The sequence below is a fragment of the Microtus pennsylvanicus genome, chromosome 5 (assembly GCF_037038515.1).
Source record: "Microtus pennsylvanicus isolate mMicPen1 chromosome 5, mMicPen1.hap1, whole genome shotgun sequence".
Lineage (NCBI taxonomy): Eukaryota > Metazoa > Chordata > Mammalia > Rodentia > Cricetidae > Microtus > Microtus pennsylvanicus.
The window spans coordinates 119,448,461-119,592,639 of record NC_134583.1 but is presented as its reverse complement, the minus strand read 5'-3'; the positions used below and the strand labels follow the sequence as shown (position 1 = coordinate 119,592,639).

Here is a 144,179-nt window from a genome sequence, read left to right as displayed (position 1 = left end):
TGGACCACCTGGGCCAAGTTTGATCAAACTATATTAGCAGTAATGAATCTGCAGCATTTTATGCTCTGTGGAAACAAAAGCAGAATCTTTTTTCCAAGCAACATATCCTTAGACCCAAATTTTGAAGTTGGTTTAGCTTATCAGCCTGAACAATGAACTGTCTTAGCTCACTTACAGTCAAAAAAAATTTAAAGAAAACACAATAATATACATAATCCAAACTCTCTATGTATTTTCCATATTTATGTGGCTTATTTTTCTTTACTTCTTTAATCTATGGCTCTTTAAAGACTTTGATTTATTTTTTTAAACAATTTGTTTCTTTTTATAACTGTCTATACTCTTTTGCTTCTCTCTTCCAAGCCTACATACATTTTTAAAAATTTTTTTTATTGAAAAAAAATTTCCGCCTCCTCCCAGCCTCCCATTTCCCTCCCCCTCCTCCCACTCCTCTCCCCCTCCCCCCACTCCTCTCCCCCTCCCTCTCCAGTCCCAGCCCCCCAGCCCCACCAACCCTGCCCTGCTGTATGCTAGGACCAGTGCTCAAGAACAGTTTTAAGCTCCTACACTAAGGCTACCCACCCAGAGCGGTGAGTGCCTGCCTACCGGGCAGGCCTCAAGGTCCCCTGTAAGGGAGCCCGAGCACCTTCAGCTTGTGCTCCAGGGTCTCCTGTGCTCTACTGGACCCCGCCCAGTCTGCCATGTTCTTCCTTTTGTCCCCGGATCATTGGGCTACCAGGCGGCCCTACATACATTTTTTAAACACACTGTGATCCATTCAGAGGTTTGTTTCTGTCTGAATCTGTCTTTATTGTGTATCTGCAATCATTTGCTGATCAGGAGTGCTTTAAAAATGGTAAATAGCTTGGTCACAGTGGGCCTGGATGCTGGATTCCCCTCTCTTGGCCTTTCAATATGGCAGAGGAACATTTACTGCCAGTTCTGGGACTGCTAGGTGGAAACTGTGCTCACCACCTCAACTGTGGGTAGCACCATGCAGCACATAAACCCTTTTTGTCTGAGTAAAAGCTAAATCTGCCATGTAGCACATTGTGCGGCCTGGAAATGTCACAGTGTATGGCAGTGGGAATCTGCCATGCTCTCCTGCCTGTGCACACCTAGCAGACCTGAGCCTGCCACCTGTGTAGGCAAGGAACACTGAGCCATGGGCATGGTCTCAGCTACTTTCCTCCCAACCCCAAGTAGGCACACAAGCACTTGGACCCAAAGTGGGTGGTGGGCATCAGCCCCAAATATTTAGGTGCCATTTTGTAGGTGGAGACTGCTCCTTCATTTCCCCATTGCTCAGATCCGAATAATAACATAGAAACTATATTAATTATAATACTGTTTGGCTAATAGCTTAAGCATATTTTTAGCTAATTCTTATATCTTAAACTAACCCATTTCTATTAATCTGTGTGTTGCCACAAGGTTGTGGCCTACCAGTAAGGTTCTGGTGAGCAACTGATGTCTTTCTCCTTTAGCAACGACACGGTGTCTCTTTGAGTCTGCCTACTTTCTCTCTATATCTCTGTTTGGATTTCCTGCCTGGCTTTACTCTGCTAAGCCATTGGGTGAAGCAGCTTCTTTAATAACCAATGGTAATAAGACATATTCATAGTATACAGAGGGGAATCCCACATCAGCCATGCGAGCATGAGGACCTTGTAAAAAGCGAGGTCAGCTACTCATACCTATAACCCCAGCATGTGGGGGATGCAGACAGAATGACTGCTGCAATGTGTTGGCCACCAGTCTAGTCAAAAGCCTCAGCCCCAGGTTCAGTGAGAGACCCTGCCTCAAGGGAACAAAGTAAGGTGTGATAGGGCAGGATACTAGAGCCCTCCCTCCAGCCTCCACATTCGCCCACATATGCACATGAACTCACACATAAACCATGAACACACAAATACTAATACCAAGTTAGTATAAATATAGTATGTTTAAAGACAGAACAGCAGCTTCTGCTGAAGGAAGAGGTTTACCTCATACAGCTTGGGAAGCTGGGGGAGGGAAAAGGAAAACCCCACAGCTTTGATTGGACAATTAGGTGAATTCATCAGCTATTGCCTCCAGGGTCATCAGGCCAGCTCCTAAATTCAGGCAGCTCTAACAAAAACTCTGTAGACCAGATGGCAGCAACAGTTTATCTCTCACATGTATCTGGAGTCTGGGAAATCCAGGAGTAAGGAGCCAGTAGATTATCCCTGGGGAGGGGTCAGTTCTTTGTCTTCAGATGGCCCTTCCCAGTAGATGCTCCCTGGAGATCCCTCAAGAGAGAAAGGTCACCACCCCCCTGTGTGTGTGTGTGTGTGTGTGTGTGTGTGTGTGCATGTAACAGCAGCACATGTGAAAGCCACAGAACAGTGAGTCAGTTTTCTCATTTCACCTTTATATCAGTTCTAGGGAATGAACACAGGTCTTCAGACCTGAACTGCTGTGGGACAATGGTCTTGTGTTGTTTTAATAAAATGCTGATTGGCTAGTAGCCAGGCAGGAAGTAGAGGTGGGGCAATGAGAACAGGAGAATTCTGGGAAGAGGAAAGGGTCAGTTTTTAGTCATCATCCAGCCACAAAGGAAGCAAGATGAGAATGCCTCATTGATAAAATGTACCAAGCCATGTGGCTAACATAGACAAGAATTATGGGCTAATTTAAGATATAAAAGTTAATAAGAAGCTGGAGCTAATATGCCAACCAGTTTATAATTAATGTAGACCTCTGGAGCATTTAGAATGGGGATTAGAACATTAGTATGTGAATTATTTCTGGCCAAGGCAACACACATGCATCCCATATCAATGGATAGAAAACAAATATGCACATTGTTTTGCTTGTTAAATTAATACATTGTCAAATTAAATATGTGTTGTTTATTTATTTATTATACAATATTCTGTCTGCGTGTATGCCTGCAGGCCAGAAGAGGGCACCAGATCTCATTACAGATGGTTGTGAGCCACCATGTGGTTGCTGGGAATTGAACTTAGGACCTTTGGAAGAGCAGGCAGCGCTCTTAACGGCTGAGCCATCTCTCCAGCCCCTAAATATGTGTTTCTTATGCAGACCTTTGGTTCACAACCTGGCTGCATAATAAATGTACCCAAGCTTCTAATAGTGAGCAGTCCCAGTTTCAGACTAGAGGAATTAAATATGAAGGTGAAGGTAAAAGCGTGTGTGTGTGTGTGTGTGTGTGTGTGTGTATGTGCGTGCACGTGTGCGCGCGACCACGCACATGTTTCACAAGCTCATGGCTACCCCGTCCTGGTCTGTGGAAGCCCACAGAAGTGGATCTGTTCCGCCTTGACTAAACGTTAGAGAGTTCACCTAGTCTAGCTCCTTCGAGGTTATGAGAGGAGGTTTGATCTAAGGTGTGGCTGGCTACTAATAGGATGTTTTGACCTAGGGTATGGTTACTTGATGTTTTGGGTATTAAGGTAAATATTTTGTTTGTTCCTTGTATCACGGTAAATGACCCTCTTGCCTCCCCCTCCTCTCTGGATCGAGGTATATAAAGCCTATAAGAAATAAACATGGGACAAATCTCAGTATTTACTACATCCCCCCCAACTCTATCAATTGTCTCTTGCTTACCTCTTTCTTTCTTAATCCTCACGCTTCCCTCCAAGCAGGGATGAATAAGTCACCCAGATGGTTCCAAGCATGGACAAATCAGCCAGGCGGGCCCAGGTAGTTGTCACCGGATGCAGGACACTGATCCAAGGTTGAGAAAATGGTGGCATAGAGTGTTTGTTGAGCATGGCTAAGATAGAAAATTCTTTTTTTGATCGCCTTTATAGAATTCTGAAATTCTCTTGATCCTTGGGCTTGCTAATGAGAAAACTATTCTTAACTGCTGGCGTATTTTTATCAATACTCTAGGTGACTTAAATTTGCACCACCAAGATCTTACCAAGTGGTCAGTGGCAGGACACCAGAAGAAGGTCCTGCCTGCCCTGTATGAGATGGTGTTATGAAGACAGATAACTGTTCTCCTATCTTTCATACCAGGTGCCTCACTGGGGCAGAAATCTGAAAGATGCCAAATCTCCTGAAGTCATTCGAATAGAAAAGGGGAGTCACTGAATGGATTGGTTGCAAGTGTTGAAAAGACAAAGTGGGGATGAACTTTAGCTGTTTCCACAGGAAAAAAGAAAATCAGCGCCCTCTATAGACAGAAGAAGGACGCTCACGTTTTCTCTGTACACTTTAGGCAAGGCTAGTGATTTTTATCTCCCTAATGTTTGACACATGAGCTTGTGGGTACTCACGTACATTCATCCACATGTCTCTACGCACAGAAATACACAGGCGAGGGCACACACACACACGTACACGCACACACGCCAAAGACAAAGGCAATGCAAATATTAGTGTTGGGTCCAGGGGTGTCGTGTGAAGATGAGAACATCACCAAGTCTAATAAACCAGAAGCAAACTCTATTCCAGACACCAGATCCCGGGAAAATCAGAAGCAAACTTAAAAATAAAAAATAAAACACCACAGGGCATAGAAGCTTATCAGCTAGCCGAGACCACAGCCAGAGATGGTGTTGTTAGGCTGTGGCAAAAGGCCAGTTTCTGAGCCCATCTTTTTATAGTAGGGGCACCAAGCATTAAGTCTGAACAAAGGAATTTTTACGATCTTGCCACAGCCAGTCAACGGAGACCCTAATGGGGGCAGGGAAGTGGGTTCTAATGTCAAAGGGTAACTAGGCAGCTATCATGAAATATGTTTCAGAGGAGATTACAGTGAAAGTCACTAATTTCAAGAAAACGGGTGTCTTTAGCAATTAGTCAGAAAAGGGACTGCTAGTAATACTAGAAGGTTAATAAATTAGAATTAATTGGTTCTTAGGCTGGGAACTTAGAAGATAGCAGAAAGCTTCTCACACTATCTCAAGGTAAAACTCAGATACCGACTGTCATACTTTACAGCCTCCATTATCAGAGCTCATTAGTTAAACCATGTGTTTGCACCGTGGTCACCGTCTCCTGGTTCCTCCAGGCAGTGTATACTGGAGCCCCATGCCTTCCCTTTGATGATACCAATTTCCCATAACAGAGACAGTGCCTAACCCAGAGGTCACATAGCTCTGTCTCCTAAAGGTTAGCTCAGTTCACATCTGTCATTTATCAAGGATGGCCAGGATACTACTCTCAGTTTGCAGAGAAGCTCTGGCTTTGTAAATAGAACAGCCAGCTGTAAAATGGAATGACCTAAGCTGATGGAGGCTTCTTAAGTGTCTGAGAAAATGGCTCACTGTGAATGACTGATCCTTGATCTGCTGTGAAAGCTGCTGACAGTCTGTGCTCACTCCTCTAGACTTATGACTTTATATTTCTTCATTTCTACATTCTTATTTCTGGAATCTGCATCTTAATTTTCTTATTCTTGGACTCTCCAATTAGCAGCACCAGCCTGGTCTCAGACTGTCAGACAGAGCAGGAATGTGAGTTTTCTGGGAGCAACTCAAACTTATACCCACGAGAAATGTTGCAAAGTGAACTCACCAGTGATGCCAACAGAAGGCTTTTACCTGCAAAGTAGCGGAGCAGCTTCCTAAACTGGTCTTATTTTCCATTTCTTTGGCAGGGAAGTTCTCTTTGTTACCACTTGGGGTCAGTATTTCTATCTTAGAAGGCTTGCAGTTTGTGAGCAAAGTCCCCGAAGGAAAAATACAGTGAATTATATAGCAACTAAATGACTTTAGGGCGTTCCAGCATCCTCTCTCTCTCTCTCTCTCTCTCTCTCTCTCTCTCTCTCTCTCTCTCTCTCTCTCTCTCTCTCTCTCTCTTTTATGTTCCCTGCTTCGAGCTCTTGCTGTGTTTTCCTGTGTGCACTAAGCATCTATTTTATTTACAAACGCTGGCACCAGGTTTGTACCATTCATTCAGTTTTAAAAAGTAAAGGTGTTAAGTAATAAAATAAGCAGAATGGTCATTAAATATTTGTTCAAATCTGTGCAACTCAAATTAGAATGGGCCCTAATGCTCCTGAGTGGACCCTGCTTAGGGGACTTTGCTAGGTCTCTGCAGGTTCACCCACTCAGCAATTATTCTGCTTTGATGGGGGCTGTGGGTGACGAGAGAGGCTGTGTGTTTTGGTGTATGTATGATACCTCCTTACCTCCCCCTTGTTTGCTATAAATACTGGAACTGCTCTTTAGTTTTTCCACTTAAAATGTTAATGATGTTACTTGTACCACAAACCCTAATTGGATGCTTGTATACATTTAGGTAGAGGCTCCTCTGACTTTCTGGTCCTCCATCTCTAGGCTGTACAGATAGCATGAGATTGAAGGCAAGTTCAGGCTCCATCATTTTCCTGACATTTTGGTGACAGGAAATTTCCTTAAATCTTCTCCAGGTGCCCATTTAATTTGTAAAAACATTGTCGATCTGCAAACTGCTCTTTGAGAAAATGTCAGTTGAAACTCAGATTATACACCAGAGAGGTAACAGGTTCCGTTTCCTTCCACAGTTAACAAATGTTGGGGATTTTGCATATTGTGACACATAGAAAAAGACATCCTAGTGGAGTCTTTGCTTACTTTCCGTGTGTGTGTGTGTGTGTGTGTGTAGGGATCACATTACTTCTTGTGCTTGTTAAGAATATTTCTCTGTTGGATAGGCTCTGTCTTTCTGGTTTCGTGGGACTTATTTAGAGATTAGTGTATAAACTGACAACATGACCACCCCTTCATACAGATAAGGGAAAGGACAGCCAGAGGCAGCTGGAAGAATCCAGAGCAGGGACAGAGAAAAGTAGACTGGACACGGCCAGCAGACTGGACATGGTCAGCGCTATCTGCAGAAATGAGAGAGCAGCAGGGGACAGAGACGACCGTGAGAGGAACAGCAGGGAGAGAACATAGTGAGAAAAGCAGGGTCCTAAGGACATGATAGACAGGGAGGGAAACAGGGGAGCTGCAGGGGTTTTAGGGGAGGGAGGAGGTGAGCAGGGCTAGAATGCTAGCCTGGACTTTGAGATGTGGAACAGGAGCTTGGGACACCAAGGGAGCCTGGAGGCCAGCACCAGCTTGGAGATGTTAATAGGCACCTTAGGTAGCCATGTGTCCCTTCTGCCAGGGGTTAGGGACATGACTTGGTTTCAAAAGCTCATGAGGAATCCTGGCTTTTATCTAAGTGCCAGAAATCCTCCTGTAGTCCAGCTTGAGCTCATTTCTGGATATTTGGGATGCGTTTTGAAGTTTGGGGAATTAAGAGTTTCCTTTGGACCTGGCAATAACAAACTTAGCTTTCTTCCTATGTTTTGGTTGCTAACATTTGCTTCAATGTGTTCTCTGCCTCAAAAAAAAAAAAGTGTGTGTGGTATATATGAGTGTGTGTGTGTAGGGGGTGCACACACCTCTGTGACTCAGTGTAGGCGTGCACACACACACATGCACACACATACACATCAAATGTCTTCCTCTATTTCTTTGCATTGTATTTTTTTTTGAGATGGGTCTCTCTCTGAGCCTGGAGATTGATGTTTCAGCTAGACTGTCTGGACAGCAAGCCCCTAACACCCACCGCCCCCATCTACACCTCGCCTCCTACAACCAGTGCTGGGGCTACAGGTGAACACATCCCTACACTTGGTTAGGGTTTTTTGTTTTGTTTTGTTTTTGTTTTGTTTTGTTTTTGGTCAGTTCCGGGGATCTAATCCCAGGCTTTCATGCTTGAATGGTAAGCATCTTAACCCAATGGGCCATTTCTCCAGCCCTTTTCTGATTTTTAACTTGGTTAACAGTGGTACTTTGTGGACATTTTATGGTGTCTAGGCTTTGTATTACACATAGACTCTTCCCATTCAGAGATTATAGATAAGAGGGGGAATCTTATACTCTCTTCTTATTTTTTTCTTATGCTTTTATTTTCGTATTTAAATTGTCAACCCTGGAATCTATTTTTGCAAACCAAGTATGATATTGGACCCAAGTTCCTCTTCCTCTCAAAAGCTTCTCAGCTGTCCTAGACTCTTTCATTAAATAATCCATATTCTCCATCTCCCTGGTCAGAAACCTCCTTAGATGATGAGAGAATCAGTATAGGCCAATGACTTCTAAATTTGGCAGCAGAAAACTCTGTGAGGTGCAGAACTTCAGCCTAGACCTATAGCCCCCATGGTGCCTCTCGTCACTTGGAAAAAGAAAAAAATAAATGTGCATTGAGCTGAAGCCATTCTTCAGTAAATAGCTGTGTGGGAGAGTGGAAAGAACACAGCCCCAAATCAGAAGCCCTCCCCTTGCCACTCCTGCCCACTAATCGTGAGCAAGACACACAACTGCCCTGGGCCCCGGTTTTCTTCTGCGCAGAGAAGAACTAACCACTGTGTCAGAATGTGGTCTGGGGCTCTAGTGTTTAGCGACTGTGGAAGAGCGTTATAAACCATGTATGTGTGGCGGGGCGGGGACGGGAATTGGCCTGGCTGTTTGAGTTTTTGCAAGGCTGGCCCAGAACTGCTAGGTAGTGTAGGTGACACAACCCAGGTTTCTGAATGTTTAAATGTTCGATCTTTACGGTTTCTTTAGCGCTGGTCTGCTCTGTTACCTTCCTGGTAAGAACCCTGGGTCTGTGGTTTCTCAGCTTTATCCATTTAGACAGTGTCTGGTCAGGGAGGTATAAAAAGAGAAGGAGCAACAGGGAAATTCAGCATCATCCGCTTGGTGGAGGGGTAAGAAAGAGTGAAGTTTGTGGCCTTGTTTGATAGTCTTCTAGGATTCTTTTTGTTTGTTTTTAGAGACAGGATTTCTCTGTGTAGCTCTGGCTGTTCTGGAACTTACTCTGTAGACCAGGCTGGCCTTGAACTCATAGTGATCTGTCTACCTCTGCCTCCTGAGTGCTGGGATTAAAAGTGAGTGCCACTACCGCCCAGCTTCTAGGATTTTTTTTTAAATCCTCTCTGCTATGATTCATAGCAGTTTGCTGGCAACGCAGAGCAGTGGCGAGAACCAGGCAGTGTGGCGGTCTGGTCACATTCTCTCCTCCTACAGGTACTCACTTTGCCTCACTTCACCCCAGACATCATGAAGATAGCATCCCTGTGCTCATGCAAGTCTTCACAGGGGTTCCTGATGGCTCACACCGTGCCTGTACATCCTGTAGGGGACCTGCAGTCAAAATGGGACATTGCTCTTTCCCACCCCACAAATCAACAGGAAAATTCTACTAAGATCAAATCAACGTAGCCAGAGAAGACATGGAACAGTCACTCTGTTACCCCAAGGGGAAGGCACAGTGTCCAGGAGGACACAATGCAGAGAGTGCACTGGATACAATGTGAGCACTCTGGCTGAGGGCTTAAAGAAGGGGTTCTTAGGAGCAGGACATAGGGAAAAGTGCAGGGCAGCTGATGACCAACAATGTTCCCTTAGCTGGGAACCGGCTTTATTGGTCTTTCCATCAAGACAACCACCAGTTAGCTACTTGGTGGCTAATGTTCATCAAGGCTCCAAAAGCACAGACCCCCTCCAGCCCCAGGGGAAAGTGACGTCAGCATTCGTCTGTGGTTAGCACATTTTAGTGTATTTTATTAAGTTCCAAACCTTTGAAAACTGGTCTCCCCAAACACTCCAGCGGTTGGTCCAGGTGCCGTGACAAACGACATTTTCTCTGGGCCAGTTATCAACAATAAGTGAACCCTTGGGGAGTGAATAGAAACCACCCTAGGGGTTTACACTTTTTTTTTTTTTGAGGATGGTCCATATTGTTTCATTTTCTTTCTTTCTTTTTCTTTTTTTTTTCTTTTGACACAAGGTTTCTCTCTGTAGCTTTAGAGCCTGTCCCGGAACTCACTCTGTAGATCAGGCTGGCCTCGAACTCACAGAGATCCACCTGTCTCTGCTTCCCAAGTGCTGGGATTAAAGGCATGCACCACCACGGCCTGGTCATTGTTTCATTTTCAATTCGAATTTTTCATTAATTCTATTCCAGTCTAGAGCTAGAGAAATGTACACTTGTGTGCTCTTGTTAGCCCTGGGGTGGGGAGGTAACTTACGCAGTCACCCAGTGCTCCACACTCAGGAGGCTCACACTTGGATCCATGCTCTGATGAATACAGGGCCTTATGTGTTTATTTAGCACTAAGCCCTACAAAGTAGTCAGTCCTGCTCACTAGATAATCGATAATGCTCGAAAGCACAGACAAGCCAGATATGGTGGAGTCTATCTTTAATCCCAACATTCAGGAGGGAAAGGCAGATCTCCATAAACTCAAGGGCAGCCTGGTCTCCTTAGGAGAGTTTTAGGTCAGAGCTATATAGTAAAATAGTGTCAAAGAAAGGAAGGAAGGAAGGAAGGAAGGAAGGAAGGAAGGAAGGAAGGAAGGAAGAAAAAAAAAACCCTTATAAGCAGGCCCGGTGACACATTCATATAACCCCAGCACTCAGGAGGTTGTGGGCAGATCACCACAAGTTCTATGCCAGCCATGGCTGCTATGTCTCAACAATTAAAATTAAGTATGACTTAAGAAACAAGAAAAGAGGGTCTGGAGATATGGCTCAGTGGTTAAGAGCACATACTGTTCTTACAGTGTTTCCAGTACTCAAATCAGGCAGCTCCCTTAACTCGAGTTCCAGGGAATCTGATGGCCTCTTCAACCCTCTCCAGGTACCTGCACTCACGTGTACACACACACACACACACACACACACACACAACTTAAAGAATCAATATAAAAGTAAAAATCAGGAAAATGAATATAAATATTTACAAATGAAAATTGCTTTATCGTGCTAATAATGTATACACACCAAGTATGTATTTCAAATAAATAGCAGTGAATAGGTAGTTTTGAATGGAAAAAATAATCATAGTTATTATTGGTTGGTTTGGGAACATTAAGTCTCACCATGTTACACTGACTGCCTAGTTAGAGGAAGTGAGAGAGAGAGAGAAATTGAGGAGAGATCGGTCAAGGGTGGTAGGAGAGAAATGAAGAGTGGGAGGGTGAGCTGAACTTAGCACCAAGCCCAACTGTCTTCCTTTGATGAAAAAAAGAATTGGTTATTTCTGATACACACATGATCTGTGGATATGGATTTATCAGTGAGACAATATATATGCTATCTTCATTGTGTGGCTTCTCCTTATTTTTCAGTTTCTCTCTCTGTCTCTGTCTCTCTCTCTGTGTGTATGTGTGTGTGCGTGCGTGCAGATACATTCATGCCCATGTGCGTGTGCCCCAGTACACATACAGAGGACCATTTGCTGGGGTCAGTCCTCTCCTACTGCCTGGGTTCCAGGGATTGAGTTCAGGTCATCAGGGTTGGCAGCAAGTGCCTTTAACGCTGAGGCCCCATTATCTGAGTTTAAATGTTTTCTGGTCTGGGCTTGTTTTGAACCAAACTAGAAACCTCATCACAGCTCTCCCTTGGGAGGCTGAACTCAAGGTAAAACCCATGCCTTTGATCTCCAGTTTCTCAGGGTGCATGGCAGATTGCCCTGATTTCTAATGATAATATTAAAAAACAAAACAAAATTAAAAACCTCTTTTTCTTATACTGTGCTAATAGAAATACTTCCCCTTAAAATGTCAACATTGTTAGTTAATTTCCCATCCTAGTAATTTCTTCTATCAAGAGTCCTTTTTTAATATACATATTTATTATTTAAATATATATTTAATTTAAATATTAATTAAATTAATATATATGTGACTCTGTTGTTCTAATGAGAGTATAGTCACAATCAGTTTCTCTGAAAATGCGGCACCCAGAGTTCATATTTAGAAATTTTAACATACATATACTTCTGTTGCACTGGAGTGTGTAAAACATTACAGGAAGCTCATTGCAGTTGAGTTCAATCATTTACTTGTAGTTTGCTTGTTAGGCACTTGAAAATACTTTGTTCCCATGGAAGCAAAGCTATAAAAGATGCTTTGGTCCCCAGGCTCAAAAGACCGTTGCAGAAGTGTTTTGCCCTTGCAATGAAAACAGAAAACAAAGCATTTGGTGACATAGGAATGGGGGAGAGAAAGAAAGCTCACAGTGTCAACCTGTTGGCTTTGAACACTCCAGCAGCATGAATTCCAGTCCAGCTCCACTGAGGATCCAAGTGGCCCTGGTCCTTTGAAGGCTTAGTTGAAAGCCTGTGTGTACTTCAAGGGCACCAAGTGGAGTTTTTGTGATGTTATGTTCCGTTTTATCCTTCTGGCTGAGCACAGAGAAGAAGGCGAGAGAGGAAGGAAAGCCTTTCTGAGATGCCCACGGAGCTCAGAAAGTAGAGAGGGAGAAACACTGGGTGGCCTCCAGGGCTGTCACTCAGCCTGCCTTGGGAAAACCAGTTGTCCTCCGTGCTCCTCCTCCTTGTGGGTTCCTGAAGCTTACACAGCCTCCTCCCTGGGGAGCTGGCCCATTTTCCCGGCTCCTGGGCCAGCTCACAGTGCAGAATCACTGGGAAACTCATGCCATTTCCTAGTTGTTTGTTACACATATTCCCTTCACTTGCCTCAAAAGAAGGAAGTATTTAAATTCATTTTTAGGGACCTACCTAACACTGAATGTATGTTTCATTTGTCTAAGTTGGCACCAAGCTATGAGCAAACACTAGGCCTGGAGGAGAGAAAGAATGAAGACATTACCCCTCCTAGAGGAAAGATGGGGACTGGGGAGGAGACTAAGCCTGCTGTTTTACAAGTGATGGTTGGCTATACTGTGAGGTTTCCCCAGACTCCATGTCCTTCCTGTGAACAATCGGTGTTCATATGGGATTCAAGTGGACCTCTGACCTGCTTCCACAGTGGAGGACAGCATGGCTTCCCCTCAGTCTTCATGCTTAGTTCAGAGATGGAGATGTGACCTCAGTTTGTGTCCAGTCCAAATGAAATTCCGTTTCCCCCAATTCTGGTTGCTGGACGAAAGTCAGTTCTCCTCCAGCAAAGGAGCCCTTCCCTCCCCTCTGACAGAAGGAACAAATGTGGTGCCTATAGGATCGCAAGTCCCCAGCTCTTCTCACCTCCCTCCACCGCAAACTTCCAGCTTCTCACTCTCCTTATTACTCTGCTATTTTGCCTATGCCCTCTCTTGGTCCTTTCTTTGTCTCCTCCTCTCACTCCCCTGCCCTGCCCTCTGCTACTGTTTCTCCTGGCCAGGCCCAGTCTGCTGGCCATGTTCTGCTTACTACTCTCTCTCTCTGCTCTGGACTCGACCAGATACCTCTGGATGTCCCCTCCCTAACAACTGTAATAAAAATCTTGTCCTTCACCATGCCCTGGAGCCCTCATGTCATTGGTTTACACAAGATGATCAGGCCAAATTTTCCTACATCTGAGGGTGTTATCTCCATCCTGTTGAACTGAATCTGAGGAGCTGGAAGGCTCTGGAAGAGCCAGAATTATGGTGTGCTGGGAATTTTTTTTTGGTTTTTCGAGACAGGGTTTCTCTGTAGCTTTGGAGCCTGTCCTGGAACTAGCTCTTGTAGACCAGGCTGGCCTCGAACTCCCAGAGATCCGCCTGCCTCTGCCTCCCGAGTGCTGGAATTAAAGGTGTGCGCCACCACCGCCCGGCTATGCTGGGAAATATTCAACAGCTGGCTCTGGTTTATAGCATTGCTCTCTTCCTACCACAGTTGATTAGAAACTCCGTCATCGTGTCCCTCCCACGGAGATAAATATAGAAGATGTGACTAGCCTCGAAATCATCCACGGTAGAAATTTAACTAGGAAGAAATGATTTAAGTGGATTTGTTACATTTATTTTTCAACAATTTTAATTTTAATCTCATATATATCATTTTTTTTTCAAATAACAGCATTGTTAAGTACAGGTTCACAAAATTCTCTGACAGTTGTCTCTGAATAGTAGGCATGAATTAGAGACAGCAACTCATCAAGCAGTTGCATCTGGCCATCGCGGAGGAAGTAACTGAGCAAGTGGCCCAGAATGAGGGGGAAATGGTTAAGCACGATGCTGGGCCCTGAGCTCTGCCGCCTGCCCAGCACAGGACTGCCAGGCCATTTGTGAATTGACTGTCATTTGTATTTGAAAAATCGCCAAGTTAAATGCAGGTTTTACATATTGGGCATTTAAACATTAAAGAACTTATGGTTTCAAGGTACACTCTACATTTGCCCTTATATAAGCAAACCCTAAGCTTAGAGATAATTTCTGAACTTTTCATTTTTCTTTAAGTAGAGAGGCATTTTAAGAATCCTAAGACCTGGGCTGGAGAGATGGCTCGGTGGTTAAGAGCATTGCCTGCTCTTCCAAAGGTCCTGAGTTCAATTCCCAGCAACCACATGGTGGCTCACAACCATTTGTAATGAGGTCTGGTGCCCTCTTCTGGCCTGCAGACATACACACAGACAGAACATTGTACGCATAATAAATAAATAAATATAAAAAAAAGAATCCTAAGACCTGTTATTAAACACGCTTTATCAACAAAAGCAAGCCCTTTGACAAACCTGAATAGGATTATTCCTTAAAATTATTTTAAAAACTTAAGAGTTGGTATCTTATGCTTACTTGAATTTGAATTTCTTGGTTCGGTAAGATTACGTGCTTGTTTATATAATCTTGTTTTCCATTTGCTATTTCTGAATTTGGAGAATCTCTGTATGCATTATAGCACAAGCATCGTTAAAGGTCTATTTCTGTGAAGTGACCTTGCATAGATACCTGTTACTTCATAGGTTTAGGGTCCGCCTGTTTATGAAGAAGCAAACGGGGTATGGATCTTGGTTTATTGTTACAAATTTAAGGTCAATTTTGTTATATGTATGTTTCTTCTCTTCATTAAAGTATTGTGTTTGTGCAGCTCATTTGAAAAAAAAAAAAAAAAAAAAAAAAAAAAGAATGACATCGATGCATTTAGTTTTTCCCATTCCAATTTCCAAAGCTACTAAAGTTCCTAGTCTGTCAATCCTCAATTGGTTATTGAAAGAGGAAATTTTACTTCTTCCCTCGGACAGTGTGAGGCTGGGACAGCTTTTGTAAGACAACTCACCCTAAGGGACTACATTGTTAGTTAAGTAACATTAAGGCACATACACAATTCTTTTCATAAACAATCAGCTTCTGTGTTCTGACCAGAGACACTGTTGTCTTTGTAAAAAAGAACACTCTCTAGGTGAGGAGTGAGTCAGTCTTAGTCCTTTTTTGTTTTGTTCTAGTTTGAATCTTCGTCTATTTTAGACTTTTTCAGGGGCTGGAGGGATGACTGAGCTGTCAAGAGCACTGATTGCTCTTCCTGAGGACCCAAGTCTAGCCACCAGCACCCACATGGCAGCTATAACATCAGTACCAGGAGACCCAACAGCCTCTTCTGGCATCTGAGGGCACCAGGAATGCAGGTGGTGCACATACATGCATGTAGGCAAAACACTCATACGCTTAAAAGATGGATGGATGGATGGATGGATGGATGGATGGATGGATGGATAGATAGACAGACAGACAGACAGACAGTTCATTCTCCGGGTCTTGGTTTCCTGATCTTAGATTCTTAAGTTAAAAATAAAGGATGTTATGCAGTATTTGGGACAGGCTTTTCACTAAAAATGTATCCACTTGTTTATCTAAAACTGAACTGACCATCCCTTATGTTTATCCTCTAAATCTGATTGAATACAAGAACAAGAAAACTGGACCCCTCTGAAGAGTAGTTGGGGTTTCAAGTATGGAGAGTCTACCAGAGGAGAACATTCTGGAATCAAGATGAAGGAAATGCTGGTGAGATCCGCATTGATGGATCTGGGCCTAAAGGGGCCTAGAGACATAGTTAGAAGGTAAAGAAGACATGCAGGTGGAATCAGTCAAGGTGTGATACCTCTGACCTTTCTGGAAGGTGCAGTGAGGAATTGGAAATCTTTCCTGTTGGCCTAGGTTTAGGTCTTTTCCTCTCTCAGCGTGAGATTCTTGAAGGAATTCCAGCTTCGTGGGGTCCATTGTTTCAATAGTCTGATAGTCAGATGAAAGATAAAAGTGTCTCTGCCAGGCCAGTTAGACTAGCAGTGACTTCCTGAACTCATTTTTAGGACAGCTCACGCTATGCGCAGACTTGGTTTGGTTTTCCTGGCCACAGAGTTCCCATTGGTGCAAGTGATTAGGATTTCAATCACTATCAACTCAGTTCACTGCCTGAGTTAGAACCCTGTTTGGGTCTCACAGCTGTCTTCGTTTCTTACCTTTACAGTCCGTCACTGCCGACGAGATTTCACAGGGGAAGTTCCAGCTAAACAACATTCTAGCTTTATGATGTTCACTATGAAGAAGGGTCACAGCCAGGGGCGGTAATGATCCCACACTTTAGAGGCCCAGGCAGCAGGATGGAGAATTCTAGGCCTTCTGTGCTGCGTATTGAGACCCTACCTCAGAGAACATGACAGGAAAAGAAAGGCCAATGAAACAGAACAGAGTCCTTCCATGTGAATATACAGACATAAATTATTTCTTCAAGGTAACAGAATTATATTTTCAGAACGTAAACAATATTGGCAAACGCTCAAAATGAAGCTCAAGTACCAAGAGACAGAACAAATCAGAGAAGATTTTCTGCTGGATGAAATTTGACAAGCTTCTGGAAAACAAAAGTGATTATTGGAGGTGGCTGGGATTTGGGCAGACCATAAGACATTAGAAAAAGGGGAAAAGAATAGGGGGATACCCAAGAGACACCAGCGGTCTCCGAAGCAGTACTCGTTCTCTGGAGGCAGCATTAACCAGGCCTGGGACACTGGGCAGCCCCAACACCCTGGTGCTTCTGCAGAGAGGGCTGGCAGTGACCATCGTTTAGAATACTGCAGTAGTTTTAAACTTGAACATTTCAAACTCATGGACGAGCTAAAGACTGGCACGATAGAACCTGTTCCCCACCATCCTGTTCAGTCACCGCTAGCATGTTTAACGGCCATTTGTGAATAAGCTGTAGGAATCACGACCCTTACACTCTAAGTCCACCAGCACCTACCATCCAAACATGGTCTAAGAAGAATCTACACCACCACTCAAACAGTGAACAATTCCTAAGTTGCTGATTGTCAATACCATTTATATCCGGATCACAATAAAATCTCAGCTGTCGACTGGAGCACTCTCTGTACCTAATTTCCTTAAATCAACATTCAAATCAGGGTCATGCAGTGATTGCACTTGATTGTTATGACTCTTGAGTCTGGTTTAACTGTGAACAGTTCCTCTTATTTTTTTCTCTTTCCTTCTTCCTTCACTCCTTCTTGCTTTCAAGACCAAGTGGTTGCCTTGTAGAATTTCTACATCTGGGTTAAAAAAACAAAACCAATAACAACAGCCTCCCCTAAATGAAACCCCATCCTCATTTCTTCCTTTTAGTGTTACAACTTTTTCTAGACTCTTTATTCCATAAGAATCTCTTTCTCAGCTTGCCTGATAGTTTGCTTACGCACTGTGTTCCTAGCCTACTTGTGACCCTTGCACACGCCGGATGTCCTAATTTGGATTAACTATGGCTCACTCCATGTAAACTGGAAAGCTAGGTCTGAAAGCTAACCAGTCTGAAAGTGAGCATTGGCATCAGAGTCCTTCCTAAGTGAGACAGGGCACTTAGCTTTGTCTCACATCAGGAAGCATTGTGGGTAGGCTAGACTTGATTATATGACGAAGGTACTAACCCTCAGATCTCAGCTCTGGACACCTCAGCTCTGTAATTGGCCGGTAGTCTCTGGGATGGACTTTGGTATGTTGTGTTATCATCAGGATATGGTGTCCTCAAAAATATTTCCTATACCTGCCTTGGCATTAGTTGATGGTCTTTAGCTTAATCTGTTTTTCATTTGAGATTGTGCAATGGTGGTTTTACTGGGAAGGGAATTCAAGTCCTTTGTGTACCCTGGACATGCATGCTACTACTGAGTCTTATCCCTGGTCCCCTCCACCCTTTTTCCTTTTTTCCTTTTCTTTTCCTTCTCATTTTAAAATTCTTTTAAAGATTTATTTGTTTTGTTTATATGAGTGTTTTGCTTGTGTGTATGTATGTATGACACATGTATACATTGCCCTCAGAGGTTAAAGGGGACATCACATCTTCTGGAACTAGAACTAAGAACGGTGAGTCATGTGTGGGTGATCCATCTGGGTCCTCTACAGAGCAACAAGTGCTCTTAACCACTGAGCCTTCTCTCCAGCCCACTTCTTTCTTTTAAAACAAATTCTCACCATATAAACTCAGCTTGTCTTGAAATTGCTCTGTAGGACACGGTGACCTTAAACTCACAGAGACCCACCTGCCTCTGCATTCTGAGTGCTCAGATTGAAGACATGCACCACCAAGCAGGGCACACTGACCCTGTTTGTACTTTCTGTTTTGATACAACATTTCACTGACTTGCCCAGGCTGAGTCTGAATTCTATGGCTCGGGTAGGTCTTAAGCTTGCCATCCTCTTGCCTCAGCCTACCAAGATTGCAGGTCTGTACTGTCAAGCTCCTCTGTGATTTTCTTATTCTGCCATTTATTCTGTATTGATTAATTAACTTTTTTTCTATAAAATTTGGGGAAGAATTTTAGGGACTTCTTAAAACGCTGGAAAAGAGGCTTTATTCTTTTCAAAATTCCAAACAATCTAGCTTTATAAATTTCTAGCTATTAGAACGAATGAAATAATTGCCTACAATGTTAGTAAATTCTTTTCTAAAGCTTTTACTATTTTGAACAAGGGGATATTTTTATTGATTGATGGTCTAAAGTAAAGTAGTCACTTACTCTTTTTGACATTCAGATTGTCCCAAAGGTATCTACTGGACCCTCCTTGCAGTGTCTGTCCTCACTGGGCGACTCAGTGAGGGAGGAGAGGCAAAGACAAGATGGCAAGGGTATCTTCCTCGTCCTTCCCCTGGTCTAAAGTCAGCCTTTGCTTCAGCAGGACCCCGCCTCTTTTTAATGGGCAGTCTGCCTTCTCGGTGTGATGCATTTGAGACGTTTTGTTCATGTGTCTGATATCTGGAACAACATTGCCCTCATAGCCTTTTAGTGCGCTGTGCAGGCTGATCTTCTTTATTAAATTTAGCATCAAGTTTTAATGTTCTTTGCTTTTATTTTTCATTCTTACACTATGAATATTAATTTCTACCAAGTCTATGCAATATATATTAAAATTTTCCCTTCAAAAGTCACAACACTTGGCCAGTATACACACACACGTGCACGCACACACACAGAGTTGAAATCAGAGATTAGGACATCTTAATGGTGCTGACTCACCCTATCCTCCACATGGAGCCATGACATGAAGACTTCCTTGTTTACTAACAGGCATGTACTTGGAAATTTCTTTTTGCCTTTTTCTCTTTTGAGACCCTGTCTTGCTATGCAACCAGAGCTAGCCCCAAAGTTGTGATTCTCCTGCACCCACCTCCCGTATGCTGGCGTTACAGACTCTCACACACACATGTCCTGCTTATTTGGAGGCCTTTTGAATCCAGGATGTTAATCAACAACGGCAGCCTCTGCTGCTGACGCCTTCTTGGCGGGTAGAGCCTCAGAGCCTCAGTGTGTAGAGGCCGCTAGCCTTACCTCAGCTCCCCATGGCTTTCACACACCCGTCTTGCCAGAGAACTCTGCCTATCCACCGTTGCCTGCTATTTGACGGACTGACTCCTGGGATCCACCTGGCTTGTCTGGTTTTCCAAAGTATCTGCATCCCACTCTTGTTTCTGGTTTGCTAGTTTGGGGTAGTGGCCGGACCACACGAGTAGTGAGGATCTAGGAGTGTGGTATCTGATGGGCATTTTGATCAGGGGTGGTCACTCGCTGGCCAATAGTGAGGCATAACATGGGTCGTCAAGGGGAGCATCATTGAGGGGTGGCAAAGGCAGTTGCACTTGGTTCCAGTAGAACAGAAACTCCTGCCTGTGAAGGCCTAAAGAAGGGTCTGCTGCTGGAAGCGGGGGTGTGAGGGTGAAGGTGGCTACGGGGAAGCAGCAAGCAGTTGGTTTATAGTCCCGTAGACGCTCAGGATGGAGGGAAAGCCGGCCAAGGCAGGACTGTCACCGGAGACTCGAGACAGAGTGGCTGAGGGCTGAAGACAAGGGAGGAAATAAAGATGACACAGGATCTGAAAGTGCTCCAGCCCACTGTCAGGCTGCTAGAATGTTCTTTCCAACATGATCTTGAACCGATGCAATGAATAAAGGCTACTTCCATATGGGCCTTTCTCTTAACAAATTAGATGTTGCACCCTAGGACTGGCTGAGAGGCAAAATGCTGAGTTTTCTGAACAGATAAAATAGAGGGCCTATTGGACTACAGGAAGTGAAGCTTAAGCTTCAAGGGACCTTAATCTTCGGCTCAAGCCACACCCATTGTCCCCTTCTTCCTTCTTCCTTCTTTCCTTTCCCACCACAGCAGAAGAGAACAAACAGGTCCGCAGCTGCCAGCAGCAGCCACCCCTCCCTTTCTGTCTTTGTCCTCCCCGTCCTTTCCAATATTTGCTTCCAATGCCTTGCCCAGGCTCCTTAGCTGCCTCCCTCGCCCTCCTCAGCTACTATGCCTTTGGCTGGGATGCTGAGAAGGCCAGGCATGGCTGACCAGGAGCCCGTTCCTGCCACAGGAACCTGTGTGTGTCAGAATGCAGGCAGGGCTGCTGTTGCTGTGGGGTGAACCTCCTGTTTCTGCTCCCAAACAGGGCTGACTGGAAAGGAAAAGTGAGTATACGGTTTGGGGGCTAAGGGCAGGAACTCGGGCACCAGGACAGATGGAGTAACCATTCCTTCCTGACTTTCACATCACTAAAGAGAAAGGACAATGACCTTAATGGGGTCACGGATCTGCCTAGAACCAGACTGCACGGTACCAACACCACACATCGCCTGTTTGCCTGAACTGGCCGCAGGAAGGAAATATAGTCTGAGGAAAGTGCCCGAGCAGACTGACTGAACTACAGCTACCATACCGGGCCCCTGAGGACTTGGGCTCCCACCTAGCCTCTCTTCGAGAAGATGACTGAAAAAAGGAGAACCTGAGGCCTCTCCCCTGGAAACTACAGTGAAGTCCCGCAGGTGCAAACCGTTTTTAGCCGCCTCACCACTGTTGAGATGGCGCCACACAAGTCTGGGCTCTCCTTGAATCCCTTCTCCTGCCCTCTGAGAGCAGATGGAGTCAGGGAGACTAAGTGACACTCTCAAGTCTGTGGTTGATGCTGGGACAGAGCCTTCTATCTGCAGCACAGATCTCTCTCATTGGGAAGCCCTTCTGATGGGCAGTTTAGACTGTAAACAGTCTTGGACGGACTCCTAGCTCCTCTGTGGAGGAAGGACACCACTGTGAACCTGCTGTTTAGCCTGAAAATCAACTCTTCATATGAAAAACACATGTGACTGGAGCGCAGGACACACAGAAAGAGCCCAATAGACACGTTGTTGTGTTGTTATTGCGGGCAAGAGCAAACATCCAAGACCCACCAGAGCTGTGCGGGCCTCACTCCAAGCTCCCTTAAGTCTGTCTTCTCATTCTCGAACTTCAGTCTCCCACAGAGTTGATTCGGGCTTAGGCACGCTGTCTTTCCTCCATAATCCTAGACCTCTATTATTCCTGCTAAATAGTCAATGCCCATGAGTGAGATCTGAATAATAACAATAAAATACTAACATCCGTCACTCCACTTAAGATATAGGACATGGGGACTGGAAGAATAGCTCAGCTGGTGAAATGCTTGCTGTGGAGGCGTGAAGGCCTGAGTTCTGGTGGTATACACTTACTATCCTAGCTCTGGGAAAACAGACAGGCAGAAGGAATTCTGGGACTTGATGGTCAGCCAGTCAAGCCTAATCGCTGAGCTCCATGTCACAGTGAGGGACCTTGTCTCAGAAAACTAGGCGGACAGCACCTGAGGAACAAGACCTAGTGTTCCCTTGGTCTCCACACACACACTAACCCTTCAGCACCAAACACACACAAAAGAAAGAGGATGCTACTCCTGCCTGGAAGCCCTGTGAGCCCTTTCACCCCAATTTTCATTCCCTGGAAATCACTCACCTGAATTTTCTGTATTCCCTTCATTGATTTTATCATACACGCTTATATAGTTGTATCATTTTTCTCCTTCCCCTTCCTCCCCCTAACCCCTCCCATTTTCCTCCTGACTTCCTCTCAAATTTATGGCTCCTTTTTCTTTGATTATCACTTCCATATATGTAAATGTATATATATATATATATATATATATATGCACAATTACATAAGTACAACTTGCTGAGTCCGTTTCTGTTGTTTGTATGTATTGTGTCGTTGTGTTGTGTGTAAATGATTTCAGAACTGACGGCTTCATATTGGAGGCTCAGTTAGGGGGCTCACCCCTAGACGAGGTTAATTTTCCCTGTCTCAGAAGTCATTAATTAGTTGCCTACAGACCTTTGTCTAGGGGAGGGACTCTGTGGGAGTTTCTGCTGCTGCATTTAGAATGTCTATTGACATTCCCACCATATGGTCTTATTCAGACAGCCATTTCTAGGAGATATCAGCTTCTTTTTCAAAGTCAACTTTTACTTATATGTGTGCTCACACGCTCTACTGCCCGCATGTGGAGGTCAGAGGCTACTCGCAGGCACAGGCGTTGGTTCATTCTCTCTGCCACGTGGGCACCGGAGACTAAATTCAGGAGTCAGTCTCGCGGCGAGGGCCTTTACCAACTGAGCCATCCTGTAGGCCTATTCATCCATTTCTTCAGTGTCTCTTTATTTCATTTATTATTATTATTGTTATTATTGTTGTTGTTGTTGTTACTAGGGCTGGGGAGATGGCTCAGTCCCTGAGAGAAACTGGCTGCTCTTCCAGAGGACCTGGATTTGATTCCTGACACCCACATGGAGCCTCACAAATGTCTGTAACTGCAGTTCCAGGGAATCCAGGGCTTTCTGCCCCCACCAGGCACAAAGTATTCAGGTTAGATGCGTAGACATACATGTAGGCAAAGCACTAATGGACATAAAATAATAATAAAATACTTTTAAAGAGAAAAATATTATTTTTGCTATTTATCCATAGTGATACATCTGGAGTTTACTAATTTCCACCATTAGATAGTATTCATTTATGTGGGTATGATATAATTCATTCCTTATTCTCCTGTTGACCAACTGGGCCCTTTCCAGAGCTGGCTTTTGCTTTTCCTGTTAGAACACCGCTGCCAGCTGGTGCTCAGCGGCTCAGCCCTCGCACGGCACGCACACGGCCCTGCAGAGGGGAGCAGTAGCACTTCACTGGACATTTGTGCACGGGAGCTTGGTGCACCACTTAGAAACGTCTTACAGACCCATGGCCTACGCTGTCACAAGTAGGTCCCACCACCAAACTTACTAGATAATACCAAACTGTTTCCAAAGCGATTCTGCTTCTACTTCTCTCCGCACATGAATCACACATTTTAAAAGGGCTGTCCCTGGGATTTGTCACGCTCTCCATGCCTGCTGTCATATCTGGGCCCAAACGCCCATCATGGCCTGTGCCCTGGGCTTCTGCTCCATTAACGAGCCCACTGCTAAGATTTGGAGTCATCGGTTTCCGCTCTTGCACAGCCCTTCTGGGTAAGCAGTGACGGCTGTGAAGCCATGGTGGCAGGCTTGGGACGTCGGGCTCTGACACCACACACGCAGCACACCACATGGGACAAAACGTCCAACCTGGAAAAGCAGATTCTCGTTTTCACCATGTCAGACTCCATACAGTAAAAAGAAGAAAGACAAGCGGCTGTAAAAAGAAAAAGCAGAAGTGGAACCCTTGCCCCCATCTCTTTCTCTGGGGAAATAAGAAGCTGCCAGACCAGGTGCTGAGCAGAGTTGGTGGAGAGGAAAGTTGGGGGGCCAAGGGGGAGCATTTTACAATAATTCAGAAGGAAACAGAGACTGTTGTCATGCCACTGGCCAGACCCTCCTGCCCCCTGATGACAACATTCATGTTCTCCTCCTGCTTCTTTCCACTAAGAACTGGGGAGGGGAGGAGCAGGGAACTAGATCCTCTCCCTTCAGGATATACTGCAAGAAAACTGAGCAACATGGTTAGGGCAAGCCAACAGCTACAGGAAGTGAGCTCTGGCGTTTTTCTCATGATGATCTATTCTCGGGCAGAAGGACCCCACCCTTTATCAGCTCTGAAGCGTCAGCTCCTGAACATCCCAAGGAATGGGAAATTTAGAGAGAAGGCACGAATGTGAAGAGGCAAGGGACCCAGGGGACAGAAGAACTTCGGTTTGAACAAAGAAATCCATTCCTCCATCTCTGCTCTCCCTCCTCTGTCTGGTCCTCCTTCCCTGTCTCTCTTCAGTCAGACCTTGGGCTGTGACAGGAGAGATAACTGAAAGTCCTCCACTTTGTCCCCATGCGCATGTTTCAGACCCAGGCTGATGGGATTATGTGAGGCACATTGCCTCCCTCACACAGGTGACCAGGACTTAGCAGGTGGCAGGAGCATGGGTGGGGCGCCCAGGTACAACAGGAAGAAAGAGCGCACCAGCTCATTTTCTCACCCTTGACCCTAGATTGCGTTCTGCTTGTTAACTCACAGATGAACCAGAAGCTTGCAGAGTAGGCAGAGGAAGTGGGGGGTTAACTGGAGAATCCTGAGGAGGGCAGCAGAGCTGTCTGGATGGGATCAACAGCCACAGGTGAGGGAGCTCACTGTCCTTAGGATACCCCTCATCTGACATACCGCTTGGGTCTGATGAGAGGGCCAGTGTCTGAAGTCACACAGATGGGAGTTAGGAAGCATGTGCCTGGTGTCATGTGATGGGAAATCGCTGGGCTTGTCCTCAGCTGATTTGGGGTGCATTCTGATTTTATTTGAAATCATTGAACTCTCAGCAAGGCAACCCCTGACTCCACACAGTGCAGAATGGAAATTAATTTGTCCTTCCTGGAGTCACGTGTCTCTACCCCTAAGGGACACTGACCTTGCACAGCTTGAGAAGGAGAGACCCCACGTCTCTGAGTAAATGACCACTGTCATGACTTTGCCTCCCCGCTGTACGAGGAGGGAGCACCATGACTAGCCCACTTCGTGTCTTAGCTCTCTGAGCAGAAGAGGCTAATCCATGGCTTCATGCAAACGAGCAGAAGGCCCCCAAGAGTATTCCAGATCTACTTGACTGTTCAGCTTTTCCTTGTACCTGGGAAGTTGCAGGTGACACTGGCTATCTGCTGCAAAAAGGGACTACCTAAGATTTGGGACAGACAGGAAGTCTTGTCCAGCCGGAAGCTTATTCCAACCTGGCAACACACCTGGTCATAAAAGAGAGGTGCTGGAAAGGGATTTGCATGCCCAATAAGGTTTCGCTACCGGAGTTTACACAACGCGCAGTAATCAGCCAAGCTGGCTGACTCCCTGGATCACATGATCTCGTAGAAACATGAAACTTGACGATGTGCTCCAGCGAGTTTTACTTCCCCTATGCAGGGGTGTTTGCCAGCAGCCTGCGGTTACTCTCAGAAGTCAGTTCCAGTGGCTTTAGCCCTTGAGCCCGGAGCCCTACCATGCTGCTCCCTGGGAAGGCTGGGAGCTACTGACATCCACCGGACAGCGATCCACGTCTCCTCTAGGGGAAAATGGACAAGCTGAATAAGATTACTGTCCCTGCCAGCCAGAAGCTGAGGTAAGTTTCCCTTCGGATCCTTACCCCTGTTCCTTCCCCACCGGTGTTCCTACTGGCGCCAATACCCTAGCATACTTCGCCAGTTCCAAGGAAGTGACTGGCAATGGCTAAGCGGAAGCAGACCGGGTTTTTAAAGAAATGTGTAGGAATGAGTGGACCTGCCCTGGCTGGGTTTTGCCAGTGATAGGATGAAGGGTGAAGCCCTGGAAAGGCAAGAAGATAGAAAGTTCTCTGGCCCACATGCTACCAATGGCCAGCTCTGTGAGTCTGAATAGGTCACACTGCTGAGGAACGGCTTGTCTAAACAGTCTGCACCCGTCGCACGGTGAACATTTGTGGGCAATGCTGGTTATCGTCTCTGGCTTATTTTGTGAGTGTTTATCTTAAGTTCATGGCGCGCGCAGAGCGTGGGGGGGGGGGGGACGACTATATGTCTTTCCAATGCTTTTATGACAGTAAAATAATCATCTCTTTTGAAAACTGCTGAAGAGTCAGTCCAGTGGCTCACGGGGTAAAGTGCTTGCTGTGTGAGCCTAGCAACCTGGGACCTGAGTTCCATTCCCACAACCTAGACAAAAGGAGAGAGAGAGAAGCAACTCCACAAAGCTGTCCTATGACTTCATACTCACTGCATGGCACATGTATGCCCTGACACATTATGCCCACACAGGTACCACACACACAAATAATATAATAATAACTATTATTATTATAACAATAATAATTTGAAAAACAGCTTTAGCATATATATATTAATATATATATATATATGTATTATATATCATGCATGTAGTGGACCAAGGCATAAGTCAAGGGTCCATGAAAATACTTCCCAAATTTTGAGTGTGAAGATCCTTTTACCTCCCTGTAGCGGTGCCAATGGCTTTTAGAGACTGGAACTTTGGAATGTTCAGGAGTGTGCTATATTCCCGCTGTAGATTGGAACTTTGGACTTTCATGGGGTCATACTTAGGAGTTGGAGAACTGGAGATTTTGAGACAAAGTTGAAGAATAATAAATCTAGAGTTGGGGAGGGGCAGCCTTTCACAGTTAGCCTGTGGGCCCTCTAACCCTGAGGAGTGTGGTAAGAAGCAGACTGAGGTGCACTAAGCGACCTAGGACAGCGGGCAGCCCCAGCTGGTCAGCCATTTCCAGAGCATGCCCAGGAGAGCCAAAGGCCGTTAGCATGGATGGACGTCAGAAGGTCCCACAGGCACCCTGGGTCTTTTCTTATGCATCTCACAGGAGGAGGGGGAGCAGTGGAGGTAAGAAGGGGCCACAAAGTGGAAAAGAGGATTGCAGTAGCGGAGACATTTTCATGAAGTTGTTTCAAGAACCAGGCTCTTGAGAGGTAGCTCAGGTAACACAGTTTCATCACGCTCAGGTGGATATAGAGGCTGATGTGAGGAGATGTCAAACGCTGGAGAGGAGTGTTCTGCCCAGCGGAGGCTGTGGAGTGGAACGGATAGGGTGAGAGGGCCCTGGGACCTCTGTCCTCTCTGGTGGGACCCAACGGGAAAGTGAGAGCCGGGTGGGGGTGGGGTCTAACCATGCAGAGTTGGGTAGTGGTTTGTGTTATCAGATCCAAGCAGGATGGCTTGGATGGAAGCAGCTGGGGGCACAGAGACAGAAGGAACCCAGGCGCAGCAGTGAGCAGGGGGGAAAGCAGGGAGAGATCAGATGTGGCAGAGAGCAGACAAGGCCTCAGGGCTGCTCCGAACAGAGGTCCCAAAGGTCCCTAATCTAAAGCCGTCCAAAGCCTCAGAGCTTGCTTCAGGGAACCAGGATGGAAATTGAAATAAGCGAGCAATAGAACTTTAATCACTTTATGACCCGTTGACCCTGGGACGAAGTCCGGTCCAATCACGGAGTGGGTGATGGGCATGACGTTATAGTATAGGCCTGAAGACCAAAATTATACTGCAGATAATCACATGCTACGTTCATCTTCTTAAAGCAAAACAGCATTTTCTCCACTTGGTTACTAAATTGTCCGCACAGAATCAGCCTGTTTTTACATCGACGTGGAAGCTCCACGTGTGGAAACTCGCAAAGAAAGGAGACTGTAAACAAAGCAGCTCAAAACACCACTTCAACTGTTTTCTGTAAATGCGTGCCGCGGTGGGAATGGGCAGGTGAAATGCTTGCTCCCTCTGCTTCGCGGGCCCGCCCCTGACTGGCCAGCAGCAGCTCAGAAAGTTGCCTAGCCAGTTCTTTGGCACCAGGTAGCAATGTCAATGGAGAGCAATGTCCAGAGTTCTGCAGGCCTTTCAAACTTATAAAGGGGTTTGCTCAGGGTAAAGCAGAGTAAATAGCAATGACATGACAAGACCACACAGTGAGTGTTTGTGGGATGACCGGGATCCAGGGATGGGGGTTCAGTGGGATGACCGGGATCCAGGGATGGGGGTTCAGTGGGATGATCGGGATCCAGGGATGGGGGTTCAGTGGGATGACCGGGATCCAGGGATGGGGGTTCAGTGGGATGACCGGGATCCAGGGATGGGGTTCAGTGGGATGACCCGGATCCAAGAGAAGGGATGACTAGGAAAAGAATAAAAACAGAGTGAACCAAGGAAATGAGGACAGAATTGGGAGCTGGGGCTGGGGGAAGGATCCTCAGCATGAAGGATGAAAGGCTCCTAAGGCCCCACTGGGGGGTGACACTCACTGAGAGATTTGTGTACCAGAACTGGGACAGGTGAGGTGGCCAGGTGTGTGTGAACAGATCTATGCACGTGTCTCTTTGTTAATAGAAGTCCCCAGACTTGCAGTATCTCATACTTGGTTCTTAGCCCTGCTTGCCCTTTGAGTTTTATAAGGTAGTGCCATCATCACAAACTTGACTGAGCCCTGGGTTCTCAGTTCTTCAACAGCAAAGATCCCTAGGACCGCACGAGCACCATGTCCCTGGGTGAGCATTGGGAATCTACAATCCCAGAGAGCTTTAGCAGCCGCTCTTTTCAGGGTACCATAACTGACCTGAAAATGAAGTTTTACATTTTAACAGTTTCCCCAGATCTGTGTTTGTGTATCCCCCGCCCCACAACACACATGAACACATACTGATTTGTCTAAGTAGAAGTCTTTGACATAAGACTGGTCAAATCATGCTTTCTCAATCTTTATCTTGTTGGTTAGAGGATATCGTGTTGGTTTTAATCAGACAAACCAAGGTTTTTGTGATATTAGGCCAAGTTTACTTAGTTTTCCTGGCCCCAGTTTTTTTAACCTGTAAAGCAGGGTTTATAATAATAGTACCAATACCATCGGGCTATTGTGGGAATTAGATGGATTGTCCCATGAAGCAACTGACATCATGACAGTATATCATAACTACTAACTTCAAAAGATAATAGTTATTAATGTTGCTATCATGGTCATTCATATTAATTCTATAGTTTGCAATTGATTTTGTGGACATAAACGGAGGACTTTACAGTGACCCCTGGTGTGTTTCCTGCTAGTTTCATTTCTTCTTTCTATTTTGGCCGTTTTCTCTACCGAGCCTGACATCTGTGGCATTAAACTTTGCATGGATTGTAGACATGACCTACATGTCTCTCAGGCCTCACCTAAGTGGCCAGTGAAACTGTTCGGGACAGAAGGCTCTGTCATGGGTGTCCAGGCCTTGCTGGCTAGGGACCCACCCTGGGATTTTCTCTGACAGACCCCGGGACACACCTCTCTCCTCATCTCCTGAAATTTTCCATCGGAGTTTCCCATTCCTGAACTTTTCACATTAACTTCTTTCTAATCAATTCAGCTTTCTTTTACTCTTCCGCCCTCCCTCCCTCCTCTCAGCCCCTCCCTGTTTCTGTCATTGCTTTCATGATCGGCTCTAATTCTGACTCATCCTCCCTGCCCTTCGCTCCTGCCTACTCACCTGCCACACCCTCTAGCCTTCCTCCATTTCTTTTCTGTGTCCTCTTCTTCCACACCATCCGAGGTAGGTCCTCACCTTCCCACGTTTCCTACATTTGTCAACTAACTCCCGAAGTCCTTCTTAGCCCTGAACTTTGTGACCTTGTGAGCATGGGAGGCCGATTGTGACATGCGTCTTTGTCTTTCTCTAAGCACTGTGTTCTTCCCTGGCTCTCAAGGAATACTTCTAATGTATTCAGAAGGGTGACAGAGCTGACTCCAGAAGGCTGGTTCCAACTGCCAATGACCATCTTTGGCTCCCGGAAAGGTGAGGTGTGTCCCAGGGATAAAAACAAAAGCTAAGGAGATGCAGGGCTGATAACACACACACTTGTCACCGTTCTTTAAAATCTTCTTTGTCTCATAAGTGAATCTCCTGCAGTGTTTATGAGACACAGATTTGAGGTGATCCTCCCTTAGCCAGGGTGGCATCCCTGAGGCTATCTTCCTCAGGAGCACCCACCAGGCCATCCCTGACGAGTAGATTTTGAGAGTAGAATCTTTTTTCTTTTAGGAGTTTTACCTAGCACTATTATAAATCAGTTCTGTATTTTCCATCCTCCATGACTATAAAACGACTCTTTGTCTTTGGTCTTATCAAGGTCTCAGGAAATGGTTTATCTGATTTTATGTGGAGGACCCAGGCTTTCTGCTTATTAAGTCGGGTGTTCAAGGCTGGTGGCTGATCCTAGATCCTGCCTCTGAACTCAGGGAACTTCCAGGCTCCTGCCCTCTGCAGACAGAGCCTCATCAATGGAGCCTGTATACCTGTTCCACAAATGTCACAGACGTCACAATGCCTCTCTCAGACACCTGCGTGCGACTCTGGAATTATGGCTCTACCTCGGGGACTCCTCCTCATTTTTGTGTTTTCCTCCCTTTTCATTCTGACACAATCCATATAACATAAAGTCTGCCATCTGAACCATTTTTGCGCGTACAGTTCAGTAGCATTGGATGCATTCATAACCTTGTGTAACTGCCATCACGGTTCATGCCCAAGACTCTTATTGCAAAACTGGAACTCGGTGCTCATTAAACAGTAAGTCCCACTGCCCTCCCAGCCCCCAGAAGTCAGTCTTCTCTATGTCTCCTCTAGGAACCTCAAATAACTGGAAGCACACTGTATTTGTCTATTTGTGCCTGCTTACTTCACTTAGTTTAACGGTCATTTGTGGGGAGGTGGCACTACACTCCTTTAGGGGTGGCCTTGCTTATTTCTATTTGCTGTGTCAGATGTTGATGCTCAAAGTCTCAGGAATGGACTTAATTTTATCATTCCATAGCCTTGCTGGGTTTCCTAGGTCCCCAGGGACTGAGGACCCTAGGGACCAACTATACTGCTGGTAGGGGGCAAGAGAATGACATCTATCACTCCAGAAATGTAGTCCAAAGGGTTCGGAATTCCAGTGCTCCTCTCAAAGGTCCCTCGAAGAGTGGAGACATCTGAAACATGACGCTAGATGCTGTCTTCTAGGTCCCACACCCTCTAAGCTCGCCAGCGCCATTGTGAAGCAGCAGCCTCTGTGCTAACTGATGTGGGGTCTCAGGGATGTCTGGCCACCACAAAAACTTCTTTGGGGGCACATCATGTCATCTCTTGACCGTGTGTTGAGCGTCTTTATTACTGGAGCATTTTCTGTCCCTGGGTCTCTATTCACCAGTGTGTTAGCCACTTCTCTCATCATGTGACTGAACAACCTAAATGAGGAGGGGTTTCTTCTTGTTCACAATCTAATCATGGCCAGGAGGGCGTGACTTGGTCAAAAGCATTGGGAACCAGCATTGTGTGGCTTGGTTATATCTTGGAAGACCAGGAAGTAGAAAGCTTGGGATAGAAACAAAAATGGATATGACCTTCCAGGTCTGCCCAGAGATACCCACTTCTCCATATTAGTCTATGGTCCCCAAAGTTCCAAGACATCATCAAACACAGAAGTCTATGGGGACATTTAACATTTAAAGCATGATAATGGGAATAGGCTTGTCTTTCTTCCTCCCTTTCTCCCTTCCCAAATCTTATTCCACAGCTGAGAGGCATTTACTTCCCAAAGACACCCTCCTCCAAGCCCCTCCCCCGCCACCTGGCCCATCCCATTCTGTCTGACTTGGCTTTACCTCCTTGCCAAAACTACACTGGCAGCTACTCCTGCAGCCTTTGAGTTCATACTGGTATTTTCACAACTCTCCCAGTGACTACGGACTAGGCCTATGAAAATGTCATTTCCTTTGGACCAGCATGTGTAGATTTTGAGAGAACAATCAAGGCCCAGTTCAAAGGCAAAGGAGTCAGCTTAAGAACTCTGGGTGCCCCCTTGCTGGGCTACACTTCTCTGCTGATCACTTGCCTGATGAAGGGACCTTAGTAACCCAGGAGCAACTCTGCCTCCATGATGCTTATCCGGGGTCCCCAGATCTTTAGACTTCACTCCTTCACACAGGCAGACAGGGTACATGCATCCGGGCTTCTCAGCTTCCTTGGACATAAAGCCACACACACCGAAGAGCCCACATGTAGTTGAACACTGCTACCACCGGCCTTAGTAACTTCAATGAGAGGCCGTGTTGTTGTTTTACACTGGATACTGAGAATTATAGAGCCAGTGTTGGTCAAGGTGACCATGCTGCAGCGTGCCTGCTTGTCTATGTTGAGACATAGTGTCTGCAGAGAGGCACTGAGGCCCACCTTCCCAGGACATAAGAGACATTTCTCAAGCCTCTTTATGTCTCGAGTAGGACAATTGAGACCTGTGCAAGCTAGTGCCAATAAAGCCAACGATAACCCTCACACCTCCATGTTGCCTGTGGATGGAGGCAAAGAAGGCCACACATCATCCCTTTGCTCCATCTCCCTCCCTAAGGTATTTATTGGCCAATAAACTTCTTAGTCTAGTTAGTGTTTTATACATATCCTCGATAACTATTTTAAAAAGCTAAAAGGGATGGGATGGAGTGTTGGCTAGTGGTTAAGATCAGGGTTCGATTCCCAGGACCCATATAGAGCCTCATTATCTCCTTGGGCACCAGGGAAGCATGTAGTCCTCAGAAATGCAGATAGACACACAGGCAAAACCCTCATACACAGAAAACAATAAAAATAAAACAATAAAAAGTTAAAAGGGGCCGGGCGGTGGTGGCGCACGCCTGTAATCCCAGCACTCGGGAGGCAGAGGCAGGCGGATCTCTGTGAGTTCGAGACCAGCCTGGTCTACAAGAGCTAGTTCCAGGACAGGCTCCAAAACCACAGAGAAACCTTGTCTCGAAAAAAACAAACAAAAAAAAAAAAGTTAAAAGGGATCCTGCTCACTTGTCAGACACCTCCACGAAGCTCTGTAGACTCAGGTGTGACTCGGGTTGTTGCGTATTTTCAAGCCCCAACTTGAATTCACTGACTCACGTGTGAGTGGTGCCACATTGGTGTGTTTTACAGTGACCGGGCCTACAGTGGTTCCCATTGTCTGAGGGTAAGTTATAATTACAAAGAGCATAGCTGGCCTTCCCTGCAGGCCAAGCATCTATCACCAATGTGATATAATTTAGGAGGCAGCCTGGGAAAGCATCTGCTGCATGAGACAGAGAATTCACGTTGATTGGAATAGGCGGACCTGTGTCTGGGTGCCCGCTCAGCACTAATTAGCTTAGTCTGGGAGGAGGGCACTGATTCCATTTTACCTTGGCTCTGTCATCTGGAAAAGAGAAGAAATACTATATACTAATAATATACATATATACTAGGGGCATTGTAACAGTGACTATGTCAAATCAACAGCGGGAATATCCTTTCCCCCTAAAAACACCCTGGTTCTTACTTCCCGGATACCCCAGGTTGTGTCCTTAGAGAGCTCCACACAGGATGAAGTGTCTTGGGGTTCTGGTTCAGAATCACATCACTAAGGGAGCTGGCTGTTCCCTGACACCAGCACAGGTTAGGAGTCACTACTCTAACAGCAAGCTTGGGCCCAGAAGTGGACACAATCCTCCTGCCTCCAGCACGGAGATCACTAAGTTGAATGAATGGAACACTGTTCTGGACGCAGAGGTAGGAGGTGGAGGCACGCCCACCTGAGCCCACCTGAGCCCACATGAGCCGGGGTCCCCAGGTGGGAGGCTATGCCCAGGTGTCAGAGCAGAAGGTGAAGAACACATACTTAGACACAGTGCTTTCCTGCATCCCCTCGCATGCTTTAAACCAACGGTTCTCAACCTCTGGGTTGAGACCACTTAGGGTGTTGAACAACCCTTTCATGGATATCACCTAAAGCCATTGGAAAGCACAGATATTTACACTGCGATCCATGACAGTAGCAAAAGTGCAGTCGTGAAGTAACATCAGCAATATTTGTTTGTTTAGGGGTCACCACAACATAAAGAACTGTATTAAAGGGTCATAGCATAGGAAGGTTGAAAACCACTGCTTTAAACTAATCCTGTTAGTGCCAACCTTTAATCCTATGTACTCAAGAGTCTGAGGCAGAAAAGTCACAGGTTCAAGGCCATCCTGGGCAATTTAGAAACATCCTGTTTCAAAATAAAAAGTAAAGGGAAGGACTAGAAAAATAGTTTAGTAATAGAGTACTTACCTAGCATGAAAGAGGCCCTGGACTCCATCCCCACTACTGAAAACAAGAATAAAAACAAAAACTGTACTTGGTTCAGGTGTAAAGATATATAGCAGGAGGAATAAGTTTTTTAAGGACATATATAGATATAGATATGGATATGTGGATATATGTCACTAGACAAATCAGGAGAAAAGAAACACTTTTTTTTGGTCATAAACTCAAACATGAGAAATATATTTTCTTTTTAAAATTATTTTTTGGGTGTGTTTTCCCTCCATGTATCTCTGTGCATAGCGTGCAACTGTGTGCATGCCTAATGCCCAAGGAGACCAGAAGAGGGTGTCAGGTTCCTTGGAACTGGAGCTACAGATATTTATAAGCATCCATGGAGGTGCTGGGAATCGAACCTGGGTCCTGTAGAACAGCCAGTGCTCTTAATCATGGAATCATCTCTTCAGCCCTGGTAAATACATTTTCAAAAAAGAAATGGAAAGCCAAGCATGGCGCCACACACCTGTAACTCCGAGACTAGACAAGATGAGGCAGGTAGAGAGTTCAAGGTCATCATGACCTTACACAGTCAATTCCAGGCTAGCCTGGGATATATGAAGTCTCGTCTCAACAAAACAAAACAGAGCAACCAAAATACAGAGAAGAAAATGGGAAGCAGAATCCTAAATTCTGAGAAAGCTAATTTCTATATATATATATATATGTGTGTGTGTGTGTGTGTGTGTGTGTGTGTGTGTGTGTGATTTGTAAGGTTTTATTACTTTTTATTAACTAATTAATTAATTTTTCTCCAGCCTGATCACAGTTTCCCCTTCCTACGGCTTTTATTCTTCAGCATGCATTAATTGTACAAAAATTGTACAAAGTAACGAAGGGACTTCTGGCTTCACAGCACATCCACATTCAAAGATCTCAGTTGCCATGCCAACCCCAAATGGCTGGGCCTATGTGTTGAGTGATGTATTTTAGGGTGAATGTTGTTGCTTATAAAATGATGGTAGCACTACTGCAGGTGAGCTCAGTGGGAGAGCCTGTCCAGCAATATAAGGCCCTGTAGTAGATCCCCCTAACACAATCACACACAATTTCTCTCACACACGCGTGTGCATGCACATACACACTAAAACAAAAGCTATTCATTTAAAACTTCAAAAGTATTGAAGAAAATAATGTGTTTTAAAACTGTTACTGACTACTCTGCGTCTGGATGGTGGTAGTGGTTGTATGATCTTGTGAGTTTACTAAATGTTGCTATATAAATGGTGACATTTGGACTGTGTGTGTTTCGCTACAATCAAAAGCTTGTTTGGGCCAGCGAGACCGTTAGTGAGTGAACGAGCCTGCCAAGCTGAGGTCCATTCCCGGAACAGCATGGAAGGAGAGGCCTGATTCCCAAAGTTGTATTTTGATCTCCACATGGTACCATGGAGGTATGTGCATGCACATAAACAAACAAATGAATGTAATTTAAAAAATTGATAATATAGACTATTTAAGGGGCCATGATCATAGTTTTCTTTGATCCATGAGATACTACTTCAAGGTTTTCCTTTAAATGTATCCTTTTGTGTTGTGCTGTGTGGCCCTGTTTAAGTGTGTGTGACTGAGTGTGTGAGTTTTTGTGTGTGTGTGCGCACAGGTGTGTGGATGCTAGAGACAGAAGCCCACACGTAGTGTCTTCTTCAGTTGCACTCGGCTTTATTTTGTAAGACAGGTTTCTCACTCACCCTGGAACTTGAAGGTTCAGCTAGACTGGCTGGCTCACAAACTCTGGGATCCTCCTGTCTCCGCTCCCCAGTGCTGGGGTTGCAGGCACACCCACAGGTGCTGGGAGAACACACTCAGGCCCTCGTGCTTGTTTGTACAGCAATAACTTTAAGGAGTGAACCTTTTAAGTAACCCTGAAGGTATTCTTCATACACATTTCTAGATGCTTTTTTAAAAAGAATTGCAAGGTTTCTTTTCAATCCTCTACTCCCCCCACCCACCCCAAAACATTTAAGATGTTCCCGAGTGTATTTGTTTTTAACTCAGAGCCCAGAAAGAAAAATCTAACTGCGTCAAATGTTTTCAGGACATAGGAAAAACTATTCTCTAAAATTGCTCTTTATTTTTCACAATATTTTGGGGTTCAGCTGCAGGAATGTGGCCTAGTCAAGCAGGTGGCCAGACTGTGCAGTACCGTGCGGTCACAGGCAATACCCTTTTTCTCCAGCTGAGTCAATTAAATGTGTTTATGTTAGCGTGCATTACCCATGTACAACAATGGCTTTCATTATGAGATTTTTCACACATGCACACATAATATGTAATTTATTTTGATCATAAGTTACCATAAATATTTTTGCTAACATATAATAATTATATAAAACAATAGAGTACGTGCTGAGGTGTTCACAGATGTAGCTAATGTACCTTGATCATATAGTTGATTTTTTTTTTAAAAAAAAAAAGACACTCAAATTCTTGAAACATGTTCACTGCCTAGAAAAACATTTCCAGAACTTTTCTGAAGGCAGTTTTGAAAGACTTCTTGGCTACTTGCTTTTACAAAAAGTTCCTAACTACTTTCCTTTAGAAGCCCTGTTGTTGTTGTTTGTTTGTTTGCTTTGACGTGGTGGTTTTTGCTAGTCATGGAGAGGCTAGGCATACCAAACTTCATTAGACACCTGTAGAAAGGTGAGTATGTGAGAATTCTGTAATATGTGTGGCTCATCTGGGGGCCTACCTCTCTGTGGCCACAGGCATCTCTTATAATGGTTTGGTTTTCATAACCTGCCTATTTACAGACTCATAGAGACTTTTCTCTTTACCTGCTCCATGCAGCACAAGTGGTGAGAGCCAAGAGCAGCAGGGCCCCTGCATGCTCAGAGGACAGAAAAAACTGTAGCCTTCTAGGCACCAAGGGCTCCTAGTCACTGAAATCAGGAAGAGGAAGGACCATGGCAATTACTGTGGTCATGTCAAGTGACAAATCTTCCAAGAACATTTTGAAGTCAGGATAGCACAGGCTTTTGGTCAGCCCATCTGTCTCGACGTGGAGAGTCTTCAGTCAATCTGTGTCTGACATGGGAAATGGAACCAGGATTTTAAGTAAGATAGTGGATATTTGTAGAATCATCCCTGTTCTTGGTTGTGCCAAATCCAGCCCAACTTCTGTTTCTAACCCGGCTCAGCAGCACAAGCATGCCATCCGTCAGCAGAGAATGTTTGCAGATGTCTGCAGGAAAATAGAGACAGGGCAGGGTACTGGGAACACCTGTGATCGGCTTCCCATGGTTAGTGGCTGTTAGCTGGGAGCGTGAGTTAGTTGTTGTGTTGGGTGTATGGGGGCTCTTTGCTCCAGACTCTGCAGGGCCTTTCTGCCTAGGCCGTGGAATAATGGTGCTGCTCTTCTTCCAGCCTGCTCAGGCACCACCAACACGTCCCGGGCCTGCAGAGCCCCGTGATGGTCCCTTCTACTATCAAACCAACACCACCCTGTCTCCTTCCCTCTCACTGACATGGGTCCCTTCCTCTTTTCTTTCTGCCCCAAAGCAAAGCCCAAGATGCCCTAAATACTCACGGTTCCTATCAGCAAAATATTTGACCTTGGAAGCCAATAACAGGGCAGGGATGGGGACATAGTGTCCCCAGTATGACTGCTGGGCAGGTAGGGGGACTGGGTGCCACCTCCAAGGATAGAAGGGAAGCTGGCCATAGAGGCCTGTGGTAAAGGTGGTCATCTTCCCAGAAGAGGGCCCAAGTTGAAATAAATCACTGTGCCATTCAGACAGGGCAAAGTTCATGTACCTTGGAATCACAATTCATTTTGTGTGTCACCCTTACCAGTGACAAGACTATATGACTTCCTCAACTTCTCAGACCAAATGTTCTAATCTCTATAAATGGGGAACCACAATAGTATAAATACTCTTTACACCACTGCAGACATAAGAATGGTTAAGAATGTTTTTGTCACTAAAGAAGGTGAGTTAGCAACAGGTGCTACCCCAGGTGTGGTTGTGACACATGCAATACCTGGTGCACACATCGTCCACAGCAAATGCCGAGGGTTACTTCCGTTCTGGTTCTTTCTCCAAGGCTCTCTGCTGGCCTGGGGTAGGCTGGTCTTTCAGGACTGTCTTGCTGGGTCTGTGCTTCAGTCAGTGTTCTGGGCTGTGGCCCTGGAAGGAAGAGGCACCTTGTTCCTATAGGATAGTGTATATCCCAGCCGAAGACCTGAGGCGGGTGGGAAAGATCAGGGAGAAGGTTTGGTCAAAAGAAGCAAAGCAGTTTCCACTAAGCTAATCCTGGGGTTGTTACCGTATCTCCCTAGAACTTAATTCTCTCCCTTGGGGCAAGATGAGGCTGGCCCAGATTATACCGAAGGTCTCTGCCACATCTAAATTTCTATGACTTCACAGACAAAATGAGGAGAGCCTGGTTATCAAAGCGAGACAGTTGAAGCAGCACTTTCTGGGTCTCACTGTTTGCATCTATAAAACAGGATGGGGCCGTTCACTCAACCCAAGGAGGTTACTCTGGCTACCCAGCCCTGGAAGGAACTATCAAAATATCTTGCCAATTACATGACATTGTTCAGAAGGAAGCAACTGTGGGTGCTGAATTCGCAGACCTAAATATAACGCCAATGATGCCACAGGAAGGCCAAGCTGGAGGAGGTGGACATGGGGAAGTTGAGGCCAGAAAAGGGTACAGAGGAAGGATGCTAGCCATCTGAGGGGAAATAAGCTAGACATCAAGGGGAGAGCAAGGAAAGAGGCCTTTGGAGGATGTCTGTGGCAAATAACAGAACAATCAGTAGCATCTGTTTCAGAACGCTGGGTCAGGAGCCGGTGATGTCACGTTTAAGACAAATTATCCAAGAGGAAGATGTGTAGGACTTAGAGCATGCTTGGCTTCTTTCTGTTTCTTTACTCTGAGACCAGAGGAGTTGGGCAAGCCATGAAGAGGGGAGGGATTCCTGTCCTGCCTTCTAGAGGACAGTCTTTGTCTTCAGTTTAACTCGGGTGCTCAAGCGTGGCTGGCTCCTTGAACTGTGGAATAAATAAGGCCCAAACAGCAAATCATGACATCACACTTTAAGGAGTAGTCTGGAAAAATAAGTAAATCAAGGTAAAAAAAAATTTTTTTTGAACTAAATACAAAAAAGAATATGAAGAACTAAATATTGGAAATTTAAATGTGGGGCTAGAAGATGATCCGTCAGGTAAAACACGTGTATGCAAGGGTAAGGACCAGAGTTCAAATCTCCAGAAACCATGTAAATTGTCAGTGGGCATCGAGACTCACCTGCGGTTCCAGACTTGGAGCAGCAACAGTATCCCCAGAGCAAACTAACTAGCCAAAGCAGCCATGTGGATGAGCACTGCATGTGAGGAACTCTTCTCAGTGAGCCGAGTGGAAGAGAGATGGAGGACGACTCCTTCCACATGCACCAGCACACACATGCATCCCCGGGGGGAGGGGGGAAGAAAGAAATTTTAAATGAAGACAGGACAGTGTTATTGTTAATTTTTTTTTTGTCTCAACTTCCAAGATGGCACACTAAGCAAAGCTTTATGCCAGAGGCTTGGTTTTTTTTTTTTGTTTTTTTTTTTGCCGTGACAGAACTAAAACCCGTGGCCTCGTGTTTCCTATGCTCTACCACGGAGTTGCCTCCCCGGTCTTTGATTTTCTGAGACACTGTCTCACTATATGTCCCAGACCGACCCAGAACTGTGGTCCTCCTGCCTCAGTCTCCCTGGGGTTGGGGTTAGTAACTGCAAAGCCACGCTGGGTGCGCAGCAATGTCCAATATAAAAGCTGTCAGCCTGAATTTCCAGAGGGGATGCTCAAGTCATTCCTGCGTCTTCAGTTTGTTCACCATTCCGGAAGCAGACTCAGCAGAGATGGTCTCACTGAGCTCCCGGCCACCAGTGTCTTCCACCCACACTGTCTCCATTCTCCCCACTTAATCTCGGCACACCCCAGAACAGGACCCTGAGTACTTCCTGCTGTCTGGAACTACTAAGGCGCTGGCACCCGCCCTTCCCTTAGCTGGCGGGCCTCACTTTTGACAGCAAACCTCACACAGTAGCCTTGTCCCTTGCTACGCCGAGCTTCTCACCAAGCCCCAAAGGTCCCAGATGATCCTACTTCTGAGCCTTTGTACTTCCTGTTCCTCTCCCGCGCCTGGCATTTCCCAGTCTGTTCACATAACGGGCGATGGTGACACAGAGAACTCAGAAGCTTCAAGCCTGAAGATCCAAGGAAACCAGATTTCAAGCTCCATTTTCCTCCTTTCCTATGGTTTCCTGGAAGTTTAGTTTTTTTCTAAATTAAATACATACTACAATTTAATTAAGAAGGTAAAAAAGTGGGCTTCGGCTATAGCTCCGTTAGCCAAGCACACACCTGGCATGCGTGAGGCCCTGAGTTCAATCCCTGGCATTGAAAAATGGAAGTCCTCTTTAAGGAATCTGGAGTCAAAAGTATTAAACCACGGAAACTCTCCAAAGGGGTTGGAGGGGGCTGTTTCAAAACACTGAAACCAAGGGCAGAAACATGGTTCAGCAGGTAAGTTTACTTGCTATCAAGCCTGTTCCTGGGACCCAAAAGGTGGAAGGAAAGAACAGACACATCAAAAATCAAATAGACCTATGGACGGTCATTAAAATAATTCTAATTTAAAATATAAGTTTAAAATAGAAGCAGTTTTAAAGATACATTTGTAGTAAGAAGCAGTAAAGAGATTAAGTGTATTCTTTAGACACACACACACACACACACACACACACAGAGAGAGAGAGAGAGAGAGAGACAGACAGACAGACAGACAGACAGAGACAGAGACAGAGAGACAGAGAAAGAGAGAGTGGGGGCAATGAGGATAACAGAGAAAATATTATTCCAAACTAATCTTAGAAACAAGTAGCTGGAGACACCAGGCCACCCATTTGTATGAGCAGAGAGGTCCTCGAGGTGCCTGAGATGACAGGCTTCTACTAGAAGTCAGAGTGAGCTCCAACAGTGATCAGCCAAGATGAAAATGTCGAGCGAGGTTCAGTGAAAACCAGGGAACTACTGCAAGCCCATAAGGAAGGGAATAGCAAGTTGAAGCTTGAGACTCAGAAACAGGAGCACTGAAGGCTGTCACAGCACAGAGTGGAGGGCCTCCCAGCCTGGTGCAGCCTTTTCCAGGTAGGAAGCGGTGTGGACCCAGATCGGCTCAGGAGGCAAGGCTAAACTTACAACTCCTGAAGCATGAAATGCAAGAACTGGATCCAAGGCTGAGACTGCTGAAAGGGGAGAATATATCAGCTCTTCACAGGGTTCACTTTCCTCTGAGACTCTGCTAATCCAAATACCAGCCCACAAAGGGATTTTCTCTGATCTGGTTGCTTTGCATTTGGTCTTTTCTGGGAAGAGAAGTTGGGGAAATGCCAAGATGCTATGTCCCTTTTTCACAGCCCAGTGAGTGCAGAGGGAGCTGAAAGAAAAACCAAGATATTTCACACATTACACACACACATGCACACATAAACATGCACAACAAACACGCTCAAACACACACAAACATATGCACAAACACACACGCAAACACACACATACACACCGTTAATTTTTTTTTTGGCTAGGCTTTTGAAAATACGTTGTGGCAAGTACAACCATTTTCGAACCATCTTCTGTATTTAATAAAACACAACGGGGCATGAATCTTGTCAAATGTGAGCTGTCTTGGACTCCTGCTTCGTGGCTGGTCACACCACAGTATGGCTGCTTTCCCCAAGACCCCTCACCTTGGTGCTCCATGAACCATCCTTCCAGAATTTGTCCCACCCTCGAATACCTAGGGATGTTCTGAAGATCAGCTGTGGCCCTCCCTGGTGTGTTCTCACAGACCAGATCTCCAGGGCTGGAGGGATTGGGGTACACAAAGCTCTCCCACCCTGCTAATGCTGTCTGAGGTTCTCAGCCTCAGACACACACTGGAAACACTTGAGGGCTGATGACTCTGGGTTCCGTGGTCTGGAGTGAGGCCTAGGTAAAAAACAACCTCTAGGTGATTCTGCCTCCAGGCCTAATTAAGGCCACTTCTTTAGCATAGCCTGTCTTCTGAGGAGAAGTTGTAATGAGATTGATTGCCCACATGCTCATTGGGGAAGACAAGATGATGTGGGGTAGCGATGTGTCTGTGGTTTGGGGGGTTGGCATTGCTGCTGTGCTACCTAGCAGGGGTGAACTATCATCTCTGCTGGTGTGCTGTGCTGAGCCCAGATACAAGGAGGGACACCCAGCAGGTGCGAACCATCTCTGCTTGTGTGCTGTGCTGAGCCCAGGTGCAGGGACACCCAGCAGGTGGGAACCATCCCTGCTGGTGTACTTGTTGAGTGGAGGTAAAGGAAGAAGGCAGGCCACCAACAGAAACAGAGGCTGGGCACTTTGTTTGTTGGGTGATATCACTTCACTCCAGTTAGAATGGCCACTATCAAATGACATAGGATTTCAAAGGTGTGGAGGAATGGGAGCTCTTACACACGCACGGTGGGAATATACTTTAGTAGTTAGTGTTATAGAAAGCAGTAGGGACATCCCCTAAAACTAAAGAAATAGAAGTGCTATATGATGATCCCACGACTTGAGGTGTGGAAGGAAATGGAGTCGGTTACTCAAAGAGACGGCTATATTCCCATGGTTACTGCAGCACCAGCCACAGGAGCAAAGAAATGAAAACAGCCAATGAATAGAAAAACAAAACATGAATACACATAAATGGTGAGATATTACTCCGTCATTAAAAACATAATGAGATGGGTAAGGAGGTGGGGAAATAGGGATGAGAAAGATTTGCAGGGTGTTTTATCCCCCCCCCTTTTTATTGAAAATAGATTTTTTTCTTCTACAATATATTCTATTATAATCTCCCCACCCACAACTCCTCCCAGGTCTTCCCCACCCACCCAAATCACCTTTTGTTGCCTGGGGAACCAGGCTCCAGCAGCACAGGTGTCAAAGGGAAATCCACAGAGTGTCCTGTGACTTTTTATATGACGGGGTAGGGGAAAAGACACCACACACTCTTTTGATGACTTCCTTCTCTTATTCTTTTGCTGTATTCTCTTCTCTACAGCTTATATACCCCCAAAAAAGTCTTCCAGGCAATCTAGGAATTACACTATGGTTGCATTTTATTTTTCAAGAGAATGATTATAATGAGTACAGGTAAAAGCATATTTTCATCTCTCTTACATGATTAAAACAAAGTCATTCCAAGAACCCACATCCGTTTGCATCTAGGTAGCCTGTTACAGATTAACAGAATGAGAGCAAGTAGGGGTACTTTTCTCTGCAGCCTTCTATGGCGGGCTGCATACTGAAGTTACAAAGGAAGAATCACTCACTTTATTACTTATCTCGAAAGGTAATCTTATAAAGAATCTTAAAGGGCTCACAAACCTAGACTTTCACGCATGAGAAAGAATCAGTCAGCTCTACTTTAAATCTTTAGGGTGCCGACCCACTCATCAATAGTTTCTTATGTCAGGAGATTGAGGGCAGACATGGGTACAAGGAATTAATCATCGCCTTTGAGCATCAATTAATCCAAGCAAGAAAGGCATGTCAGCTAATGATAACTGGGCTGCTTTGTTCTTATTCCCTGACCTGAAAGGGATCCCCACTCAACTGTGTGCCTTTCTATAAAACTTTAGGTTGTCTTCTTGGGTTTTTTCACCTCAAAGTTATTTGACAAAACATCTTAGTCTAACTTCAAGTTATTTTCAGAGCTTTGTTTCAGCTATGATGCACTCCAAAACCTGTGAACACATCTCCCAACATTAAGATTAAAAGAATTTAAGCTAGCTGGGTTACTAGGACTCAGTTATTTTCCCTAATCATTAACCTAAGCCACAGTCTATGAGACTCCTCAAAGAAACTCATGTGTTCTAGCTGTGTGACACTTCCTTGTTTTATTTTTAATCATCAACACTCTATTTGAACTAACATTATTATTACCAATTAGACAGCACAGTTTAGGAAAAAATCATTTTCATAATGATCCACAGGTAAGAATGCCCAGTAAAACAGGATGTTTCGTGGGATAAACATTCTACCTCACATTCACACCATACCAGATCCCAGAGAAAAATGACAGCGCACACAGGTGAAGGCACAGCAGAAGCAAGAGACATTCTGGAGACTGAGATCTTAGGGCCTCGATGAACGGGGGATTCACCCATCAGGGATTGGCCTCCTAGGGGGCCGTCCCCCTGAAGTCAAGGGCCATCTGCTGCTCCTCTGACATGACCAGCTGCACATACCCTTCCCTGTCTCTTGCGGGAAACAGGCATCTAAGAAAAAGGAAGAAGAAATAAAATAAAATAAAAATCAAGATAGGCAAAACAAGCAAATAGAGAAAAGAAAGAACCAAAGAAAAAGCAGAAGAAGAAACATATACAGGCAGGATGTCACACACATTTACACACACAGAAATCCCATAAAACACAAAATCAGAAACCGTAATAAAAAAGCAAAAGATCTTTAAGGTTCAAAAATGCCCAGACAAATTTTATGTCGGCCATCTACTGCTGGGCGTGGGGTCAGCCCTGTGGTGTGGTTAATTACAGTCTGATAGCACCAGTAAGTTCTGATATTCTAGGAGAAAGGAAATTCTGTTTCTAGCCTAGTGACAGCTGTTTGAGATCTGTAACACTCGTCCTAATGTGAGCCCTGCACAGTGTGTGTATGTGTTGAAATGCTACATGGACCCCATAAATATGTCCAACCTTATGTGTCAATTGAAATAAAAATATAACTGATTCAAAAATTGAATATGTTTATAGGCCACCATCTATATACATAGATATATTAAGAGTAAATATAAGGTCACGGCTGGCCTCAGTTTTACAAACTGACGCTTCTTCTGTGCATTAGCTATGAAAGCCTCAATGGAATGTTACTAGCAGAGATTGGGATTAAGAGGAGCCATGCTTAGAATTGTTCCCATAGGACCTTCCACAGCACCATTCATACAGACACATGGACTACACGGATCTGCTCTTACAGAACTGCACAGATGAGATGCTTCTTACTTGCTCCCCTTTTCCAGCCTCCAAGCCTATAGATGCCGCTGATCTTCTACCGCCTCCACAACTTTCCCTTTCCCACAATGCTATGTGTACAGCTAGAATCAAATAGCACACAAACTTTCTTCATTGGCCTCTTCACTTGCTGTATGTTTTAATTTAAAATAATCAGAGGCCACACTCCATCACGAAGTCAGGGCAGGAACTCAAAAAAGGAGCACAGGAGCAGGAACTAAATCAGAAGTCATGGAGGATTCATTCTTAGTGGCTTGCTCCTCATGGCTTGCTTACCTTGCTTTCTTATAGTACCCAGGACTATTTACCACAGTGATTTGGGCCTCCCACAACAATTATCAATCCAGAAAATACCCTCACAGGCTTGCCCACAGACCAACATGGTGGGGATATTTTCTGAGGTTCCCTTTTCCCAGATGACTCTAGCTTGCTTCGTGTTGTCATAAAGCTATTTGGCTCACCAGGCAAGTACTCTGCTATTGAGTTACATTCCCACACCTGGAATTCTTTATCCAGTGACAGGTATGTAACATTGTATATCCAAAGCCCTACCACCAAGTGGCATCTTCAGCTTCAGCCATTCAAGTCACAGTGCCCAACATCACTATTTCTGCTAGTGACCTCTAGAATACCTACTAGGAAAGCAAAGCTGCCCTGGGGGTGGATTAAACTCCAAATAGGACCAGTGCCTTTTGTTAATGAAGGTAAAATTGTATTGCAAAAATCAGCCTTGATGTTAATATTTTGTTTGTGGTCTTTTTTTTATAGACAGCTTCAAAAGATGGTCCATGATATTAAGAACAATGAAGGTGGAATAATGGACAAAATAAAAAAGTAAGTTGGTTTCTATTATTTATATGAAAGTCAGTCTGTGCTGAGTGAAGAACAAAGCTCTCTGTCATTGAGGACCATGTCGCCTGTCACCTTTTTACTAGGGCCAGGAAGCCATGGTGGTTAGTCCACATCCTGGAAACAGGAAAATAAGTGAACTAGGGCTCGGGGATCTGGAATTTTCCAACTCTGTGAAGAGGTGTGCTGGGCCCGCCCAAGGCACGCAGCAGGAAAACTACTTGGACAACCACGGATGATCCTGGAGAAGCCAGCAAGAACTCAAGGAGACACAACCTGGCTTCTCTTGTTCAGCCTTGTCTAGGTGCTGCCGAGGCAAGCAGGCCTTGCTTTTTTGTGACGTCATATAGCTGGGCTACATTCTGATCCCTGATTTCTGCTTTTTAAATTGTTACCTTAAAATCACGTTTCAATGAACTCTGGACAAAGCGGAGCCAGAATCCTGGTTTTCATGTGCATCAAAGCCCCTTACATTAAATAAAGAAAAGACAACAGAAGTTATGCTGGGTGCCCTGGCACACAACTGAAATCTCAACGGTTGGAGAATTTAAATCAATCTTAAAGAGCTTGCAGGGCCCTAGAATGCGTAAGACCCCGGATTCAATCTACAAACACACACCACCCCCACCACACACACACACACACACACCACAGAAATTGTACATGCTTCTTACATTTACGATTTAAAATCTAAGTCAAGATGAAAAGAGAAATAGCATTTTGTTTTGTCTTTTGAGATAGGGTTTCACCGTGTAGCCCTGGGTGACTTTGATTTGTTATATAGACACAGCTGGCCTCGAACTCACAGAGAGATACCTGGTTTTGCCTCCTTAGTGAGTGCTAGGATTAAAGGCATGCACTATCACTATATGCTTTGTGTTTAGTCTTTAAATTTACTTTTTTATTAATGTAATACAGATTCACCATGGGAAAATATTCAAAGAATTTGAAACTTATCGGGAATCCTCACTTCCTCATATTCTCCCCCTAACCCATTCTCCCAGAACAGGCATCGTCCTGGGTGAGTCGCCCTGCATGCATGCCTGTGTGTGCTTTCACAGGCACGCGTACCCCAGTACTACATGTGCCCCTCCCACAGTTTTCATCTTGAGTAGCACCATGCTTCATATACCATTTTCCCTGCTTGTGGTACTAGCTTTACCACGGACCTCTTTATTAGTATCTAAAAATAAACCGTATTTTTTGGGAAGGGTTGGCTAAGTAGTCTATTGTAACAAAAATATAATTAAAGAAACTGACTATATACTGGTGGGTGTGTTAAAGGGGAGGATGTTAGTTCTAACTGGTAATGTTTCTTTGGAGGGATGGTTTCATATCAGTCATTCTCCAGCTATTCCTTTCCATGTGGCTGTCACTCCAGTGAGGTTGCTTTCAGACTTCACACTCTCCATTAATCTAAATTCCTAAAGTAAAATTTCTCAGTGGAAGTTAAAGTTTTATCACCATTATTAAATCCCCCTCCTCCAGTTTTGTGCCAACAGCAGCATGGGGCAGTCCGTTTCCCTGTGTCTATAGAACAAAGTATTCATTTTTGTTCATTTTGGGTGGGGTTTCTAGAATCCTCGGCACACACGGGGATTGGCGGGTAGTGACCATGGCCCTCCATGAGGGGTAGGGATCCTCTCGTAGAGGAGGACAGTCTACCTTCAGGCTTTGTCCAAGGGGCTGGCAGAAGTGTGAGTTCATTTCTGTTTATCCTTTCTACTAGTCGCTGTCAGAGTCACTAGCAACTGTGGGTTGCCCCAGATTTGCCAGGTTTTCAACTCTATTGTTCTCTATGGAGTGAGGTTTACCTCCCACGTTCAGACATACGCCAGCAGCCACAGAGCAGAGATGTTCCCGACAGTTTCTATTTCAGAAATTCTGCCTGCTGACCCTAGAGCACTTCTCTCTCTCTCTCTCTCTCTCTCTCTCTCTCTCTCTCTCTCTCTCTCTCTCTCTCTCTCTCTCTCTGTGTGTGTGTGTGTGTGTGTGTGTTACATGCACACAGAAGCCAGACCCGGATGTTGGGTGTCCACTTGTTTATTCTCCATGTTATTTTCTTGATAAGGTGTGTCACTGAACTGAAAACTCACTGACCGCTTCTGCGAGGCTGGCTGACCAGAAAGCACTCAAGATATGCCTATCTCTGTTCCCGAGTGCTGTGGGTTGGAGAGATGCACAGCCATGCTGGCTTCTCCTGTAGGTGACGGATTCGAATTCAGGCTCTCACGTTTACCCGCCCCCGGCATCTTTCTGGTCCCAGAGTGTTGGTCTTGACAAGCCATGCTTCTTAGTCTGGAAAGTAACAGTTTCTCCCTTAAGAGGAGGAAGCACGGTCGAGCACACTGGGTTCTCTACCACAAAGACTGGATGGAGTTCTCATGGGCCATGGGCTGCATGTGGAGAGGCCTGTGAAGTACTGGGTTTGGTGTGTAGTTGGTGTGTAGCTGACAGCTACTTATTACTTTGAGAATTCACCTTTTATTCCTGGCTTGTGGTCAGCGCCTCTCTTTCCCTGTATTGCATGTACACATCTTTGTGGGTGAGCACACATATGCATGTCTGTGTGCAAATGTGTGGAGACTGCTGGAGTCCCACATTCCTCTACTGTGCTCCACCTTGGCTTTCTGAGCCTGGATCTCTCACTGTACCGCAGCTCACCAGCTCAGCTGGACTGACTGCCAGTCAACTCCCCGGATCCTCCTGTGTCTGGCCCCCAGTACTGGATTAATAGGCAGGCTCCGCCATGCCCAGCTGTTTTGTGGGTGGGTCTGGTCCTCACATTTGAGCAGCCAGCACTTACTGACTACTCCCCCCTGTCGCAGAGCCACCCTGGAGTTTGTCCTCTGTTCTAAGATGAGCTGAGCGGTTAAACGTTTGCTCTTGTGAGTAGAGGATGACAGTGGGTAGGAGCTGGCCTGGGTGTTTTGAAATGCTGTCCCCGGACACCAGCCCCCTTTTGTTCTGTTGCTCTCCCATGCAGCCCCTTTGACAATCTCTTTCTAGACTTCACCATGAGTTTATTTTGATGAGAATTGTTAGTTTATGATGAGAACGGGATGCAAATATAGATAGGAGAGCTTATGATGGAAAGGGTAGGATTTCTATACAAAACCAAATATTGCTATTTTGTATTACATATATATTGTTGTTATTGTTATATATCTCTACAATTTTGGTTTGTAAGGGGTTTGTGTATTTCTAAAATAAAATATAAATTCTTATGTTGGTTTTAAAATAAATAAATATAGATAATTATTATTATATATACTGATTCTATAAAAGGAAATAATATTTTAGTTATTAAAGGCTACTGGATATAAGTTTTATCTATATGTATTTAAATTTCATTAATTTAATAAAGATATCACTCTTACGTAAAATGGGCAATTATTATTAATTAGTAATTTACTTTAAACCTTTCACCTTGAGATGATGCTTACCTAATTGTTATGTTTTTTTCCCCCTAATTCTGGGGATTGAACCTAGGACCTTACACCTGCAAGGACAGTGCTCTAGCCCGAAGCCATAGCCTAGGTCTTGTATGTCATGTTTTTAAATGGTATAAAATAATTTTTGTTCAAACTATGAGCAAAGTACTTGATATTGATGATTCTGCCCCCCCCCATTTTTTTTTTTAAAAAGCTTGTGTGCACTGGGCAGTGGTAGTGCACACCTTTAATCCCAGCACTCAGGTAGTGCACACCTTTAATCCCAGCACTCAGGAGGCAGAGGCAGAAGGACCTTTGTGAGTTCAAGGCCAGGCTGATTCTACAAAGTGAGTTCTAGGACAGCCAGAGTTAAACAGTGAAACCCTGTATCAAGAAAAAAAAAAGAGTATTTGTGAACCATTAAAATAGAGGTCATCTTCTCTTACTTTCCCAACAGCCAATGAGCATTGCTCTTCCTCCAATCATTGAGTGCCGCGTTGACTGGTCTTTGGGTTTCACAGAGCTCTTCTATGGCTCAGCCTGGCTTGGGCCAAGTCATAGGCTCCCGGTACACTGTGGAGAATAATGGCTTCATTAGATTCAATACACTGAATTCTCAGTGTGAGGGGCCCAGAAGATATTCTGGTAGTTATCTGTCTCTTATCTCTGTGTTGGCTTGGGCTGTGAGCTTTGACATCAGTTGTCCTGCCCACTGACCCTTGTTCTACTGGTTCTCATCTACAGGCTAAAAGTCAAAGGACCTCCCAGTGTTCCTCGAAGGGACTATGCGTTAGGTAAGAGTATTTCTGAAATACATTAGCTGGCTTTTGTCTAATGCTCCTATTTATTTCTTGGAGAAGGAAATAAGTCGTACTTACTTGAAAACAAAAGATGCTCAGCCTGATTTTAAGAATGACCATATCAGTGAGGCCTTTGACTGCTGTGCTCAGTGAAAATGTACTCCACCCACCCATCCACCTACCCCATCCACCCATCTATCCATCTACATACACACCCATCCACCTATCCATCTACCTACCCATCCATACATCTATCCATCTATCTCTCATCCATCCACCCATTCACTTATCCATCTACCTACCCACCCATCCACCTATCCATCTACCTACCCATCCACCCATCTATCCATCTACCTACCCATCCACCCATCTATCCATCTACATACACACCCATCCACCTGTCCATCTACCTACCCATCCACCCATCTATCCATCTACCTACCCATCCACCCATCTATCCATCTACATACACACCCATCCACCTGTCCATCTACCTACCCACCCATCCTCCTATCTATCTACCTACCCATCCACCCATCTATCCATCTACCTACCCATCCACCCATCTATCCATCTACCTACCCACCCATCCTCCTATCTATCTACCTACCCATCCACCCATCTATCCATCTACCTACCCATCCACCCATCTATCCATCTACCTACCCACCCATTTGTCACACACCTCCCAAGTGTCTGGCACATACAAGGTATTAAGTAGAAGTGCTATACTTACAAGTGAAATATAGTTTACGCTGCTGCGCAATTGATAGCCACAAAGGGAGGACAGCTGATATTAGAAAGATCTACAATTTCATTTGTAGGAAAGCAAAGTCCTGTGCAGTACATGGCAGCGGGGACTAATCTATCCTGCATAAAAGCTTTTTAAGGAACCAGAGAGATGGCTCAGTCAGCAAAGTGCTTGATATGCAAGCATGAAAACCTAAATTTGACCCCCAAAAACTATACAAAAAGCTGACCATGATCCGGGCCATGGTGGCACATGCCTTTAATCCTAGCACTCGGGAGGCAGAGCCAGGTGGGTCTCTCTGTAAGCTCAAAGCCAGCCTGGTCTATAGAGTGAGTTCTAGGACAGCCAAGGCTATACAGAGAAACCCTGTTTTGTTTTGAGAACAAAATAAAATACCTGTGCATGGTAACATTCACTTGAGGTCCCAGTGGTGGGGAGATGGAGACTGGCCAATCCCTGGGTCTTGCTGGGTAACCATTCCCAGTGAGAGACTCTGTCAAAAGAGGGGGAGGGATCCCGAGGAATGGCACTCAAGATCAATCTCTGAGCTCCACATATACCCGCACGTACACAGCTCCATTTCAACGAGAATAAAATTTGGCCACAAAAAGATTAATCTTGAGATCGGTAGACTTATAGGAATGGTAATCAAAATCAAACATTCAACATCTTTGTCTAGAATAGACAGAACCCCACACTGTCAAGCATTCAGCAAAGTTCAGACAGAGAGCCATGGATTCCTGTGCAACATGGATCTAAGAAATAGGGATTTTTGTCCAGGAATTTAAAAATCTACCTAATTCATAAGTCGAGGAAACCTGTTCCCAAGCATCGAAGTGTGAACAAATCGTCCCTTCTCTCCAAAGATGGATAAAGGGAACAGCTCTGACCTTTTCAGTATCCAGACAGGGATGACAGGAAAATCACAGGAAGATTGAATCCTTTTGCTTAAGAGGAGTTCTAGAGGTGATTCAGTCCAACATCGAATCTGGACTTCCCTCCACCCCCACCAGTAGTTCCTTCACAAATGAGGCCACCTCCCATGATGGTTTCCAAAACCTATCTGATTCCCAAGGGACGGACAGCCCTGACTGGATGTAGGGCTCTGCTATGCCTCCTAATGGCCACTCTGTACAAATTTTGCCATTGCAAAGACATCAAAGCAGACAATGCAGAAATGATGTCACTTTGACTGTTTATTCTATAAAACAAACATCTCCAGGTGCCTCGGCTTTAACCCACTCAACAAATATGCCACAAGTTTGTCCTGTGTGGCACTGGGTAAAAGGCCTGTCATACAAACGTGAGGACCTGAGTTTAGATCCCCAGAAACTACATCAGGCTGAGTGCCTGCTTAGCAGCTGAAATCCCAGCTCCTGTGGTAGGATGGAAGACAGAATCAGGAGAATTCCCAGAAGTCTGTGGGCCAACTAGCTTAGCATACACAGAAATGATCAAGAGACCCCGTCTCAAACAAGGCGAGGCCAAGAATGACATCCAAGATTGCCCTTACATACATCTGCACTCATGCACATGAAAACGCACATTTTAAAAATAATTTCCCAAACATGATGGCTGCTGTAAAAAAAAATAGGAAGAAACTGGCAGGTGCAGTAGCAAAGAATCACGGCAGGTGGGGGACAACTTAGGTAGTCTGAGAAAGTCCCTCTGAGAAGGTGACATCCGATTCAAGTGCCAGGGGACAAATGTGCAAGCTTATCTGTCCCCTGGGAATGAACTAGCAGCATTGGAAATGACAGACTCAGATGCTGTACCTCGGAGTCAGGTCTCAGAAGGCTAACCAACTACAGGAGGGACTCTCTCCTCACTGTGGCTTGCTCACCCCTTCCCCATGGGCTCCTCCTTCTCTGTTTTCTTCTTTGGTGAAAGGCGGAGAACACCTGCCATATTCTCATCCTTTTGCCTAAGCCGCATGCCATGGGGTTCATTGTCAGTTCCCACTCTTCCTTGTCCTCTGCAGGAGGAACGAGTCTTCCTCTAAATCCCACTGATTCCAGCCTTCAAGTATCTTTCCTGCCTGTTGCCATGGATACAGCTCAGCCCCCTTCATCATCTCTTGTCCTTGGACAGAGCTTCTAAGTGGCCCTCAACGTCTCATTCCATTCCTAACTCTCATCCTCCCTCAGAGAAGTGAGCCCTAACACAGCTCTCCTCATCTCCCGGCGCCACTGAACTCGTGATGGCTCAAAGAGTGCAGTCACAGGTCACAGGGTCCAGTGACAAGGTCCTCTCACGTCTAGCCCTAACTGGCCATGTAGCAATGGACATCGCCCTTCATTTCATCCGTGTCATTGGAGGAATGGAGATCAGGGAGATTTTGGACCCGGAGTCTTGATGCTGCAGCAAGCCACTCTGACATTCCCTGGTTTTAGGAATGCGTGTCTTCCATCTAGTGGACCTCCAAAAGTCTTCTCTGACCTCAAACCCCTGACCTCTTCCTGAAAGGCTCCATTTAGTCTTTTCTTATACAGTGTTGGGGCTCAAAGTCAGGGGCCTCATATATTGTAGGCAAGTACTCAACCACCAAACTACAGCCCTAGCCCTTCCATGTAGCCTTGATAGCAGTAAAACAGCATCTCTTGGAACACAGGAGTGTGGCTTGCTCCGTGGTCTGATCCCTAGTATAGTGACAGCAGTCAGCTGGGAGCTCGTTAGACATACATAACCTCAGCAGCCTTGCCACACAGCTGCTGAGTCAGAATTAGCACGAATTCCCACATATTAAAGCGAAACAAACCTGCTTTAAACCCGATCCGTCCTAGTTCCTGATCTTAGAAATCAGTCCTGTGCACTTGGCCAACGAACAGGGCCTGCTCCCCCTCCTGCTCTCCCTCTCACTCCTTTGGGCAAAACTAACATCAACACTTGCAGTGTCCTTTCTTGTCCTGCCCTCCCCCAGCCCTAGCTGCTCCTGTCCCAGGGACATTTCCAGCTGCTCCCCTGTGTCTTGGGGTTCCCACACAACTGCCTGCACCGACTCAGAAATTAGCCCTGAAGCTCTCAATGCAGGGAGTGTCCAAGGAACTCAGAGGTTATATAAAGAGACAGAGACAGGCAGACAGACAGACAGACACGTAGACAGACATGGTGGGTGGGGGGATTTGTCTTAGTTCTGCAGATAAAGAACACCTCCAAGGGAAGGGCCTCGGGTTTTATGGGTCACTGCGGAAATCCTCAGGTCACTCCACAAACCCCCGAGGGATCAGATCTGAACGAGGCTTCTGTACTTGCAGCCTCTGCCCCTCATCTTCAGGGACTCTCAGGAGACACCGCCACCTACCCACAGAGGTTTGCCTAGTACTAACCCTGTCCCCACTGATGTCATGCAGAGAGGGGACTGACCAATTGTGAAAAAGTAGAAGTTCCCTAAAAGAATGAAACTAGTGTTTCCCTGTGATCCAGCAACCGGACCACAGGATGAATGGCCAAAGAGAAGGCAATCATATACCAAGGGAACATCTGCGCTCCTGTGTTCACTAACATCTGTGCTCCTGTGTTCACTAACATTTGCGCTCCTGTGTTCACTTCTGAGCCAAGGCAGGGAGACAGCCTGACTCCATGCTCATGAGTGGATAAGGAACACGTGGTGCCCACAGAGAATGCAATACTATTCAGTCGTTATGAGGATGGAATCCTGTCATTTGTAGCCCGGGTGGAGTTGGAAGGTCACTATGCCAAGTGAAGTAAGCCAGACTCAGAAAGACAAGTCCAGCACATTCTCATGCTGCCTGTGAAAGCTCTCACGGCAGCTCTCCCAGAACCGAACTGACCCAAGACACCGACCACCAGGGTAGTGGTTACCTGAAGCTGATAAGGGTGTGGTGGGGGAGGCTGGGTAATGGGTCCAGTGGGAGCATGAAATTCCGGGGTGCTACCTCACAGGTGACTATAGAGAACAATGTACTACTAATTCCAATAACTAAAGAGAGATGCCGAAAGTCCCATGTGAAGAGACGGGGTGTTTACCCTGCCTTAAACGGGATACAGTGGATATGCGTATTGAAATATTGAAAGACCACACATTAATCTATTGAGCTGGATACTTTTATGTTTTCATGTATCAATTAAAATAACTTTTATTTAAAAAGATAATTCATCTAGGGCTAGCGAGATGGCCCAGTAGATACAAGTGCTCACTGTGAAAAGCAAAAGAACCTGAATTCGAATCCTGGATATTCACCTAAAGGCTGTGTATAGCTGTGTGCGGCTGACCAGCCTGCCTACTGAAGCAGTGAGCACCAGGTCTACTGAAAGACCCTGTCTTAACAAGCAGGGTGAAGATGAATACCTGATGGCTGCCTCTGGCATCCACATGTGTACATAGGCATACATACCCTAATAGGCAGCAATTAAATAATATTATATGTTTAAAAGGAAGGAAGGAGAGGACCATGGGGAGAAAGGCTCTCGGGTCCACCCTGCCACAGAAGCCCAGAGTCTACACAGCCACCCTTGGTCCTGGAGAAATGAGCTCTGACACTCCCTGTGCACTGTCCGGCTGTCCTGAGTGGAACCAGCATCCCTTGCTACTCCATGTCTCTGCTTGCCTTCACCCTGGTGGAATGGGCAGAACTGCCGTAGAGAGGGCACTGTAGTCGGTGTCTGGGGGTCCGCACGGAACCAAGAATAGAGAGACACGACTTGGGCTCACGGTGTTTTCAAAACTTGGAAAGTACTGGAAGACCGTTCAGTCTAAGCTTCCAAGATAAGTAGAGCCAGAGAGGCAAAAGACTGTCCAAAGTTACACAGCAAGGCCATGACCCAGCCTCGATATGGGCCCCATGACAACCCTGTGGAGGCGTGAATGCATACGACGGCAGAGGGAGCTCTTGAGGCATTCAGTGATGAGACTAAAAGCCCCTCTCCGTGCCAGCTTTTCCCAGCCCCTTCCTCAGGCCCCACACTAAATCCTGACCCTGCCAGTTTCCAGCGCTGCTCTCTGGAGTTTTTTGTCAGTTTGACACAAGCTAGAATTACTGGGAAGAAGGAGCCTGTATTGAGGAATTAGCTCCATCACATTGGACTATGAGCACGTCTGGGGGTCATTGTTTTGATTGATTGATTGATGTAGGAGGATCAGGCTACTGTAGGTAGACAGAGAGAGAATAAGGTTGGGGGAAGGGTAGCAAAGAGAGTGGAGATCTGAGGTGAGAGGGGCCAGGATAGGGGCTTTGAAATGTATAACAAGTACTTGTGAGTAGGGATTGTAGGAGCCTGGAACACAGCCACAAAGTGCATGTCCTTGGAGATTCAAAGGTAAGGGAAATGACCCCTTTCAGCAAATGGGAACCAGTTTCACAAGTTCTTGAGGAATGCCGGCTTGTAACCACCAGAAATCCTCCTATGGTTTAGTTTGAGCTGGGCCTAGACTCAAGTTTGAACTGAGTTAGTGGGCCTGCCCTTTTGGAGGGGAATGGGGGGACTACCCCTTAGACCTGATAGTCATGGAGTTTATTTTAAAAAAGGCAAGTATAATATTCCGGTAATGTCCCTTGACAAAGGCGGGCAGGCCTAGGTAAAGGTGACCTGCTGCTCTGCTACTGCGAGATTCTCTTTATGCCTTGAGATTTAAGCTTTCTGAGGGGATCAAAAGCAAATGACGATATGACTACAATTACGGTTCAAGGCCACATAAATGCACCAGAAGACTCACGGGAGACAGGCAGCATTGGTGCCGGGGGTCAGCTAGAGATGCCCAGCTGAATGCATGCTTTTGCTCTCTGTCCCTTGTCTGTTACAGATAGCCCTACAGACGGAGAGGAGCGGTGGTCAGATGACTTTGTAAGTATCTGCTCCCGTGATCTGGGTGTGTGTGGGGGGTAGGGGTGCCAACTTCCTGGGGAGACCTCCCAAGTGCTTTGTTTCCAAATGCTGATGGCTAGCTAAACATCACAGGGAGAGGGACACCGAAGGGCTGGAAAGCAGGTGGCAGGGACCTCACTGGTGGCTGACTTGACCAAAAAAAAAAAACATCAGCCGAACGAAAAAACAGGAAGCTAGCCGTAGCGACACTGGCCAGTGCTACATCAGAATGAACTGTCAATCTTCTCCCAGTGGCTCCGCAGTCCGCACCTGTTGGGAGCTGAGTCTTGCCGACTAGGTATCCTAAAGTTTTCTTCAGCACCCTTGTGTCCTTCCACTGTTAGCACGCTCTGATCTGATGTGTAAGGGATTCTACATAGGCCACACCTCCACCTCCACACATAAGGAAACAGAGGTCTCAAGGACAGAGTTGGCTCAGCTACTGTCCCTCGAGGGGATGAGGACCCACGATGCAGATATCCAGGCCAGTGCCCAGAATCAAATCTGTGTTCACCACCTGGAGTGGATGTGGTCTTTGACGACAGCAGTTCCTCCTCCTTTAACCGCAGAAAAAGAAAAGAAAAATAAGGGGAAGGGTGACCTCACTGTGGATCACTTGGGCATAAAGTTCCTCCGAGAACCCAGTGTAGCGGAAACCAGTGTCAAGGCTGCGCCCCCTGCTGGCGGCAGCGCAAGATCACATCTGCGGTAAAGGAGGGCAAAGAAAGACAGCTGGCTGTACTAAGAATTTGAAAGAGCGAGGATGGATATATGTGAGGGTTTGGAGGGAGGAAAGGGGAAGGGAAAATAGTGTAATTATAAGAAGTAATTTTTAAAAGGAGAGCGTAGGACACAAAACAAAAACAAAAACAAAAAAAAAAGAGAGAGAAAAGAAAACCAGACTTTGGAAGCACCCCAAAGTCAAACAGCCAAGATGAATAAAGATTGGGTAAATGCCCCTGGCCGTTATTTTTACTTCAGTAGGTCTCCACTTCAGATAGTATGAAATGCAAGCTTGTTCCTAGAGCCCTTAGATCAGACAAAGGAACCCCGTTAGAGGTGAAAGGAGACAAGGGTCCCGTCTCTGCCCTGGAGAGTCCTGTGCGGCTCCTGTGTAGTAGTGGCGGAGTTGTGTGGAGCAGGTGGATGCGAACAGTCTCCCGCGGCCTCCGCTTCCTATCTTCCGCCTCGGGAACTGCTCCTGCCTCCTAAGGCAGGAACTGGCATCTGCAGGGATACCAAGCATGGTGCTTACCTTTGCAGGACAGCGACTATGAAAATCCAGACGAACATTCGGACTCTGAGATGTACGTGATGCCAGCGGAGGAGACGGGCGACGATTCCTATGAGCCACCGCCTGCTGAGCAGCAGACAAGGGTGGTTCATCCAGCCCTGCCCTTCACCAGGGGCGAATACGTAGGTGAGGCCAATGTGGAGGCTGGGACCACAGGGAGAGGAGGTGGGCAAACCTAGTTGCTGCCTGAGGGTCCCCTGGCATTCTCTACTCTCACTTCCAAGCGGCAGCCCCGGAGCTGGCAGGTGTAGGGGAACAATGTTATGGCTTTTTCATTTTATGGGGAGCGTTTTTCCCCCCAGATTGGGAGCACTAAACAGGTTCCCTGTACTGATAAAGAAGTGTACCCTGGCCGGGCGGTGGCGGCGCACACCTTTAATCCCAGAACTCGGGAGACAGAGGCAGGTGAATCCCTGTGAGTTTGAGGCCAGCCTGGTCTACAAGAGCTAGTTCCAGGACAGCTAGGACTGTTACACGAGGAAACCCTGTCTCCAAAATCAAAAAAAAAAAGTGTACCCTAAAAGCCGCCCTCCCTTGCTTTTGTAGCTTCATGGAAAATCAACCTGGGCATTAATCTTCTTTCTCCGGGGAACTCCTTCATTCAAGGCTCTGAAACTTCTGAGAAGCCCAAACAGAATAACAGTGTGCTTCAACGACCTGAGTGTCCACTAATGTCCCCTCTACTCTGGTGCCAGACGGCTTTATACACAGGCCATTTAGACTGTGGATGTCTGAAGGGGGCTGGGGGTGCCAGTGAGCCCTGGGCCTGGACTCTTTCTCTTAGGTCCGGTGGACACAGCACAAGTCTGGCTTTGAGGCATGCCTCTTGTGATTCAGGAAGCCTGGTGTGGGAGCACAGGCCCACAATCCTAGCTTGGGGGTAGGGATGAGGAAGGAGTCCAAGTTTCCAGGTTGGGCAACATAGCAAGACCCTGTCTCAAATTTTAAAATAGTTTAAAAACAAACATAAATAAAACAACAACAACAAAAAGCTGGCTGGGGGTGCGGGTCGGTGGTAGAGTTCTTTGGTAGCTTGTGTAAGGAAGGCATCAGGGGGAATAGGAAAATCACTCCTGTTCTCACCACAGCAGGTTTCCGGGGGTGGGGGGATCGAGTGTGTCCACAAGGAGCGTGAAGACGCAGGTATGCAGCAAGATCATCTCTACTGTCGTCAGCAGCCTCCCCAGAGGCTGCAGGTGCTGCTGGAGCTGCATTCCATGGTGAAGCTGTTAGGCCCTTCCTGTGGCCTCGGACCATGCTCAGTCCCGAGCATTTAGCAGTGAGCAAGGCAGCATACCCTTGCTATGTTCTATAGGTTACAGGGCAACGCTTTAGAGCCATGGCTTCTTAGCCCTGCCAGTCTTGAGGAAGAAGGATATAGCTTCACTGTGTGGAGGAAGGAGAGACGCAGGGCGCGAGCTAACTGTGTCACGGTTATATAAGTGGCAGAGCTTGGATGTGAGCTGGACCTCTCACCTTCCACACTGGCATGCCCCAAGCCCTGCCCCACTCACTCCCGGATGGATGTGGCAAGTGACTTTGTTCACTCACTGTGATGATCCCAAGAGGGAAGAGGCTGTAGAAGGTGCACAGGGCAAGCCAGAAGCCACAACTCAGTTCTTCAAAGCCTGCCTTCTGTGTTTTGCTACTTCTCGTGGGTTTTAAGCATCACATTCAGAATTCTATAAAAACTCCAAGAGCTACAAATAAAACTGGCAATGACAGGCTCCGCAAAGCTGATGCCCTGGTGTATGAGCACGGTAAACGTGACCTTGGCCACTTACCTCCGACGCATGCTGAAAGCAAGAATGGGCCACAGTGTCAGGGCATGACAGGCAAGGTAATGTCCCAGGAGGAAGCAGGAAACCCAGCAGCCTGCTGTAAGCCAGTGTGTTGAAGGATGCCAGGGCATCCCTACGCTACGAACTATGTCAATCCAATCCAATAAGAACTCAGCTCACAGCTGTTTTCCTTATTCCTAGGATAGCTCGAAGGTGGATAGCGTGATCTTCTGTTCATAGTGTGATCTTCTACTCTTTTTTTTTGTTTTGACTAATTGGATATGAAATGTTTTTTTTCCTTTTTTTTTATTGAGAAAAAAAAGTTTCCGCCTCTTCCCAGCCTCCCACTCCCCCCCACTCCTCTCCCCGTCCCCCCACTCCTCTCCCTCTCCCCCCGCTCCCCTCCCCCTCTCTCTCAAGTCTGAAGAGCAGTCAGGGTTCCCTGCCCTGTGGAAAGTCCAAAGTCCTCCCCCCTCCATCCTGGTCTAGGAAGGTGAACATCCAAACAGCCTAGGCTCCCACGAAGCCAGAACATGAAGTAGGATCAAAACCCAGTGCCATTGTCCTTGGCTTCTCAGCAGCCCTCATTGTCCGCCATATTCAGAGAGTCCGGTTTTATCCCCTGCTTTTTCAGTCACAGTCCAGCTGGTCTTGGTGAGCTCCCAATAGATCAGCCCCACTGTCTCCGTGGGTGGGTGCACCCCTCTTGGTCCTGACTTCCTTGTTCATCTTCTCCCTCCTTCTGTTCGTCATTGGGACTTTGGGAGCTCAGTCCAGTACTCCAGTGTGGGTCTCTGTCTCTATCTCCATCCATCACCAGATGAAGGTTCTATGGTGATATGCAAAATATTCATCAGTATGGCTATAGGATAGGATCATTTCAGGTTCCCTATCTTCAGCTGCCCCAGGAACTAACTGGGGACCTCGCCTTGGGCACCTGGAAGCCCCTCTAGGTCCAAGTCTCTTCCCAACCCTAAGATGGCTCCCTTAATTAAGATATGTGCTTCCCTGCTCCCCTTTCCAACCTTCCTTTATCCCAATCATCCCGTTGCCCCAAGATCTCCCCATTTTACCCTTCTCACTTTTCTCTCCCCATTTCCCCTTACCCCCCTCCCACCCCACCCTTAAGATCCCGATTTTTTGCCTGGCAATCTTGTCTACTTCCCCTACCCAGGAGGATAGCTATATGTTTTTCTTTGGGTTCACCTGATCTTCTACTCTAAAAGGAGCAAGGAAGTGCCAGAGAAACTGTAACTGGTCCAAACAGGCGCAGTTAGTCGATGGCAGAGTAGAAGGAACCCAGATCTGTCTGGCTTCAGAGCCTGGGCTCTCAAATACCTGCTGAAAGGGACAATTCTGGACAAAGCAGGGTCACCTGGCTTCTCCAGGAGTGAGGAAAGGAATTCCTCCTAATCACTTGGGGATCCCTTGGGAATCCCAGGGAACTTAAAAAACCCAACGTAATAGACTTTATCCGGAAGTCCAGAGTTAGGTCCATAATGCAGCCACTTTTAAAGTCCTGAAGGTGGTTCTAGTCTGTAAACACAAGTGAGAACCACATTCCTTGCTTCCTCATGCTGCTTCCACCCACTGGGCTTAGCAGAATGTGGAACTCTCAGTTCTCCAGAGCATGTAGGCTTGTATCACTCCCCCGGGAATGTGGTCCTAAGGACCTTCTGCTAGTTAGCATCTAGGTAAACAGACAGATGGACAGACGGTGGGAGCTTCAGTCTACCTGTCCTGTTCACTTGGTTCTTTAAGGACACCACACTGTAGTCACATACATGCCTTTGGCTGTGTGTTTCCTAGAACCCCACGGTATCCATACGACGAATGGCCTAAAGCCTCTTTTATGTTCTTTTATGTTTGTTCAAGACAATCGATCCAGCCAGCGGCACTCTCCACCCTTCAGCAAGTCACTCCCCAGCAAGCCTAGCTGGCCTCCAACGAAAACGAGGCTGACCTCCACTCTGCCCTCTCCCACCGCCCTCCAGAAGCCTCAGATCCCCCCCAAGCCCAAAGACCTCCTTGAGGATGAGGTAAAGTAAGCCTGCTCAAAGGGCCGCCGGGGGGGGGGGGAGCTGGAGGGGCCAGAAGAGTAGGCCTGAAGCAGCCTCCCTTCCTCCAAGCCCTGCTGTCTCTCTGTCCATCCCATCCCTCAAGGCGACACTTGCTTTCTCTCAAACTGGCAATATGACCCATTTTAATCATCACAGCTTTCCAAGAAGCGTGATGTTGTCCTGGATCTGTGCCCCTCCTACAGCCCCCACCATGCCTCTCAGAGCTCTTGCTCCCCCGCTGTCCCTCCCCTCGGGGAATCCGGGGACTCCCCTTATCAGCTTCAATGCCTGCTTCTTGAGAGTTTTCCTCCTCTTGGGATTGTTACCTTTTGAAAGTGACCCAGTGAACTAGCCAGCCTGTGTAATGATAGCTGCCTGCACCTAGTGGCCCTGGCTCCCAGGGCCTTTGCATTTTAAAGAGAAAGACAGCCCTCAGGCAGGGTACAGCCATTAAGATACTCCTACAGGAGGACCCTAAAGACAACTCTGAGCCACCAGAATCTTACTGAAGCTGCTCTAAGAAATCACTTGTTTTGAGATGCCTGCTGGTGATAGAAGCTGTGGCTTGGGGAACCTGTTGAGGAATAGCCTTTATCTGCATCCTAATATAATTTCCCATCAGGAGACAGAAAAGAGAGGCTTTTAAGGCACAGTGGAGACAGCTTCTAGGTTTAAGTCCCTTCTGATTCTGTCAGCTTTATGATTTTGGGCTAGCTGCCCAACATCTCTGAGACTGTGGTTTTTCCTCCCTTATTATCTTTATATTTATTTAATAAGTATATAGATAAATAGAGATATAAATGTATTTCTTACACACACACACACACACACACACACACACACACACACACACACACACACACACAGTGTTCCTATCATATTCCAGGCTTTTTACAAAGCCGGTTTCCTAGTCTCTCCTGAGGACTGGAGGTGGCAGTAGCCAGCACTGAGTAGAGCTGCTGAGCCTCATGGTAGCTGGGCTCAGTGGTGAATGAATCCTGGTCCCTTTTTCCTTTGCCATGGGCTCAGCACTCCTACAGCATATACACACTTCATCCTGAAAGGCTCCTCAACCCTGTCACCTCTACACACTCAGTGCCCCTAGCAGAGGGCAGCAGACTTGGGGGGAGGGGTGGTCTCTCAATCCGCAGTCTGTCAGTCAGAGAGGTGATCCTGTCTCTTTAAGGAGGGCAGAGGTGACAGGGAGCAGGAGAGCAGAGTAGAAGAGGGTGAGGAACCAACCAGGAAGACTCTCTGTGAATTTAGACACAGAAGCAAAGGGACGCCATGGGCTGTGACAGGGTCTCCATTTCTGTGATGAGGTGGGAGGGAACTGAGGGCAGAGAGGCAGAGTTCTGCACACAGCGTCCTGCAGAGGTGGCTCAAGGAAGCCGCACCAGTGGGAGAGAAGTGTAGAGGAGGCTGTGTTCTCCAAGGAGCAGATGGGAGGATGAGATTTTCAAAAGGTTACAGCCAAAGCCAGGGACTAGGTGATAGTTCAGTTGGTGAAGCTTTTGCATTGCAAGGAGAAAGACCAAAGTTCAGTTCCCACAGAACCCACATTAAAAAGCCACGGGTAATGAGGCTCACCTGTAATCCCAACACTGGTGAATCAGCTGATCCCTCGGGCTGACTGGCTGGCCAGACTAACTTAATTAGCAAATGAGTCCCAGACCAATGAGAGACCCCGTCAAACAAAGAAACCCAGTCTGAAAAAACAAAAACAAAAAAAGCAAATAAAATTAAATTTAAAAAAATCAAATGGGCTGGAGAGATGGCTCAGAGGTTAAGAGCACTGCCTGCTCTCCCAGAGGTCATGAGTTCAATTCCCAGTAACCACGTGGTGGCTCACAACCATCTGTAATGAGATCTGGTGCCCTCTTCTGGCCAGAAGGTATACATGCAGGCAGACCACTGTATACATAATAAATAAATAAATAAATCTTTAAAAAAAAATCAAACAAATGAAGCCCACAAAGTGATCAGCACTGAAAGAATGATGTCTGAGGTTTTCCTCTGTGGTCTTGTGCCTGCACACACGTGTGCCCCTCACCTGGACACACATGTGTCCCTGGACCTGTACACACATGAGTTCCCCTGTACCCGTATACACGTGTGCCCCTCACCTGGACCTGCACACACGTGTGCCACTACACCTTTAACATGTGTCCTTGGACCTGAATACACACGTGTTCTCCTGCACCTGCGCACATGTGTGCTCCTGTACCTGTGCACACACAGGACTGAGGATGTGGCTCAGTCGGTAGAGTGGTTTTCTGGCATGAACAAACCTCTTGTCTCCATTTCTAGCACCACATGTATCAGGAGTGGTGACAGAGACTAGTAGTCTCAGCATTCAGGAGGGTCAGGGGTCAAGGTCATCCTTGCCTGGAGAATGAATTCAGGACCAGGCTAGGCTACATGTGACCCTGTCTCAGGAGAAAAAAAAAAGATTCCACAAAAAAGGAAAAGAAAAGACAAAATCAATATGTATACACACACACACACACACACACACACACACCAACTTTTTCCTTTTCTAGTATTTAGAACATTATGCATCTCTAACACTTTTTTGTTTTTATTTTGTTTTGATTGTTGTTGCTTTGGGTTTTTTTGTTGTTGTTGTTTTTATTGGGTTTTTGTCTTGTTTTGCTGAGACAAGGTCTCTCTATGCAGCACTGGCTGTCCTAGAACTCACTATGTAGACCAGGCTGACACCACAGTTATGGTTTTATAGATTGTGTATGGGATAATGGAGTTTCTATGAAAACATCGCAGTGATTCTGGTGGTCTCTTTAAGGTACAGATTGTATGGGTCTTCATCATACACTTGTTTTGGCAGGTAGCCACTTCTAACCGTGGAACTGCAGAGCTGGAAATGCACATTGCACGTTTGAACAAATGCAATTTGTTGGGATTGGATCGAGTCTTTTCTGTCGTTGCTCTTTTGTAATAAAACTGACTTGGTTCCATAAATTCCGGAAATAGCATTACTCTAAATAGATAGGATTCTAGACAGTATAGACAGGACGGCTCCTACTGAAGGTGAAGAAGAGTCGAGAAACAACAGCTATCTGGAAAGAGAGAAGAGCCCTAAGGGAGGATGGAGAGGGTGGAAGGGTGGGTTGCAGGAGGCACACAGGTGGCTTCTGGGTACTTGAAGTTCTTGGCACTCAGATGGGGATCAAATCCTGCCTCTGCTGCCTTGTGCAAGCTGTGTGTTTTCTCTGTACCTTGGAGTTGGAGGGAGTATCCACCTGACAAAGATTGTTAAGATGGCTGAGTGATGGGATGGGGTTTTGTTGTTTTGTTTTGTTTTGAAGGGAGTTGTTTTGTTTTTTTCTTCTATGGGTAACTTTCTTGTCAATCTATCAGGCCAGATTAGAAAAATCATTTTTAAGACCTGGGTAGCTCATTTGTGTTTTATCTGTATAAAATCTCTATCTATCTATCTATCTATCTATCTATCTATCTATCTATCTATCTATCTCTGTCTCTCACCCCCCATTTCTGGTCAACTGGTTGTTGACAAAGACCAAGAAAATACAGTAAAGAAGTAACTGATTTTTAAAAAGTAACAGGGCTAGGAAAACTTTATATCCACATGTAAAATGAGGGGATTGAACCCTATCTCATGTCATACACAATATCAACCAGAAGCAGACCATAGACCTAAATGTAAGCTAGGAAACCACTGAGCTATTAGAAGGAAGAAAGCATAAGTAGAAATCTTTATGACCTTGACTTAGTCAATGTTTATTTTTTAGCGATACCAAGACACAAACAACAGAGAAAAAAGATACACAAAGGGGACTTTAAATTTAGATCTTTGTGCCAGAAGTGACGCATCAAGAAAGCATGATCGAGGCCCATTACGCATGCCTGCAATACCAACACTGGGAGCAGAAGCAAGAGAACTTCAGTTCAATGCTAGTCTATGCACATAGTGAGGCTCAAAATTGGAGAAAAATGCAAGTCATGCATCTTATAGAGGACTTTTATCTAGGACATACAAGGAGCTAATATACCATAGCAATAGGAAGGTAAACAGCCCAATTAAAAGTTGGAAAGGATATTGATAGCAAAAATATGCATATGGGTAGTGGGCCTAAGCAGCAGCATCAAAGGAAGATAGATCCAGACGACAAGACACACCTAAAGTTATATTCGGTATTTGAGAAGCCTAGAGATTAAAGAATCCAGAATTTGCTGAATGCTGATGTCGTGGTGTAAATGAGAAAGAGCCCCACGGTCTCCAGTATTTGAGTACTTGGTCCCCAGTTGGTAGCACTGTTTGGTGAGGTTCAGGAGGTGTGGCCTTGCTGGAGAAAGGATGTCACTGGGATGGCTTTTGTGTTTCTATAATCTCACCCCACATCCAGTTCAGGCTCTGTTTGACATCTGTGGTTAAAGATGTGGGCTCTCAGCTACTATGCCTTCTGTTTGCTATGGTGCCTCCCCGTCCTCATGGATGCTTATCTCTCTGGAACCCTGAGCCCAATCAACTCTTCCTTCTATAAGCTGCATCTGCTCCTGATGGTTCATCACAGAAAATACAACTGCTATGATCTATTTCACGTAAGGGGCTTCAGCGGCCGTGGACTTAGCATTCACGGAACAGAGTCTGGTAGGAAAGTCCCTGTAGACCCAACAGGTGGCTAAATGCCCAAAGGCACCCCATGGTAAACTTCACCTAGTGCAATTTTATAGTATGTGAGTTACAGCCCATAAAAGCTTTTATAGAAACGAAAACCTCTTTCTCCCACAGTTAACTATGCGCTTACAGCAAGCATTCTCTCCACTCATTGCTGTGTTACTTTTAGGCTGATTATGTGGTCCCTGTGGAGGATAACGATGAAAACTATATCCATCCCCGAGAAGGCAGCCCGCTGCCTACTGAGAAAGGTAAGCAAGTGTTCGAAGTCTGGAGAGCCTGGAAGCTTCTAGCAGTGAGCCCACACCAGGTTGTTCAGCGGTAAGCACTGAGGAGATCAGAACTGACAGGCGCTCCTCCTCCATAACCCCCCACCCCCCTTGGCTCCATTCAGAGCCTTTTCTCTTCCTTCCATGGTCAAGGTTTTAGATTCTGGTTATGAAAGCCCTGGAGCTACTATCTTAGGCTGCCTTTTTCACGCAGAATGGTCATCAAAAGCTAACGCTCACAGGATCGCAAGCCCCAGGGTGGACTTGGAAGCAGTGCACCACGAACAAGTCTGTGGCGGAAGGATAAAATGAGAGCCGTGTACTCCGCATCCTGGCACCCTCCAGAAATAGTGATTTTAGGAAATACAGTTCCAGACAGGAGACGGTGCCTCTTTGGATGACACTTCCTGTCTAATAAACTGGACCAGAGAGGACTGTCCTCAAGAATGCTGGGTTTTTGTTTGTTTGTATTTACTAGCAGCACTCTGCTGTACTACCAAAGCATAGGCAACCGCTTTAAGACTAAGCCACCCAGTGCACAAAACAATACCTACATGTTCCTCCTCCGCTCAAACCATCTCAAAAGCCAAGTGAATTTGTGTGCGGAAGGGAAGGACAAGTGATTAATTTGGCACCACCGTGTTTAGCTTTGATATTCTTTTGATTAAAACAAAACAGAGCCAAACTCTCTTTTGTCTCCCACCCTACCAGACGGGTGACATTCTGATCTGTGGTCCTTCAGCACATTGTTTTATTTCATTCCTTTAATCGCTAATATATCCAACCCAGAGCTTCCCCTTTGGATGGTTTCTGGGATTAATAAGGGTCACGGAATCTTTGCGGATCCTCTGATTTGACTGATCTTCTTTCCCCCTATGAGAACTTTCCTCAGTAAAGCATGGCTGTAATTATTCCATGTGTGCATATTCGTGTGTTTCAGCTCCCATGGTGAATAGATCAACCAAGCCGAACAGCTCGTCAAAGCCAATGTCACTGCCAGGGAACGTCACAGGTAAAGTATATGCACAGTTGGTTTGGTTTTACAACCGCTCCAAAAGAGATATACAACTAAGAGCACACGTGACCAATCACCTGTATCCCCAAGTTCCCTGATAATGGGGAACCAAGTCTTTGTCCCGTCCATGCCCACAGGCTTTCTGCCACTGCCCTGACCTCTACTGACTAGATTCCAAAACCATCTCCCTACGCATGATGGGCAAAAGTATCCCTATGTGGTGGCAACTATCTCTGAGTTGGGATCAACTTCTAGCCACATGAGAACCACCAGTTTATAGAACAACGACTCAGTCCATAGGAACTTGTCTCCCAGTGAACATTTGGAGAGAGTAAAATGGCTGGCTGGTCTGTAGCTTTTATCAAGAAAGGATAGATAGAATCTGTATTTCTGAGCTTTTTCTAAGTTGGTTTCATTTACAATTCTGCACCCTGCCCCAGAAAAAAAAAACCTTGAAATTTATAAATCTCCATAAATGTGCAAGCTGAATTTCACACGAGTGCAGCCTATATTATTGCGGAATGGCTGGGTGGAGTCTTTTGTGTGCATGCGTCAGAGTATGGGATGCTGCAGTCTGATAGCAGCAGAAAATAACAGTCTCCAAGAACGCCTGCAAGGAGACGGAACTCTGGAGCTTACACGGCCCATGTGGGGGTAGGGTGGTGTTAACGGAACAAATGTTGGATATAAAGCTGAAGTAGAGTTATGTCGGAAACACACAGGAGCAGGACACACTGAGGACCCGTAAGTGAATGTCTTAGCTGAGAAAGTAAGCAGCAATTGAAACCCAAGCTGCACCTTTAAAACAAACACTTCTAAATTTCTGCTCAGGGCAGATAGAGACGGAAGCTGATTTTCCCATTTTACTTTTATGCTTTGGGCACATCACCCATCACACTTCTCCCTTAGAGTTTCCTAACCAAGAACTGGACGTGCTCAGAAAGCAAGGTGGGTGCCTGGTATACCACTGCTGGGGTCATCCCACTGCCAGGTCGTCCCACTGCCGGGGCCGGCCCACTGATGTGTGTCTTGGTCTGGCTGCACTCTGAGGGAGCAGAAGGGTCCAGCTGGTGAATAGAGGGGTCTGTCTCCATTCTCCCTCCCTCCACGGTCACAGAAATACTCTCCTTCTGAGAGAGGCACCCATGACTCTGACCTGCACAGCAAGCCTCCAAAGAACGATGCAAACATCTGACCGGAGAGAAGTGCTGTCTGAGTCCACCGCTCACGTGGTCTTGCCTCTCGCCCTCTCGGAGTCTCTGTCTGTTTCACTTGGTGTTCGTGAGGTGTAGGTAACACCTTTGCAATGTCTAGCACTCCGCCAATTCCCAGAGACACTGGGTATTCATCACAGGACACTAGTAAGGTTTCTGGTCACTTAGCCCTGAAATAATCACACAGATACTATATTAATTAAATCGCTGCTTGGCCCATTAGCTCTAGCTTCTTATTGTTTAACTGTTACATATTAATTTAACCCATTTCTATGAATCTCTGTATCTCCATGTGGCTGTGGCTTACTGACTAAAGTTCTGGCGTCTGTCTCTGGGAGGGGGCTACATGGCATCTCTCTTGGTCCACCCTTCTTTCTCCCAGCATTCAGTTTAGTTTTCCCTGCCTACCTAACTTCTGCCCTGCTAGAGGTTCAAAGCAGTTTCTTTATTCGTTAATGCTATTCACAGCATACAGAGGGAAATCCCACATCATTTGTGAGCTATGAATATTATATATAACATTCACCCATCTTAGTATAAAAATACTGATGTCTATGAATCGTGATGTTTTGAGTGATACATTATGCAATCATTGCCCCAGCTCACTTTTAGATTCCACACCCACCCAGCCAAGATCCCTTATGTCCGTTTTTATATAGTCAGTGCTATTCCCACTCCCGGCTCCAGGCAACCACTTGTCTTCATCCGTTGCTGTAAACCTGTGTTTGCTGACATTTCATAGAGACAGGATCACTCACGAGGCGGCCCTGAACATCTGGCTTCTGAACATCTGGCTCTTTCCCCACAGTTTAAAATTTTTAGCTATCAGAAACTTTTGCTCCTTTCCCACATTCTGGATGTGTTTGGCTGATTCTTTAAAATATCATATTTATCCTGTTTTCTGACCATAAAAAGTGAATTTGGTAAGATGAGAGTGTCCCCATTTCAAAGAGCACCCGAGACTGTTTTTTAAGAGGTCTTTCAGCTAGTTTGATACTAGGAAAATAACTAGAATGCATTCTTCCTAACGCAAGACTATGGTGAATTTTTTTTAAAAATGTATTTGTCAGGGAACAGGGCACGTTCCTATCTTGGTATACACAAGGAGGTCTGAGGACAACTTTGTAAATTCGGTTCTCTTCTTACACTATGTAGGTTTTGGGGATTGAACTTGGGTCCTCAGCCTTGGTGGCCAGAACTTGTATCTGTTGAGCCGGCTCACTGGCCTAAGAGCACACAGGCTTGCACCAGCACCACGCCCTGGTAGCTCAGAGCACAGCTGGAAGGCCCTCCTGCCTGGTGGCTAAAAGCTATGGAGAGGAAAGAGAAGGGGAGATGTTGGTGTGCTGGCTGGGGACATGGAGGAAAGGACAGCTCAGCAGAGAAATTAGGCAGTGGGTCTAACAAGGTTGGTGTCGGGGTGGGCTCTGCTTCCTATTTTTTCAGACATGGTTGCCTCCTTTGCCCTGAGTCCTTCTATCTGATGTGAGTGGCTAGCCTATCTGCACAGTATCAACCTCAATGTTCAGTTTTAATAGCAGTTGGGTGATCACAGTGGGACTTGCACACCAGGGTCGGATGACATTTCTCTTTATTTTCACAGTACAGCTTACTATATGTGAGGGGACACAGCGGCAAAACTGCCGATTTGACTGCTCTGTTATTAGGGGGAAGGTTTATACTGCGAGTAAAAGAGAGAAAATACCCAGAGACACCAGGAAGAGTCCAGAGCAGGGGCGGGGCGGGGAAACGGGACAAGCGGGAGAGAATAGCGGAGACAGCAGAAGAGAGTAGAGCACAGCCTTCAGGAGAGTGAAGAGCAAGAGAACGCTGTGGGATAAGCTCTTGCTGTGGGATAATGCTCATGCACACTGTAAAGATTTGTCACCCATACTGGCACGAATTCAAGGTCCGGGCTGCTGGTTCCCTTCTATGACTTCAGGAGATGCAATGAGTGGTAGGCTCTCACTTGGTAGTGACTGAGTAGACATTCTCTGATGTATGTGAGGAGCAGACACGGTGCTGAAGTGTGCTGTGTATGAACCGGCAGGATCGGGCACACCAGGAGGGGTGGGCTGAGCCCACATGAATCTAGACACCTTTGCTGAGCATATCTGTACAGTGTGCTCGGGGCAAGTGGTATTGTCTTGCCTCCCTCTCAAAGGCACTTCTGTGTGTTTTCACTGGGCTCTCAGAACCAGGGTCCCTGAACTTGCCCTTGAGTCTAAGGAATGAGTCTTCCAGAAGCATTCTGGAAGTTAGAGTGGCATTCTGACCTACAGCCTGTGTGAGCTTACATGCTGGCATTTTTTCTTTCTTCTTGTGTGTGTGATGTGTCTGTGTATGTGGTATGTGTATGAGTATGTGTATGTGTGTGTGTTTGTATGATGTGTATGTAAGTGTGTGAGTGTGATGTGTATGTGTTTGTGAGTGTGTGTCAGTGTGTGTGTATGTGTGATGTGTGATACTTGTGTATGTGTATGTGTGTGCGTTTTTGGTGTGTGTGTGATTTATGTGTATGTGTAATGTGTGTGATGTGTGGTGTGTTGTGATGTGTGTGTCTGATATATGTGCATGTGTGATGTGTGTGTGACATGTGGTATGTGTGATGTGCAGTATGTGTGTGATGTATGTCTATGTATGATGTGTGTATGTGTGTGTGATGTATGTCTATGTATGATGTGTGTGATGTATGTATATGTATGATGTGTGGTATGTGTGTGTAATGTATGCCTATGTGTGATGTGTGGTGTGTGTGATGTATGTCTATGTGTGATGTGTGGTGTGTGTGATTATGTCTATGTATGATGTGTGTATGTGTGTGTGATGTATGTCTATGTATGATGTGTGTGATGTATGTATATGTATGATGTGTGGTATGTGTGTGTAATGTATGCCTATGTGTGATGTGTGGTATGTGTGATGTGTGGTATATGTGTAATGTATGTCTATGTGTGATGTGTGGTATGTGTGTGTGATGTATGTCTATGTATGATGTGTGTATGTGTGTGTGGTGCATGTGTGTGTGGAGGTAATCATCCTCTCTCACTCTTTCACCTTGTTCACTGAGGCAGGGTCTCTCAATCCAACTTAGAGTTCATCAGTTGGTTAATCTTGCTCCTAGATTTCTGAGTTTTCCATCTCTGGCATTACAAGCAAGGGGCCACGCCCACTTGGCATTTACATGAGCTCTGGGGGTCTGACTCTTGTCTTCACATTTGTGTGGCAAGTGCTTCACTACTGAATTATCCCCGCCCTGTGCCGGGGTCTCAAATATCTCAAATATCTCATCATCTATGTCCATTCCTTTGCTCTTCCCTCCCCATCCCCGGCTTCAGTGTCACTGGATACAGGCCCTCCATTTAAAGTGACACAGAGCGTGTGTGTCTCAGGAACGCTAGCCTCCCTAATCCGGCCATTCCTGAAGGTAGGCCCAGTGACCGACACATGTATGTTTTGTGCAGGTCGAAACAGTGGGGTCTGGGACTCCAAGTCATCCCTGCCTGCTGCGCCATCCCCCCTTCCACGAGCTGGGTGAGTACTGACTGAGGATAGTGGTTGTATGAGATCTGTGTGTGCGGGATGGCGGGACCCTGCTGCCCTAAGACTCCTGTTAGTTCTCCATACCTATGGACCAGAGGAACTGCCACTAAAATCGGAAGTGAGGAGTCTTGCCTCACACAGAGTCAGTTTTAGCTAAAATGTGAGTTCATTGGCTCACTGTGATTTGCAGGGTATCCCAGCTTTCAGCATCCGAAAGCTCCGAGATCTCCAACCAAGTTCAACCTTTACTTTCTGGTGCCTAATTTCATTTGCAAGTAGTGCATGGCCTATAAAAGTGGGCCTGGCCTCAGAACATGAATTAGGCGCTCGTACGCCTGAACATGCGTTAGTGTTTTCTGGGACAAAGCCTATGGGATTTAAGGTGGCTTTGGAAACTGCTGTGTGAGTATTATGGCACCATTGATTTAATTACTTTTCTATTGCTGTGTTAGGACATCAGGACCAAGGCAGCTTGTAGAAGAAAGTGTTTAATCTGGGCTTAGGCTCACATGGTTTGGGGCCATGATGGCACAGTGAAGGAACGGCTGAGAACTTATGTCTCGATCCACAACCATGATCATGGCAGAGGGGAGAGAGAGACTGGAAATGGCACAAGGTTTTTGTAGTTGTTGTTGGAGTCTTTGAGGGGGGGTGTCAGTTTTGAGACACGGTTTTTCTGTGTAACCCTGGCTGTCCTGAAACCTGCTCTGCAGATCAGGCTAGCCTCAAACTCAGAGATCCACTTGCCTCTGCCTCCCGAGTGCTGGAAGTAAAGGTATGTGCCACCACCACCGACCGGAAGCACAAATCTTTTGAGACCTCAAAGCCTGCCCCCAGTGACACGCCTTCTCTAACAAGGCCACATCTCCTAACCCTCTTAAACAGTTCCACATTCTGAGAATCAAGCAGTCAGATATATAAGCCTGTGCGGACATTCTTACTCAAATCACCATATACTCCATACAATTACGTTGGCTCAGCAGGTCGTTAAAGAAGTTCGCTTATGACTGGGAAGTTGGCTCAGTGGTTAAGAGCAGGCAACACTCTTTCAGAGGACTGAGTCTGATTCCCAGAATGAATGCCAGAGGCTTACAACTGCCTGTGACTCCAGCTCCAAGGAGTCAGACAAATCTGACCCACACGGCACCTATCCAAACACCACACACACACACACACACACACACACACATACACACACACACACACACACACACACACACACACACACACACACACACACCTTATATTCACATGCACTCACAGACACCACACTCACACACATGCACTCACTCACTTACACACATCATACACACACACACAACACACACATGCACATACACAGAAATTTTAATAAAATAGATCTTTTTTAAAAGCACAATTATTTATGTATAAAACAGACCTGCATGGTTTCCATCCTGATTCTACCCCAGTGCACACCAAATAAGTCTTAGTTCGATGGGTTATTAACCGAATCTGCCCTCCTCTCTTGGCTTCACTTTGAGCAGATCCTTAGTCTTTCTGAACCCATTTTCTGATATCAAAAAATGTGACAATAATAGGGAAAAAAATTGAGATAGGGTCTCCCTATGTATCCCTGGCTGGTCTGGAATGTGCTCAGTAGGTCCGGCTGGCTGCCTGCCTCTGCCTCCCACATGCTACCACACACAGCTTCTTGTGGGTTTTCAGTTTTGTCTGAGACAGGGTTACCCTACATAATACACACTTGGAGGGGTCATTTAGATGGTTGAAGTGATCTGTGAGGACTTTAACCTTGCTCCAGACTCTGGCAGACACTGGATTATTAGTACTCTTCCCCTGTACTTCAACTCTAGACAAAACATGAGGGGGTGTAGCGGGGAGGAAGAGAGAAGAGAGTGGGGGACTGAATCAAAGAAAGGGAAAAGAATTAAAACTAAACTCCAACAAGGAGCATAAAGCCCGAGGAAAGTAAGTCCAGGCTCTATTAAAGCTCTCAGCTACCGCTCCAACACCTGCGCCATGCCACCATGCTCCCTGTCACACTGATAACAGACTGAACCCCTGAAACTGTAAGCAAGCCCTCAATTAAATGCTTTCCTTTGTAAGAATTGCCTTGGTCATGGTTTCTCTTCACACCAATAGAGCACTGGCTAAGACAGTTAACCCTTCTCCATCTGCTGGCAGGACCATCACAAATCCTCCAGCCTTCCTCCTGTCCTTTTTTTTTTTTTAAATCATTTGTGATTTTTATTGGGATTGCATTGAGTATATTGAGGAAAACTGACATCGTAACCAATTGAGTCTTCCAATTCACGAGCACATACACAGATCTCTTTTCATAAGGTCTTCTTGGCCACTTTCATTAACATTTTATCAGTTAGTTTTGTCCCTGAGTCACATTTTTATGCCATTGGGAAGGATTCTGTCTTGTCATTTCAATTCTAGCTATTTATTGCTTGTTTCTAAGAACTTTGATTTTCTGTGATAATCTTTAATCCTAAATCTTACTAACTCTCTTACTCGGTTGTTTAGGATTTCTGGTTGGTAGTCACACTTTCGCCTGTCCTTTAAGAGCGGTCTCCTGCCCACTGTTTTCCCTGTCAGGGTTTAGGTCTAAGAAGGTGGTAGCTCTGCTTCGTCTTCCCTGTGTTTAACAAGGCTGATCTTTTATTCCCCAGGAAGAAGACAGCTACACCCCTGAAGACAGTAAGTTGCTTCTGCACTTGAAAGTGTGTCCCATTTCCTGCAGTATCTTTTGTGAGCCTCCTACTTAAAGAAAGCAGGGCATCCAGCTGTGCTTAACACAGCAGGCTTAGCACCTGGAGCTACTGCAGACAACTTGATTAACTTCTAAGGCTCAGAGAGCTGGGAAGGTGCTACCCCTGGCGAGCTGGTCCTTGCTGGATTCTGTTAGCCTTCCTGAATGTGTGCAGCGGATAACAGAAGATATTATCCACTCCTCGGTCACTGCAGGAAGCCTCTGTCCACTTCCTGCCTTGCGGATCCCAGAGCAACTAGCAGACCACTGTGTATCAGATCAATTGCCACAGGCAAAACTCAGCTTCTGGCCAGAATGGGGAGACCCTGGGCAAGTCCATGATGCCATGCAGCCCAGATGGACCCGAGCTCTAGAACGTGACAGTGACTGTCATTTAAGATACATAGAAGGTGGGACCATGTGATGCCCGATGCCCACTGCACAAGCATTGCTGCCCGGCAGCTGCGGGGGTCATAGTGTCCATCAACACTGTTGACAGATTATGATGTCCCCACAGTGAAATGTGCTGCCCCTCCATGAGACACACCCATCCAGTTTTCCGTGAATGGAAACCACTATAGCTATGTTGCCATGATTTACAGCAACTGCATCAGGTCTCTCCCAGCGTATTTAATATTGCTCTGACTTTGATCTCCACGTTCTGCTGTGTTGAAGGTCTTTGTCTTTTCTCCTTATCGTAGACTCCACTTGCCTCTTCACAGAATGCATCAAAAGTTTGTGAAGGTAAGTACATTTATTCTGAAGGCTGCGCGTGCACTCTAAAAGTAATTTTTTAATGAATAATATGCATATCAATCCTTAATTCTGGATTTCTTTCATTGTTTATGAGCCAATTGTTAATATGAAGACAATTCTGAATGATTAGTGCTTTGCGTTGTAGTAGTAAGTCACAAAGTTAGCTCGGAAGCCTGAGCTTAGCCGGCAGGGTCTATGGAGAAGGCTACAGCCTGCCTGCCACTTGTCTATCGCAGAAGGCACAGTCAGCTAGAAAGCAGCATGCTGGTACTATGTATGACCTTAGAGAACAGCTCAGACAAAGTAATGAATTTTTAAAACTCTCTTTATTTAAAAAAGTTCTGCTGGAAAGGTTTCGAAGTTCAAGTGCCCCTGGTCTTAGTACATCTCCAAACACTTCCCTGCCTTTATTTCACTATATCTCAACACAACATGCTTTTTAAAATAATGACCCCATTTAAAAAGTTTGTATTTGAAAAACATGACTGGGGACAGGAAAGAGAAAGTATGACTCATTCATGACGTCAACACTCAGAGCATAGAGACCCTGAAGTCCTGCCCCCGTCCATCTCCACACGTGAAGGCACCCTGTGCTTCATCACAGTGCGTGTCCTTTCACCGTGTCCTAAGTCAGCGTCTGCACCGAGCATGCTGGTGTCCGGGTAATGGGACAGTGAGCACACATGCATACAGCTCTTATCTCTGCTTTTGTTGCACCATTAGGTCCCCCCTGCCATTCTATTTCTGTCTTCTTTTCTCTCCCCAAGCTGTTTCTGTCTTCCACCTCCTCCTCCTCTGCTGTTCTGTGGTTCTCTGCCTCCCCTTTAACGTTTTTCTGTTCCTGGACATGACACGCATGCCTCACGCCATCCTTCCAGGCTCTCCAGCCTGCTAAGCAGAGAGCACAACAGAGAGCCTCTGTGCAAACTTCAAGGCTTCTGGAGCCTCCAAAACCAAGATGGAGGGGCTGCTGTCTTGCCCCCTGCTGCTCGAGGCCTTGCCTGGAGGAGTTTAGCAAGCTGCAGCTTCCTTTGGACTCCTTCCAAAAACAGAGGCAAGGGCCATTTAAACCCAAAGGGAAGGAGCAGCCATCTCTGCCCTGGGGAGGAGACTTCGGGACTGTGAAAGATAAGTCTGAAGGAAAGACAGACAAGGAAGCTAGTGACTTGAGACCAGGCAGGGCTTTGCTGGGTGAGGAATCATTGCCCACGGCCTGCTTACAAGTGGGGCGCAGGTTGAAAAGTTTCCTTTTTTGGCTGCTGTTTGGCCATTGCTGGAAGGACCAGTGAGTAGTCATTTAAAGAATCAGATGACGGACAGACATCTCTCATGACTGGGGGCCCTAGGGTAGGAAGACAGGAATCCAGAGAAACAATCTGCTTGAGTTCTGGTGTGTGAGTGGGTGCAGGAAAGAAACGGCTGACGTGACTGATCTATGATGTGGTTAAGGTTTTTATTGTAGATAGGAGAGAAAACAGCCAGAGCCATCTGGAAGAGTCTAGAGCAGAGAGAGAGAGAGAGAGAGAGAGAGAGAGAGAGAGAGAGAGAGAGAGAGAGAGAGAGAGAGAGAGACTGAACATAGCCAGGACTAGGAAAACAGGAGGGACTAGTGGAGATACTGAGATAAGAAGAGAGTTTAGCTAGAGAGCAGGTGAGCTCACAGTGAGAATAGCCAGGTTGTAAGGTGGACGAGCAGCTGGGGGAGGGAGCCAGTTGACTCTGAAATGTGTCACAGGTCCTTGTGCTACTGAGGGAGCCCAAGGACCAGCATGGACTTTGGTATCCCGATAGCGGTCACAGGTAACCATATGTCCCTTCTGCCTGAGGTAAGGGAAATGATCCTTTTCAGACAGGGACCAGTTTCCCAAGTTCCTGAGGAATCCTGGCTTTTATCTAACAGCCAGAAACCCTGTAGTGCAGCGTGAGTTCATTTCTGGATATTTGGACAGCCCAAGAGACCTAACAGTTCTGGAAACCAAATTACTGTAATTATGGGAGCTGCCTGTCACAGCTCCACCAAAATGGAAGAGGCTTTTACAAGACGGCAAGGCCCTGGCTAACAGAGTCTAGAGACAATACAGCCTGGTCAACGCTTAAGGCGTTGGCTGACAGCGTCTGGAGACAACACAGCGTGGCCAGCGCTTAAGGCCCTGGCTGACAGAGTCTGGAGACAACACAGCGTGGCCAGCGCTTAAGGCTGCTGGAACCTAATGGAGACATTGCGCTCCTTTGGGAATTTCTGAGTTTTAAAGAACTGTGCACAAAGTTAGCATGACAGCTCAAAGTAACCCGCCACACATTTGAAATACCTTTAGAGTTCAAGGCAGGCTGATGTCAGGACCCAAGAGCTGACCACTTCCAGCACACCAGTCACTGCTTCTGTTCCTTTGAAATCTCTGCAGCTTCTGTCTTTTCTTTTTTGTCGTTGTTTTTAGTGAGCTATATATTTTTCTCTGGTCCCCTCCCTTCCTCCCCATTCCCAGGGTACTCAGGAGATCTGGAGATCTTGTCTTTTTCTACTTCTCATGTAGATTAGATGCTTTTGTCTTTTTTTTTTTTTTTTTTTTTTTGCTTTTTCGAGACAGGGTTTCTCTGTGATTTTGGAGCCTGTCCTGGAACTAGTTCTTATAAACCAGGCTGGTCTCGAACTCACAGAGATCCGCCTGCCTCTGCCTCCCAAGTGCTGGGATTAAAGGCGTGCGCCACCACCACCCAGCCATGCTTTTGTCTTTTTTTAATGTCTCAGTAGGAAAGTTCCCTGTGGGCTTCAACAGAAATTTCTTAGACTCTGTGGTTAAGCCTATTTCCTACCTTCCCTCCTGAACATGTTGAGATCCAAGTGGAATCAACATTCACGGGTAACCTGGACTTTGATTCAGTTGATTTTTCAAAAGAAGTAGATCATTATAAATTCTGAGGTTTTACCTCTCATCAGCAATAAGTCACTTATCCTACCTCTCACGGCCAAGCAAGACACACAAATGTGTGCTAACACCTGAAGGGATAAGGTTACACAGAAAGCAGAGAAAGGGAGATGCAGAGGAATGTTAAGCTGTTCATCTCCTGACACCCACCTGCTCAGACACTTACAGTCCAGTACCCAGGGCTTCTGTCTTCAGGTACAGAAGGAGTTCAGAGGTACTGGCATGGTAACACTGCCAACAGGAAGTCACGGTCCTAGGAGTACACACACCAAGAGAGTGGCAAGTACACAGACTGAGAACACCTTAGAAGACAGGGTATTCCAAAACATCTGGTCAAAGAGGGTCCTACACAGCTGATGTGGCTGGATTTGGGGATGGGGACAGATATTTCACTATAATACTAATATGAGACCTCTTTTAATCTAGAAAAGCCTGTCCCTGCTGAACGCCACCGAGGGTCTAGTCACAGACAAGACGCTGTACAGTCACCAGTGTTTCCTCCCACGCAGAAGTAAGAATCCTTCCACTTATTCATTCTTTCTTTTAAGAATATTTTTCATTTTGATTTTGTTTTTATGTCTCTATGTGAGTATATGTTGCCTGTGTGTGAAAAGGGCATCAGATCCCCTGGAGCTGGAGTTACATGGTTATGAACTGTCCATTGCAGACACTGGAAGCTGAACTCAGGTTTTCTAAAACAACAGGACACACCCACTTTTTCTAACCCTTTATTCTATATATATTTTAAAGACAGGGTTTCAGTCTGTAGCCCTAGCTTGCCTGGCTATGTATGCATTGCCTTCCTTATATAAGTAGCCAGGATGCCCTTTAACTCCTGCCTCAGCCTCCAGAGTGCAGGAATAATAGATCGTGAGCTAGCTCTTCCCCTTTAAAAACAAGTTTCTTCTTGTTGCTATGGAAATTCATTGCATTACAAGGTCACACAGAACTTCTTAATTAAATCTGGAAAGGCGTTAGCAACTTAAGAAACTAAGAATTTCAGAGACCCATTCTTCAAGTTATTTGTCTCATCTAAAATATAACATTTCAGTTAAGGCTCCCCCTTTTTCAAAGTTAAAGGGGAAAAAAATCTTGCTTTTTCCAAAGGTTTTGTTGCCCTCCCATCTTTAGATCTTGTTAACCTTTGGTGTAGATTCTTCAGATTTTGCATTGTGCTCTGATGATGCCCCTTTGTATGCCTTGAATATGTTTTATTACCATTGGTTGATAAAGCTGGTTTGGCCAATAGTCAGGCAGAATATACCCAGGCAAGCAATTCAAGCAGAGATAGAAGGGGAAAGAAGGTGGAGTCAGGTAGATGCCAGAAGCCACTGAGGAAGCAAACTGTGTGGTAACAAGCCCCAAATAGAGACTGATAGAAATGGGTTAATTTAAATTGTAAGATCTAATTAATAATAAGCCGGAGTTAATAGGCCAAGCAGTTTGTAATTAATATTAAACCTCAGAGTGATTATTCGGGAACTGGTGGGCAGAAGAGAAACCTCCTCTTACCTTCCTCTGCCTTTTACTTACCCTGCATGTCTTCTTTTCAGACCTGTCCATCAAAAGCCTGTTCCTCTGCCAAGTAAGTGCAATGAAATCATGATGGCCAACCCCGGGTGGAGGTCAGGGGCGGGCTTGGGAGCCAATGGTCCTGTTACCTCCACCATGCAGCCCCCGTGTCTTCTCTCATTCATCTCCCTAGCTGTAAAATGGGGCCAAAGATACTGATTTTGTAGGGTTATTTTGAAAGGTAAATATTTCTAATATTTAGTATTGGTTGAACATTTACTTATCAGCCATCATCACTTAAAAAATTATAATACATCTATTTTCAAAATCAAATTAAGTAAAACAAAACATGGGAAATACCTAGAACAGTGCTTGGCACCAAGAACGTTCTCAGTAAATGATAGGTATTTCATTTAAATCTGAAATATGCTTTAGTGGACCTCACAAATATCTGTAAAATGTACCCTACAATGAGAATGATAATTATCTGGGTAATTTTTCCAAGGTAAACTTCACCTTATAGAGCAGTCAGACGATCAGATCTGGAGAGGTGGGTGAGAGGTTGGGTTCAGTTCCCAGCACCCACAAAGCCTGTACCTCTAGTTCCATGGATCAACGTCCTCTCCCAGCCCCTACCCTCACATCCATATACACACATGCACAGTGAAAAATTCAGTCTTTAATATACACACCTATGAGTCAGGTAAGTCAGGCTCTCAGAAGGAAACAACCCCACCTTTCATTTCTTTCAACTCAATACAGGGGGTGAAACAAAAAAGGAAAATGCTATGTGAAATTTGGGACATATTTCAAATTAATCCAGATTGTCCACTCAAACAGAATAATTGTCATTTACAAATATACATTTGCATTTTTGCTACACAAGTTTTTTTTTTTAGTTCTTAGTTACACTTTTGGTTTATTTTAAATAAATGCCTAGATCCATATCTGGTACACAAGAATGAGAGAAAGGAAGGAAGGAAGGAAGGAAGGAAGGAAGGAAGGAAGGAAGGAAGGAAGGAAGGAAGAAAGGAAGGAAGGAAGGAAAGGGGGAGGAAGGACAGAAGCAAGGAAGGAACGAAGGAAGAGAGGGGAAGGAAGGAAGCAACAGAGTATTTTCTCTATTTCATGTGTTTTATAGTCAGACTTACTTCTGAGAGAGGGTCCTACTGTGTAGCCCAGGCTGGCCTTAAACTTGTGATTCTCCTGCCTCAGTTTCATAGTAGCTGGCATTACAGCCTGCATTACCAGGTCCAACCTGACAGAACTTATAAATGTCTAGAGCCAACAGTCAGTTGCTATACTTTCCTTCTTGAAAGACAAGAAGAAAACCTGGATTTTTCAAAGATAGGTATTTGCCAAAAAGTAAAGACCTCTTAAACATCTGGAATGATCTTGGGGATTTCGAGGGGTCCTAAGGCCGCCTCCGAACAGCATTGTCTAAGGACTTTTCAGCTCTGTGTATGGTCCACAGTGCTAGCTCAGCAATGAGGCATGGGTACTCTAATTAACTGTGTGGGAGATAGGAAAGACTCATGAAATTCTCAAATCTCTTTTAGGGTTTCCAGAAGTGGGAAGCCCAGCTGTAGATGGACCATTACCTAGCTTTTCATCTAATTCCACTTTTGCAGACCAGGTATGCCATGATCATGATGTCATCGGACTGTTCCAAGTTAACCTTGGGAAAGGGCTTGTCTTCTGAGAAGATGAGTGGAGTAAGGCTCAGGCTGGAGTCTGGCTTTCAACCGAGTTGCTCTGATGGCTATAGAATATTCTGTTTTTTTCAGTGGTGAAGAAAAACCTTGTTCCATTTTTTCTCATGTCTATTCCGAGTACCCTGAAAAACAATTCGTGCCTCTTTAAACTAGTGAGAGAATGTGTTGTTTTTGTTGTTATTCCTCTCACATAGTTTTAATTTAAGCTTTATAATTTCCTCAGAATAGACCTGTGGAGTCTTATGATGTTAATGCCTATATCAAGCAGAACAACATGAAAAAAAAAACATAGAAAGGGCCCTGTGTGTCCCTGAATAAGTCTCTCTGAGCTTATGCAAAATGTGAAGGTGATAAGCGAATAAATATCCTTATTCATCATAATCAAGCAAGATAATGTAACCTGAAACTCCTGCCATTGGGAGCTGGGGAAACAGTTCGGTTGGTAAAGAGCTTGCTGTACAAGTGTGAGGATTTGAAATCCATCCCCAGAACCAACAAACAGAACAAAAGAAGACGAAATGAAAAAGGGATGTGATGCTGTGTGCTTGTGACAGAAACAGTAGAACTCTGGGGTGGGCTGGCCAGCTAGCCCAGCTTCATCTCTGTGTCCAGTGTGAGATGCTAACTCCAAAACAAAGTGGACAGCTCCTGGGGGAGCAACACCAAATGGTGATGTCTGGCACACGTGCACCCCTGCTTGCATGTGTGTGTGTGTGCGTGCAAGCCATATGAGCATATGAACACACACACTGACATTATGAAGCCCTCTATAAAGCATCAAGAATAAGAAAACAATGAGAAAAGTGTATGTAATTCATTCAGGAGGAAAAGTGGTCCAAGGGTCCTAGTGAGTCCATATAAACCTTGCGGTTGACCAAAGGAAACACAAAACTCATTTTAACAAAATGAGTTGCAGATTATTGTTCCTGATTTGGTTTTTGCAAAACCAGTCATTTAAGCACCTCACCTAAATACCTTGAGGACCAACTCATGTTCCACAATGCCTATCTCACAGGAGGCGGAACTTCATGGTAAGCCCTGGTATGCTGGCGCCTGTGACCGCAAGTCTGCTGAAGAGGCCCTGCACAGATCCAACAAGGTTTGTGCATCTAGAGATCCTACACTGTGGAAATCATCATAAATCCAACTAAGTCATTGCAGGGGTGTAAGCCCAGGTCCAGTCCCTGCACTTTCTCCTCTCTCGGGATCACCCACCTTATTCTTCCATCTTCTGCCTTTTTACCTTTAATCTCAAGGCTCTGTGGGGTCCACTGCCCCTCAAACAATGGAGAGAAGTGGGAGGCAGGGGAGGTTTGGGGGAAGACCTGGAGGAGCCTGCTGCAGGAGCCCCACCTTGGAGTGAGGGTGACAGGCTATTTTGAACCAACTCATGGGACCCAAGTGTTTATTTTTGAGAACTCAACATTGGGTACAGATGCGACAATGCAAGATTAAAGCTCCCTTGTCACTTCCTCTGCTCTCCCGGTTTTTAAAGCCCGAATCCCTGTCAAAATGTTATCAGTGAGCTGGCGAGGGTTCATTTGCTCTGCCTACAGGGAAATTGTGGGTAGCCCAGGCTTTCTAGGGCCGTGTCCAACAAGCTGAGGTTTTCCTCAGTTTTTGCTTCTTTCCTGTCCAGCCTACACTACTTATGGGGAAAAAAATGACCACCTTTTTGCCAAGGGGGGGGGCACAATGCTGTCCACCAGAGAGTGTGATACTGGAGAGACAGGGTGGGAGAGAGGTGTGTTTTGAACCAGTTACAACCTGTTTGTATGGGCCAATCACAGCTTTGCCTGGATAGCAATCACAGCACTGAGGCTTATATTTTGAACCAATCACTATACCTCCTTAGCTAGTCTACTAGGGGAAGGGCTAATCCTTGGCCACGGTGGAACTGGTTGCAGGGCCATCTAGAGTCGAGTGAGTCTTGCCATCACTGCAGCTGTTTCAGGGAGCCCCGACTCCACACCCTCCGGACCCAGGAGAGTCAGCTGTGATCTTTTCAGAGTCCTGTCAAAACCTCCTGTCTCTCTTCAGTGGTTGTCACTGTCTGGCTGACTGTAGCACTCTATTTTAAATGTCATGGTGGTCCCCATGGCTTCCTTTGGGTCACACATTAAGTCTCTATTGGAGTTCACTTGGTCCCCAGAAATCTTGTAAATTTTCTTCCTTTGTTTCTAAGATAGATATGTTTTTTCTTTTTCTCCAAATTCTTTCCTAAAGCTGATCACTGTTTATCGCATTTCTTCTATCCGTCTTTTTGGTCAGGTTTTGCTCATACCTTTTTATAATTTATTATTCTAAACTATTCTAATAAAATACTTAATACAAATTGGAATATTCTGTTACAGTTTTCAACTTTAACATAAGTCTGTTGAGGTGAGCATTTTCTTCAGCTAAAAACTTGAATTCTCAACTTCTACTTGCTTCTTACAGTTCTTTCACACAGAGTATGTTAGTTCAAGGGAACTGGCAAACATGGGCCCTCACTCAAAAATACCCTAGTTTTCATCTCATTTTTTCTTTTACACATTCCTAAAGCCCAACAAGCATAATCCCTCAGGGAACACATTAAACGCTGGCATTGACTTCACTCAAGTTTGTCTGCATACATCATTTTATGAACAGTATTCTTGAGAAATAATAAAACAAATTCTAGTCAGTAGTAAGAACATGGAACTAAATTATCAATATTTGAAAACAATAAATATCCTTCACAGACTGATCTCTAGCTTACAGAAATATAACTAATATTATCACTGTGCTTTACTTTCTTTAAACAGGATGGATCATTTCTTATTCGGAAGAGCTCTGGTCATGATTCTAAGCAGCCATATACACTAGTCGCATTCTTTAATAAACGAGTATATAATATTCCTGTACGGTTTATTGAAGCAACCAAACAATATGCTTTGGGAAAGAAGAAAAATGGTGAAGAGGTTAGTAATTATTCTTTCTGTACTTATTTATTTACTTACATTTATTTCGAGACAGAGTTGTAATATGTAGTCTGGGTGGACTTAAAACTTCCTGCCAAGGCTGGGCTTGAATTCATAAACCTCCTAAGTATGGGATCCTGAGGAAGGTACCACCATGACTGGCTGGTAATTTCTTTTTAACTGAGCTCTACATCTATTTTGAACACAGTGGCACCAGGCTCTGTTAGATGCAGAGGCAAAGGAAAAGGATACAAAAGTGGTGCGGAGCATGGTGACAGCGTGGCACTGGAGAGGCATCTAGAACTATATCCTGGTCTGCAGGCAAAGAGAGCAACACTGAGTCTAGTGTGGGCTTTTGAATCCCTAAAGCCAGTGACGCAGCTCCTCCAACAAGTTCCCACCTCCTAATCCTTCTCAAATAGTGCCATTCCCTTAAAACTAAGTATTCAAATGTGTGGACCTGTGGGTGTCGGTCTTATTCAAGCTACCACACCTAAGGAAGAAAAGGTGGAAAGGACAGTTTAAGCAGAGAAAATAGCACAAGCAAGGCTCTAGTGAAGAGACACTTAAGAGTGAGTGTGGTGGCACCTACCAGTCATGCCAACGCTTGGAAGGCTGAGGCTAGAAGATTACGAGTTCAAGTCCAGCTTGGACTATAAAGTGAGGCTCTACCTCAATTTTTAAAATAGAAGAAGAGAGGCAGGAAAAAAGAAGGAAGAAAGAAAACAAACATTCTTTGAAGATACTTTCAGAAAGAGCCACACCCTTTACAAACTCAGCATTGTTTGATTTTATTTTTTAAAAACAATCTTTTTTATTTTACATACTAATCTCAGTTCTCTCTTTCTCCTCCCCTCTGTCTTCCCCCACTTTCCCCCTCCACCCTCCACCCATTCCTCAGAGAGGATAAGGCCTCCCATAGGGAGTCATCAAAGTCTGTCTCATCACTTGAGGCAGGACCAAGGCCCTCCCCAGTGTATCTACTCAGAGCAAGGTATCCCTCCATAGGGAATGGGCTCCAAATAAGCCAGTTTATGCACTAGGGATAAATATTGATTCCACTAACAGTGGTCCACGAACTGTCCTGTTTGTTTTAAATCATAATTACTTATGCTTCTGTCTTCTCCAATGATGAAGCCGTGACTATGTCTTATTCACTTTTACAGAACTGGATTAAACTGTCTTATTTTAGTGGACACTAAATGAGTAAATTCAATTGTTGGTTGAATGGTTATAGGCAAAATAATGGCATTTGCGAAACAAATCAAATAGCCTTTACATACTTTTTATTTTGTTTTCTAAAAAATGCGGCTAAGACACACATATCAGAACACTATCATAGGCCATCTCGATCATGTTTAGGTGTGCAGCTTGACATACAGCTCCCTGTGGCAACCCCATCAACGGTACACAGCATTCAACTTCACATCCCACCAACACCTGTAACTTGCTATCTTCTGGGTTGTTTGTTATAGGAGCGACCTTAATGGATGCTTCATGGTACCTCATTCACATTCCTCTGGTGGCTAGCGTTGCTCAGCATCTTTTCACCTGTTTGTTGGCCACTTTTATATCATCCATGCAGAACTGTTTATTCGGGTTCTTTGTACACTTTCTAATCAAATATTCCAGTCTTTGCTGTTTTTTGAGTTTGGGGATTTTGATTTTGTTTTGGTTTTGATTTTTTGAGACAGGGTTTCTCTATGTATCCCTGACTGTCCTGGAATCCACTTTGTTGACCAGGCTGGCCTTGAACGCAAAGATCCTCTTGACTCTGCCTCCCAAATGCTGGGATCTGAGCTTGGGAATGTATGAAAACATTTGCCTCCTAACTTGGGTTCCCTTTTAACTGTTAGTCTTGTTCTCTGATATGGTCTCATGGATGCATCTTAGTTTTCAGACCTGTGTTCTTCACGTCACATCCAGGAAATTCATTACCAAATCCAAGTCAACGTTTTCCTTATGTGTTTTATCTTAGTTTTTGTTTGTCTTGTTTTGTTTTTATAGTTTGTGTTTTTAAACGAAGTCTCAAATAATTAGAAAACGCAGACTCTTGAATCTGAGAACAGACTTGCATTGTCATTTAACAAAGTCAAATAACTGTTCTATTTAATTTCCTAGCACTTTAGTTTCCGATTGCACCCGACTTCACAGCACCCTGTGCCAAACAGACAGACTGAATGTAGTGTGGCATTTGTCACAAGAGTTTCACTGGCAATGAAAGGGGGTTGGGTGGTTGAAGGAGTCAAGATAACATTATTTACAGGTCTCTGCCTGCTTCCCTCCTGCTGGGAACTCTATCTTAAAAGCCTCTTTGGAAATGTTCTTTCATCATAATGAGTGTTAGAGATGGTGGCCATGCTGGCAGGACAGTGCAGGAGTAGTCTCATTTCTGTTAAGTGTAGCACACTTACAGAAGGCCTGGAAATGGGGAGCTGGGAGCTGTCCTAATCACTGGTCCTGAAATTTGAACTCTCAGAGAAGCTGAGAGTTTTAGAAAAATAAGTCACACTAGCTAACAAGAATTCTTCAGCTCCTCTTGTCCTTCCAGGTCAGAACTTTTGCTCCTGTCTCAGAATAATCATCCCCTTGACTGAAATGTGTAGTGGTGTGATAATGGTGTCCGGCAATGCTAAAAATCAACTAAAAAAACTCCTTTAAATTATTTGTAAGAAAAAAATTATGTTTTCAGTACACTGAACACAAAATGGTAAAATGAAAATTTGTGCTCTTTAATATCAACGATGCACATATTTTTAAAGATTGTTTCTCAGTTTTTTTACTTCTCTCATATATTACACCTCAACCATAGTTTTCCCTTTTTCCACTCCTCCCAGCTCCTTCCCCATTTCTCTACTTCTGTTTGTGTACAATATATTATAGAGAGTCAATAAATAGCTAGTTAATTTATTGTTAGCTTTTCATGCAGTTGTTTTGGCTTATGCAGTACAGTAATCTCATAACTTTAATGTCTACTCTATTGTTGATGAGATGTTGAGTTACTGTACCAATTATTTTCTGTACATATGTAGACATCTCAAATACACTGAATTAATATGAACATAAATAAAGAGAACTGAGGGAAAGCAACAACTAAATGATTGCCAATTCATTTTTTATTTAACCACAAATGTGCTTCAACTCCACTTTATATCTCAATTCCAACTCAACTCAAATCCTCTTCAGTCTTCTGTGTTTATTTTCGTTTTTCTTTCTTTCTTTCTTTCTTTCTTTCTTTCTTTTTTTTTTTTTTTTGGTTTTTCAAGTTTTCAAGACAGAGTTTCTCTGTGTAGCCCTGGCTGTCCTGGAACTCACTTTGTAGGCCAGGCTGGCCTTGAACTCAAAGCAATTCTCATGCTTCTGCCTCCCAAGTGCTGGGATTAAAGGCATGTGCCACCATGGCCTGGCTTTCTTTTTTTTTAAATTATTTATTATTTTTATCTGCCTTGTTGTTTTGCCATTGGTGTCAGGTCCCCTAAAGCTGGAGTTACAGACAGTTGTGAGATGCCATGAGAATGCTAGGAATTGAACCTAGATCCTCTGGAAGATCAGCCAGTGCTCTTAACTGCCAAGCCATCTCTCCAGTTCTCTCTGGGTTTCTTAAGTTCAGAACACATTTTTTTAAAACTTGGAATCCAGAGTCAAAGAACTTGTTTGCTCATCTTCTAGCCCTTTCCTTTTCAAAGCTCTGACTGTATTCGGCTTGACAACATTCTGTGTGTCCCCCCCCCACTTCCTGCCCCAAATGAATGTATCATGGCATTTTTTCACAGAGGAATCCCACTGGCAATTACAAAACTGTCAGTGACTACAGAGAAGGAGGGCACAGAAGTGAGAGCATTTGAACGTCTTTATCACTTGCCTCTCCCCCATAGTCTAACATTTAGATGGCCAGATATCTAAATACAACTGTATTTCATTTGGAAAGTTATCCAGTATTATGAATTTATTTTTATTCAATATGTAGATCTTGGAAGTCATCCAAACAATCAATAAAACTTTTAAATTGCTTTGTACCCGATGGCTATCTGTACTAAAGAGTTTAGGAAACACAATAAAGTCAAGGGACACTAATTATTTAAGCCGTGGCACTGTTGCAGACCAATTACTTTTAAAATGCTAGGTGCGCTTACTTGATGACTATGAACTTTGGTGTACTTAACACATTTTATTTTATGGTCTGTGTTATATTTCTTTATTCTTTCATTTAAAACTTTGATTGTTTTTCAAAACAAACTTTTTGACATCCTTAAATCAAAACTTATAGACATGGAAGATTATAATATAGCAAGATTAATGTGTATGTTGAGAGTATAGCATGAAATTTCATTATTGATTTGTCATCAAGTTAGCTCTACATCACAAGCAGCCAAGTATAGACAGAAACAAGAAGGGTCATAAAGCTTCCCTTTCTTGTTCAGAAAAGAAAACAAAAATGTCAATGTATCTAAGACATCAGTTTTCCTGGTACTAAATCCTAAGAGCAACTTACTATATCGATTGTCTTTCAGTTGGCTTCCATCACTGTATTAAAAGTACCTGCCATAACCAACTTATAAAGATTAAAAAGTTTGTATTGGCTCAGTTTCAAAGGTATTAGTTCATAGTAGATTGGCATTGCTGTTTTGGACCCCAAGGTGAGTCAGTACATCATGGCAGAGTGAAATCATTCACAGGAAGGGAGGAAGCACCATGTCCCACAATGCTCTCGAGGGCACAACCAAAATGAAGCAAAGGTTTCCAATGAGGCCTGCTTCTTAAAGGCCTCACTAATTTAACAATGCTGGCCCTGTGGGAACCTTGCCCTTAGCACAGTAGTTCTCAACCAGTGGATCGCAACCCTTTTGGGGGTGAATGACTCTTTCACAGGGGTTGCATATCAGATACCCTGTATATTAAATTTTGATATTACAATTCACCGCGTTTGAATATTACAGTTATGAAGTATCAATAAAAATAATTTTATGGTTGGGGGTCAGTACAACATGAGGAACTGTATTAAAGGGTCGCAGCATTAGGAAGGTTGAGAAGCACTGCCCTGGGTCATGGGTTTTTGTCAAGACTTGTGCAACATTAAAGATAGTTTGTGTTTTGTGAGGGATGTAGAGGAGTCTATCGCATGGCAGTTCCAAGTTTGACAATAAGAAGTTGTTTTAATTAATTAATTTCGAGACAGAGTTTCTTCATGATTGTTCTGGAATCCTCTCTGCACACCAGGCTAGCCTGAACTCAGGGATCATCCTGTCTCTGCCTCCAGAGTGCTAGGATCAAAGGCACATGACCACACCCAACTCTGAAGCAAATATTTTAAATCATTGAGCAAAACATTTTAAAAACATTGTGTCCTAATCGGTGAGGTAACTTGTCTAAGTAGGTATTCTAACTGAAGCTGTCCATGTGGCATTGGTCTTACTAAACACAGGAATGTCCAGAGCCTACCATTCTGCAGGGTCCAGCCTTTGTTAAACTAGATGGACACTTATGGGCAGGATATCAGTTGAGACCCAGTCACTGTGAACAGCTTGGGAACGCGAGATGAAAGGCACAGAGCATGGACATAGCACAAACAGACGCTGGTTCACCCATGATTTCCTTCCCTGCTAATTATCCCATGTTCTCCTTCCCCAGTACTTTGGAAGTGTGGTGGACATCATCAAGAACCATCAGCACAACCCCTTGGTTCTGATTGACAGTCAGAATAACACAAAGGATTCCACAAGACTGAAATATCCCGTGAAGGTTTCCTAAAGACGCAGACATCAATACTGCTGTTCCAGACATTGCTCCGTTTCTTCTTTTGAGAAAACTTCATCTTCTGGATATGAAAAGCCAGCAATAAGAGAGATGAACGAAGCCACCGAGGCAGTAAATTCCACTCCTTCATAAGATGCTCACATGAGCTTTTCTAGTGCCTGACCCGATGAAGTAATAGTTGGGGAGGTTCAGTTATTATGCTACTAATATTCTCCAAATAAATGTATTTAAAAGTGACAGGTGTAATGCATTTTCAGTCATGTAAGAAAACAACAGTGTATTTTTAAACTAAGAAAATTATAATCTTGGATACAAAGCTTCTGGGAACTTAGGCCCTTACAGCAACCACTGTACCTGAATGTCGTCAGACTGTTCACTGCTGATGCTTGACAGATATCTTGTTAAAATTTTTTAGACAGGGTCTCACTATGTAGCTCTGGCTATCCTGGAACTCTCTGTAGACCAGGCTGGCTTGAACTCACAGAAATCCACCTGACTCTGACTTTCAAGTGCTGGGATTAGAGTGTGTGCCGCCCGCCCAGCTTTAGTTAAATTGACAATGTGTAAAGTGTTAAAGGTAATGAGTGGCAGACAAAGGGGTGGGGTGGAACAGATCTTTCTATGTGTGCCTTCCAACCACGGCAGAGGTATACAGGAACAAACTTTCTCACTCTTTTGCTAGATTGTGTTATTAGCTGTGCTTTTAAAACATCATTGTTCCCTCTTTGATCTGAGCATCTGTTAGACACAGCCTAAACTTCATATGAGTTTGAAAATGAGATGATAGAAAAAGTAAATGGAAAGGCAGGTGCTAGGAAAATACCCCAGAAAGCACAAACAGGTAAGCCGGTGTTAATGAATACAAGGATTCCATTATTTTCTTGTCTGTCGATGTAATAAAACACCATGACCAAGGCAACTTACAGAGGAAGGAGTTTTGAGTTCTTATGGTCCATCATGGCATCAAGCAGCAGGCATGGCAGCTACAGCAGGTGTTGAGAGCTAGCATCTCAACCATGAGCTGTAGCAGAGAGCTCAAATGGAAAACAGGTGAGGCTTTCCCCCTCTCAAAGCCACTCCCTTCCCCCAACCACCGTGACATACTACTAAAACCTCCTGAAACAGAGCTACCAACTGAGGACCAAGTGTTTCGATGCTCAAGACTATAGGGGACATTTCTCATTTAAACCACGGCAAAGATAAAGGGGATGGTAGAGTGAACAGCCTTCACAAGGTCTTAGGTCAGTTCAGAAATGTACTCTAGGTGGTGCTAAAAGACATGCAGCTAATTAAGTCTAATAATCAGATGAGACAGGCTTGATCACTGGATAAGATAGTAGCCTCAACAGTATTTTTAAAGCCAGATGGGGATGCCCATAGGTCAGAGCAATTCACAGACTCTCTTATAAACAGTGTGGCATGTTTTTATGTGTCAGTTTCATGACTACTAAATTATGGGTTGAATGGTATCCAAGGCCTTTACAGATAGAGTCAAGTTAAGATGGGATAAGTAAGGTAGATGCCACCAGGAGACCTGTTCCTGATGAAGAGCATTGTATAGCGAGAAGGCTGTGAAGAGGCATCAGAAAAGAACACCATGTGAAGACCAGGGACTAGAACTGTGCACTCATGAACTAAGCGCTGCTAAAAATGACTGCCAAGCCAGCAGAAGCCAAGGAAGGGCAAGGACAGAATCCCTCCAGGTTCTTAGGAAACATGGGTCTGTTTACACCTTGACTTCAGACTTCTACCATCTAGAACTGGGGGTCAATGAGTCTCTTTCTTTCTTTTTCTTTTTTTAAATTTATTTATTATGTATACAGAATTCTGTCTGCATGTATGACTGCAGGCCAATAGAGGGCAGAAGATCTCATTATTGATGGTTGCTAGCCACCATATGGTTGCTGGAAATTGAACTCAGGACCTTTGGAAGAGCAGGCAGTGCTCTTAACCTCTGAGCCATCTCTTCAGCCCCGAGTCTCTTTCTTTAAGCCATTTGGATTGTAGTGTTTTGTTAGAACAGCCCTGTGAAATGAATACAATTCACAGACAGTTTTTACACAGAAGTTTGGGGATTTCGGATAGAGTTTTCCCTTTTACATTTTAACAGTGGAATTGCTTAGAATGTACTAGAAAGAACAATTCACAATAAAGAAGACTGAGGTAATCTTTTACAAAGAGCACCTCTAATGGCAGGAAGTGCAGGCTCCCTCTCAGTTTTGCTGAGTGCTCCATGGAAATACTTTTTACTGTCAGTAAGTCTTCATTCCTTCCTTCGGTTACTGCCCTGCTCGCAGGACAGTCTCTTTTGCTCTGTCCCCAATCGTCCTCTTCTAGGCGGCACATTCCAACAAGCTAAAGAAGCATAGCTGGTTTAAAAAAATTATATGTGCAAATCCATATTAATTTAATATTTAGCATTGCTATGGTGGGTTTCTTGGAGCAAACGCTGGGATCCAGTCTCTGCAGAGGTATCCTCCCCCCCACCCAGTGTTGGGAGAAATATCCTACGTAACATGCCAGCTCCCCCCTGCCAACCTCCCTGAAAGAGTCCATTAGAGTGCAGGTAACCCTGCCTGCTTCTAAAAGCCATTCTCTGCAGGTGGAACTCTCAGTGAAGCTAGGAAAGCCTCCAATAGATCCCATCAGTTTCGTCTATGATTTTCTTTTATTGGTTTTTATTGAGCTCTACATTTTTCTCTGTTCCCCTCCCTGCCTCTCCCCTCCCTTTCAAACCTCCCCCAAGGTCCCTGTGCTCTCAATTTACTCAGGAGATCTTGTCTTTTTCTACTTCCCATGTAGATTAGATTTATATATGTCTCTTAGTGCCCTTGTTGTTGTCTAAGTTCTTTGGGATTGTGATTTGTGGGCTGGTTTTCTTTGATTTTCAATGCTTAATAAGCAAATCATTTTTTCATGGAGAAATTCTCGGGCAAACTAGCTGATGGGATGGGAGTGGTACGGCGGCTGAAGGAACATCCCAGTTCCTGTTTTCTGTTTCCAGAATGTTGCAAAGCAGATTGCAACTGCAAAGACAGAAAGGCTGCAAGTTTGTGCCAATAGGCAGGAAAGATGGAGAAGTTAGGCCTGTGCACTGAAATGAGCCAACCATAGCAGGAGTTTCATACTCTGAACCCTGGGAGCAAAGCCACTGTATAGTAACGGCGACAGGTTTGCCTAAGAGTAGAACGCATCCATGGGAAGCAAACTAGCCATATGTGATGCAGGATTTTAGAGATGGACAAAACTCAAAATGACGTTAAGCTGGTGTGCAACCTCTACTTATAGGTGAAGATGCATAGAAAGAATTTAAATGTCTGCTCTCTGAAGTTTAGTCACAAGAATGTCCCTGGCTGTACCTCCATCTAAGCACAAGGTGAGACAGTATTGGCTTCCTGTTATCAAGTGTGCTTTTTACCCTGTTAACGTCAGCTTTTACATCTGGGAAACAACTTCTTTTTAGCAATGATCCAGAGTGAGCAAAGCTACATTTTAATATACTTACAACTTAGTTATGCTTATTCAATATTAACTTCTTAGTCCCCGAGCTGAAATCTCCTTTGCAGAGAAATTGATCTATGAACAAGCCCTCAAATGTATCTGCTTAAAACTGCTCGTGAACATTTATTTTCATTACATGTCAGAAAGACGCCTATGCTTTTTCTCTGTATCTGTGGGTTTTAATTTTATTTTCAGTAGCTACGATGTTCTTTGAATCTCATGAAAGCTGTTAGTGGTCTTTGCCCAAGAAGAAAAGTAGATTTAGATACATACACAACCTACAGATTTTCTCCAGTTTCCTGCACCACTAGGGTTTCTCCACGGACCAAACACCCAAAGACCCAAGACTTTAGGCCTATGACTCACTCCCTTTGTAAACTTTATTATAAAAAAAAAATGGGTGAAACATTCTACACTAAAGGCCAGAACGAGGCTAATGTAATTTCTTCAGCGAGTTTGAAGCAGGCACTGTTGGAGTTAGTACAAGGGCCTCTGGAGTGATGCTTCTAATGCACCCCCAGCTTCTCTATCCACAGATGGTATGAACTTTGCCCATGAGTGGAGATGACCATGCACTTTATCTTCCAAGATTGTTCAAAGAAAGTATTAAAATTGTGAAAATTCAGGAGTGTGAGTTATCATTGCTGTAACCAGCCCACAGTCACCAAGCCCGTTGTGCCAGTCAGTATATATGTCTGGTACATGAAGTGTGGAAATAAATCATTTACCAAGTACTTCAATCTAGAGTTGTCACTTGATAAAAGCATCAAGCAGAATTTTTAATCCAGGAATGACGGTATTTAAAAGGACGTCTTCAGTCACCTTATCCTGGCCCACACCACCGGGAGACGCCACCTCTTCCACCAGAGGCCAGGCCAGCATTCTGAACTCCAGGTAAGATTGCTCCACCCTCTGCCCTGCTTGCAGCCACTCAGTTTAACCCCAAGTGACCTCCTCTCCTTATTACCTTATCCAGGCCTACACACATCTCTTCCAGAAGCTTCCTCTTCCATCAGAGACCAGGCCAGCATCCTGAACCCCAAAGGCCAGGCCAACTCCCTGAAAGCCTGACAGAAGCCTCCTACCCCACCAGAAGCCATGCCAGGATCCTGAAAACCAGAAGACCCCTGGCCATATCAGAGACTACACACACAGCCAGAACACCAGCCCCAAACTTGGGCAGCAAACACCTGCTGGATCAGAGGTCAACCAGGCCATCAGAAAACCAGCCCCCAATGTGGAAAACCCTCTATTCAACCACAGGCCATGGCAGTAAGAAGACCAGAGAAGAAACAGAAACCAAGGAATAAAACACCTGTCTAACAAAGACAAATCCAGAAATTGGAACCCAGACCTATAATTACTCCAAATCCAGATGTCTCGGGGGTATGTGACAGCACACACCTTTAATCCCAGCACTCAGAAGGCAGAGGCAGGTGGATCTTTGTGAGTTTGAGGCTAACCTAGTATGCAGAGCAAGTTCTAGGAGAGAAACTCTTTCTTGAAAAACGAAAACAGACAAAACAAAAACACAAGGACAGCTAGGGCAATATATCACTACCAGAACACAGCCATCCCACTATAGCAAACCCTGAATATTCCAACACATCTGAAGCACAAGAAAACGACCTTAAAACCAACTTTATGGTGATGATAGAAGTCTTTAAAGAGAAAATGAATAAATCCCTTAAAGAAATTAAGGAAATGGCAATTAAAAAATTGGAGGAAATCAATATATCTCTTACAGAATGTCAGAAAAACGAGAAAAAACAGTTGACAGAAATGAATAAAACTGTTCAAGGCCTGGAAATGGAAATAGAAGAAATAAGGAAAACAAAAATTGAGGGAATTCTGTAAGGGGAAAAATCTAGATAAGCAAACATACATTGAACTTTACACATTAATATTGGGAGACTTCACTACACCACTCTCAACAACGGACAGATCGTCCACATAAAAACTAAACAGAGAAATACTAGAGCAAACAGATGTTATGACCCAAATGAACCTTAAGATATTCACAGAACATTTCACTCAACAAACAAAATAATACACTTTCTTCTCAGCACCTCATGGAATGTTATCCAAATTTGACCACATACTCAGTCACATAACAAATCTCAACAGATACAAGAAAATTTGAAATAACCCCCTGCATCCTATCCGATCACCATGGATTAAAGAATACTTTTAATGAAGTGACTGAATATAAGATTAGCTCAAAAAATCGGCAGCTTTCCTATGTATAAGCAATAAATGAGCTGAAAAGAAATCAGGAAAACATTACCCTTCATTCACAATAGCCACAAATAATACAAAATATCTTGATGTAACTAAGCAAGTGAGAGACCTGTGAAGAAAGAAATTCGAGAAGATATTAGAAGATGGAAAGATCACTCATACTCATGGATTAGTAGGATTAACATAGTAAAAATGGCCATCTTACCAAAAGCAATCTACAGATTCAACACAATCCCCATTAAAACCCCAACACAATTCTTTACAGACCTTGAAAGAACAATAATCAACTTTATATGTAAAAACAAAAAAACCCTGGATACCAAAACAATCCTGTACAATAAAGGAACTTCAGGAGGCATCACCATGCCTGATCTCAAACTCTACTACAGAACTATATGGTATTGTCATAAAACAGACAGGTGGATCAATGGAATTGAATTGAAAGCCCAGACATAAATTTACACACCTGTGAACACCTGATTTTTGATAAAGAAGCCAAAATTATACAATGGAAAAGAGCATCTTCAACAAGTGGTGCTGGTCTAACTGGATGTCAATATGTAGAAGAATGCAAATAGAGCCATATCTATCCCCACGCACCAATCTCAAGTCCAAGAAGATCAAAGTCCTCAACATAAATCCAGATACATTGAACCAGATAGATGAGAAAGAGAAATAACTTTGAACACATTGGCACAGGAGACAACTTCCTGAATGGAACACAAATAACATGGGTACTAAGATTGACAATTAATAAATGGGACCTCATGAAACTAAAGTTTTTGTAAGGCAAAGGATACCATCAATAAGACAAAATAGCAGACTACAGAATGGGAAAAGATCTTTGTCAATCCTACATCTGACAGAGGCTTGATTTCAAAATACATATAGAACTCAAGAAACTAGACATCAAAATACAAAACAAAAACAAACAAGCAAAAACCCAAATAACCCAATTTAAAAACAGGGTACAGATCTAAACAGAGAATTCCCAACAGGAAAATCTCAAATGGTTGAGAAACACTTAAAGAAATGTTCAACATCCTTAGCCATCTGGGAAATGCAAATCAAAATGACTCTGAGATTTCATCTTAAACCCATCAGAATGGCTAAGATTAAAAACACAAGTGACTGTTCATGCTGGAGAGGATGTGGAGCAAGGAGAACACTCCTCCATTGCTAGTGGGAGTGCAAACATGCACAATTACTTTGGAAATGACATCATGAAATTTGCAGGCAAATGGATGGAACTAGAAAAAAATCATCTTGAATGAGGTAACCCAGACTCAGAAAGACAGCATGGTATGTACTCATAAGTGGGTATTAGCTGTATAAGTAAAGGACAACCATGCTACAATCCACAGACCCAGAGAGGCTAGGTAACAAGGAGGGCTCAAGGGGGATATGTGGATCTCCCTGGGAAGGAGAAATAGATTTTTATGGGCAGACTAGGGGCAGGTGGGTATGCAAACATGAGGAATAAGGTTCTGTGGGTGTCATATTTAAGAGGCATTTGCCTGAAAACCACAGCTATTTACCGCTATTTTGTTTTACATTTAAATCTTTTGCTTACATTTAAATCTAGAATTGTATAGATAGTGACAGATTTTGCCCTTTATTCCCTCAACTGTGCTTCAGGTTGCAAAGCCTCAAGTTTGTTGATTCTTCTACTAGCTCAAACCTTCTATTAAGCTGCTAGTATTTGGCTTTGAGCCTAAAATTTTCCTTGGGTTTTAATAAAGATTATTTACTATTCCTAATGGTTGAGGAATTACTAAGCTTTCCTCAGTCCTTTGAATCGGCTTCCTTTAGTTTTGAACAATATTGCTCATCACTTAACTGGTACACCTCTCAAAGGTTTCTAGTTTCTCCCTGATCACAATTTTAATTATTTTATAATTTTGTATTAAAACTGGACATTTTATGTAATGTTTTCCACCTTTCTTCCTGTCATCTCTCTCTCTCTCCCTCCCTCCCTCTTTCCTTCCCTCCCTCTCTCTCACACACACACAAACCCCTCAGATACTTTACTTTGTAGTGACCTGACTGGGCTAAATCAGAAGCCTAGTTCTGCCTCAGATGTTATTATTCAAGTACCTGTTGTCTGATGTTTTAAGACTCCCTTTCCCAGAAGTTACTCTTGGGTCTGCATGTTTAGTGGTCAGCCCTCTCCATCTGTGAAGTGTGTACGCCCTTTGTTACAAGACCCTTGTGTCTTAAAGACAAACAGCTTTCACTGCTGAGGGACTTTACAGATTTGCCAGTGTTCAGCCAGGAACTTGAAATCCAGAATCCCTTTGGTCACTCTTCTGAGGTTACAGCTTGCAGCATGTGTGCAGTTAGAAGGGTATTGCTTTTCCCCAGGTCCCACTTTCACTGACCCTGTCCTGAAATTCCTCGGTGGTACCTCTGGTATGACCCACAGCTGTTGCTCTTCCCTAAATTCTTGCTGATTGCTCTTTTTAGCAATACTGAGATAGGAACTGTTTGTTTTGAATAAAACTATGGTGGGCTTAAGGTATCATTTTGACTGGATTAAAGAATACCCTGAAAACTGTTAAGTGTTTTTTTGTTTTGTTTTGTTTTAACGTGTATGGGCTTTTTCCAAAGACGGTTGAATAGGTGGGCTTCTGTCCTTTGATGACAGAACTAAAGTCCCCTAGTGTAATGATATTTCATTTGTATTTTAATACATAAAGCTTGCCTGAAGATCAGAGAATAAAACAGTCCCACTGGTCAGGCTTACACACCAGGCTGTGGTGACACACACGTTTAATCCCAGTAGCCACACTAGTCTGCCATAGAAACCGGGTGGTAGTGGTGCACGCCTTTAATCCTAGCACTAGAGAGTAATATAAGGGAGGAAACAGTTTTCAGACATAGAGCTTCATTCTGAGATTTCTGGAGGCAGTATCACCATTTCAGACTAAGGTAGAGGTAAGAGCCAGTGTCTGGCTGTTTCGTTTTTCTTTCCTTAAGGTTGAATCCCAATATATGTCTCTGAGTTTTATTAATCTTGCTACACCCTAGCTCTCAGGCTTTTGATCTTGGACTGAAGAATTAGAGTCACATTACCAGCATCTTTGAGTCTCTAGTCTGCAGACTATTTATAGGGCTTCTCAGACTCCCTAACTGCAGAAGCCAGTCCCTCCAACAGAAGTCAACACGTATGCTGCTATCTTGTTAGTTCTACCTCTAAGGAACCTAATAGAGACTCCCTGAAATAGGCAATAGGCTAGACTTTGAAGCTCGCTCTAGCTTTTTTCTGAACAGAATTTTTGCTTATGGAGCTAGAGATTGGGGAAGGAGTTATTGGCAGAGCAATGCTGAGAAAAATGCAGTCAGCAAAGTTTAGTACAGAGAAGTTTAGGCCACTGAGAAATACTGTATTCCATAGACGAGGTTTTTCTTTAGATGAGTCATGCAGATTACCTTGTGCCCTTTTCTATAAATCAGTTTCCTTACTATTATTTTGTTTAGAAATCCAGTTCTCAGTGTACATCTTAACATTTTCAAGATATGAAAGCCAATCATGTCATTAATATTTTGCTCTCCTTTTAATATTTTCATTATTTGTTCTATTTCTTAATAAGAAAACATCTCACATGTATGGACATTTTGCCTTCATGAACGTCTATTCACATGCATGCAGTGTCCTTGAAGGCTAGAAGAGGCAGTTAGAATTCATGAAACTGGGGTTACAATGGATTGTGGGCCAACACGTGGGTGCTAGGCCCTGAAGCTGGGCCCTCTATGAGAGCAATAAGTGTTCTTCTCTTAACCACTGAGCCTCTCAAGCCCCTGAAATGTATTTTGAGTGTTACAGACTGTCAGGGTAGCCTCTTCTCTCTTATTCCCAGGAAGTAATACATGTTATGTATGGGCCTATCCATAAGAGCGAAGTTCAGCTAAAAGTGTTTCCCAACAGAGCCAAGGATAAGTTGCCATAAATGTGACCTTTCTCAAAGTTCATCTATAATTTTGGAAGAAAAAAGGAAAGTCCCATATTTATTCTGTAGTCTTCACAGACAGAGAGAAGGGGAGGCATTTCCTATTAGAATTTCTATTAGGTTTTTAGCTCAGTTAAAAACAAAGAACTCTCATGTAAACACAAGCTTAAGTTTAATTGAAGAAAACCTTCAAAACCTTCATTAACAACAAGAAAATTTTAACAATGCTTACCATTCTTTAAACATCATGTACATTATTAATATATACTGTGTATTTCCAATCAATTCCACTCAGGCTCAATTCAAGAAACACAATTATAACAGGTTTTATACAAAAAATACTTCACTAAGAAAGTAGGTAAACTGCACAAAAACAGTACAAGTATAATGTGCATAGCAATATAGCTTGAAGCATCTATTTATGGCTTTGTTTAAATCAAAACTATAAGGGGAATGGGCCCACTTAGGACCTACTGTTACAGTTGACATATGTAAACTGTTCACATCATTTTTAGGCACTTGCTAACAATAGTGTTTAATCCCTGAAAAAAATAAAACATATGCCCCCAACCAAATAAAAAAAAGTCAGAAATAAAAAACAAGAAAATAACATGGGTACAATCTTCTTTTTAAATCACCCACTTTTATTAATGCATGCACAGAACTGAAAGAAAATAATTTTTTGTGTTATAAACCTTCTGTGCAAATTTACATAATCAAGTACAAAAATATGTACATTTTGTTATATACAAAAAAGAAGCCCTGAAGTTTTGATCCAATCAATGAAAATGTCATTAATATGTATAGTAACAACAAAGCAAAAAATGATGCTGTACATCATTTTTTAATAGAACTTCATTATTCAATGAGGCAAAAAATTGATACAAATGTTTATGGTAAAGTTAAATCAATGGGTTGTTATAAAATGTCCATTTTGAAATTGTTGGGCATGTCTCTTACGAATTGTTCTTAAAGATTTATGAATTGCTACAGAGTCCATCACTAATGCTTGTTTCTCTATTTTCAAATGCCAACTATTAATACTATTTTGGGTTGTTGGTCATCCTGAAATATTACTAATGAAAATGATATGTCCTAATGTGGACATGTTTTGGTAAAAATAGTAATTAAACACAAGCAAAAATATGATCTGCTTTGCTAACCTTGCTTTAAAATATTGTATCTGTAAAAATAAGTTGTTTGAATTTTCAAGAAAAGCCATTCCCTTTGAGGTGTTTCCATGTTTTCTGTTCATTGTGAAAGGATGCCAACCAATGGAGGAAAAAAACTATTTGGCTATGGTCACTTCTAATCAGATAAACACAATTCTGTGCAAGGGAACCACTGGAGAACAGAAACAAATTCAGGAAAATGTTGATTTTCAAGTGGATTTTAGAGAAAATTTCTTTCTCCTCTGGAGACTGCCTCATTTACTGAAGTGATTCAGACAGTCAAAGAGTAAGAGAATCATCTTGAGGGTATTCCGATCTGACACAGGGCAGAGTAACGGCAACAGGACTTACTTGCCCAAAACACTTCAAGCATTATTTTAACTATAGTCCAGTAAGATGTAGCTTCGAAGGAACATAATACCTTTCAAATGAACTGTAACAGACAGAAAGTAACCTTATCAAGCTTAGGCCATCTTCACAAGTGGTAAGAAACTCATGTGTGAGACGGTTCTTCATCTCCAGAGAAAACTCGTTTGTCAGATCTATAAGGCTGGTTGGAGAAGAAAGCGAATGGGGCTGTCCACCATTACCCTCTGCTCAAGTCTCTAAACTCAACTGGAAAAACTCTTATCAAAAATTTCCTTAGTCCTACCTTCCCACAGATGCATCTTTAAACAACTAAAACAAGGCTCATCTGTGCTAATTACTTTCTTTCAAAACATGTGAACTGTGGCATTTTCAAGTACCACACATAAAGCTTTTCTTCTTCCACAGAAATATAACCAACTCTTAAAATGTTCAAAAACTATATTGATGTAGAAAAATGCCTGAATTATGGTAACTTAGCCCATATTTTCCTTTTAAAGTCTCTTTCCTTTGTAATCACAGTAAGTTATTCTAACACATTCCAATCCCGAGTAGCTTCCACTAAATGTCTCTGCCCATGGCCAGCCCACATATCCTGATTGTCAAAAACTCGACCACAGAACCAGCAGTTAAACTTAGTTTTCAAGACATTTTCAGAGGTAGATTTTACAATCTGGTAATTATTTTTGCTTGTCTTTTTGAGTGTTAGTTTTAGCACAAATCTTTCTTTCACAGAATTAGCAGGTTTAAGCATTTTGTGTCTCTTGGAAAAGTCATTGTAAGTTGTTTCTGAAGTGTTATAATAAACTGGCTTCAGTAAAGCATTAATAGTTGCTTGTGACAATGAAACCTTCAGTACACGTCCATTAAACTTTGCAATAGTTTTCATCACACGTTCTACTTCTGGGGCATCTGCATCAGGATGGTTCAAAACCACAACTGGTTGGTTTCTCCTAGGACATTTCACCAGTTGTTTGGAATTAAAAGGAAAAAGTCTCAAAGTTCTACCTGAATCCTTTGAAAGCCTCGGTCTGCTAAATGTCAATGTTTCCTGGACATCGTCAGAATTAGCCTTTTCTCTACACTTTCTATGTAATGTGGACTTTTTTCTTGGAGGTTCTTGGTAATTATCAATATACTTTCGTTTACAGCTTCTGTTTCTAGATACAATGGTGCTTTCAGAATCTTGACTTATACGAGTCTTAATTTTTGCAAATTTATTTTTACAAGTCTTCCTTTTATTGAAATTTCTCTCATTTATACAATTGGCTTTATACCTTAATGCTCTAGTCTCTGAATGCTCACTGATACATGCTGGTTCCTCAGAAGATTCTAGGCATGCTGCAGTAGAAGCATGAACAACTTCATTTGCTGGCATCAAATCATTTACTAAGACTGGTAAGGCATCTCTAGAAGATTCTGGCTCTTTCTGTTCTCCAAGTCCTGGTAGTTTAGATGGTACATTCTCTTTCTGGAATGAGGGTTCAGAGTTACTAACTGAAAGATTATTAGCAGCACTGACATTTAAAACAGGATTAAAAATTTTTACCAATATTTTCTGTGGTGCTCCTTCAGGTCTCTTTGGCTGAATATGTTGGTAAGGACCATTTCTGACTAACTTAGGCTTAAGCGGTTCAATGTTATTTGGCATCATACACTTTAAAAACACAGCTTGTTTCCCATCAGGCATGAGGGTGTACAGAGATGCTTTGGGCAAGGTTTCACTCTGTAGCTTTCCTGTATCCAAGATATTCATCTTAGGGCCCTGCTGTTCAGGTAGAATGTTAGGAAAACGAACAGCTCTCACTGAAGAAGCCACTGATGTTTTAATAATGTAAGGACCCTTCAATGGTGACACATTTGCTGAGCAACTTTTCATGCTGACACAACTGCCACCACCGGAGCAAAGTGTAGGGGTAAGAAAGTTATTGTTTGCTTCTACCTTAAGCGAAGGTGTTTTGCAAGGTTCTGTAGTTACAGTTCCATAGCTGGGAACATTCTCAGTTTTGACAGTGTTAACACCTTCAGGTTTCCCTTTATTAAGTGTCAAAAGCACTCCAGGTTTCTTGTTCACAAGGAGAGAAGCAGGTGCACTCTGCTTATTAACCAAAGGGAGTGGTCTTCCAGAGAAAACGTGGAATCCAGGTTTGTTAGCAACATGCAGTGGTATAAGAAAACCTTTTGGAGTTTGAACAAATACAGGATTTCTCTGTTCTGAGGTTAGAAATGGATTCTGAATATATACAGGACCTGAATTTTGTGTTGTGGTTCGGAGTTTGTCTTTTACAAGTTGTTGTGTTATTATTGCATCTGACTGAGTCTTAAGTAGTGTCACGATACTTGGAATTTTAGCGGCCACCTCTGAATTTCTCACTTCTTTTAATGCTGTCACTTGTTTTTCTTGTCCATTACATTTTAAATTCAAATCATTTGTAGGCACACTAACACCTACACTGGGAGATGGAACTGGGAAGACGTCTTGTGCCTGGAAGTCTTTAGAAGATTCTACTACCATGTCTTCTTCCTCAACCTTTTTAAATGTTTGGTCACAATTGAGTGGAAGGTTTTTACTGGGAATGTTATCAGAATTTTCCTTTGTATCAGATTTTGGTTTTAATATATCTTGAAGTAACTGGTTTACTTCTGGTGGTAAAAATTCTGAAGCCTGCTGGCTTTGGAGAGAGAAAACAGATGTGATTCTAGGCATCATAGGGGAGCCAGGACTGGGAATGTCATTCCATTTAGTTTCTTCAGTAACACTCAATAAATTTTGGTTTTCATCAGTGAAGAGGCTTTGCTTATCAAAGTTTTGTCTTTCTTCTAAATTACATGGTTCTTCAATTTCAGCTTTTGTTTTGAAAGTTCCGTGTTTATCATTTAACGGGCTGACAGATGTTAATGGGCTACCTGAGTTGGAGCTCTCCTTTTTCATTAGTGGTGAAGGTGAATCACTATCACTAGCTGAGTCCTCAGTTGTTTCACTGGAAGAGTCCCTCGGAAGGTTTTCAAACCCTCGTGTTCTTGAAAACCTACGATGCTTGTAATTCACCTTTGAGTAATTATGAAAAGGTAATGATCCTTGGTTGGAGGACTCAAAAGAGCTGGAGGATTCGTCAGGTAACTCAGAGCTAACATAATTGATGCAATAGTTATGCATATCTCCACAACTGTATGCATTTGGCTTAGTGGTAAGGTTGACTTTATCTGGACTTTCAATGGTGGTGGTACCTAATGCATCTGGATGACTCTGAGTGGTATGATTTTCCCACGAGTCAACATTATCTCTTGCTTCAACTTTTGTAGTCAAACTCACTGAAGCACCAACTGATTCTGATGTTGTTGGCAAAGATAAACTTTTAATGTTATCTACCGTCTGAAGCATATTAGTCTTTTCAGATGAGAAAGCCATTTCTTTTTTAGAAATTTCTTTCCTGGAAAGCACAGGAGACGAAGATGAAAGTGGAGCTGCTTTGACAAAATCTGTGTCATTCACCTCAGTTGTTACTCCAGTTGCAAATCCAGCACTGTCCAAAGCTAGGGGTGGCAAATTAGCTGTACTATCCTTTTCTGTGTCTGGTTGTAAGGCTGGTGCAGGTAAATTCGGTTTACTGATAGGCAACAATTTTATTACAATATGCTGTCTCCCATCAACCACCTTGAAGCCCATAAACTTAGCACTGTAGTTAGCAGGAATTGTTATCTTATTATTTTTCACCAGGAACACTGTAGGCCCTTGTACACTACTCTTCAAGGAACTTGAAGTAGCACTTGCTCCCTCGTCAGCTTTATTATATTGCCCAGGGGACAGCAAAGTTGACTTTTCTGATTCTGTGGGCTTATCATCATTCTCACAGTGCAGTCTTTCACCCTTTTCTTCATTTAATTGCTCTTGACTCTGGTCTTCAGATTTAGTCTGTGTTTTGTTCACTATATTAAACGTGTGAGCAGTTTTTCCAATACTTTCATCATTCCCATTGGTAACTGTCTTACGTTTCCAAAACGTCTTTGTTGGACCTATTTTGTATCTCTTAAGTATTAGTTTAAGCCCTGTCGTAGTTGTTGCCACTCTTGTATCATATTGGTCTTTTTCCAGTTTTTCTTTCGCATATAAGTGTTCTTTATGCAAAGTTATAACATGTCTGACAAGTTGGTCTTTATGAATGGCACCGTAGCTACAGTAGTGACAAGTGAAGGGAAGAGTACCAGAGTGGACACAAAGGTGCTTCTGAAGCTCTCCCTTGGTAACACAGAGGTGACGGCATTTTCCACATTTATAATGCATTTCTTTATGTCTGTGAATGTGCTGAACAAATGTGCCAACATCCTGGGTAAAGAATCTACACTCTTCACACTGAAAATTACCATTAACACAATGTTTAGACGTGAAGTGTTTTGTCAACTCCAATAAAGTATATGAACGCTCACTGTTACAAATGTCACATTTTACAAAAGTGCTCCTATGGGTTTTTCGGTGTTGTTTAAATATCTGGAAGTCATTTGCTGAAAAACTACACATTTCACAAGGAAACGAAGGCAACTCACCATGATGCCACATTTCAAAGTGTTTCTGCAAATCGTTTGGACTATACTGAGTACTGTCTTGGCATTTTAAACAACTGAAGTTGAGTATTTTTGCAGACATGTTTACACTCTCTTCTTCGGTTCGCTCAGATTTACAAGGCAGGACACACTCCTCAGCACAGCTTACAGTCTTTACACTGAAAGATTTCCTTGCAGTCTGTGGTTTACTCTGAAATAATAGTCTGTATTTTTCAACTTCATGTTTCATTAACACTTCATTTGGAATATTTATCTTGGGCAAACTGATGTTCACATGTTTTAGCTCGTAATGAAAACTAGTTTCTGGAAGTTTTGGTGTAGGTATTGATCCAATAGTGTCTGCTGTCTTATTTCCTGCATCACATTTTCTTGAAGTAGTTTGTTTTTCATCACAAAATAGCTGTGTCTGTTCAAATGGCATGATTTAATTTTTAAAAAAATCCAGTTTCTTTTGTTCTGAAAATTTATGAAGTTATTTGTGACTTAAATACAAAACAATACTGAGCTGCAACATCTTCAAAATTACCAGGAATCAATTCACCTAAAATTAAACAAAGAATTGAAATTTTCATCACAAAATTCAAAGTAAATTTCTTATTTCTAAGTTCATTCTGACTCAACAAAGCAAAAATGCTAATCAAACACACATACTAAAGACACAAAGACCTGATCTGTTAAGAACACCCAGGTTTAGAGGAAGCGTCATCTAGCAATAGAAACAGTATTATTAGCTTCTACTGTTTCTCCTTCCCTTAGCTTCATGGTTAGGCACTAGGTGATGCCAAGATGACTGTTCAAGTTCAGTTAGCAGCTTTCAAGGTACAAACTTCATTAAAAAACCTATCACTCCTCCAAAAGCACGACACAGTCTTGGCCCAAGTTTTCTTAACTGTTATTCCCTACAATAAGGCAAATTTCTATGAATGACCATACCTGATTTACAGGCCACTCATGGGAGTCAGAGGCATAAAACACCATCAAGCATGAACTGACATTAGGGACTACAGGACGCTTCCCTAGAAGAAAATCAGCATTATTACCAGATGGTATGAACAGACAAGATAAATGCAAAAAAGGAACATACACATATGAAGTTTGCTATTTGTCTTGCATAAATAGAATATTACTTAAAAGACTTTAACATCTTAACTTTCTTTACTTTTGTATATACTTCTTTCAAAGAACACCAATGCAACCAGATCTAGTTTCCCCTTCCAATGACTTCAGAACATCTCAGAGTAGATATGCTGTGGACTACTTCTTACTGCTGGTGGAACTGAATTCCTACTCTTTTGCTATCCAAGGCTGCTACAGGCTCTGACCAGAGAACAAGATCTAGAAGGACACATTAAGCTGAGCTGCTCATGACTGGATGACTTTGTTCTTGTATTTTCTTTCTTGTAATGCACATATTAAAAAAATTTTTTAAAGCTAAAAACAAACAAAAAACAAAGACAGCTATAGAAACTATCATTCCATGTCACATTTATACATATAATATTTCTGAAAGATATCTAGATTTACATTTCCTTCCACCCAATGTGCAATTCTGCAGTTCTAAAAATTTCTTATATCCAACCAAGTTAAAAACCGACAGAAGATATATTATAAAAGAATTATATTTAATTTTTCTAATATATAACTTGTATTTATTTTTGTGCTCCTCTCTGATCAGAAAGACAAAGTATTCATGAGTAACATAAGAGGTAAATGTGTATTTATCGTTTCCTCATGTATTAAAAGGGATTTAAATTGAAATGGCTATTGGTTGAAAACTGCAATATACTAAAAAACATAAAGAAGTAAAAACTATAGATGCAAACTTTCAATCAACTATTTTATTATATTAATAAATTTCAAAGCAAAATTTTCAACGATGGTTATCAACAAGGATAACTGTCATCAAAGTAACTATTTGATCTGATAAGCCCATTAAGAGAGTAAACTAAGTTACTGACTCTAAAATATTTGAAATAGTGAACCTAGGATAGTATCTTTAAAACTTTAGTATTACTACTACTACTATTATAACTACTACTAATAATGGTGGTGGTGGGGTATTTAACAGTAAAGGTAATATGAAGGGCATGGGGGACCTAAAAGAGGAAAACTACTGAAAGTAACTGGAACTGTTAGAAAGTCAGGATATAAGGATGTCTAAATGAATGTTCCTTCATCCAGATGGAACTTAAAGATGATTCAGTAATGACTAGCTAGAGAAATCTTAATTTACAAATAAATACCCTTAGCTTTTACTTAAATTTGATAACTTTCAATTAATGCAGAATGTCAATACACTCTTGGAAGAGCTCAAATATTTCAGGTAGTTGAGGGCTTGTATCTCAAATTTCAACTTTACCTGGAGAATCTATTTGATCTTGAAGCATGTTTACCCTGTGTGTAAGTAAAGTCACTAAAGAACAACTTATTCTAGAGTTGCCACCTTTGGCTGAAAGACAGATGAATGGAAGGAAGGAAGGAAGGAAGGAAGGAAGGAAGGAAGGAAGGAAGGAAGGAAGGAAGGAAGGAAGGAAGGTTGGTTATAAATACCTCAGGTAATACAAGACAGGAATTTTATCATAATTTTCACTCCTACCTATTAAGCTAGTTTTTAATTACAGTCCAATTTTCATCTCCACCAACAAAGATTGCTGGTTATTTAAACTGTGGTTTTTATTAACTTTTAAGTTTATCAACATCCTAAATCACTGAAATTAGACACTTTGGTAAAAGTATTAAAATAATCTGCAATTTCTTACACCATGATGACCAACAAAAACTATAGGCTTTGACCATTGAAATAACAAAAAGACTTAGTGGAGAAAAAGTTTTTTTGTCCAAACTGGACTCAAATTCTGGGGCTCAAGCCACTTTCGCACCTCTGCTAGTGAGCAGTGGTGATGTGGGAGTGTCATATATCAATCTGTTGATTTCATTGGCTAAGCAATAAAGAAACTGCTAGACCCATTGGATAGGCCCACCCTTAGGTGGGTGGAGTAAACAGAACAGAATACCGGGAGGAAGAGGAAGTGAGGTCAGACTCCGCAGCAGCTCTGCTCTCCGGAGCAGACGCAGGAGAGACGCCATGCTACCTGCTCCAGGGAAGACGCACGCTATGAAGCTCCGACCCAGGATGGACTTAGGCTAGAATCTTCCCGGTAAGCGCACCTAGGGGCGCTACACAGATGATTAGAAATGGGCTAAATTAATATGTGAGAATTAGCCAGTAAGGGCTAGAGCTAAGGGCCAAGCAGTGATTAAATAAATACAGTGTCTGTGTAATTATTTCGGGGCATAAGCTAGCCAAGCAGGCGGCTGGGATTTTGGGGACATAGCCCCGCCGCCACTTCATATTACTACACAGTGGAACTACCAGGACATGCATCATATTCAGACACGAGCCACCATTTCAAAGAGAAAAAAGCCCATTAGGAGACACTCATTCAATCAATATTTAATAAATATCAGTAAGTAAGAAAGTGACAAAATTTTGCCTCCTTTATCCACTAAACATACCTTGGGAGAGATGGAGACTTGAATGGAAGATCAAATTGGAGCTCTCTGGGTGACAGAAGGCTCAGGAAAGAGAGGAATCCAGAGTTTCCAGCTGAGTTCAGAAGCTAGAAATAGGGAATTGCTATTATCAACTGTTAGGAGAGATATAAGAGGAAAATTATTACTAAAGGCAAATGAACCTTCCTATACTAACAGATATCTCCCTCTGCCTAGTACTGTCTTTTCTTAAGATATGCTTAGGTCACCTTCCAATTAAAAAACTGAGAAAATCTTGTTTTACCGCATCTCAATTGTTGATATCACTAGAAAAATTAAGCAGGAGCTTGACATTGTGGTGCATGCCTTTAATCCCAGCACTGGGAGGGAGAAGGATCTCTGTGAATTTGAGGCCAGTCTGGGCATATAGTGAGTTCCAGCTGGTCAGGGACACACAGTAGGAGCAAAGAAAAAAAAGAAAAACAACCAAGTAAAAGGATAAGCACAAATAACTGGATAAAGTGATGGGCGGGAAGGAGGGAGGGAACAATTTAAGTATTCAGAAAAACTTCTTTTTCTCTTTGTCTTATTCAGAGTGACTAATGAGTTATTGCCATTGATTAAAAAAAAAAAGAAAGAGACAAAGAAAATTTCTTTTAAAAATCAAGTAATACACAGCTCCTCCATATCCCCTGACCTCACTCAGGGGCAGGGAGATGCCTAAAACCAGAATTACCTAAATACTGTATATACAGTTATCTTCTTACATATATTTATGATAAATTTAACCTATAATGAATCCAAAGACAAACACATAGGCATCCTCCTGAATATTAACCTTCATCAGGCGATGAAAGGAGACAGAGACAGAGACCCACATTGGAGCACCAAACAGAAATCTCAAGGTCCAAATCAGGAGCAGAAGGAGACGATGCACGAGCAAGGAACTCAGGACCGCGAGGGGTGCACCCACACACTGAGACAATGGGGATGTTCTATCGGGAACTCACCAAGGCCAGCTGGCCTGGGTCTGAAAAAGCATGGGATAAATTTGGACTAGCTGAACATAGCGGACAATGAGGAAGAATGGGAACTCAAGAACAATCGCAGTGGGTTTTTGATCCTACTGCACTTACTGGCTTTGGGGGAGCCTAGGCAGTTTGGATGCTCACCTTAGGAGACCTGGATAGAGGTGGGCGGTCCTTGGGCTTCCCACAGGTCAGGGAACCCTGATTGCTCTTTGAGCAGATGAGGGAGGGTGACTTGATCGGGGGAGGGGGAGGGAAATGGGAGGCGGTGGCAGGGAGGAGGCAGAAATCCTTAATAAATAAATAAATTAAAATAAAAAAAATAATAGCGTGCCAATCTATCAAATCCAGCTAGCATTAATGCCAGTGAATATTAAAAAGCATCTGTGAAAAAAATTTAACCTATAATATAGACACAATAAAAGATGAATAATAAAATAGAATAATATGTATAATAAAAAAGTATGTAACTGTACTATATTCACCATTTTCTGGTATGAAGTCTGATGATACAATGTTCTCAAAGCAAGGTAAATAATAGAGATATTGTAGAATAGCATTGAGCTACTACACTGGAAAATATGATGTCATGAACATCAAGTTGACAACTAAGATACCTCCCAAGTGACTAGAAGGCAGGTACCAATACACAGCGTGGGCAGGCTAGACAAATAAATAATTCACACAAGGATATACAGAAATAGACTACAGCACACCTCTCAGAGTAGCATGCAATTAAAACATGAACTCATAGAGCCTGGCGGTGGTGGCACATGCCTTTAATCCCAGCACTCGGGAGGCAGAGGCAGGCGGATCTCTGTGAATTCGAGGCCAGCCTGGTCTACAAGAGCTAGTTCCAGGACAGGAACCAAAAAGCTACAGAGAAACCCTGTCTCGAAAAATCCAAAAAAAAAAAACACAAAAAAACAAAAAAACACCCCCCCCCATGAACTCATTACTTTTGGACTTTCTTCCTTCCTTCCTTCCTTCCTTCCTTCCTTCCTTCCTTCCTTCCTTCCTTCCTTCCTTCTCCTCCTCCTTCTTCTTCTTTTTTTTTTTTTTGGTATTTCAAGACAGGATTTCTCTATGTAGTCCTGGTTGTCCTGGAACTCACTTTGTGTACCAGGCTGGCCTTGAACTCAGTGATCCACCTGCCTCTGCCTCCTGAGTGCTGGGATTAAAGGCCTGTGCCGCCGCCACCACCACCTATTCACCATTTTCTGACTATCACTATTGGTTAAAAATGGGAAAATTCTACAGTAGGCAATCACAATGAGATTTGAGATTATATATATAAGAAGACAGCTAATGTTCTATAAGAGAGAAAAAGTAATTTTGAAGTCAGATGAAAAAAATATAGTAATTTTTCTTAAAAAAGATTTGCATTTTTAAAATCAAAGTTTCTCCAAATTCTAGGCATATTATTAGTAGGAAGAGAATATAAAACAACACCTACAACTTATCTAGTAAAAGATTTTAGTTTAAAAAACAAAATAAACTTATAACCAAATATGGTAAAAAGTTATCTTAAATAGAGTTAAAGTTTTCATTAACTTCATCAACTAGTTAGGTACTATACTCAGCACCAATACTAGTTAGCCGGCTGTAAATGCTATGAGATATGGATATGGAACAGGCATTTATGGAGTTTTCAGAGGAGAAGAAACCCAGAGTTCATTCTACATTTACTCTAAAGTGAGAAGAAATGAGAAGAAATTATATAGTCTCTAAGAACCAGAGACTATATAATAAACTCTACAACACAGAAGTAAATATAAACAGCATTACTAGTATAATTAGGGAAACAGAAAAGATTGGAGAAAAGGAACATACACAACAAATACATAAGCAGTATTTATGGAAAAATTAAGTGAGTTCCCACTGCAGAGATTACAGAAAGAAAATGTTAGATGCTGGAAAGCAAATAGGCAGTAATGACCAAGAGCACTTATAATCTCTGGCCAACAGTTGGTAAAGCTAAGAACTGATCACTTTACACTCTGAATTTTCAGAAAACCTAGGAATTATAGCACCAAGCAGGTAGGAAAGCTAAAATAAAGTGAAATTTGGAGACAAAAAAAAAACAACCCTGCAATTTAAAAAAAAAATAAAAACGAACAAGCACATCCACCATATTAGTATGCAAATTTGCTTTAGCCTTTGCTAATTATAAAATTATATGTGTACCAGATAATTGTTTTAAAACAAGTTATTATGATTCATTATCAGTAAATACTTAATTTGTCTACTGATTTTCTAAGCCTATTTACCCACAGTTACATAAAACTTTTTTGGGCAAAAGGGCTATGAGTAGAAAAATCTTAAGAAGCCTGTACTAGATAGAATACTAATTTTTGTTTGTTTATCTGATTGTTTTGAAGTAGAGTCTCTCTACACAACCCTGACTGCCCTAGAACCGACTGCACAAACCAGGCTGACCTCGAATTAATAGAGATCCACATGCCCCTGCCTCTCCAATTCTGAAATTACAGGTGTGCACCACCACAACCAGCAGAATACTGTTTTGTTTTTTTTAAGGAGTGGGATAGGAAGGAAAGGGCAATGATGTAATTCAAGCCCAGGGACTTATAGATGCTAGGTAAGTGCTCTAGTTAAGTATGTGTGGGCTACAAACACATCTCAATGTATTCTTTAAGAAAGTGCTGGATTTGATCTGATAAAGTTTTATTTAGAGTTTTTAATGCAATCTTTAACAGTGTAGACTTTGATATTACAGAGAATTTGAACAATGACCTATAATGTCTACCATGTTATAGTCTCTGTACTAGCTAACTAACCATAATGTTTTCCTTAAACTGATATATTCTGTACCCTCTTCTGGCCCCATGGGCACTGAATATATATGGTGCATATACACACACACAAGCAAATCACTCATACACATAAAAATAAATATTTTTAAAAGAATATACCTTATGAAATAAGTATGCATCAATATCATCCAAACATACGTTAATAAGACTATGATAGCCAGGTAGTGGTGGCACACATCTTTAATCTCAGCACTTGGGAGGCAGAGGCAGGTGGACCTCTGAGTTTGAGGCCAACCTCATCGAAAGAACGAGTTCCAGGACAGCGAGGGCTACACAGAGAAAGCCTGTCTTGAAAAACCAAGAAGAAGAAAAAAAGAATATGAAGTAAATTATAAAATATCCACAAGAAAACATTATACAGAAAGATGTATGATTGAATTGGGAAAGACAGTTTTGTATAACATTTTTAATTTAAAAAAAGAAAGATGTACATTAAAGCATCCAATGTATTTTCAAGTTAGGAGGAAAGGTCATCATTTGTATGATAGGAAAAGAACCTAAAAGGCAAATAAATCTATAGAAAAACACTCTCCAAAGCACTGAAAGATAGCATGCTCTGTACAATCAAACTGTGTTACCCAATCAACAGATTCTTCAGCCCTCCTAAGTATGTGGATGGCAACAAGGAACAACGTGACTACCAGAAGCCTTTAGGGACACCTGCGTGTGTAGTCCTGTCCTTGATTAAATTCTGGAAATCCTCACTCTTTAAAGTAAGTCCCTTTTTTTGCTTTATAGCTCATACTGCTTCCATTAAATGTAGCCAAAAGTTCATACTTAGGGACACATAGTAGGCGAACCAATGCTAACTGTACTTGTTTCACAAAAAAAGTATGCTTTGTGAAAGCCTTTGAAAGACAATAGGGCATGAATGTACAAGAAAGATTGAACAGGCAATCTAGGTCAAAGAACAAGAAACATGAGAAGCATTTTTTTCTCCAAAGGTGCTGCATGATCTAGCTCAAAGAGAATGCCTTACAGAAGGCTAAGCAAGAACTAGACTATAGATGATACTGTGAATTTATATGAAAGGTGGTCGATAAGGAGAAAACATAAGAGCAGCACTTCCAAAATAGTAATAAGATAGCACTAGAAAACAAGATAAACTGAAGAGGCGTAAAAATAGAGGGAAAAAATTGTAAGATCAAAGGGACAAAATAAGATTGGGTTACAGTGGTGCACACCTGCAATTCCAGCACTTAGGAGGCAGAGGCAAGAGGATTAAGATTTTATGGCTAGCCATTACACAGCAAGACCCTATCTCAAAAAATAAGTAATAATAGTTTTTTAAAAAGGAACCAGAAAAAAAAAATCAATGTTGACACAGGTTAGAAATCAAACAGTGAGTAAAAGACTTGAGAAACTTCATAGCAAAATGCCCATGATGAGGAGATCCCAACAGAATCACAAAGGTCCAGTCCTAGAGTTAGTCTTGCTTCACGTGCAGAGCAAAGAGCAAAGAGACTCTGTAGAGCCTAAGAAGGAAAAATTGTGGTTTATTCACTAGGTTCTAGTTAATAACAACAAAAAAAAAGCCCAATTGTTTTAATCTTAGTGCTTGTGACTAAGCCTACAGCTCTGTAACACCACAGTACAGATTGGGAAGCTAGTAATTGTCATGAGCTTTTTCTTTATAACTACTGCATTCCTTGACAATAACGCAATCCTTTTTCTGTAGTGATAACTTAGTGCAGACAGACCTATGAACACAAGTAATCAGAGGGGGAGGGAATTAAAGCAGTATGAGGCAGAAAAAAATACTGATTATTCTGCCCAAGAATCTAGAAAAACAAAAACAAAAGCAAAACAACAAAAAACCTTGTTTATTTCTTTAAAAGCAGATCCTACAGGAATATCCTCAAAATACTGTCTTTTCATGATTTGGAAAAAAGCATCTGAAGCTTTTTTTTCTTTTTCTTTTTTTCTCATTAGGCATTTAAAAATTTTAAAATGTCTACCTAAGGAACTCAAACTATTATATTAAAGCAAGAGAAGGTTTTGTAATACAAACATACATACACACATATCACAGACACCCATAAATATGCACACACACACATATAGTAATAAGGAACGGCGGGGCTGTGTCCCCAACACCCCAGCCGCCTGCTCGGCTAGCTTTTGCCCTGAAATAATTACATGGACACTGTATTCTTTTAATCACTGCTTGGCCCTTTAGCTCTAGCCCTTACTGGCTAATTCTGATATCCCGATCAACCCATCTCTAATAATCTGTGAGCACCGGTCTTACCGGGAAGATTCTAGCTAAGTCCATCCTGGGTCGGAGCTGGGGCATGGCGTCTCTCTGAGGTGTCTGCTCCGGAGAGGAGAGCTGTGGAGTCTGAGCTCACTTCCTCTTCCTCCCAGCGTTTTGTTCTGTTTACTCCACCTACCTATGTTCTAACCAATAAAATGGGCCAAGGCAGTTCCTTTATTAGCCAATGACCTTCCTCCATCACACACATATATAAAAAACAACTCAAGCATGATCATTTCCAATCAATGTGACCTGATATGCAATTTAAATGCAGAAAATATAGCACTAACAAATTATTTATCTTCATATGCATAAAGCAGACATAATAAAATATAGGTCTAGAAATGCCAAAATTCAATCCTGTATCTGATTCCCTTGAATTTCAGATGAAATCATTTTATAAGAAACTTTAGAGAGCATGTTAACTCGCTTTACAATAATCTTGAGTTTAGTTTGAAATATTAAAAAATCAGAAATGTAATCTTAAAATGTAATACTCATTAAATTAATGGTGTAAAAATGAAACAAATTAGAACTCAATCAATATGTAATGAAGAAATACTAATCTTGGTTGTCTTTCTTCTGGACATTACAACTGTGATGAGAATAGGCAGATATTAAGATTTTGAAATGTGGGGTGGGGAAAAACTGTGGATGGAATGTAAAATGAAATTTAAAAAATATCTATGAGAAAAAAAGGTTTTGAAATGTATGAGGCCAAGGAAAGGACTCAAAGACAGATTGCTATTTGACGTGAAAACACGTAAGAACATGTAATTCATCCCTGTCAGCTTCCTCCAATAATAGAAACTGTTTTCTTCATATACAAAGGACCTTTTCCATGGTTACAACTTCAACTCCCAAAAATTCTTTCTCCATCTCAGTACACAGTAACAAAATCTATCCTATTCCTCAACCCATAAAGCAAGGAATTATCCTTTCTCTTATTAAATATTGTCTTAGTCACTGTTTTGGTGCTGTGAAGATACAACAAGACCAAGGCAACTCTTAGAAAAGAAAGCATTTCATATGTAATTGGGGGCTTGCTTATAGTTTCAGAGGTTTAGGTCATTATCATCACAATGGGGAGCGTGGAGACACACTTGGTGCTGGAGCATAGCTGACAATATTCTGATCCACAGGCAGATAGAGAGAAAGAGAGTGTGCAGATGCACCTGGGCTTCTGGAACTTCAAAGCCCACATCCAGTGATATATCTCCTCCAACAAGAATACCTCCTAATCCTTCTACTTGTTCTCAAGTAGCGCCACTGTCTGATGAGTAAACATTCAAATATATGAGCTTTGGGAGCCATTCTTATTCAAAGCACCACAACCACATAACCCCTAAGTAATCTTAATCTACTATTTTCAAAATATCTTGTATCCTCACTCCCCTTCTCTTGATAGTCAATGTCATCACCTTAGTCCAGTCACTGTCAGCTCTAACTTGAAGCAAAATAACAGTCTTCCTAAGTGGCATCCATGCTTCCCTCCTGCCTACCACATAAACAACTCTTTAGGGCTGGAGGGATGGTTCAGCAGATAGGAGCAATAGCTGCTCTTCCAGAGGACCAGGTTTCAATTCTTAGCACTCACATAGCAGGTCACAAAGATCTGTAATTTTAGCCCCAGGGGATTTGACATCCTTTTCTGTCTACCACAGACACTGCACACAAGTGGTGCAAAGATACACATATAGGCAAAACACCTTACAAATAAAATAATATACTACTGAAAAATTCAATAAAATAAAATGTATTCTCTAAGCAGGAGTCAAATAATATATCAATATAACTCATAATGTTCCCTAACTTAAACCTTAAGTCCACTGGGCTGATCTAATAGAATACTATATAGTCAGGCAGTGGTGGTGCATGCCTTTAATCCCAGCACTTGGGAGGCAAAGGCAGGCTACTCTCTCTGTGAGTTCAAGGCCAGCCTGATCTACACAGCTAGTTCTAGGACAGCCAGAATTACAAAGAGAAACCCTGTCTCCAAACAAACAAATAAAATAAAGGGATACTAAACACTGAGTGGCCCATAAACAGCAGAAATCATTTCTCATAGTTCCAGAGTCTGGGAAGCCCAAGATCAAGGCACTGTTATCTTCCTAGTTCATAGATGGAAGAGAAATAGAAAGGAATTCTCTAGGGTCTCTTTACTAAGGACATTAATTTCATTCATGAAGAATTTGTCCTCATAATCTAATCAATCCCTAATGGCTTGATAGTTTCTTAGTAATAATTAAGATTATTCAATCTATAGCACCATAGCCTTAAATTTTAGTCTTTTTGCAAGAGCCTGACAAAAACTAATACCTGAGGCTGAAAAATGGTTAAGTAGTTGAGAGTACTTGCTGCTCTTCCAGAGGACCTGAGTTTGGTTCCCAACAACCACCTTAAGTCCACCAGAATGGGTGCCAGCACTCAAGCGTACGTACTCACATGCAGACACATACACACCTACACATAACTTGAAAGTATTAAATAACAAATCTTGATTTGTAATTATTAAAAAATGAAACAACACCTTATCCTTGTCTTCTCTCTTCACTCTCATCTCATACTTCATTTGCCATCTGCAAATACAATTTAGCAACCCCCACGGTCTCCTAACTCCTCAGATATTCCTTTCTTAACTTTGCCTCTCCATTTGTTACTCCTTGCTTGAACTGTTCTGTCTCAAAGGGCTACATCCACTCATCTTCTGGCTGAGCTCAAATGTATCCCATTCAGCAAAGCACCTATAAATCACCCTCCTCAGTAAGAAATAAAAACTATTTTATGCCTCTTATTAGACTTTTACAATGTGTTGGCAACATTTTACCTATCTTCCAATTTACACTATCTACACTAGGGTTTTAACTATATAAGGACTCTATCTATAATGTTCTTTGCTGCTCTATCAACATAGTCCTGGGCTTGTAGTTAGCACCAAATCAGTGCCACTCTTTTGCTCAAAGTATCAGAAGTACAATAGGGAAAAGGGGGTGGATAAAAAAATCCCTCCCCTTGTGGAGATAATAGTCTACGGTTTAGAGAATAAAGTACACTGTTAATCTATTCAAAGGGAGCAAAAACAGATCAAACAATGGGGAAAGGAAGAACCAAAGTGTTATTAGGAAAATCTCACTTCAAAAGTTCTTATGGGGTCCTGGGTCAGTGATATTTACTAGTCTAGTATTCTCTACAAAGCTTTGAGTTCTATCCTCAGCACTGCCAAAAGAAAGAAGAGAGTCTTAAGTTAAAAGGAGGGACTGGGACACAGGCGTAGCACTTGCTTTTAGTTCCCCGACTTAGGAAGCAGAGACAGGTGGATCTCTGTGAATATGAGGCCAGGTTAGTTTTTGGTCAGCCAGTGACACACAGTAAACAAATTAATATAAACTAAAAAAGGAGAAGTTGAGAGAGCTAGCATTCTAAGTAAAGGAATATTACGTGCCGAGATCCTGAGTGTGCAGCAAGCCTAATATATCTGGATATATCAGTATTACTGGATCAGAAGGATTGAAAGGCAACGTAATGTAAAATCAAAGGTATAACATGGGGACAGAAATAGGGCCTGAAGGTATAAGCAATTTGACTTTATTCTGAATGAGACGGAAGCTACTTCAGATATAAGATATGAGCTGAATTATTTTTGTTTCTTCCTTGAAAGTGTCTTGGACATGCTAGTCAAGTATATTCCAACTAACCTACATTGCCCAGCCCCTGAACTACTTTTAAAAGAGATCACCTGGGTTATTATATAAAAAAATAGAAGATTTGGGAATTATTAATTTATTAGTTATTAAGTTATTAGGGGACCAGTTTAAAGGTTATTATAATTACTGTGTATGAGATGAATCTAGAAGGAATGGTAGAGTTCTGAACTGATTCTGAAGAAAGCACCTACAAGATTTATTGACCTATGATCTCTGATATAAAGAAATCTTTGAAAAGCAATTAAAATTTCCAAATCCAATAACTGAAAGAACTATGTTGTATTATAAGCCATTAAGTATTCTAATATAATTAAAATGTATGTCAAATATTTACTGAGATTTAAAAAAATGTAGAAATAATAGGAAAGTATTTTTAAAAGGTCAACTATACCCATGCACAATTCAGGATCTCTCTGATATTAAAGAGGAATTGTATATAATTAATACTGCATGAAACATATGGAGTTCTAGTTAAAAGATAAAATTTCAGTTGTCACCATGATATAACTGTGTTTGTATTTATGTATTTGAAACACAATTTAAAATCATCAAAGCATAAGTAAATAAAATGTTTAAAGCATAAAGCCTCAATATATAACAATATAGCTGGGTGGTGGTGGCACACGCCTTTTATGCCAGTAGAGGCAGACAGATTTCTATGAGTTTGAGGCCAGCCCCATCTACAGAGCAGGTTCCAGGATAGCCAGGGCTACACAGAGAAACCCTGTCTCGAGAAAAAAAAAAAGTAAAGAAAGGGAAAAAAAAATAAATGACAGTGGGCTGAAGAGATGGCTCAGTGGTTAAGAGTATTGACTGCTCTTCCAGAGGATCCGGGTTCAATTCCCAGCACCCACATGGCAGCTCACAACTGTCTGAAGATCCAATTGCAGGGGATCTGACACCTTCACACCAATGCACATAAAATAAAGTTAAATAAACCATAAAAAAATATTTTTAAAAAAATAAATAAATGACAGTATTTAGGAAGAAAAAATGAAGAAAAGTGAGGCAGAAAAGGAACATCCACTGATACTAAAGCTAAATGAGAATGTGGTAGTCTAAAAGCAAGGTGAAGAAAATGGAATTAATCAATTTCGTTAAGTAAGCTAACACAGAAATTACCACTGGTTTTAAGGTCATGATCACCAGGAACAATGATTAGTATAGTTTTGGAGGAGTTAATTAGTAGAGAAGGCAGAACAGTACAGATTTAAGAGAAAAATGGGAACAAAGCTGCCCTCCAGACAACTCTTTCAGGAAATTTACCACAAAGACACACAGGTAGTAGAACTCAAGTGTTTGTGCTTTTTTAATAGACAAAACTGTAGTATGAATGAATATCAATTAAAATGATATGGTAGAACTTTTTTAAGCTGAGGATAGAAGAAAAATGTAGTAGCAATGCCCTCAGCAGATCAGAAGGGATGGAGCCTAGAGTAAATTGGAAGCATACTTGGAAAACAAGACAACTCCTCCCTAGTAACTGCAAGGAAGGCACAGACACTAGCAGGTGGACACATCTGGCAGACTCTGGGACATCTTGTGTCACAAAACTAGCAACCTACAAACTACGGGCCAAACCGGGTCAACAGCCTGTTTCACAAACTTCACTGAAACATAAGCTACAAATTGTCACCTATGACTACTTCATATTACAATGACAGCTGATAGTAGTACCAGAAGTCATATGGCCCCCCAAAGCCCAGACATTTATTGTTTGATTATAAGAGTTTGCAAACGCAGGTATACCTAAGCCATTAACGATCTTTAGGTTTGAAGGTAGAGGATCTGGCTATAGAAAAGAAGACATGATCCTAGACAACACCAGCATCTAACAAGCAAGCGACATATTAGCCTTTTTGCCTTTTTTTTTTTTTTTTTTTTTTTGGTTTTTCGAGACAGGGTTTCTCTGTGGTTCTTTTTGGAGCCTGTCCTGGAACTAGCTCTTGTAGACCAGGCTGGTCTCGAACTCACAGAGATCCGCCTGTCTCTGCCTCCCGAGTGCTGGGATTAAAGGCGTGCGCCACCACCGCCGGCGACATATTAACTTTTGAGTGAGACAGGTGCTCACTGTGTATGTAGCCCTGGCTACCTGGAACACACTATGTAGACCAGGCTGGCTCAGAACTCACAATCTCCAAACTCTGCCTTCTGAGTGTTGGGATTATAGGCGTGTCCCAGCATGCCCTTTAGGAGATGAATTCTATGAATAATCAAATATTACTTAAATTTCATTCATCCTGATCAAACTGTTTTGTCTACTGCCATATCACTTTCATTGACTTTATCTTTAAAAGAAGTATAGTTTTGGTCTGTTACTAAGGGATCTCTCAAAAAAATCAGTTAAATTTAAGAAACAGAATAGCATTCCACGTTAATTATGACCATTTGTTTACTGAGGGTCTGTAAATTGAATGTAGAGCCAAAGCAAACACTCTACTACAAAGCTATAGCCCTAGCCAAATGACCCCCCCCTTCTTTATATTCTCAAGATACACACAAAGAGGCTTTTACCACAATGGATAATTTCATATCATTTAGGTATACTTCATATTTAACATCAACAAAATGGCATTAATAATTGTCGACAGAGCTAATACTTATTTTTATCTATTATTACATCTTGAAATAAGACCCCTATGAAGCTTTCAAACTTAAATACACTCTATTTTTCTGATACTCACATAGCAGTATCAATCCCATCATCGATTTTGCAACATGTAATAATCTAAGTAATTTTAGTATGTAATCATGCTGCAATTTCTTCCTCACTTCATGCAATACTTTCACTATTCATGATGTCACTTTTTCTACACAATACATATCTAACACAGTTTTGAAAATTCTCTACATTCATCATTATTTTACTAACAAACGAAGTACCATGCAAATCTGGCAAGGCGTCAAACACATTATATAAAAAGAGGTTACTCAAGTAAGGAACATAAATGATGACTTGGTGTCTCAAATCAGCTTTTTTATATTTGTTCTACTCAATATAGCCGTCAGACATTAATTTCTAAATAAACAAAAATTTATGCCTTTGTGAAAAAAAAATTTATGCCTTTGTGCCCTAAAAAGAACACAATCTACTGATAAAGTTCATGAAAGAACATTATGATTACCAAGTAATATAAAACAGTATAATCAATCCTGGGTATTTTATGTATATAATTAGTGCATTTGAGTGGAGAGTGGAGATACCGTGGCGCCCACAGGCCCTAACTGACACAGACGAGAGACACGTATCTCTGGGCTGAGGGCAGATTAAACCACGTTTTGTACAAAAGCACAGCATTTTCCACTACATCTTTATAGCTCTACTTATAATTTGTGGGCAGTTTCTGCCATTCTTCTTGTCTACATCAAGATATTCTGATATTTATTCCAGGAAACCATCATAATTGTTTAGTCAACCTCCAGTATCTTTTCTAACAAAGTAGATATCATTAGTTATAATGTAAATATATATTACTGTTTTTCTTTAGGTGTATTGAGTAGCACTTGCTAAGTTAAAGCATAGACTCTGGCCATTTATAGCGCTTTGAAACATGTTTCTACCATATTGACCTTTATTGGTCATTATCCAGAAGCCCTTAATCTACCTATTTCGTGACATATTATAAAACATTAAATAAACTATAAAACCCCAAATTACTTTTTGCTTGCATTAAAATAAAAACTTCTACCTATAGAAGTCCCTTCTATTTTGGCCAAAAACAAAATACTAAGGTAACTTAGAAAATGCACATACATGTAACCATTCAGTTTATTTAATCCACTATTAAAACATGGGAACTTACTACTTAATAGATTATCTACTCCAGCACGCCAATCCTTATCATACCTTTCTTTCAGGAACAAAGGCACACAACTTAATGCTTGGACAATGCCATAATCAGGTACAGTGATTAAAAAGAGATAATATCTGGAAATAAAAAACCAAGATTTTAAAATTTTTGACTGTAAAATGTCCTTTGTCAATTATACTTCATACTTAACTTCGGCATATAAGTTTGTTTTTAAGATCTTTTGTACTAAGGCATAAGCATATCATTGATACCCAGTGATAACATGTCATAACTTGTATAATACAAACGTCACAACTCAAAGTATAAAAATCTACCTAATACATTAGCATCACTTAATACAATAAAACAAAAGCTGGTCTTGCCCCACCCAAATCACAAAAGCAGAGCCAGTACTGCATCCAATTCTGAACCACTTGTGTGACCACTACAAAAGCATCTTGAGGATGCTCAGTGCTGGTATACGAGATCCCATGAAAACCGTTCACCATGCGAGCCAGTATGAATATTCATAGTCCAGACATGAGAGTAAACCAAGAGTCCAAAACTTTGTAATAATCGTTTTCTTCCACTTATTGCAAAAAATGTTTTAATAGAGTACCTCAAGAAATGCAAGACTCAAACTTGCATTTAAGAAACAATAGGAAAGTAGGAAGACTGTCATATTAAGTGCTCTACAGGGCACCTGCTTCAATGAGAACAACCCCAAACAAATGCAAAGAGTAGCAGTGAAAGTACATTAAAGGGGCATTGTAAGTATTTTTTAAAATCAAACTCTATTCAGTTAAAAAATTTCCCATTCCTATTTCAAAATACAGCATCTTTTGAAACCAGAGTGTGCAATAAAACTCTCGGGTTAGAAGTTTATATACTATGAGCTCACACAATAGATATGCACTGTAATTGCTGCCCTTTTATCTTTCAAACACTAGACACATGTTTTGAATTGGTAATTATCATTTTGCAAAAGAAAACAAAACAAAAACCCAGTAAGGTCTATGTGATTACCTATCCCACAAAATGCCAATACCCCAAAAGTGTTCATTTGAGCTGCCTTTTATGAATTTCTCAAAAAAACACAGCTTTGCTGAAGGATAATAAACGCATCTGCACAGAGTTGCAGATATAACTTTAAAAATGTTAGGGTATTTTAGCGAGTCCTTTAAAATGTTGTCTATCCACTCTGATCATATATACTAGAGCAACTCTAATCAGAGCGTTCTGCTGGAAAAAGAGCAATTCAATTAGAATTAATCAAGAGTGCCTAAAAACAGACTTTCAAATTAATGACGCTCCTACCACAATGTGAGTTGTTATCACTTTGCATCCCTGAGATAATCACAGGCAGCTCAACATTCTCATCAATTAAAATGTGACTTTTTTTTCTATTTTCAAGACTTAAAAAAAAAAATTCACAAACACTAAATGCCCCAAATTTAAACCTAAAGATAAAACTAACCCTTAACTTTTGTTTTCTAAACTTCGAAGCTCCATCTGTTCCACTGGTCTAGATAAGAGTTAAAACACATCACCATATATGCATTCAGCCCGTATCCTTGGCATCAAAAAAGCCGTCTACTCAGAGACTTAACAAAGAGGACACCATGTTAGAAGAGATTCAAGATGGACCCTACAAGTAAAAAAAAAAAAAAAAAAAAAAGAGCCAGCTACAAAGACATCCATCTGCCACTGGGTGTGGTTGGAGTGGGGGTGGGGAGTCGGCCAAGATGAGCACTTTTTTGCCCAACTCTGAAGAGGGCGCGGAGTGCGTGCGCCAGGGAGCGGGGAGTCTGTGCGAGGGAACAGCCCCCAAGAGCCCTAGGCTGGGCCCGCAGTAGGGATGCCGTCGAGGCGGGCCGGCGGACCTACAGCTCGAGGGGTGCGGGCTGAGGGCTGTCCACGCCGTCCGCACCGGCCGCGGAGCCCGACGAGTGATGGCTTCGCGCGCCGAGCGCCCCGTGTCGCCCCCGAACCCCGCGCCCGATCCGCCCCTTTCCCCGGAGTTCCGCTGCCCCTCGGACGCGCGGAAGAACACCGTCGCCGCGCTCGTCCCGGTCCCGGGCGAGGAGCCTGCAGAGCTCCGACAGACAAACTTACTGCAAGCCCGAGCGGAGACGAGAGCGGCCGGCTCGAGCCGCTGCCAAGAGCCCTGGCTTAAAAACCACTGACTTCTCTAGAAAAACTTTGCCGCAAGTTGGGCGGAAGCGCTGAATGGACGGGACTATTTAACATGGGCTTCCTATCACAAGAGGCGGATCCCTAGACCTTTGGGGGGGACCTGATAACCCGCGGACTCGCCCCTTGCCCCCTGCTGTCTTTCTGTGCGCCCCGCCATGCTAACTGGTCTTGGCGGCTCCGCACTACGGGGAATACCTGTCGTGGTCCCCATTGCCTGCGAGTCCCAGATGGCGGCCATTACCCGTCCATCCGGGTATTTCCGGTAAGCCGAGCGCCGCGCTGCCGGCAGCGCACGCTGCGGCGGAGGGATCCGCGCTGCACCTGAGGCGAGCGGAAGAGAACGGCGGCCGGAAGGGTCCGCGCCTCAGCCTCACGAGAGCAGGCCATGGCGGGAGTCCACGGCTGACCCCGCCATGAGCCGCCTCCCTGGCTCCCCCCTCACCACTGTCCCTGCGCTCACCCGCGGCGGGGAGCCAACTGTCCCTGGAAGAGCGGGAGACGGCCACTCTGTACCCACCAGAAGCTGGGTGCGCTTGGCAAGCCTTGGCTGACAGGAAATGGCTTCCACACAGAGGGTTTAGCCAGCCCCGTCTTAGCAAATGCCGTCTTCCCACTACTCACTCGGATCGTGCAAGTCTTGGTATCCCTTGAAGTCCTGGTCGATGGAAGAAGCTGCAGCCCACGGGGAGCCCACGCTGAGGTCAAAAGCGGGGTCACAGGCCACCCTGAGGGATGGTCTCCTCCTCACGACGCGCCAGGCGAGCTCATCCCAAGGCGGGGAGATGTCGTCTGAACTAGGAAGTCCTCTCAGCGAAAGAATCTCCGGCCCACGCACGCACAACAGTCTCAAAAGTGGAATCCTTGCCCCTGACAAAAGAATCCGCCCCCTACGTCACGCAAGAGTTGTACAGTCTTCATACATGGCTCCTCGCTTTCAACCCATTTCAGAAGCTTACTCGCCTCACATGGTGAATAAGCACCTAACTTACAAAAAATACGTCGAAGCACGTGGCAATTGCTGTCTTCAAAAACACTAGGCGGAAGGATATATAAAAATATTAAAACCGCGAAACTCTGAGAACTTTGGCTTCGACTGTGCGCCGTAGTTTTTTTTTTTTTAGGTTTGCTTGGCGCTTACGGGTTTTTCTTTAAAAACAGCTTGAAAACTTTTAAGTGTTTTCCAATCGCATAGAATATGCTTTTGAACACGATGACCTGTCGCCACAAAAGTTTTTCTCCACCCTTTAATTAAAAACCACGCAAAGAGCCCCTCATTTTTAGGTGGTACGTATGTTGGTGGACAGTAGTCATCAGAGAAAAGGCACGCTGAAATTCACATGAGTAGTACAAATAGAAAGCCAAAGGAGAAATTTATTAATACCAAAGGGCAGTATATAATGAGGACTATTTTCTCTAACAACAGAAAGAGAATGCATATCCCCGAGGAAAGAAGGGGGAAATATCTTGTTTGGTTTTAGGGTTTTTCATAACCATATTTCTCTGAGTAGCTTTGGCTGTCATGGAATTCTCACTGTAGACCAGGATGGCCTCGAACTCATAAAGAACTGCCTGCCTGCCTCCCGAGTGCTACCACGCCTGGCTAAAAAATTTTTTCTTTCTTTCTTTCTTTCTTTCTTTCTTTCTTTCTTTCTCTTCTTTCTTTTCTTCCTTTCTTTTTTAATTTTCCAAGACAGTTTGTCTGTGTAGTTCTGACTGTTCTGGAACATTCTCTATAGGTCAGGCTGACCTCGAACTCATATAGATCTGCCTGCCTCTGCCTCCCAAGTGCTGGGTTTAAGTTTGGTCCACCACCACCTAACTTTTTATTCTTAATAGCAAAAAAAAAAAGTTGGTAATATTGGTAGAGTTGACTATCAAGAAAATGCTTCACTGTGCTCATTCCATGTGTGTGTGTGCACATGCGTATATGTGCATGCCCGTGTGTGTATGTATATATACATGTATGTATGTAAAGTCTTGAAAGCCTGCATTTATACTAGAAGACTCAAAGTGTACATGCTAAATAAGCTACAACATTGTTGAGGTCTTCCTCTTGCCCATTTTTTTTATTTCTATCAAACAGCTCTCTTTTTTTAAAAAAAAAAAAAAAAAACAGCTCTCATTTTATGCTCTTTAAAAGTTCTGAACACCGAAGCTAACAAAAGTGAAAAGACAAGGAGGTAGTCAGAATGTAAAGCTGTGTTCTATAATGCTGCACACTTAAGAAGGATAATTAATGGGAGTAGGAGATCCATAGCAATGCTTTCAGGGGTTGGCTGTTCTGAAGACCAACATGTTATAAAATGACATGGGGCAATAATTCTGAGCTTTTCATAGTAAATCTGGTGGTGACCATCACAAAGATCCCTTCTTGCTTATAAATATTTTGTTAATGTATTATTAATTCATGAACATTGTACCATAAAACAGGTTAACATAAGAAAATTATATTTTCTCCTAGAAAGAAATGGCTATAATGCATTTCACTTTGGACATTTTGTCCTCTGAATTGTGTGACATCATTTCATAATAAAGGCCACAAGCTACATATACATTTGCAGAAAAGTAAGCATTGCACCAATCATAATGAGAAGGTGAGATGTTTAATTTATTTTTTTTTTTTTGAGACAGATTTCTGTGAGTAGTCCTGGCTATCTTGGAACTTGATCTGTAGACCAGGCTGGCCTTGAACTCTAAGATCCACCTGCCTATGCTTTGCAAGTGCTAGTACCTCGCAAGTACCTCCTGCAAGATGTTTACTTTTAAAAGCAAGAGTCTCCTAAAAGTGAATCCCTTTTTGTTCCTCTTTCAACTCAAGCCCATGCTCCTGGCCCTCAAAATATAATCCAGTGCATCTGGATTTGGACAAAGAAGATATAAAGAACCTGGGTGATCTAACAGAAAGTGGACATACCCCTTGATCAAGGGTATTATGGATTGGTCACTAATGATAATCTGTAAAATAGTAGCTGAGCCTCAAGTGGCATCTTTCTCAATGTTATTTTCTTTTCTCTTCTTCTTTCTTTCCTTCTTTCTTTCATTCTTTGTGTGTGTGAGCAGTGAACTTTACTGGCAGTATTTAGAGAGCAGGGATCCCTAAAACCCTCCCTCTTCTGGGGTCTGGGTTGGAAACTGTGAAGGGAGATACTCAGTGTTAGGGGCTGAGTTGTGACAGGGACTCTTTAGCAGCAAGGACTTCTCTCATCCTCTCATGTTCTTGTTGGGGCGGGTGGTCCAACGCTGCTTACTCATTGACAGCCATGTAGGCCCTGAAATCAAATCAACCACCCTGTTGCTGTAGCTGTTTTCATTGTCATACCAGGCATGAGCATCACAAAATTGTCACTAAGAACAATGCCAGCCCCAGCACCAAAGGCGCAAAAGTGGGCATCCCTATTCAAGTCATAGGAGACAGTTTGATCCTTAGTATAGCCCAAGATGTCATTTAGTAGGCCCTCCAATTCCTGCTTCTTGGTGTCATCAGACTTGGCAGCTTTCTCTGGGCACAGGTCAGATCCAGAAAAGACACACTAAGTTTAGAAGCATGGAAGGTCATGCCAGTGAGCTTGTCATTCAGTTTTGGGATAGCCTTGCCCACAGCCTTGGCAACACCAGTAGGTGCAGGGATGATGTTCTGGTTAGCCCTATAATCATCACACTACAGCTTTCAGAGGGGTCACCCACAGACTTCTGGGTGGCAGCGATGGCATGGACTGTGGTCTTGAGTCCTTCCACTATGCCAAAGTTGTTGTGGATGACCTTGGCCAGGGGTGAGGGGTGCTAAACAATTGGTGGTACAGGAGGCATTGCTGACAATCTTGAATGAGTTGTCATACTTCTTCTGGTTCACACCCATCACTAGCATGGGGGGTGTCAGCAGAAGGGGCAGCGATGAATACCCTTTTGGCTTCACCATTCAAGTGGATCCATGTTGGTGAAGACACCAGTAGACCTCACAACATACTTGGCACCAGCATCACCGCATTTGATGTCAGTGGGGTCTCTCATTCCTGGAAGGTGGAAATACCCTTCCTGTTAATGATAAGTTTCCCATTTTCAGCCTTGACTGTGCTGTGGAACTTGCCATGATAGAGTCATACATACCATGATAGAGCATGTAGACCATGTAGTTGAGATCAGTGAAGGCAACAATCTCCACTTTGTCAGAGCTGAAGGCAGCCCTAGTAACCAGGCACCCAATGTGGCCAATCTGTTCACTTCAACCCTTCCTATTGTGCCCCAGGGATGAAAAGATGTGGCTGTGTTAGCAAAGAGTTTCCAATGCTCCTAATGTTATTTTCAAAGTTTATTGTTTGATATCTTTTCAGAAGAAATTCTCTTGAACACCAATTTATGTGCTACAGAGATGAATATGTGTATTATATTAAACCATACAAAGACAGCTGGGATTGATAATATAAATACACTTCAGAAAAGATCAGTAAAGTGGAGAATAGATGGTGCTATTATCCTATAAATTACAAGAGTAACCCAGATTTTTAAAAAAAAAATGTGTGCCAGAATATGCAAAGATCTTTCTTCTCCATGACATTACTTCTGCTCTTGTAATATAAAGTTAAATCAACAGTAAATCAAGGGACCACAGGACTCTGTTGTCTATGGAAGTCCTGATTTGTTTCCGTTATCCCTAGTTCACTCTATACAAGAGTTCACACATAAGTGATAATTGTATGAGCACTAGAATAATAAAGGAAAACTACTGAAATTTTCATTAAGTGATAATAAGTAATCTCAAATGTTTGGTCCACTTAACTTATGGCCGAGGGAAAGGAAGAAGAACAGGCATGAGCAAGAATTATTACCATGAACTTGAGGCTAATCAAATAGGAGATCATTCTTTATAGTGACAGTGGATAGACATGGGAGCAGGAATCTGCAGTATTTTTGTTTTTTTGTAAGGTCTGTCTCTCAGCTCTGAGTTTCTTTCATTTCTCTCTTCTTAACTCAGACAATCAAGGACAACCTAAAAAGGACTTGCATTTTCAACCTGATCTAAAGAAGGAGCAAAACTTCTTAAGATTTAACAAGTAGAACAGAAAGATATCAAACTAAGAAGCACATCCTTTCTGAAAAGACAGGCATCTCCCTAAAGCTTGCTGGCCAACCAGCCTAGTAGAATCTTTGAGTTTCTTTCATGTTCAGTGACAGACCCTGTCTCAAAAGTAAAGGTGAGAGCAATGGAAGAAAGACATCCAAAATCAGCCTCATACCCCTACCTACACACATACTCATGCACACCACACACATGCACACACACACACACACACACACACACACACACAGGGAGAGAGAGACTTTATAAAAGAGTTGGAAGTATGGATGTTACTCTGATCCTGATTCAAGCAAACAAACAAACATGGGTAACAGACAACTGAAAGCTTGAAGACAAGATATTTGATAGTGAGAATTTTCAATATTTAAGTATAATATTAGATATCTATTTTTAGGTTTTTAAAAGTATGTTACTTAGGGGCAGACTGAGAAGCCAATGATAATGGCACTGGGATTTGTTTCTACTGCCTGTACCGGATTTTTGGAATCCTATTCTGTTTGGATGCACACCTTCCTACCTAAGCCAGGATGGATGGGGGAGGGCTTTGGACTTCCCACAGGGCAGGGTACCCTGCCCTCTCTTAGGACTGGAGGGGGAAGGGGAACAGGAGGGAAGTGGGAGGAGGGGGGGAAGTGGAAGTTTTGATTGGTATTATTTATAAAGTAATAAAAAGAAAAAAGTATGTTACTAGAGACATATTGCATTTTAGCAGATAAGGTGATAGTTTATAAGAAACTTATTTCACAAGTAGAGGGAAGGAAGGCATATAGGAAAGAATATGTGTGTGTGAAAGGTGAAATGATTGGCTTTGAACTGGTCATTTTTGACCCTAAAGAATGAGACAGAAGGGGCTGGAGAGATGGCTCAGTGGTAAGGAGCACCAGCTGCTTTTCCAGAGTACCTGGGTTCAATTCCCAGGACCCACATGGCAGCTTACAACTGTTTGTAACTCCAATTCCAGGGGATCTGACACCTTCACACCAATGCACACAAAATAAAGTTAAATAAATTAAAAAATAAAAGAATGAAACAAAAAAGACATTTAAAATTCTTTTTTATTTATCATTTGACATAGAAGGAAAGAGAGAAACTGAATGACTTATGGCCAGGTCATTTTGTATTTCACTGATTTCCTAAAAGGAAGGAAAAACTAGACTGTAGCAGAAAAGTGATAGGGTTTGGGGAGATGGTTTGGTAGTTAAAAGCACAGGTTCGGAGGACTTAGGTTCTATTGCCAGCACCTACCCAAAAGCTCACAACCATCTGCAATTTCAGTTCTAGATTTTCAAATGCTCTTTTAGGCTTACACACAAGTGTAATATATATATATATATATATATATATATATATATATATATATATATATATATATACACACACATATATATATGTATATGTATATATACATATATATACTCATACACATAAAATAAATAAAAATTTTTCAAAGGAAGAAAAGGAAAAGATTATCTCGGAAACCACTATTATATAATACATCAACTGAGAGTAAAAAAATGCCTGTAGCACCACAGTCCTCACTTTAACTGACCAAGTCAGTAACAACCTTCATTCCTCAGAGACAAGGAATCAGCTTCATTGAAGGTGCTCTATCGCAAGGCAACAGATTTAAGTAAAAAATGTTCTGTGGAGTCTGAGATTACCTCTGCTACCTTCTCCAAATCCCAAAGCATCTAAGTAGCTAGAAAACATACATGCTGTCAGCATCCTTCTCTCAGCTCGAAGTGTAACAGAGGGATTTAAACACTTATCTGAAAAAATCAAGCATTTAGAAGACTTTTTACCTAGATAAGTATTGGCCCAAAAAGATTAATTATAAATTAACCACTTAAAATAAATACACTTCATTCGGTGGATATAAATTTCACCTTTATCCAAAGGAAGACTTATGGGAAGAGAGGAATCTAGAATTGATTCTGGGAAGATGGCAATAAACTAAATGCCAGGTGTCTATCATGACATTTAATCATGAGTGGTTTGTCTGATGTAACTATTTTGGAACTCTCAAGTCCACTGAAAGCTTACAACTTCCAGAGGAAGTCTCGTCTAGACTGATTGCAAGTAATTTTAGTTCATTTCAGCTCATAGCTCATGCCCACTTCTGCAGTCCCTTTAGGAAAACACCAAGATTTTTGTTCCTGGAGGAAAAGTCAGGATATGCAATAAGAAACAAGAGCTGGTTCTGTACATACCAAACCCCTCCATTTCCCTCTTCTTCCTTTTCTCTCTCTCTTCCCTCCTTCCATTTTGTTATGTTTTGTGACAGTGGTGTATGGGAACACAGTGGTTCACATGCAAGACCAAGGCTGTAGCCCACGCTGGGCTCTGTATTGTGATTACGGATCATTACACTAATCACAGAGATAGTGACAGAAAGGGGAAGTGGCACTGTTGCACAATGGTCACACAAACTTGCTGCAGGCCAGGGTTGCAATACCCTCCTCTGCAAGCTGAAGCAACAGCCAGGCATTTAAAGGGCCCACATCTTTTCCCTTCCTTTCGGTTTTCTGTTTCCCCCATTTTGGGAGGAAGACTTTAAGGAGTTGTACAAAAAGCAACTACACATCCGGAAGAAATTAGAATCTTGTTGCATGTTCCTAGAGAAAGGCAAAAGCTCAGAAATACCTGTGTGGACATTTAACATTGTATGTTCCTCAGGCTCACCCTTGGCATGGCCACAATGATTTTTTAAAAAATGTCAGAAAGCAGCAAGCCTAGGAGGAGTTGAGGGAAGCCTCAATTTTGTTCTGGGGCAGGCTGCTGCTTAGTTCTAGGTAATCTCATGATCAGTGTTATCACATCAATAGACACAAATGTCCAGTTTTTAAAACAACTGTTACAAGGCACACAAAAAATAGTGGAGTGTGATCCATTCAAAGGGGAGGAAAACACTAAGCAACCAATCACACAAACAAAACACCAAGCAACCAATCACACAAACAAAACACCAAGCAACCAATCACACAAACAAAACACCAAGCAACCAATCACACAAACAAACACCAACCAACCAATCACACAAACAAACAAACAAGCCAGAACCTGCCACCGAAAAAGACCAGAACCTTGAAAAAGACTTTCAAGCAATTATCTTCAAAATGTGGTTGACCCTAATGAAATAGACCAAACCATCATCCACAGGAATTGACCCAAAGAAACTTCTTGATGTAGTGAAGTATGACATAGCTTGATGCATAATGAGGCTGAAGCTTGATCTGGGAATACAGATTACTAACAGGCAACAGAATTCAGCCAATCCCAGAAGCTAGCCCCTTAAGCAACCCCAGACTGAAGGCTATCAAATTATGCCCAGATAAAACAATGTTGAACCATATAAAATAGGTAATCGCTGTAAGTTATTTCTTGCCTTTCTGGTTATAAAAGTGGTTTTCCACTTTTTAAAGGGCTGGAGGCTTTCTGGTTCATCTTTGTGCTGGAATACATGGTTAATTAAATATGAGTATAGAATTAGGATATTTTCAGAAAAAGAAATTATCTGAACTTGACCTAACAATCTTTCCAAGATGGTTAATGGTTCCCCAAAGTTAAAACAAGAAAGATCAAATCCGAAATTAGAAAATAACAGATAGAACCCAAGATGAAGTACAAGAAAATCTCAGAGTGACATTAAAAGGAGGTTCCAAGGACAACACAAAAATAAGCCACTAGCCCTGCAGAGAGTTGAGATGGTCAGTTTACTCTAGACCAGTGGCCAAGCACATTGAGAGAGACAGTTTCAAAACAATTAGGGAAGAGTGAACCACAGCAAGCATGAGAAAGCAAATAAGCTAAACTTCCCTCCAGCTGAACCTCCAACCCCTATTAAGTAACATACCTAGGAAAAACTCAGTAAAATCCAGTTTGGGAACAAAAATTTACTCTAGAAGAAACAGAGCTTCTTCCCAAGGGTCAGTGACAGAATGATGCTGCAAAGACGAGGGATGAATCACAAGGTGGTCAGAAATAAAGCACGAGCTGATACTGAAAAATATCAATACTTCGCCATTATTATTAAGAATACTCCATCAGAATGGCAACTAAATGCCATGTATAAATGGCCCATTCCTATAATATCAACACTTGACAGGAGAAGGCAGGAGAATTAGAGATATGAATCTGTTCTTGAGTTAGAAACCAGCAGGGGCTGTATGAGACATTGTCTCAAAAAAGTAATAATAAAAGAATTACCACTTTAAATATTGGAAGTAAAATATAGTATTAAAATATTTTAAATGACACCAAAGTTACTCAGAGAAACCCTGTCTCAAAAAAATATTTTAATTGAACAAATTGGGAATGTCTGCTGTGGCTACCATAGAAAAGAAGATACGTATGAGAATAGTACTAAGAAATTGCCTTGAAATGCAGGGAATAAGTGTGAGAGAGAAATATAATAAAACACAGGGCAGTTAAGAGCTTGGAGACTAGGTTAAAAGTTTCCAACAAGAGATACACCTATGTGTGGAAAAACAGTACTTGAAATGATGCAGCCTTGACATTCTTCTGATTGAAGATATATTATAAGTCTCCATTAAAAAATGAATGCCGAGTGGGGTAATAAAAACATCTGGGTATACTATAGTGATGATGTAAAACCATAAAAACAAAGAAAAAAATTTAAGCCTCTACCAAGAAAAAAGATTAAATGCACACATATGCAAGGGTAAAAGCCCCTCCCCCCAGTGACATCATAGATACTCTAAAACAATGTCTGAATTTGTTAAGTGTAAAGAAGACATTACTATCAGCCAAGGACCCCACAGCTAGCTAAAATAATAGTATGGTGAGAGTGGAATAAAGATATTCCATATGGGAAGAGTAAACTAAGTTAAATATCACCTTCCTAGACAAGTTAAACTTTGCCAGAAAATAAGTCAGCCTGGAGAGAAGATTGCAGATTTAACAAATTGTGGATTTCTGAAACTTCCAACTGTAGTGAGGAGGCGAGCAGGCCTGCTTTTCGTCCTGCCCGGCTCCCCGCACGGTTAGCATTACACCCGAAATAACAACACACAAAATGTATTCTTTTATACACTACCGTTAGTTCTAGCCTCTTATCAGCTAATTCTCACATCTTGATTAACCCATTTCTATTAATGTGTGTAGCACCATATAGTGGTGGCTTACCGGGGAAAGATCCTAATCTGCATCCATCTCGGGTCGGAGAATCATCGCGGCTGCTTTACTGCCCTCTACCCAGCATCCTGTTCTGTTTACTCTGCCTACCTAATTTTCTGTCCTATCAAAGTGCCGAGGCAGTTTCTTTATTAACCAATGAAAGTAACACATAGACAGATGACCCTCCTCCATCATCCAAAATATTTCAGAAAATTGATTCTTTGAGAGAACTTTATCTTAAAAAAAAACTTTATGCTAAAACTATGTGACAGTTAAAAGATGTTGGAGTTAGGCTTGGCATTTAGTGGGCAAATACCTTACTATCTTCAGAATTAAGGTAAGAAAACTGAGTATGGACACTGCTAAAATTTATATACATAAGATGTACATCAAGCGTTAGGGATGACTACTAAAATAATAGACACAGATCCCACAGTTTTCAATACAGGAGAAAATTTAAAGAGCAATGCATGTTCTCCACCCAATATGAGAAAAGGAAAACATCAAGACCTAATAATGGTACCATACTACAATAAAAATAATCCGAAGGTATAAATTAACCATTATAACAAATTTAAGCTTAGGCAGTGAAAAACAGATTCTGAGACTGAATGCCAAAAGTGAATGCTGCCTCTGAGCTGTGTGCAAGAGAAAAACCTAAAATAAAAGTAAACAGCAAGTTTGAAAGCAAAAGTCAGAAAGACATAGCAGGAAAACAGTGAAGGAAAGCAGGATAAAATTAACCTTTTGCCTCTGCTTCTCGAGTGCTGGAGGTGCAAGTGTGAGCCACCCCATCGGCCCAAATGCAGTTTTTGTTTCTATTGCGATGCATTTCTTGAGCGCTTTAGTGGGTTTCTGTGCAATGTCAGTACATGCATGCCGTGTGCACGACAGCATTCAGCTTCCTTCCAATCATGCTCTCCCACTCACAGATTCTAAAAATCTCTATTCTACATTCAGATCGACTTTATTTAAAACATCCACATAGGAGAGAAATATAAAGCAACTGCTTTTCTGTGTCTGGATTATTTCCCTCAACATCATCTTGTCCAGCTCCATCCACTTTAATAGAGAATACAGGATTCCCTCCTTCCCCAATGGCCAAACGATACTCTGCTGTGTGTGCATCCCACACTTTTCTTTATTTGGTCACCTGTTGATGAACAGCTATGTTAATTCCCTGGCTCAACCTACTCTGAATAGTGAGGCAATAAACATTCAGATACCTGTTTGGTGCACAGATTTTGCTTTCTTTGGACATATCCACCCTGCAGTGGGGTAATCAGACATGTAACAAACTTACTTGCACTTTTTTTGAAGCAACTTCTGCGCTGTTCTCCTTAATAACAGTACTGACTTACATTCAGTACTGGATTTTTTTAATAATTGATTTAACTTTATTTTATGTACAATGGTGTGAGGGTGTTGGATCCCCTGGACCTAGAGTTACAGACAGTTGTGAGCTGCCATGTGGGTGCTGGGAATTGAACTCGGGTCCTCTGGAAGAGCAGCCAGTGCTATTAACCACCGAGCCATCTCTCCAGTCCTCAGTACTGGATTTTTTAATTCTTTAAAATTTTATTCTTAGTAGGTGTGCATATGGGGGGTGAGAGTGTATCTCTCCACCTTTATGTGTGTTCTCAGATGAAGCTTAGGAGGTCAGGTTTGTGGGGCAAGCATTTTACCTGCTGAGCCATCCAGCTGGACCCCACAGGACTGTTTGAAAGTTCCACTTTCTCTATACCGTCGCTAACATTTGCTAGCTCAGTTTTGTTGTTTGCTTGTTCTTAGTAGCCATTCTAACCAGGGTGACAGAATTGTTCGTCGTGGTTTTGATTTGCATTTCTCTTGCAGATAATGATACTGAGCATTTTTTTTTTGGTATATTTACTGGCCACTTGAATTTCTTCTTTGGAAAAGTTTCTGCTCAAAAACTTTGCCCATTTAAAAATACATAGAATGGGGCTTGATTGTCAGATGAAAATTTTAGCAAATATTTGATTCCATTTCATTAGCTGTCTCATCGCTCTGAAGATAAGTGTGAAGACACAGAGCTTCAGCACACTTCCTAGAGTTTACACCATGCAATCTATTCCAATATCAGAACAAATAAAGAAATAGTTCTCTCTCATATCCCACAGTGGAGCTTTCTTTAACCTTTTAAATGTTAACCAAATTCTATAATTGAGGACCCTAGGCATTAAATATTTCAAACACAGTAATAGCATATAAATAGCATGTGTTTGTACAAATATAAATATTAAATATTTTTGTCATTTGAATAGAGTTTTAAAAACATTAACTAAAAGTACAAAAGCACAGCCAGGCAGTGGTGGTGCATGATTTTAATCCCAACACTCCAGAGGCAAAGGCAGGTGGAACTCTGAGTTCAAGGCCAGCCTGGTCTACAGAGTGAGTTCCAGGACAGTCGGGACTATAGAGAAAAACCCGTCTCAAAAGAAAAAAAAATGGAAAACATCAAATGAAGTTATATTGGATGATTTTTCAGAAAGTACAGTCTTACCTGGAGGGGGTGGCTCAGTGGCAGAGATTTTGCCTAGCATTGCACAGGGCTGTAGGTCAGATCCCCAACATCCAAGGGAGAAAGAAGTACAATCTTAGACCCAAAGTGTATTGATAGTGACATCATTGAATCACATGCACGTCCTAGTCACGTTTTCCAGACATTCATTTAATCTTCTTGTGCTCATTCTTTTTATGTTTTCCTAGAATTTGTCATTTTTTCCCTAAGTGCTAATTTCATTGTCATGATATTATTATTTTCCTATGTGTAGATGTTTTTATATCCCCTTATATATTGCTGGTATAAACTGTGATCCCCCCATCTTAAGTACCCAAAGGTTTAAGTTTGCTGATCCTCTTCAATGAATATTTTGCCCATTTCTGCTGTTCGTATCATTTCCTCCCTTTTCATGATTTGAGCTTCTTGGTTTTTGTTTTTTGCTTCTAGTCACTTCTTTGGTAATTCCCTGAACTAGCTGATTGATTTTCTCATTCTTCATGCACACAAGCCTGTAAATCTCCCTCTAAACACTGCTTTAGCTGTTTCAAAACACTTTCTAACTTCTACTGTGAGTTTTTTCTTTAACCCTCAAGATCTCTTTTGAAATACAAAACTTAATATTTAAACCCAGGTGTTTCTTTGATTTTTTTTCTCTGCTGCTTTTTGTTATGGATTTCAAGAACAATTTCATTGTGATCGAGAAAGATATTTCTCACAATATCAAACCATCCTAAATTGTTGAGATTGCTTTGTAGTCTTCAATATAGTCAACATTGATAAATACTTTGTGTGCTCTTCAAAATAAACTGCATATAAGGTAATGGGTATAGTGGTCTACATATGTCTTTTATGTCAATCTGAATTATTTTCATCTAGATCTCTATTTTTTAAAATCTATTTTCTTATTAACTAGGCATGCGTGTATAGGGGTTAGCAGGATGGTTTAGCAAGTAAGGGCACTTACCACATAAACTTGATTACCTGAGTTTAATCCTCAGAATCCACAAAATGTTGCAAGAAGAAAATCCACTACCCAAAATCATTCTCTGTTACATGTGTGCTATGATTTGCCCCTCACACACATCATATATACATACACACACACCAGTAAAAACCAATAAAGTTTTTAAAAGCTAAAAAATAAATACTCTCAAATTTCCCTTCTGTATACAGCTAATACATGCTGATAAAATTAATGACATTTCCATTATGAATGTAGATGTCATTTTTCCTTATAGTTCTTTCCTTTTACTTTATACATTTTGATGCAATGTTATTATATACATAAAATTTGTTATTACATCTGTCAAGTAAACAGAGTTTTTCCTTATGAAATGAGGCTATTTGTAGTAATACATCTTTCCTTAAAATATACTTTTTCTGTAATAATATATCTACACAAGCTGTCTTTAAGTTGGTGTTGACATGCATGTCATTCAAATGTGTCTCTTCTTAATAGTGCATTGCCTTTCTTCCTGGTAGGGACAGTGTTACCTCCAGTTGGACTATACGATCATTTATATTTAATGTAACTAAGAATATATGTGAACCTAAAACTATATTTTCCTACATTTTTATGTTTATATTCTTCCTTCCCTCCCTCGTTTTGGATTTAAAGTGCTTTATTATTCCTGTCTATTCTGTCAGCTTGGTAGTGATCTATACGTGTCTTTAATAACATTATCTATAGCATACATAATTGACCTTTGACTTATTAGCTTCTGGTATATATTAGTGTTTCAATCTTTTCTTGGTCAATGTAAAAAGAACATGTAATTTCATTTAATCCTATCTTTCATGTACTTTAATTTCCTCTGTATTTTAAAAATCCAACATATTTATTACTATTTTAGACAGAAATAATCACTTCAGATTTACTTCCATATGACTTCATACTGGTTTATAACGCCAAGCTTTTATCTGGGTCTCTTTCTTTCTTATAAAACATACCCTTGCTCATATCTTTTAGTATATGTTTTCAAGTGATTTTTTTTCAGTGTTTATTGGTCTAAAGATTTACCTTTGCTTCTTTATTTTTGGTTGCTGTGGAATCTAGGTTTAAGGCTGTTTTCTTGAACAGTAATGAAGGTAACTTCCATCATCTCTAGCTTCCACTGTCTCTATTTAGATATCATGGCTATCTATCCAACTTCTGTTTCATTGATGATAATCTTTTTAACTGAGTTTTGCTTTCAAAGCCTTCTTTAACTATTATTTTGACTTATGTGTCTGTGTGAGGGTATGCCTGGGACTGGAGTTACAGGTGGTTGTAACTGGTGTGGGTGCTGGGAACTGAACTTGGGTCCTTTGGAAGACAGGAAGGTGCTCTTGACCACTGAGCCATCTCTCCAGCATGAGTTTTGCTCTTAAAATTTTCTGCTTGTTTTCTTCCATCAGCTTTGCTCTTACATTACTAGCATGACTTTTTTAAATAATGTTTTTTCATTTATTTTACATACTGACCACAGTTTTCTCCCCCTCCTCTCCTCCCAGTCTGCCCCCCAGCTTCCCACCTCCCATCTCCCGTTCTACTCCTCTGTCTCCATTCAGAAAGGGCCAGACCTCCCATAGGTTTGAGCAAAGCATGCACATCAAGTTGAAGCAGGACAGAGCCCCTCCCTTTGCGTCAAGGTTGGACAAGGTAATCCAGCGTGGGGAACATGTTCCCAAAAGTCAGCAAAGCACCAGGGACAGGTCCCGATCTCACTTCTAGCACAGCTTTGAAATATGCATAGTGGTTATAGTTTTTATTTTATTTTTTAAGTTATAAAGCTGGTTGGCCCATTAGCTCAGGCTACATATTAGCTCTTGTAGCTTATATTAATCCATTATTCTGATCTATGTTAGCCATGTGGCTCAGTACCTTTTTCAGCTGGCAGATCACATCCTGCTGCTTCTGTGGTCTGGGCAGGAGTGGGAGGAATCAACTTCCCCCTTCCCAGAATTCTCCTGTTCTCATTGCATCATTTCTACTTTCTGGTTATAGTTTTTATAAGGAAAGAAACCTTCATATTTGGGGGAAATTCCTGGGTTAGAAATTTATAATTACATTAACATTGCCTCATGCTTCACAAATACGCCCAATCATTTATTTTTTTTTATAACTTGTGTTTGAAGACCCCAAAAGCATCATGGCAAAGTGTCTCAGGCACTGTGTCACAGAGCTAATAACAGTCGGAGTGCTCACTAGAAGTACCACCTTCAGATGTCTTCCATGCCTGGCAGGCTGTTGGCAAGTGACTCCTCTGAAGCAGCCCATAGCTCCGCCACGCTGCTGCATGTACGCTGGGCACGGCAGCTGGCATCCATCACAGCAGCTCGTCTGAGAGACCACAAGGTAGAAGTTACCTGCCTTTTGTTACATTGTCTTAGTTGTCCTCCCACTTTCCTACTTTGTTGCTTTGGCCACAGGGATCAAATGTTTCGGTTTAGGAGAGTCTGTTCAGAGTCTGTTACTATCAAATGACAAGAATCACTGGACACCACGACAGTAGCTACCTACTATATTTTACCACGTGCATCTTCCCCAATTATTCATGTCCCTCTCGTATGGTAAATACAGTCACTTTCAAATGTGTCAGCACAGTATGAGCACAGCGCCCCCAATTTTACACCTATGAGTTATGACTTGTCTTGGGGAGTGCCCCGAGAGGTCATCTAAGACAGATCATAGAAGTGACTAGTAACTAGTGAATTTATCATGATTGTTCACAGGAGCAGAGGAAAGAGGTTACTTAAAGGAGTGCAGGGGACTCAAAGCAGGCGCATAGCCTATTCCAGCGTGGTGACAACTCACTGAGTGCTCCCATAACTTGCAGATGGCTTGACTGGCGGAAAGGTCTCCTCTCCCCAGAAACTGTTTACTGCTTTTATAACCTCGAGGGTGGGACCTTGTAAATCCAGTAAATTTCATTTATTTCTGACTCTTCACACCAGGAGGGAGTGTTTCAATTAACAGGAGATGGCTACAATTGACTACAGGTCTAGCTGAGGCTTTGTTGTGAGCTCTGTAATGAAAGCACCTGGGACCAGGCAGAGTGGAGCACACCTTCAATCCCAGCACTTGGGAGGCAGAGGCAGGAGGATTTCTGTGAGTTCAACGTCAACCTGGTCTACAGAGCAAGTTCCAGGATAGCCAGAGCTACATAGGAGACCCCATATTAAAAAAAATTAAACAAAAAGCTCCTTGGATTGTCCCTATTGATATGAAGTCATGTGGCCTAACAGGATACATTGTCTGTATGTTCCAGGTAGGGAAGGCCTAGGAGAACTGCCCTGGATGCCTCGCTTCACAAGGTGGAAATGGGCACAGCACACGGTCTACACAATTCTGATAAATATCAGATAAATAAAAGAGCTTTTAATTAGACTCATTCACATTATCTGTCTCCACCACCCACACATACTCTTGGTTCTTTCTCAATTAACTTTTCTTTTCTATAGAGCACAAACTTGTACTCTGAGCCTATGAAGCGACATGCAGCAAAGGTCATGGTTTGATGATGGACTGCTTTACGACACTGCCTCCTTTGCTGCTCTTAGTCGTTTCCCAGGAAGCTATTCCGTACGATAGTGCCTTTCCTAAACAAGGCCTCCCGGAATATTCTGTCTCTCAGTCTTCACCTCTTGTAGCGTAAAAACAATAAAGGTGACTTTTAAGAACTGAATGTGAAAATTTTCACCTAATATTTATCCCTAAATGAGTATGATACATTATTAGAATTAACTGTATTTTGTGTGTGTGTGTGTGTGTGTGTGTGTGTGTGTGAGGGTATGTGTGCCTGTGGGGTGCGCATGTGTGTGTGCGGAGGTCAGAAGACAATCTTAGGTGTCTTCCTTTTGCTGGAGACAGGCCTCTCTCTGGTCTGGGACTCGGCCAAGTAGGCTAGGCTAGCTGGCCAAGAGCTCCAGGACTGGTGGTCTCGCTTCCCATTTTGCTATCTCTGGGGTTAGTAAGCACACGTCACCATACCTAGCACCTTATGTGGGTTCTAGGGTCTTCAGATTTGTGAGGCTAGCATGTGATCAACTGAGTCACCTCTGCAGTTCCTAAACTTACTCTTTCCTCTAGTCTTGTTCGTGATTGATATTTAGTCCACTTGCGTACGCCAATATTTTCTTCGTACAACTTATCTATCATATTAATATATTTCAGGTTTTGTGATTATAATAAAGTTACTGCTGAGCTCAATATTATAAAATAAATTATATGCTTATGAATCCTGTGTGGGTCAGATTCATACAAAGCATAGAGACAGTTCATCTCTGCTCTGTGGTGTTTGGATCCTTATTTGGAAGATTGAGAGCCTGTATTTTGGACTCACTTGAGATCCTATCACTCAGAAATCTGGCGGTGAACATTGGTTGGGAGAT

The 144,179-nt window shown here is 42.9% G+C and overlaps 2 protein-coding genes and 1 pseudogene across 7 annotated transcripts; 1 reads left to right on the top strand and 2 right to left on the bottom strand.

Moving 5' to 3' along the window:
- The first annotated feature begins 25,375 nt into the window (after window positions 1-25,375).
- On the top strand, window positions 25,376-91,216 carry Blnk (B cell linker). The gene is made up of 17 exons (XM_075974072.1): window positions 25,376-25,568; window positions 45,919-45,984; window positions 50,178-50,227; window positions 56,746-56,786; window positions 58,071-58,227; window positions 61,758-61,921; window positions 66,769-66,850; window positions 67,809-67,880; window positions 72,562-72,631; window positions 75,298-75,325; window positions 76,079-76,121; window positions 79,484-79,568; window positions 80,611-80,642; window positions 82,129-82,205; window positions 83,300-83,383; window positions 85,071-85,226; window positions 90,855-91,216. Exons 1-17 carry the CDS (start codon window positions 25,522-25,524, stop codon window positions 90,972-90,974), a joined length of 1,374 nt encoding a protein of 457 aa, XP_075830187.1. The 5' UTR covers window positions 25,376-25,521; the 3' UTR covers window positions 90,975-91,216.
- A 9,612-nt stretch (window positions 91,217-100,828) lies between these two features.
- Window positions 100,829-126,389, bottom strand: Znf518a (zinc finger protein 518A). Of its 6 annotated transcripts, none has more exons than XM_075974066.1 (5): window positions 126,268-126,370; window positions 123,933-124,013; window positions 110,287-110,417; window positions 107,704-107,786; window positions 100,829-107,311 (listed from the first exon to the last, which is right to left on the bottom strand). In XM_075974066.1, the coding sequence occupies exon 5, from the start codon at window positions 107,189-107,191 to the stop codon at window positions 102,737-102,739; it is 4,455 nt and encodes a 1,484-aa protein (XP_075830181.1). In that variant the 5' UTR covers window positions 107,192-107,311; window positions 107,704-107,786; window positions 110,287-110,417; window positions 123,933-124,013; window positions 126,268-126,370; the 3' UTR covers window positions 100,829-102,736. The 6 variants fall into 6 exon arrangements, with proteins under 6 accessions (XP_075830181.1, XP_075830182.1, XP_075830184.1 ...); XM_075974067.1 differs by lacking the exon at window positions 126,268-126,370 and adding an exon at window positions 125,992-126,220; XM_075974069.1 differs by lacking the exon at window positions 126,268-126,370 and adding an exon at window positions 125,760-125,837.
- Window positions 126,390-129,273: 2,884 nt separating this feature from the next.
- On the bottom strand, window positions 129,274-143,299 carry LOC142851417 (glyceraldehyde-3-phosphate dehydrogenase pseudogene; annotated as a pseudogene).
- Window positions 143,300-144,179: the final 880 nt, after the last annotated feature.

Coding starts and splice junctions, on each gene's coding strand:
- Blnk (XM_075974072.1), top strand. CDS start 25,522: ATGGACAAGCTGAATAAGATTACTGTCCCTGCCAGCCAGAAGCTGAG. Junction 25,569..45,918: donor CCTGCCAGCCAGAAGCTGAG/GTAAGTTTCCCT, acceptor TTTTTTTTATAG/ACAGCTTCAAAAGATGGTCC. Junction 67,881..72,561: donor ACTGCCAGGGAACGTCACAG/GTAAAGTATATG, acceptor TGTTTTGTGCAG/GTCGAAACAGTGGGGTCTGG.
- Znf518a (XM_075974070.1), bottom strand. CDS start 107,191: ATGCCATTTGAACAGACACAGCTATTTTGTGATGAAAAACAAACTACT.